General features: G+C 47.6%; 4 protein-coding genes, 4 non-coding genes and 1 pseudogene across 11 annotated transcripts; 3 read left to right on the top strand and 6 right to left on the bottom strand.

Annotated features, from left to right (window-relative positions):
* Positions 1 to 24,619: 24,619 nt before the first annotated feature.
* LOC134341929 (zinc finger protein 850-like) lies at positions 24,620 to 93,365 on the bottom strand. 4 transcript variants are annotated; one of them, XR_010016905.1, is made up of 3 exons: positions 93,227 to 93,356; positions 85,876 to 86,043; positions 24,620 to 26,133 (listed from the first exon to the last, which is right to left on the bottom strand). XR_010016905.1 is itself a non-coding variant. In XM_063039868.1 (3 exons), the coding sequence occupies exon 3, from the start codon at positions 73,460 to 73,462 to the stop codon at positions 71,249 to 71,251; it is 2,214 nt and encodes a 737-aa protein (XP_062895938.1). In that variant the 5' UTR covers positions 73,463 to 73,781; positions 85,876 to 86,039; positions 93,227 to 93,365; the 3' UTR covers positions 65,297 to 71,248. The 4 variants fall into 4 exon arrangements, 2 of the variants coding, with proteins under 2 accessions (XP_062895938.1, XP_062895937.1); XR_010016904.1 differs by lacking the exon at positions 24,620 to 26,133 and adding an exon at positions 64,849 to 65,230; XM_063039868.1 differs by lacking the exon at positions 24,620 to 26,133 and adding an exon at positions 65,297 to 73,781 and having other exon boundaries at positions 85,876 to 86,039; positions 93,227 to 93,365.
* On the bottom strand, positions 31,513 to 33,967 carry LOC134341965 (probable G-protein coupled receptor 139). Its single transcript, XM_063039915.1, has 2 exons — positions 33,901 to 33,967; positions 31,513 to 32,423 (listed from the first exon to the last, which is right to left on the bottom strand). Exons 1-2 carry the CDS (start codon positions 33,965 to 33,967, stop codon positions 31,513 to 31,515), a joined length of 978 nt encoding a protein of 325 aa, XP_062895985.1.
* Positions 51,635 to 51,716, bottom strand: trnas-gcu (transfer RNA serine (anticodon GCU)). The gene has a single exon. It is a non-coding gene; the product is annotated as a tRNA-Ser (tRNA).
* trnar-ucg (transfer RNA arginine (anticodon UCG)) lies at positions 52,546 to 52,634 on the top strand. The gene is given in 2 exon segments: positions 52,546 to 52,582; positions 52,599 to 52,634. It is a non-coding gene; the product is annotated as a tRNA-Arg (tRNA).
* On the bottom strand, positions 61,409 to 61,490 carry trnas-uga (transfer RNA serine (anticodon UGA)). Its single transcript has one exon. It is a non-coding gene; the product is annotated as a tRNA-Ser (tRNA).
* A 3,307-nt stretch (positions 93,366 to 96,672) lies between the features above and the next one.
* LOC134341934 (zinc finger protein 585A-like) lies at positions 96,673 to 107,716 on the top strand. Its single transcript, XM_063039871.1, has 2 exons — positions 96,673 to 96,743; positions 105,439 to 107,716. Exon 2 carries the CDS (start codon positions 105,595 to 105,597, stop codon positions 107,218 to 107,220), a length of 1,626 nt encoding a protein of 541 aa, XP_062895941.1. The 5' UTR covers positions 96,673 to 96,743; positions 105,439 to 105,594; the 3' UTR covers positions 107,221 to 107,716.
* A 10,751-nt stretch (positions 107,717 to 118,467) lies between these two features.
* trnas-uga (transfer RNA serine (anticodon UGA)) lies at positions 118,468 to 118,549 on the top strand. Its single transcript has one exon. It is a non-coding gene; the product is annotated as a tRNA-Ser (tRNA).
* A 1,951-nt stretch (positions 118,550 to 120,500) lies between these two features.
* LOC134341964 (neuropeptides capa receptor-like) lies at positions 120,501 to 126,365 on the bottom strand (annotated as a pseudogene).
* Positions 126,366 to 129,646: 3,281 nt separating this feature from the next.
* LOC134341963 (zinc finger protein 664-like) lies at positions 129,647 to 133,913 on the bottom strand. Its single transcript, XM_063039914.1, has 2 exons — positions 133,904 to 133,913; positions 129,647 to 129,975 (listed from the first exon to the last, which is right to left on the bottom strand). Exons 1-2 carry the CDS (start codon positions 133,911 to 133,913, stop codon positions 129,647 to 129,649), a joined length of 339 nt encoding a protein of 112 aa, XP_062895984.1.
* Positions 133,914 to 138,371: the final 4,458 nt, after the last annotated feature.

Here is a 138,371-nt window from a genome sequence, read left to right as displayed (position 1 = left end):
AGAGATGGGATGGGAAGGAGGGTGACAGGATGGTGAGGGTGAGGGAGTGACTCACTGAGTGGTGGAGGGAGGGGAGGGGTTTGCGAGAGATGGGATGGGAAGGAGGGTGACAGGATAGTGAGGGTGAGGGAGTGACTCACTGTGTGTGGTGGGAGGGGGAGTGATGGGATGGGAAGGAGGGTGACAGGATGGTGAGGGTGAGGGAGTGACTCACTGAGTGGAGGGAGGGGGAGTGATGGGGTGGGAAGGAGGGTGACAGGATGTTGAGGGTGAGGGAGTGACTCACTGAGTGGTGGAGGGAGGGGAGGGGTTTGCGAGAGATGGGATGGGAAGGAGGGTGACAGGATGGTGAGGGTGAGGGAGTGACTCACTGAGTGGGGAGGGAGGGGGAGTGATGGGATGGGAAGGAGGGTGACAGGATGGTGAGGGTGAGGGAGTGACTCACTGAGTGTGGAGGGAGGGGGAGTGATGGGGTGGGAAGGAGGGTGACAGGATGGTGAGGGTGAGGGAGTGACTCACTGAGTGTGGAGGGAGGGGGTTGTGAGTGATGGGGTGGGAAGGAGGGTGACAGGATGGTGAGGGTGAGGGAGTGACTCACTGAGTGTGGAGGGAGGGGGAGTGATGGGGTGGGAAGGAGGGTGACAGGATGGTGAGGGTGAGGGAGTGACTCACTGAGTGGTGGAGGAAGCGGGAGGGAGGGTCACACCCGGTCACTGAGTGTCTGTCTGCAGATGGTTAAATAGAGAGTTTGGAGAGCTGGGGGCGGGGGACCGGGGGGAAGGAGAGGAGGAATGAGGAGTTGAGATTGAATAAACAGGGAGGGAAGTGAGTGGGAGGTGAGGAGAAGGGTGTGACTATTTCTCCGATGCTGGGAGAGCGGTTGTCAATGATAACCATCACAGAATGGCCGCCAGCCAGGGTGAGATGGCGGTGATAGAGGGGACAGAGAGCAGAGTGTTTCAGGAGTGACCGGATGCCGAGGATGGGAGAGGGCGACTCGTAACAAGGGAGCTGGAACTGGGGGGTACCCACGGGGAGGAATGTGACCACGGGAATGTTACCCACCAACCCCCGCCCCCCCAACTCCGTCTCCAAAATCCCGCCTTGATTTTTCTCTCAGACCGCTCGGCCCGAATCCTTCGGGCTGTCCCGTGGAGCGGGGAACGTGACGTCACTGGGGCCCGTCAGAGGCCGGGGTGGGGGCCGGTTTGCTGGAGAAGATGGAGGCGAGGTCCGGCGGTGCGGGCTGGTTAGCGTGGATCACAACCATCCTCTGTGGGTGGGGGAGAGGGAGGGATCAGATTGAGGAGGGGAGGGGAGAAAGAGAAGGTGAGGAGAGACGGGATCCACTACCCACTCCCTCAGCCTCTCTCTCCCTCCGTCCCCTCTCTCCACCCCCTCTGTCTCTCCGTCTCTTCCCCCATCTCTCTCTCCCTCTCCCTATCCCCCTCTCCCCACCCCTTTCATTCCCTTTCCGCCCCCATCTCTCTCTCTTGCTCCCTCCCGTCTCTCCCCACCCTCTTTCCATCTCCCCCAATCTCTCCCACCCACGTCCCATCCCCCGCCGCCCACCCCCCGGTGCACAGGAAGATCCCACTCACCACCGGAGGCCGCGCGGCTCAGCACTGGATGTTCCCGCAGTTGACGATGGCCGTGAGGACGGACATCACCAGGGAGACCAGACAGTTCACCAGCAAAATCACCGTCACCCCGCTCACAAACCTCTGCCAGAGGGAGAGAGGGAGACGGGGGTGAGAGAGAGAGAGGGAGAGGGGCTCGGGCCGGGGAAGAGAGAGACAGAAGAGGGGGAGGAGGGTAGGGATGGGAGCGGGAGTGTAGGGTAGGCGGAGGTGGGAGACCCAGACGGAGAGGAAGAGACTGGGGAGCGTTAGGTGAGGAAGAGAGGAGATGGGTGGGAGAGAGATGGGGAGAAAGAGGAGAGGGGGAAGAGAATAGTTGATAGAGGGAGAGTCAGACAGGGGAGAGAGAGGGAGAGAGATTAGTGAGAGACAGGGTAGAGAGAGGGGGGAGGGAAATGTGAGAGGCAGGAGATGAGAGAGATCGGACAGGGAGGGAGAGAAAGGTGGAGAACAGAGGGGGGAGAGACGGAGGGGGATGAGGGACAGAGAGAGGTGAACGAGGGAGAGGGGAGTGAGGGGGTGAGAGACGGAGAGGGGGAAAGGGGGGTGAAAGACAAAGGTGAGCAGAGAGGAGAGATAGAGTGTGGGAGAGTCGAGAGTGTGAGAGAGAAGAGGGGGTAGTTCCGAGGGAGGGGAAGAGAGGGGTGACAGACAGAGGATAGTGAGGGGGTAGTGAAGAGGGAGAGATGGCTGGTAAGAAGGAGGAGGGGGGAGTTGTTTGGGTATGGGGGTAAAGTCGGGGGAGAGGGAAGGAGCACGTTGGGTGGGGAGAGAGGGGGAGAGTGGGAGAGGGAGATGTGTTTACAAGTGTCGCGGGGAGTGGAGAGAAATCTCTGTTAACTCCTGTCTCAGGAATGTAGCTTTCTCTCCACGGAACACACCAGGTTTCGGGTGACGGTTTCCTGAAAGTGGGGTGACGGGGAGACGGGGCGGTGAAGGCGGCGTTCGGCATCCCCGCCATCGTCGGACCGGACACCGGGAACAGGAGACCGGAGATCCCGGGGATTTACGGGGATGTCGCCGGGACTGGAGGGACTGAGTTAGGGAGAGAGGTCGGGCGGGTTGGGAATTTATTCCCGGGAGGGTCGGGATGACCTGACAGGGGTGTGTAAAACCACCAGGGACACAGACATGGTGAATGAGCACAGACTGTTTCCCCCAGGGTCGGGGAATCGAGAACCAGAGGGCGCAGGTTTTAGAGATTTAATAGGGGACCCCGAGGGGAAACTGTTTCACCCAGAGGGTGGCCCGTCTGTGGAAGGAGCTGCCGGGGGAGGGGACGCTACAACCGAGGGGAGGGAGGGTTCTGAGGGAGCTTGGCGTGGAGGGAGGGAGCGCTACCGGGAGGGAGGAATGCGTCGCGGGAGATGGGGAAGGCCGAGTGGGGATCTCCGGGGGTTGACGCGGGGGCTGAGGGCTGGTTCGCCAGTGTGTTGGGTGTCGGGGTGCGGAACACTCACCATCCGGCACCCGGTGTAGCAGTACCCGATGCAGGGGAAGACCCGGACGTTCAGCGAGTACAGGATGACGGCGGGAGTGCAGGCGAGAGCGCAGATCACATTCGCCACCAGGCAGGCGATGGTCTGTCGCAGAGAGAGAGAGTGAGAGAGAGTGAGAGTGAGAGAGAGAGAGAGAGAGAGAGAGAGAGAGAGAGAGTGTGTGTGTCTGTGAGAGAGAGAGAGAGAGAGAGAGAGAGAGTGAGTGAGAGAGAGTGAGAGAGAGAGTGTGTGTCTGTGAGAGAGAGTGAGAGAGAGAGAGAGAGTGTGTCTGTGAGAGAGAGAGAGAGAGAGAGAGAGAAAGTGTCTGTGAGAGAGAGTGAGAGAGAGAGAGAGAGAGAGAGAGAGGGGGGGACAGAGAGAGAGATAGACTGAGAACAGACAGAGGGACGCGGGGTGGGGAGGGACAGTGATGGGAGAGAGAGATAACGGACGGGGGGGCGATGGACGGAGAGAGAGAGACTGGAAAGGAGGAGGGCGGCGAGAGGAAGGCAGGAAGTCGAAAGGAGGAGCGGATAGGAACAAGGTGGGAGAGAGAGAGATATAGAGAAATTGGAATGGAGAGCGGGAGAAAGATGAAAATGGAGAGGGGTGAGAGAGTGTGAATGAAGGGAGGAGGGACAGAGAGGGATAAAGCCAGAGAGGGGGGAGAAAGAGGTGGAGGGATAAGAGAGGGGAGGGAGGGGGGATGGGATGAGAGGGGAATGGGATGAGAGAGGGGAGGGAGAGAGGGGGGATGAGAGGGGGAGAGAGGGGGAGGGAGAGAGGGGGATGGGATGAGAGAGGGGAGGGAGGGAGCGAGGGGGGGATGGGATGAAAGGGGAAAGAGAGGGGGAGGGGAGAGGGAGAGGGAGTGAGGGGGGAGAGGGGGAGAGGAGGGGGGAAGTAGATAGGGGAGGGAGAGAGAGCGGGGAGATAGGGGAGGGAGAGAGGGGGATGGGATGAGAGGGGAGGGAGAGAGGGGGATGGGATGAGAGGGGGATGGGATGAGAGAGGGGAGGGAGGGGAATAGGGGAGAGGGGGATGGGATGAGAGGGGTGAGAGAGGAGGAGGGAGAGGGGAAGAGTGGGGAGAGGGGGAGGGAGAGGGGGGAGGGGAGGGGGAGGGAGATAGGGGAGGGAGAGCGGGGAGAGGAGAGGGAGAGAGGCGGATGGGATGAGTGAGGGGAGGGAGGGGGATGGGATGAGAGGGAGGAGCGAGAGAGGAGGAGGCGAGAGGGGGATGGGATGAGAGGGGTGAGGGGGGAGAGGGGAAGAGTGGGAGAGAGAGTGGGAGGGAGAGAGGGGAGCGGGAGACGGTGGAGGGAGGGGGGGAAGGTGAGAGGGGAGCGGGAGAGGGAGAGAGAGGGGAGGGAGGGGAGGGAGAGAGAGGGAGAGGGAGAGAGGGAGGGGCGGAAAAGGAGAAGGGGAGACAGAGCGAGAGAGAGGGAGAATGTGGAAAGGGAGAAGTAGAGGGAGACAGAGCAAGGAGACACAGACTGAGAGGACGGCAGAGGGACAGTGGGAATGTAGAGGGGCGAGTGAGAGAGAGAACGTGGAAGCAGAGAGAGGTGTGGAAAGAGAGGAGCGGGAGAGAGAGGAAGAGAGAGGGGGAGAGCAGTTGGAAAGGAAGGACAGAGATAGAGAGGGGGGAGCGAGAGAGGTGGGATGGGAGAAGGGACAGCTAGGGAGGGGAAGAAAGAAAATAGAGAGGGAGAGGGGCTGGGGACAGAGAGAGAGAGAAAGAGCGTGGAGATTAACAGAGAGAGGGAGAGCGGAGAGGCAGAGGGGCGAGTGCGAGCGGCGGGGGGGGGGGTGAAGAAAGTGAAAAGGGAGAGAGGGAGGGGAAACAAAGGGAAGGAGAGGGAGGCGGAAAGGGCGGAGGAGAGACGGGTGGAGAGAGAACTGGAAAGGGAGGGGGCGAGTGACGGGGACGAGGATGAAGGGGAAAAGTTGAAAAGGACAGCAGCGAGTGAGAAGGGGGAAGAGAGAGAGTGGAAAGGGAGATGCGGGTTGGTCGTCCCAGGGATAGAAAGAGAAGTGGGAAAGAGATAGGGGAGAGACAGGGGAAGTGAAAATGGAGGGGAGACGGGGAGACCCAGAGCGGGAGAGAGAGAGAGGGGGAGCGTGACACGGCGATGGGGGATAAAGAGAGGGGGAGGGAGGGAGAGAGAGAACGAACACGAAAGGGAACCGTGTGCGGTAAAGCTCCCGGTGTGTGGGAGCGGGGGGACCCGGAGACCGGGAACCGTAAACCCACCGTGGATTTGTTCGGCGACTGGCGAACGGCCATGATCAGCATCCCGGCCACTGTGGACTGAATAAACAGGGGTCAGACTCACAACTCCGACTCCCTCCCTCCTGCCCTCCTCGCCGCTCTCCCTCCGCACTCCCTACCCTTTCCCTCAGCCCTCCCACCTGCCCCTCCTGGGTTCCGGCCCGAAACGTCAAACCGATCTTTTCCCACGGATGCTGCCCGACCTGCTGAGTTCCTCCGGCGCGTTGTGACTCCTGCCCTCCTCGCCGCTCTCCCTCCGCTCTCCCTACCCTTTCCCTCAGCCCTCCTTCCTGCCCCTCCTGGGTTCCGGCCCGAAACGTCAAACCGATCTTTTCCCACGGATGCTGCCCGACCTGCTGAGTTCCTCCGGCGCGTTGTGACTCCTGCCCTCCTCGCTGCTCTCCCTACCCTTTCCCTCAGCCTCTCCACGTCCCCCTCCGCCCCCCTCCTCCTCGCAGACCCGCTTCTGCCCGAGGGGTGGGGGGAGCCCCCACTCACGATGACTCCGGTCCACCAGGGGGCGCCCACCAGCATGGCGTAGCCCAGCCGCCAGCGGGCGATGAACAGGATTAGGAGGCGGAGCCAGAGCGCTGGAGACCCCCGAGGCCATCTGTCCGAACTGCGGGGCAGAGAGACAGACAGAGCGGAGGGAGAGGGGAGTGGAGAGGGTGGGGGGGTGTTGAGAGGAGCGCAAGGGGAGAGCGGGCAGGGGTGAGGGAGGGGAGGAGAGGAGTGACGAGAAGCGGGTAAGGGGGGTGGGCGAGAGGGAGATGGTGGGGAGCGGCAACAGAGAGAGAGAGAGGGTTAGGGGGGGGGGAGAGCGGGACGGGAGAGATGTAAAAAGAGTGCAAATCATTCGGGTACAAAGCAACGGTGGGGAGTGTCGAGGGACAGGGGGACTCGGGGAACGAGGGTGGGACACGCACCGTGAACGGTGGGGAGTGTCGGGGGACAGGGGAACCTCGGGATACGAGGGTGGGACACGCACCGTGAACGGTGGGGAGTGTCGAAGGACAGGGGACTCGAGGTACGAGGGTGGGACACGCACGGGATCGGCGTCATGGAGAGAGGCTGGGGGGGGGGGAACAGGGTGGAAGGAAGAAGAGGGTCTTTGACCGGGGTACTGTCCATCAAACCCGTCCTCAGTCCATCTTACATTCCCCTCCCCGTGTCGCAGACCGTCCAGCGCAGAGAGCACAGCACGAGAACCGGCCGTTCGGCCCCACAATTTCGTGCTGTACAAGCTGAAACTCAAATCAAAAGGAACCAAACACCAATCGCCCCGCCCCCCCCATCTTCCTCATATCCATGTGCCCCTCCGAACGGCTCTTAAAATGCCTCGAATGTCTTTGCCTCGACCACCAGACCGGGTATCCACCGGTCTCTGAGTGAAAGACTTACCCCTCACATCCCCCTTGAACCTACCCCCTCTCACCTTCAATGCCTGCCCCCCTGGTATGAAACATGTCAACCCTGGGGAACAGATACTCCCCTGTCCACTCTATCTACGCCTCTCATAATCCTGTAAACCTCTCTCAGATCTCCCCTCACTCCAGAGAAAACAGCCCAGGTTTGTCCAGCCTCTGGTGAGAGCCCCCTGTCCACTCCATCTACACCTCTCATAATCCTGTAAACCTCTCTCAGATCTCCCCTCACTCCAGAGAAACAACCCAGGTTTGTCCAGCCTCTGGTGAGAGCGCACAGGCCCTCCAAACCGGGCAGCATCCCGGTGAACCACTTCTACCCCCCGCACTCTCCGAAGCCTCGACGTCCTTCCTGTAGAGGGGCGACGAAAACTGTCAACAATACTCCAGGTGTGGTCTGACCAGAGCTTGATAAAGTTGCAGCATAACCCGCTGACTTTTGAACTCAGTGCCTCGACTATCAAACACAAGCATCCCGTGAGGCAGCCTCCTGATCCGCCTTGTCGATCTGCGTAGCCGCTTTCAAGCAGCGATGAACCTGGGTCGCAAGATCTCTCTGCTCAGCGACACTGCTAAAGACCTTGCCATTAACAGCGGGCTTAAAGAAAAAAAAAACACCTTTGTCTCGTCCAATATCTCTCGCATTTTGCCCCATTCCACCCTCCCTGAATCCACGCTAATATCTCCCCAGCAGCGAATCCCACAGATTCACCCGCAACATAAATTCCTCCTTATCTCTGTTCTAAATGGACGCCCATCTATTCTGAGGCTGTGTCGTCTGGTCTTAAACTTTCCGACTACAGGAAACATCCTCTCCACATCCACTCTATCCGTGTCCTCTGGTCCGAGACTCCCCCACTACAGGAAACATCCTCTCCACATCCACTCTATCTGTGTCCTCTGGTCCGAGGCTCCCCCACTACAGGAAACATCCTCTCCACATCCACTCTATCTGTGTCCTCTGGTCCTAGACTCTCCCACTACAGGAAACATCCTCTCCACATCCACTCTATCTGTGTCCTCTGGTCCGAGGCTCCCCCACTATAGGAAACATCCTCTCCACATCCACTCTATCTGTACTCTGGTCCTAGACTCTCCCACTACAGGAAACATCCTCTCCACATCCACTCTATCTGTGTCCTCTGGTCCCAGACTCCCCCACTATAGGAAACACCCTCTCCACATCCACTCTATCTGTACTGTGGTCCTAGACTCTCCCACTACAGGAAACATCCTCTCCACATCCACTCTATCTGTGTCCTCTGGTCCCAGATTCCCCCACTATAGGAAACATCCTCTCCACATCCACGCTATCTGTGTCCTCTGGTCTGAGACTCCCCCACTATTGGAAACATCTTCTCCACATCCACTCTATCTGTGTCCTCTGGTCCGAGGCTCCCCCACTATAGGAAACATCCTCTCCACATCCACTCTATCTGTACTCTGGTCCTAGACTCTCCCACTACAGGAAACGTCCTCTCCACATCCACTCTATCTGTGTCCTCTGGTCCCAGACTCCCCCACTATAGGAAACATCCTCTCCACATCCACTCTATCTGTGTCCTCTGGTCCTAGACTCCCCCACTACAGGAAACATCTCTCCACATCCACGCTATCTGTGTCCTCTGGTCTGAGACTCCCCCACTATAGGAAACATCCTCTCCACATCCACTCTATCTGTGTCCTCTGGTCCTAGACTCCCCCACTATTGGAAACATCTTCTCCACATCCACTCTATCTGTGTCCTCTTGTTCTAGACTCCCCCCGCTACAGGAAACTTCCTCTCCACATCCACTCTATCTGTGTCCTCTGGTCCGAGGCTCCCGCACTATAGGAAACATCCTCTCCACATCCACTCTGTCTCGAACTTTCAATATTCGATAGGTTTCAATGAAATTCCCTCCCCCCCCCCCCCCACACCAACACTAACTCATTCTTCTAACCAGCGAGTTCAGGCCCGGAGCCACCAATCGCTCCCCATACGTTAAACTTTTATGTCCCTGCATTATTCTCGTGAACCTCCTCTGGGCCTTCTCCAATTGCCAGCGCACATCCTTTCTCAGATGATTAGAATGCTCCAAGTGCGGCCAAAGCAATGGTTTCCAACCTCAGCATTCCCACCCTGGTGCGTCAGTGCATGGCCTCCTCTCCTGCCCCGATGGGAGCCTCGCTCATTTTGCAAGAGCAACACCTTATATTCCATTTGGGTAGCAACCAACCTGATGGCATCAACATTGATTTCCCCTGCGCATAATTGCCTACTTCCTCGCCTTCACCAGTCCCCTTTCCGTTCCCCTCCCCACCTCACACCTCTTCTCCTTACCTGCACATTACCTCTCCCTGGTGTTCCGCCCGCTTTCCCTTTATCCGTGCTCTTCTGTCCTCCCCAATCAGATCCCTCCCCCCCTCTCCAGCCCTGTATCTCTTTCACCAATCAGATCCCCCCTTCTCCCGTCCTTTACCCCGTTCACCAATCAGATCCCCCCTTCTCCAGCACTTTAACTCGTTCACCAATCAGATCCCCCCTTCTCCAGCCCTGTATCTCTTTCACCAATCAGATCCCCCCCTTCTCCAGCACTTTACCTCGTTCACCAATCAGATCCCCCGCTTCTCCAGCCCTTTATCGCTTTGACCAATCAGATCCCCGCTTCTCGAGCCCTGTATCTCTTTCACCAATCAGATCCCCCTTCTCTCGTCCTTCACCTCGTCCACCAATCAGATCACCCCTTCTCCAGCCCGGTGTCTCTTTCACCAATCAGATTCCCCCTTTTCCAGTCCTGTATCTCTTGCACCAATCAGAGCCCCCTTCTCTCGTCCTTTACCTCCTTCACCGATCAGATCACCCCTTCTCCAGCCCTGTATCTCTTTCACCAATCAGATCCCCACTTCTCCAGCCCTTTAACTCGTTCACCAATCAGATCACCCCTTCTCCAGCCCTGTATCTCTTTCACTAATCAGATCCCTCCCTCTCTCGTCCTTTACCTCGTTCACAAATCAGATTCCCCCTTAACCATCTCCTTCATCTCTTTCACCAATCAGATCCCCCCTTCTCCAGCCCTGTATCTCTTTCACTAATCAGATCCCTCCCTCTCTCGTCCTTTACCTCGTTCACAAATCAGATTCCCCCTTAACCATCTCCTTCATCTCTTTCACCATTCAGATTCCCCCTTCTCCAGCCCTTTCCCTCTTTCACCAATCAACCACGCTCTTGACTTCAGCCTCTCCCGGGTTCACCAATCAGCTGCCACCTTGTACTCCTTCCTCAACTCCCCTCCCCCCACCTTCTAACTCTGAATGCTCCCCTCCTCGCTCAGCCCTGATGAAGGGTCTCGGCCCCCCCGAGACATCGACTGTTCACTCTCTTCCACGGATGCTGCCTGGCCTGCTGAGTTCCTCCAGCATTTTGTGTGTGTGCGTGTTTCTTTGGACTTACAACTTCCGCTGGCTTTCACGTGTATATTGGACTCTTACTAACCCACTGGAACAGCAGCGGGGCGGGTTCATCGCTCAGCGTTCAGCGCCGTCGTTCCCACAATCCTGATTGAGAAGTTGCAGAACCTGGGCCTCTGTACCTCCCTCTGCAATTGGATCCTCGACCTCCTAACCCAAAGACCACAATCTGTGCGGATTGCTGATCACATCTCCCCCTCGCTGACGATCAACACTGGCGCACCTCAGGGGTGTGTGTTTAGCCCTCTGCTCTACTCTATATATACACATGACTGTGTGGCCAGGCATAGCTCAAACACCATCTATAAATTTGCTGACGGTACAACCATCGTTGGTAGAATCTCAGATGGTGACCAGAGGGCGTACAGGAGTGAGATATGCCAACTGGTGGAGTCGTGTCACAGCCACAACCTGGCACTCAACGTCAGTAAGACGAAAGAGCTGATTGTGGACTTCAGGAAGAGTAAGACAAAGGAACACATACCAATCCTCATAGAGGGATCAGAGGTGGAGAGAGTGAGCAGCTTCAAATTCCTGGGTGTCAAGATCTCTGAGGACCTGACCCGGTCCCAACATATCGATGTAGTTATAACGAAGGCAAGACAGCGACTATACTTAATTAGGAGTTTGAAGCGATTTGGCATGTCAACAAATATGCTCAAAAACTTCTATAGATGCACCGTGGAGAGCATTCTGACAGGCTGCATCACTGTCTGGTATGGAGGGGCTACGGCAGAGGACCGAAAGAAGCTGCAGAAGGTTGTAAATCTAGTCAGCTCCATCTTGGGCACTAGCCTACAAAGTACCCAGGACATCTTCAGGGAGCGGTGTCTCAGAAAGGCAGTGTCCATTATTAAGGACCTCCAGCACCCAGGGCATGTCCTTTTCTCACTGTTACCATCAGGTAGGAGGTACAGAAGCCTGAAGGCACACACTCAGCGATTCAGGAACAGCTTCTTCCCCTCTGCCATCCGATTCCTGAATGGACATTGAAGCTTTGGACACGACATCACTTTTTTTTTTAAATACACAGTATTTCTGTTTGTTGCACAATTTTAATCTATTCAATAAACGTAATTGAGTTATTTATTATTATTAATTTTTTCCTTCTATATTGAACTGCTGCAGCTAAGTTAACGTGCTGGTGGACATGTCGGCCTGCCGGGAGTCACACTCACGTCCCCATCTACATCAACGGAGCTGTAGTGGAGCGTGTATCAAGCTTCAAATTCCTTGGTGTCCACATTTTCGAGGATCTCACCTGGTCCCTGAACTCCTCCATCCTGATCAAAAAGGTGCAATAGCGCCTTTACTTCCTGCGGAGCATCAATAAAGCTCACCTCTGTCCCAGGATATGACCGACTTTTACCGCTGTACCATTGAGAGCATACTCACCAACTGCATCTCAGTGTTGTATGGCAATTGTCCTGTATCGGACCACAAAGCACTCCAGCGTGTGGTGAAAACTGCCCAGCGGATTATCGGCACCTAATTGTCCACCATTGAGAACATCCACCATAAACGCTGGCTGGGCAGGGCGTAACACATTATCAAGAATGCATCTCACCCTAACCATGGACTTTTTACTCTCCTCCCATCTGGTAGGCGCTACAGGAGCCTCCGCTCCCACACCAGCAGGCACAGGAAGAGCTTCTTCCCTGAGGCTGTGACCCTGCTGAACCTCACATCACAGCGCTAAGCAGTATTGCACCCATATTGTACTGTCTCAGTACTTTTATATTTGTGTGCTGTAGCACTTACTTTTTATTTATTCGAAGTTATTTTGTGAATAACAAAAGGTGTTCTTGTACATCAGTCACTGAAAGCAAGCATGCAGGTACAGCAGGCAGTGAAGAAAGCTAATGGCATGCTGGCCTTCATAACAAGGGGAATTGAGTATAAGAGCAAAGAGGTCCTTCTGCAGCTGTACAGGGCCCTGGTGAGACCACACCTGGAGTACTGTGTGCAGTTTTGGTCTCCAAGTTTGAGGAAAGACATTCTTGCTATTGAGGGAGTGCAGCGTAGGTTCACGAGGTTAATTCCCGGGATGGCGGGACTGTCATATGTCGCAAGATTGGAGCGACTGGGCTTGTATACTCTGGAATTTAGAAGGCTGAGAGGGGATCTTATTGAAACATATAAGATTATTAAGGGATTGGACACGCTGGAGGCAGGAAGCATTTTCCCGCTGATGGGTGAGTCCAGAACCAGAGGCCACCGTTTAAGAATAAGGGGTAAACCATTTAGAACGGAGTTGAGGAAAAACTTTTTCACCCAGAGAGTTGTGGTTCTGTGGAATGCTCTGCCCCAGAAGGCAGTGGAGGCCAACTCTCTGCATCCTTTCAGAAAAGAGTTAGATAGAGCTCTGAAAGATAGCGGAGTGAAGGGATAAGGGGAGAAGGCAGGAACTGGATACTGATTGTGGATGATCAGCCGTGATCACAGTGAATGGTGGTGCTGGCTCGAAGGGCTGAATGGCCTACAACTGCACCTATTGTCTGTTGTCTATTGTCTAACACTATTCTTTGCATTTCTGGTCAGATGCTGGATGCATTTCATTGGCTTTGTGTCTGCAGTCGGCACAAAGTTGAATCTAATCTAATCTGCTAAACCTGAACACAAGGAATTCTGCAGATGCTGGAAATTCAAGCAACACACATCAAAGTTGCTGGTGAACTCAGCAGGCCAGGCAGCATCTCTAGGAAGCGGTACAGTCGACGTTTCGGGCTGAGACCCTTCGTCAGGACTAATCAACCTGATTTTGATTCTGACTAGAGGGAGCGTGCGAACTTTGACGGCAGTCCCGGCCTTGTCCAGCAGAGGTCGCCGCTGCACCGTGAATTTTACACGGGGGAGACAGTCTGCGCCTTTGCAAGACCAGACAACTCCTCAGACTATCGTACATCCGCCCTGACCCCTTAACCTGTCCGTCTCGAGGGGGAACGCAGGCAGGCTGGAGGGCGGCCAAGAACGTGGTAAATCTGCGACGCAAGCCAAGTCCGTGGGTATATTTAAGGCGGCCAGGGCACCAAAGGATATGGCGAGAAGGCAGGTGCGTGGGGTCGACTGGGACCCGAGACTTGATGGGCTGTGTGGTGAGCAGTTTCAGGTTCCGAAGACCCACCCTGGGTCCTACCCGCCGGTGCCGTTGCAAAGAAGGCCTCTTGAGAGACTCCTGGACGGGTGCACGGAGCTTAGGAAGACAGAGGGCCACGGGGGAGCCCGAGGTAATCTCTTAAAGTGAGTACGTGGTCGGCACAGCATTGCGGGCCGAAGGGCCTGTGTGGGGCGGCGGGCTCTCCGCGTCGCTGAGGCGCGGCAGCGGCGAGGCTGGGATTTTGAGGAACCCCGGGGACACCGCCACAGCACCGCACCTTCCTGTAGTGAGGCGACCAGAAGTGTGCGCGGCGCTCCAGATGTGGCCGATTGCGACGTAGCAACCTCGCCCCTCCCGGCTCTTGGACGCAAGAAGCCCCGACGAGAGCGCTCCGTAAGCCGGGCACGTTTGTACAGACCTCCCGTGGGAGTGGGGGGCCGATCTGATCGGCAGCAGCCCCGCCTGCGGACGGAGGGTGGCGCCACTGAGCGGGGTCGGACAAAGCCGCGGGGGAGCTGCAATCCCCAGCCCGCGCCAGCAGGGGGCGGCAGCCTCCCAGCGTCCGGGACATGGGCAAAAGATGATGCAGGACCTCAAAACTTATTTAGGACCCCCACCTCCCAGGACTTGTCCTCTCCTCACTGCTGCCATCGGGAAAGAGGTACAGGAGCCTGACTTTTCAAGGAACAGCTCCTTCCCCTCCGCCATCCGCTTTCTGAACGGAGATCGAACCCGTGTGAACAGACCCTCGTGTTTTTTAGCTTGTACTGCTAATTTAACTTGATTCTGAACTTCCCGTAAAAGTTTAACTTCAACGGAGTGACGGAGATGGGACGATGAGGTGGTCCGGGGGAAGGGAATGGGGAGAGTGCGAAATGAGTGAGGAGTGGAGGGGGAAAAGGAATGGGTTAGGATTTGAGGGAGGTGGGATGAGGGGATAGGGAGGAAGTGAGGCCGACACGGAAAGGGAGTGGAGATTTGGAAGTGAGTAAGGGGTGGAGGGAAGAGGGAGGAGGTGGGATTTGAGGGAGATGGGTGAGGGAAGGGGAGGAAGGGGGTACGGGGAGAGGGAGGGGAGAGTCGGAAATGAGTGAGTGGAGGGAAGAGGGAAGAGGTGGGATTTGAGGGAGATGGGGTGAGGGGAATGGGGAGGGAGAGGGGGGCACGGAGAGGGAAGGAAAAGTTGAGAATGAGTGCTGAGTAGAGGGAAGAGGAAGGAACTGGGATTTGAGGGAGATGGGGTGAGGAGGATAGGGAGGACGAGGGAGGGGAGAGTCGGAAATCTGAGTGCAGTGGAGGGACGAGGTGGGGTTGGAGGGAGGATGTGAGTAAGGAGTGGAGGGTTGAAGGAGGAGAGTGGGATTTGAGGGAGATGGGGTGAGGGACGGGGAGGGAAGAAGGAGGGGAGGGGTGAGTGAGAAATGAGTAAGGAGTGGTGGGAAGAGGGAGGGGTGGGACTCGAGTTAGGTGGGGTGAGGGGGAGGGGGAGGGGGAGGGGGAGGGGGAGAGTGCGAAGGAGTGGAGGGCAGAGGGGGGAGGTGGGATTTGAGGGAGATGAGATGGATAGGGAGGAAGAGGGGGACTGAGAGGGAAGGGAGAGTCAGAAATGAGTAAGTGGAGTGGAGGGAGGAGGGGAATGAGGGAGATGGGGTGAGGGAGGGGGAGGAAGAGTCGGAAATGAGTGAGTGGGGTGAAAAGGGAAGAGGTGGGATTTGAGGGAGATGGGGTGAAGATGATAGGGGGAAGAGGGGAGATTGAGAAATGAGAACGGAGTGGAAGGAAGAGGGAGGAAGTGGGATTTCAGGGAGATGGGGTGAGGGGTATAGGGAGGAAGAGGGGAGGGGAGAGTGAGAAGGAGCAGAGAGAAGAGGGAGGAGGTGGGATTTAAGGGGATAGGGTGGAAGAAAGTGGGGAGTGGAGGGAAGAGGGAGGGGTGGGACTTGAAGGGGGTAGGGAGGAAGAAGGGAGGGGGAGAGTGATGAGTGGCGGGCAGAGGGAGGAGGTGGGATTTGAGGGGGTAGGGAGGAAGAGGGGAGGGGGAGAGTGAGGAGTGGAGGGCAGAGGGAGGAGGTGGGATTTGAGGGGGTAGGGAGAAAGAGGGGGAGGGGGAGACTGAGGAGTGGAAGGCAGAGGGAAGGGTGGGATTTCACGTGGGTTGGGTGGAAGAGGGGGAGGTGGAGAGTGAGGAGTGGAGGGCAGAGGGAGCAGGTGGGATTTGAGTGGGGTGAGGGAATGGGGTGGACGAGGAGGACGGGGAGAGGGGAGGCGGGTTGGAGGGGGCAGAAAATGAGTTACGGGATGGAGGGAAGGCAGAGGAGGGGGATCTACGAGAGATGAGCCACTTACCCTTCGCACGGGACATGGAAGGGACGACCACCGGGGAGAGACGGTTCCCGTGAAAACTCGCTGTCGCTCGCCCCCCCGTGAAAAAGCGCGTTCGCTTACCTGCTGGTTCTCCGGCCCCTGGCTCGCCATCTCGTCCCGGGTGAGTCGCAGCCGCCGACGGTCAACCCGGCAGCCTCGGTGCGCTCGGAGTCGAGTGCGGGGCGGCGGACGCCGGACCGGGAGGGCGTTCCGACCGTCTGCGGGTGTTTCTGTGTGTGTGTGTGTATCTGTCACGGGACAGGCCGGGTCCCCGAGTGGGATATTTTCCACTTGTTTACCAGCGATCGCCTCTGTCCCCTGGGGGTGACCACGGACTCGGGAGGAGGCTGGTAAACAGGGAGTCTCGAGGGAGCAGAGGTCAGGTCAGAGGGAGAGGGAGGGGGCGTCACGTTGAAAGAGAGAGATCACGGTGGGAGAGAGAGATCACGGTGTGAGAGAGAAAGGCTTTACACCGCTTACACTCCCCTACACCCCTCCCCGTCTCCGCCACACCCTCCCTCCCCTACACCCCTCCCCGTCTCCGTCACCCCCTCCCTCCGCTACACCCCTCCCCGTCCCCCTCACTCTCTCCCTCCCCTACACCCCTCCCTGTCTCCGGCACCCCTCCCTCCCCTACGCCCATCCCCGTCAACGGCACCCCCTCCCTCCCCTACACCCCTCCCCGTCGTCGTCACCCCCTCCCTCCCCTACACCCCTCCCCGTCGTCGTCACCCCCTCCCTCCCCTACACCCCTCCCCGTCGTCGTCACCCCCTCCCTCCCCTACACCCCTCCCCGTATCCGTCAGCCACTCACTCCCCTACACCCCTCACCGTCTCCGTCAGCCCCTCGCTCCCCTCCACCCCTCCCCGTTTCTGTCACCCCTTCCTCCCCTACACTCTTCAACGTCGCCGTCACCCCTCCCTCCCCTAAACCCCACCGCGTCTCCGTCACCTCCTCCCTCCCCTACACCCCTCCCCGTCTCCGCCACACCCTCCCTACCCTACACCCCTCCCCGTCTCCGTCACCCCCTCCCTCCCCTACACCCCTCCCCGTCTCCGTCACCCCCTCCCTCCCCTACACCCCTCCCCGTCTCCGCCACACCCTCCCTCCCCTACACCCCTCCCCGTCGTCGTCACCTCCTCCCTCCCCCTACACCCCTCCCCGTCTAGAGGGAAGAGAATCAGAGAGAGAGGCGAGAGAGAGAAAGTGATGGAGAGCAGGAGGAAGTCAAAACGGAGAGAGTGAAGGAAGTGGGATGGGAGAGAGAGAGAAAGAAGGTGAAAATGGAGAGGGAAGAGTGAAAGTGGGAAGTGAAAGGGAGGAGGGATAGAGAGAAAGGGGCAAGAGAGAAGATAAGAGGGGAACTGAGAGAGGAAATGGAGAGGAGGATAGACAGAGAAAGAAAGTGGAAAGGGATAGAGTGGAGAGAGTTGACGGGGGGGAAGTCGAAACGGAGCGAGTGCAAAGGCAGAGGAGCAGGGAAAGAGGGGAGGAAGAGAGAGGCGGAGAGAGGAAATGGAAAGTGAGGGAAAGACAAGACAGGGACAGAGAGGGGCAGAGACAGAGAGAGAGAGACAGAGGGAAGAGACTGAGAGAGGTGAGAGACAGACGGAGTTGAGAGAGAGGGAGGTGTTAGACAGAGAGAGGTGACAGACAAAGAGAGAGAGCTGAGAGAGAGACAGAGAGAGGGAGAAAGTGGAAAAGAGATAGGGGAGGGAGAGTGAGAGAAAGAGAGAGTGACGGAAAGGAAAGAGACTGGAAATAGAGGGCAGCGAGAGAGTGAGGAGTGAGTGTGAGAGTGAGTGAACGTAGCAAGGCAGAAGGGAGATCGGAGGGAGACAGAGGGAGAGGGAGTGATGGAGAGAGGTGAGAAACGGAATGAAATGTAAGGAGAGAGAGAGGGACGGAAAGGAGAAGGGGAGAGACAGAGCGAGAGAGAGGGAGAACGTGGAAAGGGAGAAGTAGAGGGAGACAGAGACAGCGAGAGAGCAAGGAGATAGAGACAGAGGATGGAAGGAGGTAGCAGCAGAGAGAAAGCGGAAATGTAGAGGAGCGAGTGAGAGAGAGAACGTGAAAACAGAGGGAGGGAGAGAGGGATGGAAAGAGAGAAGCCGGAGAGAGAGAGGGGGAGAGGAGTTGGAAAGGAAGGGGAGAGATAGAGAGAGAGGAGAGCGAGAGAGGTGGAATGGGAGAAGGGACAGCTAGAGAGGGGAAGAAAGAAAATAGAGAGGGAGAAGGGGTGGAGATAGACAGAGAGAGGAAGAGTGGTGAGGGAGAGGAGAGAGTCAGAGAGAAAGTGAAAAGGGAGAAGGACGAGTGAGAGAGGTGGAAGAAAGTGAAAAGGGAGAGAGGGAAGGGGAAACAAAGGAAAGGAGAGGGAGGCGGAAAGGACGGAGGAGAGACGGGTGGAGAGAGAACTGGAAAGGGAGGGGGCGAGTGACGGGGACGAGGATGAAGGGGAAAAGTTGAAAAGGATGGCAGCGAGTGGGAAGGGGGGAGAGAGAGAGTGGAAAGGGAGATGCGGGTTGGTCGTCCCAGGGATGGAAAGAGAAGTGGGAAAGAGATAGGGGAGAGACAGGGGAAGTGAAAATGGAGGCGAGACGGGGAGACCCAGAGGGGGAGAGAGAGACGGGGAGCGTGAGAGGGCCGAGAGAGAAAAGACAGGAGCGGACAGAGGCAGAGGGAGAAGGTGTAGAGGAGGGATGAAGAAAAGGGGGAGAGATGGAGATCAGGGAAAAGGGAGGGGAAAGAGAGAGAGGGAACAGTCGGAGAGAGAGGGAGGAAGAGGAGGAACAGAAATGTGAGAGATGGCGGGTGAGAGACACGGCGATGGGGGATAAAGAGAGGGGGAAAGAGAGAGGGGGAGGGAGGGAGAGAAGAGGGGCAAGTAGTGAGAGGAAAAGAGAGAGAGTAGAGGGGAAGGAGAGACAGAGAGAAGGGGTGAAGGAGTCAGTGAGAAAGGGGAAGGAGAGAGAGCGAAGGGAGAGGAGAGAGAGAGGGGGAAGGAGAGAGAAAGCAGAAGGAGAGAGAGGGGGAAGAAGAGAGAGAGAGAGAGAGAGAGAGAGAGAGAGAGAGAGAGAGAGAGTGAGAGAGAGAGAGAAAACACGAAAGGTGTATGGTAAAGCTCCCGGTGTGGGATAAGGAGACCGGGAACTGTAGTGTCAGACTCGCAATTCTGAACAGATACAACTCCCTCCTCCTGCCCTCCTCGCGGCCTCTCACAACTCACCACGCTCCCTCTCCTTATCCTTTTCCTCAGCCCTCCCTCCCTATCGCCCCTCACCTCCCCCTCCGCCCCTTTCCCACACACAGTCCCTCGTTGCCGCCCCCTCCCCGCAGACCCGGCTCTGCCCGAGGGGAGCCGCACTCACAGTGACGCCGGTCCGCCAGGGGGCGCCGATCAGCATGGTGTGACCCAGCGGCCAGCGGGCGGTGAAGAGGATGCGCAGGCCGAGCAGAGCGCTGGAGATCCCCGAGGCCATTTGTCCGAACTGCGGGGCAGAGAGAGGGAGGGGGGGAGACAGGGAGAAGGGGTGAGAGAGAGCGGAGGGAGAGAGGGGGGAGGGAGGGGTTGAGACGTGCGCAAGAGGAGAGCGAAAGGGAGGGGGAGGGCGGTAGGGAGGTGAGGAGAGAGGGATGGTGGGAGAGAGAGGTGAAGGAGAGGCGGGAAAGAGGGGTAGTGGGTGAGAAGGAGAAGGTGGGGATGGTGGCAGAGAGGGGGAAAGAGTGGGGACAGAGTGAGATAGAGGGGGTGAGAGGGGGAAGACAGAGCAGCAAATAGTGCAGATCATTCGGCTACAAAGTAGGGCCGACTCTCATCCCTTGTGTCCACAAAATGCCCACAGTCATCAATTTTTCATCCATTCAGTACAGGGGGACCTCAGCGTATGAGAGTCGGACACGCACCGTGAACGGTGGGGGGTGTCGAGGGACGGAGGGACCTCGGTGTATGAAGGTAGGACAAACACTGTAAATGATGGGGAGTGTCGAGGGACGGAGGGTCCTTTTTATCCGAGGGTAGTACACCCTTCGTGAACGGTGGGGTTTATCCCTTCCCTCCCCCCGATATCGGCAGAAACCCGCGGCGGATCCCTGGCCCAGCCACCGCCAGGTTTCTCAGCTTCCTCCTGGTCGCCTCCCTCTCCGCCTCGGCCGCCTCTCCCCCGAGGCCGGGGATCAGGTAGGTCCCCGGCGGGAGCTGCGCGCTGGCGTAGGACGGCGGAAACCCCGGGATCTGGCACAGCGGCTCCGTCACCAGGATCGGCGTGTCCGCCTTCGCCGGGATCGGCGTCATGGAGAGAGGCTGGGGGAGGAAGAAGAGGGTTTTGACTGGTTACTGTCCGTTAAATCCTCCCTCAATCCATCTTATATTCCCCTCCCCGTGTCATAGATCATAGAACATAGACCAGTACAGCACAGGAACAGGCCATTCGGCCCACAATGTTGTGCTGACCCAGCTAAAAAGCAGATCAAAAACACCCAAACACTAATCCCTCCTCTCTACACCGTCCTTATCCCTTCATCTTCCTTACATCCACGTTCCTATCCAAACATCTCCTAAAAGCCTCTAATGTATTTGCCTCCACCATCAAAGCATTGCAGGACCACCACTCACAGAGTAAAATATTTATCCTCACATCCCTCTTGAACCTACCCCCTCTCACCTTCGATGCCTGCCCTCTGGGATTAGACATTTCAACCCTGGGAAACAGATACACTCCGTCCACTCTATCTACGCCTCTCATAATCTTATAAACTTCTATCAGATCTCCCCTCGGCCTCCGGCGCTCCGGAAAACCGACCCAAGTTTACCCGGCCCCTCCTGAGAGCACATGCCCTCTAAACCGGGCAGCGTCCTGGTGAACCTAGACTGCAGCCTCTCCGAAGCCTCAGCATTTTCCTGTGGTGGGACGATCAGAACTGTACACAATACTCCAGGTGTGGCCTAACCAGAGTTTGATAAGGTTGCAATATAACCTCCTGAATTTTGAACTCAAAGCCTCGACTAATACAAGCAAGGATCCCGTAGGCCTTCATAACCACCTAATCGACCTTTGTCGCCGCTTTCGAGGAGCCATGAACTTGGATTGCAAGGTCTCTCTGCTCAGCGACACTGTGAAGGATCTTGCTCTTAACAGTCAACATTAAACACTCCATCACTCGAATATCTCTCCCATTTTGCCCCCTCAACCCTCTCTGAATCCACTCTAATATCTCCCCAGCTGCGTCGTCTAGGCATTCCTTATCTGCTCTAAAATCCCCCTGCTCTGAGTCCTCTGAACACCCCGCGAATCTGCTTTCTCATCCACAATTCTCCGCCTCCTGATCTTTGAAGTCCCTGCAATATCACCCTGTGACAGACGCCTGTAACCTCTTCCTTAATAGTCTGTAATATTGGCCGCACTCTTACCCCCCAATTCTCCCTGAATCGCCCAGTTACTCTCTCTACTGAGCCTGAAAGCCTGCCTGAAACTCCAGGTTAGACCATAAGACATAGGAGAAGAATTGGGCAATTCCACCGTGGCTGATTTACACTCCCTCTCGACACCATTCTCATGCCTTCTCCCCGTAACCCTTAACCCGATAACTAATCAAGAATTTATCAACCTCCACTTAAGTATACCCAACGACTTTGTCTCCACAGCCGCCCGTGGTAATGAAATCCACAGATTCACCAGCCATTTGCAAAATAAATTCCTCCTCATCTCTGTTCTAAGTGGAAGTCTGAGGCTGTGTGCTCTGGACTTAGACAAGCCCAACACAGTAAACATCCTCTCCACATCCACTCTCTCTGTGCCTTCTGATCCTAGACTCCTCCACTATAAGGAACATCCTCTCCACATCCACGCCATCTGTGTCCTCTGGTCCTAGACTCCCGCACTATAGGAAACATCCTCTCCACATCCATCTGTCGATTTCATCCATCAGGCGAATCAGCTGTTTTGCTCTTTGTAGTTTCGGAATGAACATAATGGGTCCCAAGGAGTAATTCCCTTGGCTGTTTATCCCGGTGAGGTGAAATTGGGTGATGTGGGGTATTATGAGGTCGGGTTTTATTGTTCCCGCGAGGTGAAATTAGTTGATGTGAGAATTATGAGGACGGGTTTTATTTTTTTCTGGCATTCCAGGCGATGTGAAATTGGGCGATGTGGAGAATTAGTGGACGTTTTTTTTTTCTGACGTTCCTGGCTGAGTGAAATTGGGCGATTTGGGAATGATGAGGGCTGGTTTTATTTTTCCTGGCCAGGTGAAATTTGGCGATGTGGAGAATTATCAGGACGCCAGGATGATCCAATGCAATTTGATGAATCTCGATGTCTGTGAAAATTCATGGCAATTAAAAAAAAATAACGTGGACAAAAGGAATGTAGGGAAACGAAATGCTACCAAAATAGCGATTTGCATAATATACTGGAAATTCCTCGTGTGCCAATTCTCAGGTCACTTGCAACACTGTCCACTGTTCACGTGTAAATAGGGCAGCCAGTTAGATTCAGAGATGGTCAGTTGATATTCTCAGCAAGTAACTTTTATCCCACTGTCAGAGTAATGTTTTCCTACTCCAGCTTCGTCTCGACATTATGAGGCAAAAATTGTTGTATCGCGTGCAACTTGTGCTCCTTGCTTAAGAAATGCCTACTCGCAATAGAGGAATGTTCACCCTCTTGGCCTCTGATGTGGCGGGACTGTGACGGGGATTGGATTACGTGGACTGAACGCCCTGTCACCAAGCTGCTTCATTCAAACAATGACCTGAGCATTCATTCACACTGAGCAAGATAAAAGATTTACAAATATTGCAGATAATCTCCATCTGAATCCACATGGTCGGCACAACATTGTGGGCCGAAGGGCCTGTAATGCGCTGTAGAGTTCTATGATTCTATGATTGACTGTCTGGGTGCAGGGAATATGTATCCTGCACCGTGCAGTCGAGGCCGATGAGGCAAAATTTCAGAAGAATAAATACACTGCTCACGACGGATATCAGACGAAACTCCTTAATGCTCGTGATTGTTGAATCATTGGATTCCGATAGCTGTGAATCTGAGGTTAACAGTAACTCAACCTTACCCTTGATGGATAGTGGAGGACGATTAAGTTGGGGGTGCCTGATTGCGAATCATATTTTTATGTCATTCGTTTCTCTTTCTCCAGTGAATTTAGTGGCGGTTGTCATCCTGTCCCGGGGAAAGTGCGGTCTCTCCTGCACCACACGGTACCCGGTGGGAATGGCAGCGGGGGATCTACTGGTCATTATCACTGAGGTCGTTTTGTATCAACTCAATAATCACTATTTTCCCGTTTGTTTCCTGAACGTCGCCTCTGTGTGCACTGTTCTCCGTGTCCTGTCCCGCGTTGCCGTGAACTGTTCCGTCTGGTTCACCGTCACTTTCACCTCCGATCGGTTTGTTGCCATTTGCTGTCAGAAACTGAAAACAAAGTACTGCCCGGGGAGAGCGGCGGCCGTGGTTCCAGCGCCATCTAGCGGTCTGTTCTGTCTGAAAACCGGCTCACTCTACTACACTAACAACATACCATGGTTGTATTATCCGAAGCCAAGTTACTTCACTGAACCGGCGTGGGTGGCGTATGACTGGTTTGACATCATTTAAACTCTGTTCTTCCCATTCGGGGGGATTCTGCTGCTCAACGCTCTGACAGTCTCACATTTCAGTGGTCAGTCGGGTCCGGAGGGGTCTGAGGGGTCAGAGCAAGGGGGGAAACAGCTTTGACCCGGAGATGGAGAGCGGGAAGAGGCCTGTGATTTTACTCTTCACCCTCTCCGGCAGCTTCATCCTCCTGTAGCTGACGAATGTTGCAGAATTTATCTGTTATCACAACACCGGGATAGGAACACAGGGTATGATTCGGAAATTATTTTCGCCTATGCCGGATGTTTGCTAAGGAACTTCAGCTGCTGCACGAACACATTCATTTACGCCGCCACTCAGTCCAGATTCCGGGAGCAGGTGAAAAGCGTGGTGAAATATCCGTTCATTTCAGTACTCCGGTTCATTAACAGAGCAACCTCCTAAGGAAGCACAAACCTGATCACAGTCAGACCCGCTTCTCCCGACTTCTATCCTCTCTTCCCTAAGGTGACGCAGCTGGCTGAATATCGACGGACCGTATAGCTACGATGTCCATACAGTAAGCGTTGTCACTCCCCTTCGACCGCACGTCTGGGAACGTGAAACTGTATATCCACTTCCATCGGTGACGGAATTCTTATTCCCCAGGTCAATGTGCCGGGTGAATGACATCATCCTGCAGTCTCCGGGAACAGTGACTCTCCCCCCACACTGCCCTCTGTCGGAGACCCCGTCCTCTCAGTGACCCTCCCCCCCCACACTGCCCTCTGTCGGAGACTCCGTCCTCTCAGTGACTCCATCCCCCCACACTGCCCTCTGTCGGAGACCCCGTCCTCTCAGTGACTCTCCCTCCACACTGCCCTCTGTCGGAGATCCCGTCCTCTCAGTGACTCCATCCCCCCACACTGCCCTCTGTCAGAGACTCCGTCCTCTCAGTGACTCTCCCTCCACACTGCCATCTGTCGGAGACCCCATCCTCTCAGTGACTCTCCCCCCCGCAACACTGCCCTCTGTTGGAGACTCCGTCCTCTCAGTGACCCTTCTCCCACACTGCCCTCTGTTGGAGACCCCGTCCTCTCAGTGACTCTCCCCCTACACTGCCCTCTGTCGGAGACTCCGTCCTCTCAGTGACTCTCCCTCCACACTGCCCTCTTTCGGATACTCTGAACTCTCAGTGACAATGAAGAGTTTCCACTTTCTCCTCAGTCCCCAGATACAGCGATTCTGTGTCCACAATTGAAAACAATAGAATCAGAATCAGAAGCAGGTTTATGATCACCGGCATGTGACGTGAAATTTGTTAAATTACCAGCAGCAGTTCAATGCAATACATAATCTAGCAGAGAGAGGGAAAATAATAATAATACATGAAAAACATAATAAATAAACAAGTATATCAATTACGTATAGAGGGGATTTTTTTAAAGTATGCAAACACTGTATATTAAAAAAAAAAGCTAGGTGGTGTCCAATGCTTCAATGTCCATTTAGCAATCGGATGGCAGAGGGGAAGATGTTGTTCCTGAATCGCTGAGTGTGTGCCTTCAGGCTTCTGTACCTCCTCCCTGATGGTAACAGTGAGAAAAGGGCATTCCCTGGGAGCTGGAGGTCCTTAATGATGGACGCTGCCTTTCTGAGACACCGCTCCCTAAACATGTCCTGGGTACTTCGTAGTCCTGGGTACATCTTCGTCCCCAAGATGGAGCTGACTGGATTTACAACCTGCTGCGTCTTCTATCGGTCCTGTGCAGTAGCCCCTCCATACCAGTGATGCAGACTGTCAGAATGCTCTCCACGGTACCACTATAGATGTTTTTGAGTGTATTTGTTGACATGCCAAATCCCTTCAACTCCCGATAAGATAAAGTATATTACCAATCAGGGTTACAAATTACAGCAATTCTCTAATATCTATAATGTCTGATGATGGTGGCATTGCATCCATTCTTCCCGTTAAGTGTGACCAACCGACCCTTGTACCAGGAGGTTGACACTACATCTATTGTAGTGGTGACCATCACCCGTCCATCCAGTGGCTCAGAAACTCCGTTCATTGTTCCCGGTGGTTGTGAAGCATCAGCCGTTGATCTATGTGGTGTTGAACCTGCATTAATTGTTCCCGGTGGTAGTGAAGCCTCAGCCATTGGTCCGTATGGTGTTGAACCTCCATCCAATGTTCCTTGTGTGAGTGACCAACAATCCATTGATCCCGCCGGGCTGACCATCAGTCCAATGTACCCGGTGGGGATGACCCAACGTCATTGATCCCTGTGGAGGGGGTGGGGTGACCAGACATCCAATTTTGCCGATGGAAGTTACCCTTCCATCCATGGAACCCGGTGAGGTGACGACCCATCTTTGTCTCCCGGTGCTGTGTCCCTATATCCATTGCTCTTGGAGGATTTGACCTTTCATCAATTATTCCCGGTGGAGGTGACGCTCCATCCACTCTTCCCTCTGGATGTGACGCTTCATACACTGTTCCTGATAGAGGCTTGTCTTTGTTCATTTTATCTGATATCAACTCATAATGTCTGTCGCCATGGAGACGACGCCAGCAGTATCGGCCGTCACTAATACTGAGTCCAACGTACGTCACTTTTCCTGCAGTCTGACTCTCAGTTACTTTGGTCGAAAGAGCAGTTTACAGCCTCAAAATAAATGCTCAAACACACAAGTAATGGCATTAATCCCACTCGGGGACCATTGTTTCGTTGAAACGTCGCCCCGACTGCTCAGACACCTCCCACATCCGCAGGCTCCAGCGCTGGGCACCGACTGCTCAGGCAACGCAGGTGAAAATATCCAACCTAAAGGGGAAATCACAAATGATGCATCAATAGCTCGTTATTACTTGTTTACTAGCTACTCTATATATAGAATTGTAACATTATGCATCTCGCAACTGATCACTACTCATTTAGTCAACCGCAATATACTTACAGAAGTGCATAAAGGATGCGGTAATAGTGCGAAAACATGTAAAGAACAAACGATAATAGATTCCGTAATTCTAAATCATATCCGGCGGAAAATAAGAAAGCTTTCCTGTTGCTATATTGACTGACAAAGGCATTTGACTTGCCCCACACTCATGGAGAATAGACGCTCTTAAAATATATAAACTGCACCCAGTCCTTGAGAAATTCTTTCAACATGTGATGAAGCATTAGCGTACTGTAATTACTGTATCGAACAAACAAAATAGAACAACCACCATTATCAAAATAAACCAAGGTGTTTTTTTCCCGGGCGACTGTGTAAATCCACTGTGGCTCTCTCCCGTTTTACACCCGCAATCTAATTTACTGAATCGGACGAAAATTGACATCAATTCAGAAACAATGGAGTCGATTATACTTTAATACCCTTTCTATACATGGTTGATTTGAAATTATTTGCTCCTTCATCAATGAAGAGAAAACAACTAATTCAAATAGCAGTACTATTTTCGAACGTTATAATTATGAACTTTGGACTGGATGAGTGTCGAGAATTTAACATACAGAAAGGTGCAACCGAGCTAATAGAATATAAGCCGCAGCAGCGGGATACAACACAACCGATGGACGAATATGGGGAGTAAATATCTGGTATATCAACAGTCAATGAAAACAGATCATAGCTTCATAAGGGAAAACCTTTTGACAGAATTTACTTCAAGGTTTCAGAAAATCTGTTAAACGCAGCTCAACAGTAAACATACAACAAAGGCGATACACACTTTCACTACACCCATATTAACGCATCATTTTGTCATAATATCCGCAACAGATCTGGAAATTAAAAAAAAATAGTAAAAATTAAAATGGGATTTTTAGGTTAAAAATGTATATTCGAATTCGCTTAGATTAACTCTATTTATTATAGAAGAGGGTCGAGGAATAACAGACATTAAACACTTACTGATGATACAACGACAGTCAGGTACAACTTCTGACAATATATTTTCATCAACGAAAACCGTATTCAGCATTCGACGCGACCACAGGCAATTCTGATAAGAAGTACAAACCACTGAACTGAAATGAGAGCACAATTCAGAAGTAAAGAAGTAATTATGAGCATTGAAAAAAAAATCCAATGGAAGAGCATGACCCATGATGGAAGACTCCTCCCCCCACGATCTGCGCAGACTGGATTTCCACAGGGAACCGTTGAACGTCCGGGTAAAAGTTGGAGACTTCCCAGAAACAAAGGGTTTCTTGTGGCAATGCAGAACCAAGTGGTTAACACACACACACACACACACACACAAATCAAACACAAATAAACATACTTATAAAAGACCAACGCAATCAGCATGATAAATTAGAAACAGAGAGAGAGAAAGAGAGAGAGAGAGAGAGAGAGAGAGAGAGAGAGAGAGAGAGAGGAGAGAGAGAGAGAGAGAGAGAGAGAGAGAGAGAGAGAGAGAGAGAGAGAGAGAGAGAGAGAGAGAGAGAGAGAGAGAGAGAGAGAGAGGGAGAGAGAGAGAGAGATAGCGCATAGGGGATTCACAATGATGTTGCCAGGATTGAAGGTCTTACGTTATGAAAACTGTTGGGTGAACTTGGCCTTTTCTCCTTGGAGCGACGGAGGATGAGAGGCGACCTGACAGAGGTGTATAAGATGATGAGAGGCATTGATAGCGAGGGGCTTCTTTTGCCCGAGGACTGAAATGGCTAACAGGAGGGGACATAGTTTCAGTGTGTTTAGAAATAGGTATCGAGGGGATTTCCGGGGTATTTTTCTTTCACACCAGAGTGGTGGGTGCGGGGAATGCACGGCCTGCGGCGGTGGTGGAAGCGGATACAATAGGGTCTTTTAAGAGCCTCTGAGATAAGTACACGGAGCTTTAAAAACTAGAGAGCTATGCGCTTGGGAAATTCTAGGCAGTGTCTCTAGTAGGTTACATGGTCGGCACCACATTGTGGGCCGAAGGTTCTGGAATGTGCTGTAGATTTTTATTTTATCTGTTCTGTGGAACATGATGGGGAACGTCTTCATCCGATGGTGGTGGGAATATGTAACAACTTACAAGAGGATGCGGGTTCTGTATCCCCAGGTATCAATATATGAATTAGTAGGTTATGGTTGGCTTTGGTGTGGTTTCAGATCGATAGGATTAGCCAGAGTAACAGTTCAGCACAGACTAGCCGGGCCGAATCGTCTATTTTCCGCAGTAGTGTTATATGCTTCTATGATTTTAAATTGAAATTGAAACGACGAAGACATCGCCACCCAGCACGTTCTGACACCAGGGTGTTGTTCCCAGCGCGGCGACAAATTAATGTACTGTATGCACAGTATATGTAAATCAACGATGTATAAAGTTTGAAATAAATATAATCCCTCCATCCGTCCCCCACCTGTCTTCTCCATCTTTTCGGATCTCCCCCGCCCCCTCCCACTTTCAAATCTCTGACTAGCTCTTCTTTCAGTTAGTTCTGATGAAGGGTCTCGGCCTGAAACGTCGACTGTACCTCTTCCTAGAGATGCTGCCTGGTCTGCTCCGTTCACCAGCAACTTTTATGTGTGTTGCTTGAATTTCCAGTATCTGCAGAATTCCTCGTGTTTGCGTTAATAAATAAAATCACTTATTTATTGTTTGATCTGTTTATTCTATCTTAATTGTTCGAAAGTATCTTTGTCTGCTTTTGCTTATTGGAACACAATCGCAATCACATATTTCCATCCAATCTTTGCATTTTTTTTTCTTTTAACCGATTCCCGATGTATGAAATAAAGCCAGCTATTTTTCCAATCTTTCCGGCAAGTGTGAAAACTTATCACAGCAAGAAGGCCAAAAAACACAAACACCCCAAGGTTCCCTGTGACTGGAGTAGAGAACTACAACTACCGTGCGCTCCTCCGACGCCACTGGAAGTTCCGCTCCGTTTCAAGTCACCAGCAGTTCAGGAGAAGCAAACACACAGGCGCCCGTGTCTTTATAAAGTTACCAGTGTATCATCGTTACCAGTATATCCGTGGTAATGATTTCATCTAATCTGACTGTAATAGTCTCATGTCTTACCGCCCCACATTCATTGAAATCATCGGTTATTTAGTGAACACTTGCCTTTTGGTGGACTGTATTTCAAGACAGAGGCAGGGTTTGCAATCAGCTTTACAAACTATTATCTCACTGTCCGATTTGTAACGAATTCACTTTACTACTGCGTCATTTATTTCATCGCTGCGTCACTTTGATCAGCGAAACCCCTTAAATTTGCGACTTTTCCAGCTGGTGATTTTGCTGAGACTTCCGGAGGACGGAATACGAAACAGGTAAGCGAGCAGCGCAGAGCAGAACTATGCAAAGTGTCGGAGTGCAACTACATTAAAACAGGAAGTAATGGCGGAGAGGCACAGGAACTCGGAGCAGGGGAATGAGAAACTAGCAGTTGTGTAAAAATGACTGTACAAGCGTGGCTGGCGGATGGTGAGACGGGCAGCTCGGCTCTCCGCTGCACCATTGCTCTGATGGAGGTGAAATGGACGGTAGTTGCGTCACTGGCGGTAGTTCACAGGAAGTACGTACGTCACAAAGGATGGGACCCAGTGACGTAATTGGGGAACAAGTCAGAAATACGGAAGGGATGATCACAATGACAACACAACAGGGCACTCAATCGTTAGCTCGATGTAGAGGGGAAAATTTGGAGGAATTCACAGATAGGTATACGAATAATAATAGGGTGTAATACTTCGTGAGTTGATCTTCTTAAATACTGCCCGAGACAGCCCAAGTGCCAGCTGTTTGGATTGGTAACAATGTGTTATGAGCCCCCAGGAATGCTTTGTCAAGTAAGATGAACATGATTATGAAAATCAGACGGTGACCCTCGATCACTTGTGAGGGAATGAGACTGTCCCCGTGGCTTATGTGTCCGTGGGGGCTCATTTGTGACCAATGACCATCACTCTAATCGTTCACAGGTTGTTAGAGGGAAAAGATGGAACAGACGTTGAAGTCAAAGACCTAAATATTTCGAACACTAATTCTGGTGACATAAGGCAGGAAGTTGCAATTGTTACATTAGTAAATGACGCCGCACAAGTGTGAAGCTTTCGAGAAGACAGGGGTGTCAGAATGCTCAGGTTAGAGTAAAGGGGAGCAGTGGAATAAGCAGGCAAACTCTTTTTACAATGGCCATTAAGGGTAATATCAGGAACAATACGGAGATAAGGTATCTGCCGGATATACGCGGCCGGGATCAATCAGTTCCTTGTTCAGTGTAAGGAACATGACAGTGCCTGAGTAGGACAAGGGTTGGTCAAGAAATACTCCTTACTGAAAAGATCAAAGAGAAACCGAAACGATTGATTTTAAAAGTGTGGCTGCAGGGAATAGAGACCGTCCGCATAAATGGTGATCTATCTGTAGAAACGCAGGAAATGGTCGAACTGTTAAATAAATGCACCTTATCGACAATTACACGTGAGACGGACATTGTGAGTTCACTGGAGGGGTCCATTGTATGTGAGAGCAGTTCAACATTAGAAGGATTGAATTTCTGGTGTTCTTCATGAATACCCTAATATCCTCGCCTCCTCTATCCTCTGGGGAAACAAAGCACAGACTGTTGTGCCCTTGGAAGCGATCTTTGTGCCCTCCTTATCAAACAGTAATGAATTAAAACGATGGAAGATAGACAATGTTGTGTCGCAATGTAAGACAGAAAGAAGCCAGGGAACTACTGTAGAGGAGCTTTACAACAGTGGAGGGTCAGACAATGGATGGAATTCAGATGGACCGGATTTACCTGAAGAGACAAGTGGCGTTGCCGGCAGGGGGTCAGTTTGACCGGAGCGCTGAGTGTGAATTGCCCCGGTTCTGCTGCTGACGACAGTGTTTCCGCTGGGCTCCAGCTGCGCCGTTTCCTCTCCGTCACCGAGTGCAACGGCTTTTCGTTCACTCGACCGGTGCGTATTTGCACTGGAGGGCGGGATTTGTTATGGAAAGTGGTGTGGCGGTGACAACCGAAATATAGTGAAAGAAAATTTAAAAAATAAAAGGTAGGATGCGTTTATTAATTGGTAGGAGCGTTACTTCGTGGGATGCTGGTGCCGAATGGCATATGTTTCCGAGCTGTGTCTCCCTCGGGCGGTAAACAACTTTTATTCTCGCAGCTGCCACGTTTTCCGGTGACCGCCAGTTCTGTAACGTCAAGATGGGAAACACCGCGACCGCCTCCGAGAAGAACTTAGAAGTTTTGTTTATATATTAGGTGAATAATTGCCGTGAGCGGATATTTCACTGCGCTGATGAACTGCTCTCTGAATTTCAACTGAGTTACCCCATAAATAAAAGTGTTTGTACAGCAACTTAACATCATCAGCATGTATCCGGAGTGTTCAACTGTGTATTCCGAATCGTTGTAATTATTCTGATCCAACCCGGCGATGGTGTTATAAAGGAATTCGGCAACACTCACCGACCACAGGATGATGAAGCTTCCGGAGATGGAGAGAAGTAAGATCACAGACCTCCTCCTGCTCTCCATCTCCGGGTCACTGCGGTTCTCCTCCTTGCTCTGACCCCTCAGCCCCTTACGGACGCGACTAGTCACCAAAATGTGTCTGACTGTCAGAGCGTTGAACAGTAGTATTAACACGAACGGGAGTAATGGTGTTAGAACGGTAGAAAACCATCTAAATCCCACCCACCCGGGATCCTCAAAGTAGGCCGGCTTTCGAATACAGTCCCAGGGTATATTGTCAATCACGTTAACAGGAAGAAATATAAAAAAGGTGGGCACATTTTTAAAGCAGAACAAAACGCCGCTTGTTATCAGAACCGCTGCCGCGATTCTCCCTGAGCAATACATTGTTTTCCCCTTCTGACAACAGATGGCGACAAACCGATCAAATGTAAAAGTGACGGTGAACCAGACAGAACAGTCAGTGGCTGCCTGTCCCAGGACACAGATCACACTGCACACGGGGGTGATGTCCAGGAAAGTCCCGGGGAAGTAATAATAACTGATCCGCCACAATATGACCTGAAAGGTGATGGTCAGTAGATCCGCCGTTGCCATGGCCACCAGGTAGCGAGTGGTGCAGGTCGAGAGACCGCACTTTCCCCGGGACAGGATCACAATCGCCACTAAGTTCACTGAAGGGAACACAAAAAGAATGAGAAAATGTATGTCTGGCCGGTCCAGGGGTCTCAGTGCAGACATTAACTGGAATTTGAGATCAATAAACGGTTGCAGAGAACTCATTTCTAGACTTTTAACAGGCGTAAAACGGTGCGGCGCTCGCTACTGGAAGCATTGTCAACTGTTCGCCGAAGTTGACAAAATAAATCAATATAAATCTCCAAAACAACCAAGAGAAATTCTGTATTTGCTGGAAATCCACGCGACCCACACCTGCTGAAGTGCCTTGGCCCGGATCGTCGACTGTATTGTTACTATAGATGCTGCCTGACCTGATGAGTTCTTCCAGCATTGTGTGTCTGCAGCATAAATCTCCATTTTGACGGATGTGTAAAGCCTGGATACCTCGTCAGCTTTCTCCGCGAGGGTGACTGCCGCGTTCCCGTCACCTACGCTCTGACTCTCTCCGCGTACGGAGAAGCCAGCCACCCCCCTCGACCTCTCTCCACTGACAAGTTTCAAAGCAAATTTAGTTGTTTCGTTAGATATTCTTCATTTCCCCACGACTCCCGTTTGTCACCCGCCCACAGGGGCTGCGGCTGGCTCGCTTCTTTTAATTTCCACAAGTAATTCTGGTCGGGGTTCTTTCGCCCATTCCTTTCAGATGGGTGTCAATGTGTCCGATCAGAAAGCTCCGATTTTGGCTTTTAAATATTCTGTCTGACCAGATGAAGTTTTAGATATGTTGCTTGTTAGTGCTTAAAACATCTAATTTCTAAAACAAAGACAATATCGACTTCAAAGCATCGCCTCAAGTCACAGCAGCGTAATGCTAAATGCTTCGAAGCTTATTGTTCCGGAGCAGGGAATCGCACGAACCTCACCCGCTCTGACTGCTAACGGAAAATGTTGTTTGCTCTGAAATCCCGCTTCACTTCACAATATATGGAAACAAACCCTGGTGCGCTACAACGCGCATAATCCTTCACCTGAATCTTTGCAGCTCCCGATGGTTTGGAGTTTAAGTCATAAGAGATGTCTACCTTTCCCCTGAATCTCACCGGCGATCGCCTTCCCGCGTTCCCTTCAAACTTGGAGTAATTTCATAAAAACACGGTGCAATGCATTTACATTTCAAATTAAAGAATGTTACACTTGGGTATGGAATGACAGCAAATAGCTCCTAAAGGTGCCGAGCGCGCTGGATTATCGGGGTTTACTTTATATCGATAGATCAAAACTGCCTGTCATGAATTCACAAAATTAATCCATCTTCCCGATCTTCCACTCTATATCTGTTTCAACTGCTGGTTTATTTTCAGCCGAGGCCACGGATTAAACTGTAAGGGAACGTCTGAAGGAAAACAGAGTTTTGTCACAATATCTGCACCGCACTCACTGATACACCGACATCACAACGCTGTCGGTAACTGAACGAGTCTAAAGACCGCGCACACAGAGCACCGTATGTTAGTTTATCCATGTTCTTACCAGGAACACCAACGATAGAAACGAACAAGTAATATATCTTTCTCACATTGTAGAATAATTCAAGCATGCTGTGTGAGATTCAGCCTGTCTTCCAGCTGCTCGCGATCTCGCTGAAGAAACTCTGAGCTGATGAATCTCCACGCTCATTCATTTATACCCGCTCCAGCACACTGAATATTCAATACTACACAAGGCTGACGTGTCTTCAAACAGCTGGGGTAAAAATAAACATGATGTCATTCGAGTAAGTTCCCAATTGTGATGAGGTGTGGATAGATTGACAAGAAATTACAAAATCTCAAAGACGAAGAAATGACAGTCATAGAAGTCATATAACAATTACAGCACGGAAACAGGCCATCTCGGCCCTTCTAGTTCGTGTCGAACTCTTACTCTCACCTAGTCCCACCGACCTGCACTCAGCCCATAACCCTCCATTCCTTTCCTGTCCATATATCTGTCCGATCTAACCTTAAACGACAACGTCGATCCTGCCTCAACCACTTCTGCTGGAAGCTCGTTCCACACAGCTACCACTCTCTGAGTAAAGCAGTTCCCCCTCATGTTACCCCTAAACTTTTGCCCTTTAACTCTCAACTCATGTCCTCTTGTTTGAATCTCCCCCATTCTCAATGGAAAAAGCCTATCCACATCAACTCTATCTATCCCCCTCATAATTTTAAATACCTCTATCAAGTCCCCCCTCAACCTTCTACGCTCCAAAGAGTAAAGACCCAACTTGTTCAACCTTTCTCTGTAACTTAGGAGATGAAACCCAGGAAACATTTTAGTAAACCTCCTCTGTACTCTTTCAATTTTATTGACATCCTTCCTATAATTCGATGAGCAGAACTGTACACAATACTCCAAATTTTGCCTTACCAATGCCTTATACAATTTGAACATTACATCCCAACTCCTATACTCAATGCTCTGATTTATAAAGGCCAGCTTACCAAAAGTTTTCTTCACCACCCTATCCACATGAGATTCCACCTTCAGGGAACTATGCACCATTATTCCTAGATCACTCTGTTCTACTGCATTCTTCAATGCCCTACCATTTACCATGTATGTCCTATTTTGATTAGTCCTACCAAAATGTAGCACCTCACATTTATCAGCATTAAACTCCATCTGCCATCTTTCAGCCCATTCTTCTAACTGATCCAAATCTCTCTGCAAGATTTGAAAACCTACCTCATAATCCACAACACCTCCTATCTTAGTATCATCTGAATACTTACTAATATAATTTACCACCCTATCATCCAGATCATTAACATATATGACAAACAACATTGGACCCAGTACAGATCCCTGAGGGTCAGTGAATGTAATTCTGAAACGTTCTTAGCTTCAACTCTCCGTTTCAGGATTGCTATTGATGAAACAGCTATCTCTTTCCTTTCCGGCTTTGAGGAATATCTCACCCCGAAACACCGACTATTTATTCATTTTCATAGATGTTAGCCGGACTGCCGGGTTATTCCAGCATTCTGTGTGTGCATCAAATTGATGTGGTCCCTCACATGGTAAAGCAGATGGCATCAAAGTTCGCAGTATAAAGCAAAGTAATTTAATCACCGGACACATGGTCCTCGGATTGGTGCAAATATTTTAACAGACAGAGCATTTGCATTCCTTACTTTTTTTTACCAACAACGTCAATTGTTTTGCAGATGCGCTAAATCGGTAGTGTTCTTGATCGAGAGGTGGACAGTCGGATTGATGTATCAGACCATCTGAACTGTACTTGCACCGTACATATAATGCAACGTTGTCTGTCTGTTCGTTTCCTGGCCTGCTACCCGGATGCACTCATGTACTGAATGGTCTGAACTGAATATCAAGCAAGAAGAACATTTCACGTGTCTAGGTCCGCGTTTCAGTAGTAAGCGAATGGTTATGATATGAAATTGTTCAGTTTGTCAAATGGTCAGTGAAGGGCAGGTAGGGTCAGTCCAGTTGCGTCGTGATTACCTTCCATGGATGAGTAGGGTGGGATATTCACAAAGACTTGCGGGATTCGCGACAATGTTTATGTAGAGAAGGACAAGGAAATGGATGTTCTACCATCAATGAAGGTGGGGACGGAGAATGATTAAGGGTGTGTTTAACACATTCCGAAGACCTGCCTTCATTGACGGGAGAGGTCCTGGTGCAACATTGTATAACATTGGTCTGATTAGAGAGCTTTTCTGGTCCCCATGGGTAGAAGGATGTGTTTCTCGTGGAGCCGATGCCGAGGGGTTTCACCAGGAAGTCGCTGAACAAGGGAAATATCAGACATCAGAGGAGAAGTTACCATTCTCTTCTTGACGCGGAGGAGGAGGAGGTGCAACACAGATAATGTTAACAATTACTGGTGACATGTATTACTTCTGTTGTGGTTCCGTTGTGGTCTGTATCAGGTGCGTCTAAAGAGAAGGACGAAGGTTTAGGGGAAGTGTACGTTTTAGCCTAAGTTAGCGTAAAATGCTGGCATCCTTTGTTTTATTCTGATGTACGGAAAACACTCAGCGAAATAGCTAACTGCCTAACTACAGTTTCCACGTAACTAGAGGGGAAAATATAAACAACGGAATTTGGTTTCTCTGACTGCGGAATACCAGCGCGAAATCCACGTGGTTGATGCTGAGCTCCCATGTTATCACGCCTCAATGCTTATCCACTGGCATTCGGACTTTTCTCTCTGTCTGCAGACTTCTCCATCGCCATGGTGAGGGAGAACATAAATGAGAACAACGGCATCTCATCTTGCAACTGGACGCCTCGGGAATGAACTGTGATATCTGTTTGCTCTTCAGCGACTGAACCGCGCTCTCGTTGTTTCCATGGTGATGCCTATGTCCCCTTCTCGCCCCAGTGCAATATCTCTCTAAAGAGCAATCAGTATTTTATGCCCCACAGAGACTGAATAAAGCTGCATGTTCTAATCTATCTTTCACCTCCCGCGAACTCCATGTTGGAAATTGGTACACTTACACTCTTGACCCAATTCCGAGGGTCAGTGTTTATTCCTTTCCCTCTGCACACAGACCGTCTCACAGGACGTGTTCTGCTAGTCGGTGTTTCTGTTATAGACCTTGAAACAATATCTGAGAAGCGATTCACGCTGGAAGAAAGAATGGGTCATGGGTGCCAAATGATAAAACAGGCCGATCTACGGAACTGAATAAAGTGGAGGCATTAGTTGACGTGGTGTAATGGCAGGTGAATCTCATCTTTAAAAATGCGAGATTCCTTCGGGGATAAAATGCACTTTGTCATAAGCGGCCGAGCTATAAATGCAGAGTAAGTACCAGTCTGCTCACCCATCAGGATTTCCGAACCGTCCACAAACACGCAAGCACCAGGAAAGCTAATATCCTGGAAAATGCGCCTGTTATCCCGGAGATGTATTCTGTCGTTTCCAGCTCAGACTTGTTGAAACCAATCCAGCCAGGTCAGCGAAACAGTGAGCGCAGGCCACCAGACCTCAGCCTGTTCCTTCTACAGGCCTACCGTTTATCAGAAAATGTTTTCAGTTTTCAGCAAAACGAAAAAAAAAATACTCAATGTGTCACTTGTAGTCGCTCTGATTAAGACATCTCTGAGTAAGAACCTCCATTACTGCGAACAGGTGGCAAGAACATTTTAGCTTGTCTAGCTCCTCTGTCTGTCGGTCTGTCTGTCTGTCTGTCTATCTATCTATCTATCTATCTATCTATCTATCTATCTATCTATCTATCTATCTATCTATCTATCCATCCATCTATCTATCTATCTATCTATCTATCTATCTATCTATCTATCCATCTATCTATCTATCCATCTATCCATCTATCTATCTATCTATCTATCTACCAACCTACCTATCTTTCTGTATATCTATCCATCCGTCTCTCTATCTACCGGGAGATGCCGGCATGTACATGACAGGCAGAACCTCCGGAGAGTTAACTTGTAAGCTGGTTTGGGGAAGTTCACATTTGACATGTGTGGGATGCTTCATGTCAGTCTGCCATTAAAGTGAAGAGCTCACCATTGCGGGAATCAGTATATTGTTCCAAAGACCGTGTAATATTTTTACAGATGCATGGAGCCACTATTTGTCACAATTTCCAGACAGGGTTTGAGAAAACAAAGTGATTGCCTTAAGCTGTCTTTAATTTTCGACCCAATAATTGCTCCCGGTGCAGTTTGGATAAATATCTGGATGGGTGGGGAACTGAGGGCTATGGAACAGACGAAGGTCAATGAAACAAGGCCGACAGCGCGGATTAGATGAGCCGTAGATATGACTGCATGGCACTAAATATAACAACTTTTGCTTTCCGAACTACCCCTGCACCTCAGTATGCTGTCAGTTACATCTAGTCGGTATTCCTGTATTTTGTGCGAATGAGGATTACTTCACGTGCCGTTTGGCACTGTGGTCCTGAACGAACCACTTCCTTTCACTCACTTTGTTTGCTTTTATCCCGCGGAAGCCTATTGAAATGACCACCATACAAAATAGAATCAAGTTGGGTCATTAACACAATTGGAAATGTTGCATTGGCCACGTTGTTGATATAGATTAAGATCCTTTACAACCTCTGATCGCCAGAGCGCGCACACGGCATGTGCACATGAGTATCGTAGAGCACGGCGACTCCAATCAATTCCGAACCCAACACTCCTCTCATCCTGGGCTACCTCTGGCTCCCACTCAAGACACTCACTTCGCCTCGTAATCCGAGACGATGCCGAGTTGGGGACTCTCCTGCTCTGGCAGCTGCCAGCAACCCTAGTTGTCATCGTCCGATAAATCCATGGAAACGGAAGATAACATCGGCCTCACCAAACTCACATGCGACTGTCACAACTTAGCCATCACCTTCAGTAAAGGAAAGTAAACACCCTGTGAAACCACAGACATGACAATCGACCTGCTTCTGGGCACCACCCCTCACCGTGGCACTGTCATCTCCCTCTCTCTTTCTGAGACCAAAATTATCAATGGCGACATAGTCGAAGCGCTAAAGTGCGGCTTCATTCGTCCACCCAGATCTCCAAGCTGTGCATGGCTGCAGTTACTAACATGGGCTCAACAAAGCCATCATTGGGAACTGCTCCTCTCTGTCCTTCATGGACAGCAAACCGAAAACACTCCGTGGGGTCCATACATAACTGATTCTGCGGCATGCATACAACTTGATGGGCATCCGCCAGGACTGGGGGTAGTGGAGCAGGGAGTGGTTGTCAGTGGAAGACAGCATTCATAACATCCACTGGCAACAAGCAAAACTGTGAATACTGGCTGGTGCATTTCCAATCCAAAAGTCCAGCCATTTCCAAAACCTTCATTGACTAGATCTTTCGAGACATGTTGCGCAGGTAAGTTGACTTGTACATCGAAAACATCCTCATCTTCTCCAATAACCACAAACAGAAAGTCTGTCACATCTCTTCATTTCTTCAGCTTCTCCTCCAAAGCCTGCTGTTCAATTCGAAAACCATCTTATGTGTGAGTTTGTGCTGGTGAAACACGATGACGCCTTGCGGGCATCTTACAAAACTTCGAAATGTACATCTTCTGAACTAATTTCACGACAATCTGAAGCTTGCAAATTCCCCTGAAGATATACGGTATTTTCCAACCGTGTTGATGAAATAACGGTTTCGTGATCCACTGAAGGATTCGGCTGGCTTAACTTTCACGCTTAAAGGTGCGGGTACAATAACTTTAAGTAACCGAATGTACTTCGCCATAGCCGTCAGGGAAGGCGGAGGGAAGGATGCCTGGCTAAGCTGTAATGTAGATAAAGGAATCCTCTTTTACCCGACATCTTTTTAACAAGTGTACAATGCCAGGAGGTCAGGACTGATGGATAGATTGCTGTATCGAGGGAAATGAAAATTGCTGCCTTCCGTGTTTCACGGAGTCATGGCTTACTACAAACTTACCGTATACATCGGTAAGACCTGAAGGGATCTCCAGACACAGAATGGACCAGATTGCTAATTCTTAGAAGTAAAAAACTACGGGGTCTGTGTTTCAGGACAAACTCTTTCAGGTGCTACGACGCAGCCGTCATTTCGCCCTATTGTTCCCCAAAGATGCAACACCTAACAGTTAAGTTCCAAGGACGTTCTTGTTCGTGATCCTGACTGCAGTTAACAAACGGCCAAATGCTTACGATAAACAAGCACTCGAGATATTTGCTTATACCTCTGCTGTAGACGCTTTATACTCATGACTGTGCTAATACAATATTTAATAAATAGATAGTGCGTTTGTTGCACTTTGGATGGACAAATCAATGTAAGGCATACACAGTAAATGGTAGGGCACTGAGGAGTGAGGAGGAACAAAGAGATCTGGGAGTTCAGATACACAATTCCCTGCAAGTGGTGTCACGGGTAGACAGGGTTGTGAAGAAGTCATTTGGCATCCTGGCATTCATATATTGAGTATAGGAGTTGGGATGTTAAGGAGAGGTTGTATAAGACATTGGTGAGACCAAATTTAGTGTATTGTGTACAGTTCTGGTCACCTACCTATAGGAAGGATATCAATAAGATTGAAAAAGTGCAAAGAAGATTTACTAGGATGTTGCCGGGTCTTCAGGAGTTGAGTTACAGGGAAAGATTGAACAGGTTAGGACTTTATTCCTTGGAGCGCAGAAGAATGAGGAGATATTTGGTGGAGATTTACCAAATTATGAATGGTAGAAGGGCTGAAATGTGTGTATCCCAATGCAAGAAGCATCAGGAACAAAGGTGATGACCTGAGAGCTTCGATACATACATGGAATTATGATGTAGCGGCCATTACAGAGACTTGGCTGGCACCAGGGCAGGAATGGATTCTCAATATTGCTGGATTTCAGTGCTTTAAAAGGGCTGGGGGGGGGGTGAGGGGAGGAGGGGTGGCATTACTGGCCAGGGATACTATTACAGCTACAGAAAGGGTGGGTAATGTAGCAGGATCCTCTTTTGAGTCAATATGGGTGGAAGTCAGGAACAGGAAGGGAGCAGTTACTCTACTGGGAGTATTCTATAGGCCCCCTGGTAGCAGCAGAGATACAGAGGAGCAGATTGGGAGGCAGATTTTGGAAAGGTGCAAAAATAACAGGGTTGTTATCATGGGTGACTTTAACTTCCCTAATATTGGTTGGCACCTGATTAGTTTCAAGGGTTTAGATGGGGCAGAGTTTGGTAAGTGTGTCCAGGATGGATTCCTGTCACAGTATGTGGACAGGCCGACCAGGGGGAATGCCATACTAGATCTAATACTATGTAATGAACCGGGTCAGGTCACACATCTCTCAGTGGGTGAGCATCTGGGGGACAGTGACCACCGCTCCTTGCCCTTTATAATTATCATGGAAAAGGATAGAATCAAAGAGGACAGGAAAATTTTTAATTGAGGAAAGGTAAATTATGAGGCTATAAGGCTAGAACTTGCGGATGTGAATTGGGATGATGTTTTTGCAGGGAAATGTACAATGGACATGTGGTCGATGTTTAGAGATCTCTTGCGGGATGTAAGGGATAAATTTGTCCCATTGAGGAAGATAAAGAATGATAGGGTGAAGGTTACATGCGTGACAAGTGAGGTGGAAAATCTAGTCAGGTGGAAGAAGCCAGCATACATGAGGTTTGGGAAGCAAGGATCAGATGGGTCTATTGAGGAATATAGGGAAGCAAGAAAGGAGCTTAAGAAGGGGCTGAGAAGAGCAAGAGGGGGGGCATGAGAAGGCCTTGGCGAGTAGGGTAAATGAAAACCCCAAGGCATTCTTCAATTATATTAAGAAATAAAGGATGACAGGAGTGAAGGTAGGACCGATTGGAGATAAAGATGGGAAGATGTGCCTGGAGGCTGTGGAAGTGAGTGAGGTCCTCAATGAATACTTCACTTCGGTATTCACCAATGAGAGGGAACTTGATGATGGTGAGGACAATGTGAGTGAGGTTGATGTTCTGGAACATGTTGATATTACGGGAGAGGAGGTGTTGGAGTTGTTAAAATACATTCGGACAAATAAGTCCCCGGGGACTGACGGAATATTCCCCAGGCTGCTCCACGAGGCGAGAGAAGAGATTGCTGAGCCTCTGGCTAGGATCTTTATGTCCTCGTTGTCCACGGGAATGGTACCGGAGGATAGGAGGGAGGCGAATGTTGTTCCCTTGTTCAAAAAACGTAGTAGGGCTAGTCCAGGTAATTATAGACCAGTGAGCCTTACGTCTGTGGTGGGAAAGCTGTTGGAAAAGATTCTTAGAGATAGGATCTATAGGCATTTAAAGAATCAAGGTCTGATCAGGGACAGTTAGCATAGCTTTGTGAAGGGCAGATCGTGTCTAAGAAGCCTGATAGAGTTCTTTGAGGAGGTGACCAGGCATATAGATGAGGGTAGTGCAGTGGATATGATCTATATGGATTTTAGTAAGGCATTTGACAAGGTTCCACATGGTAAGCTTATTCAGAAAGTTAGAAGGCATGGGATCCAGGGAAGTTTGGCCAGGTGGATTCAGAATTGGCTTGCCTGTGGAAGGCAGAGGGTCATGGTGGAGGGAGTACATTCAGATTGGAGGATTGTGACTAGTGGTGTCCCACAAGGATCTGTTCTGGGACCTCTAATTTTCGTGATTTTTATTAACGACCTGGATGTAGGGGTAGAAGGGTGGCTTGGCAAGTTTGCAGACGACACAAAGGTTGGTGGTGTTGTAGATAGTGTAGAGTATTGTCAAAGATTGCGGAGAGACATTGATAGGATGCAGAAGTGGGCTGAGAAGTGGCAGATGGAGTTCAACCCAGAGAAGTGTGAGGTGGTACACTTTGGAAGGACAAACTCCAAGGCAGAATACAAAGTAAATGGCAGGATACTTGGTAGTGTGGAGGAGCAGAAGGATCTGGGGGTACATGTACACAGATCCCTGAAAGTTGCCTCACAGGTGGATAGGGTAGTTAAGAAAGCTTATGGGGTGTTAGCTTTCATAAGTCGAGGGATAGAGTTTAAGAGTCGTGATGTAATGATGCAGCTCTATAAAACTCCGGTTAGGCCACACTTGGAGTATTGTGTCCAGTTCTGGTCACCTCACTATAGGAAGGATGTGGAAGCATTGGAAAGGTACAGAGGAGATTTACCAGGACGCTGCCTGGTTTAGAAAGTATGCATTAAGGGAGCTAGGGCTTTACTCTTTGGAGAGAAGGAGGATGAGAGGAGACATGATAGAGGTGTACAAGATAATAAGAGGAATAGATAGAGTAGATAGCCAGCGCCTCTTCCCCAGGGCACCACTGCTCAATACAAGAGGACATTGCTTTAAGGTAAGGGGTGGGAAGTTCAAGGGGGATATTAAAGGAAGGTTTTTTACTCAGAGTGGTTGGTGCGTGGAATGCACTGCCTGAGTCAGTGGTGGGGGCAGATACACTAGTGAAGTTTAAGAGACTACTAGACAGGTATATGGAGGAATTTAAGGTGGGGGCCTATATGGGAGGCAGAGTTTGAGGGTCGGCACAACATTGTGGGCCGAAGGGCCTGTGCTGTGCTGTACTATTCTATGTTCTATGGTCTACCTGGGAAAAGGTTCTAGAGAACGCTGTGGGTGGGGGTCGTTTTTGAGGGACACTAAGGTTGGTCTTGGTCCTTGTTCCGCTGGAGAGAGGATACAGGACGCTGGAGAGAACCGGTCGCTGGATTCGATCCTGAGCGAAGACGCTGTTCGATGGAGCCAAAACGCGGAGGTCAACCACGGGTCGGTGAACGTGGCTTTTTGCAAGAATTGATTTCCATCCTGTGCATATTTGACTGTTTAATTATAATGGGCCCTTTCAGTTTTTGTTTCTTCACTAACCCTCTGGTTAAGTTAACGTTCATGAATATTGTTTTTTTTATATAATTGTATGCAGTGTGCGATCTGTTATCTCAGGCCGGCGGGAGATTGCTGGGGCCAATAGATCACACAAGCCGGGATTCGGGTGGGCGAGACATCGCAACCCCACTGATTTGGCGGAACCAAAGTCATATACGCGCTGGAGGTAGGAAGCCTGCGAAAAGTCGTTTATTTTTGTCGCGGAATCGAGTGGCTGTTAGCGAGGGGCTAACGAACCTCATTTCCAGAGATACCCAGTTAAAGGTGATCTCATTCCGGGAGTGTCGTTCTGGGATTAAATTGGTTGAACGCTGTGGCATTGCCCTAAGAATTGATTGAGTTAGTTTGTGTTTAAGCTTGTGTTAAACTACTGTCTGGGAAAATGATTAAGTGGGTATAGATGCCGCAGGGATTGAATGTTGGAGCGAATCAAATGGATGCCTGTGCTCTGAGCGGGCAGCGCAAATGAGTTGTTGCTCAGGGTTTTAAGTACCGTTGGAGCATTAGGAAAGTTTACGATCACGGAAGGGCAGTTGGACCAAGCAGCGGGGCAAATATTTCGTTTTAGTTCAGACTGGCGTTGACGTAGCGGGAGTGGATCTGCCTGATACCATGGTAGTACCTGGAGATGCGGGACCATGGGCCGCCCTTACTTTCAGAGAGGAGGGAAGTGTATGCGAGGGTGCCGAGCTAGAAGCCGAGTTTCCTGTATTTGAGGGCGGAGGCGTTAAAGACAAGTTGCTCTCGTTTCTGCGGAGTGAGTGCAAGTCGGGAAACTTCGGAGTGATCCAGTGAGGGAACGGCCTGGCGTCTCGTTGGGAACACGTTCCTATCAATCTAACAAGGAAAACAGTAAAATGAAAAAAAAACACTATTCCTGAAGGCTTTGTGGCTCCAAGCTCCAGTGAATCCGTATGGATGGAGAGATTTATGCTGGAGACATACGACACAAGTTCTCAGGATACTCTGCTTTACAGACCCTTCTGCAACTGGTGTTTGACGCATTTACCATTGACACCACTCAGTGCTTGGAGCTCTGGGACCTTGGTACTGATGACTACCCTCATGCTGGTTACTTGTCATTGAAGCTGCGGTTTTCAGAGGCAAATATGGGAGTAGATGAGGTCCTTGATAACTTGCTGTTGGTTTATCCGGACCCAGTCGCGACGAGTGAAACTTCAATTCCTGTCAGAACCAATACTCCGATTGTGCGGAGGCTAGTGGGAACCTGAAGGTGAAAGTTGGAGGGAGCTTTCCGAAAACCTTGCCCATTCACCCAGTGTTTAGAGCTGCTTTTGAGGAACTGAAAATCCTTCCGAGCCCGGATGTTGAGCACAAACGAGGAACTGTGTGATACACCCAGTCCGGACATGTCGTGCTACGGCCTGGAGAAGTCGTTTGAGTGATTAGAAATATCAGATTTCCCGGAATGACTGATTGCTGGATACGTGCTGGGGTACTGGTGAGGCCGTGGGTTGTACAGATAAACCGGATGACAGTGATTGTCAGGAACACCTCGGAGAGAGACGTCACCCTTCGGGTGGGGAATGCGGATGGCAGCGCTTTTTCCGGTGACTGTAATGTCCAGTTTCCCCGTTGGAGAAACAGGAGAGAAAATATCTCCAGGAAATGGTAGGTACACAGCCAAGCCATTCAACTTTGGTGGCTCTCTGGTACCCGGAGGTTGACAGAGGAAATATTGAAGTTCGAAGATGTCTTCTGTACTAACAAGTTTGATGTGGGTTGTTCCATGAGCACTCGCCACGCCATCCGAGTGACAGAGGACCCGCATTCAGTGAAAGGTCCAGGCAACTCGCACCCGCCGAAATGGAGGACGTTCGCTGCATATGAGAAGCTGAAGGAAGCTGAGATTATCACTAAGTCCAGGAGACCCTGTGCGACCCCCATAGTGGTGGTGATGAAAAAGAATGAAAAGTGCGCATGAAGAGCTGGACAGAGACCAGGAGTGGGAGAACGCTGCTGCACCGGGAGTTTGAGAAATGTGCCGATTTAACGTCACGGGGAAGCCGAAGGCAAGGCAAAGACAGACTCGAGCAATCGATCAATCGATCATCCGGGATCTTCTGGTTGTGCCGTTCCACAAGATTACTGCACACGACTGCTCAGAATAAAAGCGGTTGCCTGCGTTGAGTCCTGGTGAAGTGGCCGCCGCTCAGTGAGATGACCCTTGTATAGGTACTGTTTGGTCCGCTGTTGCAGAAGGGGATAAGGCCTAAGCTGAAAAAAATGAAACTCCCTGCCGTATCTCTACTGCTGAGAATAAGCTGAGTTGAGGAACTGGGTTCGATACCAATTCACCTCTCCTCCAGACACGCTTCAGCGTTCCCAGTTGTATCGCCCTGTGAAGTGTTGGAGGAATGTGCTGAAGTCACTTCATGATGATTCGGGTCATTTAGGGTTTGACAAGTCGAGAACTGCGCCTCATAACCCTCAGGGTGATCTCCAGCCCAACTTGGGGGTTAGTTCGCTAGTAATTAAGGCAAAAGAAATGCTGGCATTCAATTCCAGAACACTCGAATTTCATTCCACAGAAGATGAGGAGTCTCATCCATTAGGTGTACTGAAAAAAAAACGGTTTAAACTTTCTTGATTGGTGAGGGGCTAATGGTTTATGGGAGAAGGAAGAAGACTGGGGTTGAGAAACAGATCAACTAAGAGCGAAAGGCGGAAGAGCTCAATGAAACGGTTGGCCAATTCTGTCCCTACATCCTGTGATTTAATTGTCTTATCCTATGTCATTTGGTCAAATTAACCGCTAGGGCTTCGCCCAAAGCCTGATTAAAGTGGGCATCGACGGCCTCTACCGTGTTGAGTACATTAAAATTCCTTGTTAGCGCCAAAAACACCCGGGGGAATGAGGCACCTTCCTCACAATGATACCTTTCGAAAAAGATTGTCTGCAGATGGTAATCAGACCTTTTGGAGACATCCCCTGTGCAGGTCAGGTAAACATGACCAAGCTGACAGCAAGTCACTGGGCACAGCTACACTCACAGGTGAAGTTAGGATCTTTATACACGTGGATGTTGTCTGCGCTTAGTGTGTTGAATAACGTGCCGATGTTGGAAGCAATGAGCTAAATCTGTTTGCGACGCTGAATACTCTGAGCGTAGACCAGGCCAGACCTAATCTCCGGGGCGCTCAGTGTGAACTCCGCCCGTTCACCTGGTGACGGCAGCATTTCCGACAGGTGCTTCGTCTCCTCTCCATCACGGAGAAGCAGCGGCTACTAAGTTATTTGCCCGATGAGAATTCACTCTGGCGTGCTGATAGGGGTGTGGCAGGGACAAGAACGCGGATATGGGGAAATATAAGCAAAAGGCAGGATGAGTTTAATAATTGGTAGGAGGCGGATCTCTTGGCTGCGGGCTGTACAGTCTGTTCCGGTGCAGTGTCTCTCTCGGGGTCTAACCCAGTTTATTCTCGTCAATGGCACCGCCAGTCTGTAGTGTCGGGATGGAAAACACTCCGACCAACCGTGACTTTAACTGAAACACTTTGTTTATTAATGAGTTGAATAATTAACATGAACAGATATTTCGCAGCGTTGATGGACTGCTTTCTGATCTTGGACTGAGTTACCCCATAAATAAAAGTATTTGTGCAGCAACTTAGTATCATCAGCATGTCTGCGGATTGTTGAACTATGTATTCCAATCCAATTACTTTCATCCAATCCGGCGATGGTGTAATAAAGGAATTCGGAAACTTTTACTGACCACAGGATGATGAAGCTGCCGGAGATGGTGAGAAGTAAGAGCACAGACCTCCTCCTGCTCTCCATCTCCGGGTCACGGCGGTTCTCCGCCTTGCTCTGACCCCTCAGCCCCTTACGGACGCGACTGGTCACTAAAATGAGTCTGACTGTCAGAAGGTTGAACAGTAGTATTAACACGAACGGGAGTAGTGGTGTTAGAACGGTAGAAAACCATCTGAATCCCATCCAATCAGGATCTGTATAGGTGCTCGGCTTTAGAATACAGTCCCATGGTATATTATCAATCACTTTCACAGGATGATGCATAAATGCGTCCGGCACATTTCTAAGACAGAGTAGAACGCCGGTTGTTGTCAGAACCACAGCCGCATTTTTCCGCTTCTGGTAACAGATTGCGACAAACCGATTGAACGTAGTACTGACAGTGAACCAGACAGAAACATTTGCGGCAGCCGCTCCGATGGCTGTGATCACACTGCATACGGGGGTGATGTCCAGGAAAGTCACGGGGAAGTAATAATAACTGACCCACCACAATATTACCTGAAAGATGGTAGTTTGTAGATGAGCCGCTGCCAAGGCCACCAGGTAGCGAGTGGTGCGGGTGGAGAGGCCGCACTTTCCCTGGGACAGGATCACCATCGCCACTAAATTCACTGGGGAGACAACAGGAAGAAGGAGTGGATTACTGTATCCCCGCTCCATGGGTCTCAGGGCAGAGATAAGCTGGAAATCGAGTCCGATCAACTTGCAGACAACTCATTTCTGGAGTTTTCAAAATGTGGAATACAGAAGAGTGTAAGCTGGGTGAAATGGTACGGTACTCGGTATTGAAAGAGGAAAAAGAGTTTAGGGAGGAGGCTGTCAACTAATGCCGAGGAAGCTTTGAAGAGTTCAATATAAACTCCACCATCAGGTTTGCGAATGTAAAGCCTGGATACTTCGGCAGCTTATTTAGCGATGCTGTTTACTGCGTTCCCGTCACCTATGTTCAGTAATGTCCTCCAACAGCGAAGTCCCGATCGCTCCGCCTCTGAACAATTAAAACGTGCACAATTGAAAGCAAATTTATTTCCACCGTTTGCACGTCTTCGTCTCCATCCCGACTCCTGTTTCTCTCCTACCTACAGACTCGCTTTTTAAATACGGCAATTCATCTTGACCGGGGTTATGTCACGCTATGTCCAAATTTCTGCAACATTATTCAACATGTTTCAATGCTTATTCTTTGAACTTTACCTAAGTGTAATTTTCTCTACTTCATTATTCTTCCCTCACATTTTGCACTATTAACCTCCACGTGCCGAATTGTCACTTACTCTTTCTATCTATTAGTAAGTAAGTCCAAATTTGCGCGTTAAAACCGGCCCTCTCACCTCCTTTCGAGTTATCAGAAAACTTGGAAACACTCTAAGTCAAATGGAAGTACTGTACAGACAATGTTTGTGTCGGGTACTGGCCAAATCGAAGCGACGAAACCCGATCCCGAGGGCGATGGAAATAACAGAGAGCGAGGAATGACAAAAAGTTTTGACAATTTAAGAAACAGGCCAGATGGAAATGGCCCGTTGTCAGTGTCGTAGGCAGGAGATTGCCCGGCTTTGCTTGCTGCTCCGCGGGGTTTGCTCGCCTCTGTGCCGGCCTGAGGCTGCAGAGTGCAACTGGTGGATTTCTTGTCCGGCTGCAGTGATGCCTGACTTTGTGATCTTTACTTCTGAACACGTTTTCGTGCTTTTATTTTTTGTACGATACGTTTCTCTCTCTCTGCCCACTGGGTGTTGGACAATCCTCTTTTGTTTCAATGAGTTTTATTAGGTTTCTTTGCTTCGTGGCGAATCCCAAGGTTGTATAAAGTCTGCACACTTTGATAATAAATGAAGGGACAGACGCAGAGAGAGCGAAAAAGCGAAACTAATCGCCATCGCATAGTGTGTCGACATTCACGCCAATCTTCTTGTCCCAAGATATTGTGGAGGCATTTGTACTGATCCTTCGAGAAGCACAATATTTTCCAATAGTTTTGAAAATTGTAAACGTCATTCACTCTTTAAGAAGGGAGGGAAGCGGAAGAGAGAACATCAGCCTGTTAGCCCGAACTCAGTGTTTCGGACGATGTTGCGGTCCATTATTAACGATGAAGTTTCGCGGCACTTCGAGGCACAGAATAAACCAGGCCAAAGTCAGCACGGTGTCCTCAGGGGGTAATCTAGCCTGACAAATCGCTTGGAATTCTTTGAGGAAATAACAGGAAGAATTTACAAAGGAGAGTCACTGAATGGTGTTTAGTTGGGTTTTCAGAAGGTCATTGACAAAGTGCAGCACACGAGCCTGCTCAGAGAGATAAAGGCCTCTCATAATACAGCGAAGATACCGCCATAGATAGACGGAGCGCTGTTTGGGTGGAAACAGTGAGAATAAAGGTGACTTTTTCTGTTTGGATCCGGCTGACAAGTCGGTATGAGGGCCGCATTTTCACACCTTATATTTCAGTAAGCGGGATGATGAAATTGGTGGCTTTGCCGCCAACGTTGCGGACAATCCAACATCGGTTGAAGGGTAGGTGGTCTTGAGGAAGCAGAAAGTTTGCAGAAGACCTTGGTCAGATAAAGAGATCGGCAATGAAGTGCCAGATGGACTAGACTGCAGGGAATTGTATGGAAATGTACTTTGTAGAAGAAATAAAGTCGAAGACTATTTTCTAGAAGACAAATCGGAAAAGAACAGATGTAACAGGAGTTCAGAGACCTAGTGCGGATTCTCTAAAGGCTAATTGCCAGTTTGAGACAGTAGTAAGGGAGGGAAATGGAATGTCAATGTTTATTTCGAGGGAATTAGAAAATAAAAGCAAATATGTAATGCGGAGCCTGTATAAGGTTTTGATGTGACTGCAGTTGGAATAGGGTGAATGGTTTCGGACCCTTATCTAAAACGGATGTGCTGGCATTGGACAGAGTCCATAAGGACGGTCACGAGAATGATGCCCGGAATAAAAGAGTTACCCATGAGCATTATTTTAGGACCCTGGGACTTGCTCGCTGGAATTTGGAAGAATGAGTCAGGGATCTCATTGAAATCTCTCGAATATTGACAAACAAGGTAGAATGGACATGGAGGGGATTTTCATGTAGTGCTAGAGTCGAGGGCCAGCGGGGACAACCTCAGATAAGGACGTCCCTTTACAAAAGGACGAAAAGCAATTTCTGTAGGCAGAAAGTTATGGCTTTGTGGAATTTATTGCCACGGATAGCAGTGAAGGGCAAGTAATTGGGTATATTTAAAGCGGAGGTCGAGGAGGTTGACAGGTGGTAAGGGTGCCAAATGTGACGAGGAGAATGTAGGGGAATAGAGTTGAGAGGAATAATATGTATGACCTTAAGACCATAAGACATAGGAGCAGAATTAGGCCGTCTGGCCCATCGAGACCGCTCCGCCATTCAATCATGGCTGATCATTTTTTCTCTCCTCATGAACTCCAGTTTCCAGCCTTCTCCCCGTGACATTTGGTGCCATGTTCAATCAAAAACCTACCAATCTCTGCCTTAAGTATACCCAACGACCTGGCCTTCTCAGCTGCATGTGGCAACAAATTTACCACCCTTTGGCCAAAGAAATCTCCGTTTTGAAAGGGTGCCCTTCTATCCTGACTCTGCGCCCTCTTGTCCTAGATTCTCCCACCATGGGAATCACCGTTTCCACATCTACTCTGTTTAGTCCTTTCAACATTCGACTAGTTTCAATGAGATCCCCCTCTCATTCTTCTGAATTCCAGCGATTACAGACCAAGAGCCATCAAATGTTTGTTATATGATAACACTTTCATTCCTGGGATCATCCTTGTGAACGTCCTCTGGACTCTCTCCAATGCTAGTACATATTGTCTACGGTGAGGGACACAAAACTGTTCACAATACTCAAGGTGAGGTCTCAGTCGTCATGGAATGGCGGAGAAACATTAATGAGCCGAATAGCCTAATTTTGCCCCTATATCTTGTGGTATTGAGGCCAGATTTGATGATAAATTAATGATGAATACAGTATTGCTTTTCATGACTGACATAACAAACCGCCTGGAGTCCTTGTGACAAAATTTGGAGGCTTGGATGGTTTAAAGTGACAGTTTCAAAGCTGGTCCCCCCGATTCACATATCGCGACGAGGATGGGATTCGAACCCACGCATGCAGAGCACAATGGATTAGCAGTCCATCGCCTTCACCTCTCGGCCACCTCGTCTGCTCTTCTCTCTCTTGTGTTCCGAAGTTCTGAATTTTTTCATAGCATTTAAAACATGTGTGTTCAGATTCTATGCAGACTTACTTTGCTCACCGTGCTTACCAGAATTCATGGAGATGGATAAGGACAGTGTAGAGAGATTTGTGCCAACCACAGGAAGCATGGACGTGCTGTGCCATAAGTATCGATTCCGTGCTCTGTAACTCTGAGAAACTGTGAATGGTTTGAGTTGTAAAATAAGATAAATTTATGTTGAATTAAATAAAATGTCAATAGCTTTGTCATCATATTGCACGATTTCAAGTAAACAGATAGTATAGGAATTTGCCATCTGTTTGGAGAATGATGACTTTCAGTGTATTGGGCAAATGTAATAACCCGATAGCTCCCACGTTACAGACGCGCTGACGGCACGCCCGGCTGTGCGCAGCCGCAGATCCGAACACCCGAACGCTTACCCGACGCATACACAAGGCTGCTCGGCTCTGGAATACCAAACCAACGGCTGAGATACCTAAAAAATAAATCGAGTTCACTCTATCAGTAATGTATAGAATGTGGTGGCCCATTTTCACTGATTGCAATCCGAAAATAAAAACGCCGCTGCAAGAGACAGTGCATGTGCCTTTGAGAATTCCCTTCTGTGCGATAGAAACAGAATATTGAACAGCCCAGAGCAGGAATGAATGGAGAGATATTGACAACAGTGGTCGAATATTCACCTGGAATGAAATCACTGCATGCGAGTACTTTTAGCTCGATGAGGAAATCATTCTACACGGGGAAACTCCTTGCAGCAGTCAGCATGTTCCCCATTCTCACAGAATACGGCCGTGTGGCCTAATGGATAAGGCGTCTGACTTCGGTGCTTGATTAGAAGTCATCAGAAGATTGCAGGTTCGAGTCCTGCCACGGTCGTTTTGACAAACTGGCGGAATCGGTTCCATTCCGTCTCTCACTCCCTGCAGCATGGTTGTCTCAATTCCGCGTGGGGATTAATCGGAGTACTACACCCTCCGGAAAAACGTAACAGCTAGACTTCGTTGTACGCAACATATAATATTATGCGTCTATTCTGTGTGTATTTCTGCAGACATTTTCATAAACAATTAGTTGGAGCTTCTCAGACGCTCAGGAGGAGCTGCTGCTGGGAAGGTGAAGTTTATTTCATTCAGCTCTGAGCACACCTTATCGGCAAGAATTCACCACCCAGCGCTGACGGTACATTCTCCTGTCTCCAACCTTCGTCCTCTTCCTGGTTCTCTCCCTGCTCTGGGATATCTTCATCACTGATTGCCAACTAGACATCAACCGCCTCAACACCAGGAATCCTCACTTCTCCTCGAACTTCACCCCCTCTGAATACACTGCACCTCCAACCTCTCAGCACCAGTCCAAACCTTACCAACAATCCCGCAGACAGGGTGCTGCTGTTGTAGAGTGGCGGACTGACCTCTACCTTGCTGAGATACGGCGGTAACACTCAGACACATCCTCATGCCTACACCTCGAATAATCCCGACTCCGGACGATCAGAGAACTGTCTCCGGCATTAAGAGTGAGATCACCAACTCTGGAGAACCTCCATTCACTGTGGAAAACTCGTGGTTCCGTTGCCCTGAACTGCTCGCTTCTACCTCCTACTCGATTCACAAGTCTGAATGTCCGGGTAGGCTCATTGTCTCGGCCCGCTCCTGCCCCACTGCTCCTGTGTTCTCAAAACTCCAGTCCATCCTATGCCCCACACTTCAGTCCCTTCCCACCTGCATTCCCAAACCTTCCCGTGCTCTCGATCTACTCACTAACTTTCAATTCCCTGGCCCTGACCGTCTCATTTTCTCTATGGATGTCCAGTCCCCCTATTAAAAGGGCCCTAAAACTCTCCACATTTCTCATGGAAAGAACCAACCAGTTCCCCTCCATCATCACCATCCTCCGTCTGACAGAACCGGTCCTCACGGCAGCAGTTTCTCCTTCGGTTCCTCCCACTTACTCCAAATTCAATGGGTAGCCATGGACACTGGCATAGGTCTCGGATATGCCCCCCTTTTCGTTGGCTAAGTAAAACAGTCCATGTACCAAACCTTCCCCGGTAATGCTCCCCAACGCTTCCACCGCTACATCGACGAATGTATTCTGCCGCTTCATGCACTCACGCTGAGCTCGACATTTTCACCCACTTTGCCTCCAACTTCCACCCTGCCCTTAAACGTCTCACTCAATGCGAGCAAGACGATGGAAGCAGACACCAGAGAGTCCATGTGCCAGTCCTCATCGGAGGATCAGAGAGGGAGAGCAACTTCAAATTCCCGGGTGTTACTATTTCACTGGATTTGTCCTGTACCCATCACAAGTGCAATGGCGAAGAAAACACGGCAGCGCCTCTGGTTTCCTAGGAGCTTGCGGAGATCGGCATGACACCTAAAACTTTGACATTTTTCTATAGATGTGTGATGCAGAGTGTAGTGACTGGCTGCATCATGGCTTGGTGTGGAAACATTAATATCATTTAACGTAAGTTCCTACAGAATGTGATGGATTCGGCCCAGTACATGTCCGGTACACGCTCCCACCACTGAGCACATCTCTGTCTGGGGACTTTGCCATTGCTCATTTGGTGGGTGGTGGGCGCTGATGCGTTTTGCTGAAACGTTGGGGGGCGGAATTGATCCTGTGCTGCTGATTGTGTTGATTTATTAATCTCCTCAACCCCCATTAACTGTTCTGCCTGTGACCTTTGACACCCTGACTGATCAGAAACCTATCAACGTTTGTTTTATAAAATCCCAGTTGCTCCACCTTTACAGCCGTCCATAGCAATGAGTTCCCCAGATTCACCACTCTGATGGCAGAATTTTATCCTCAGCTTTCTTCTAAACGGGCACCCTTCAATTCTGAGTCAGTGTCATCTGGTCCTAGACTCCCTTCACTACGTGAATTATTCCCACCACATCCACACTGTCACCGTCTTTCAATATTCTATAGTTGTCAATATTATGCACCCACATTTATCAAACGCCTCTCACGCGCAAACCCTTTAATTTCGGGATCATATCGTCCTCATGGCATCATCAATGGTGACGGGAGAGGTTCCAGAGGATTGAAGGTTTGCAGGTATTGTTCCCTCATTCATAAAATGGAGTAGAGATCGCCCAGGAAATTATAGACCAGTGAGGCTTACTTCAGCGGTTGGTAAGTTGATGGAAAATATCCTGAGAGGCAGGATTTATGAACATTTGGAGAGGCATAATATGATTAGGAATAGACAGCATGGCTTTATGAAAGGCAGGTCGTGCCTTACAAGCCTGAATGAATTTTTTGAGGATGTGACTAAATACATTGATGAAGGTAGAGCAGTAGATGTAGTGTATATGGATTTTAGTAAGGCATTTGATAAGGTACTTCATGCAAGGCTTATTGACAAGGTAAGGAGATATGGGATCCAAGGACACATTGTTTTGTGGATCAGAATTAGCTTGCCCACAGAAGCGAAAAAGAGGTTGTAGACGAGTCATGGAGGCCCGTGACCAGTGGTGTGCCTCGGGGTTCTGTTCTGGGACTCCTACTCTTCGTGATTTTTATAAATAACCTGGATGAGGAAGTGGAGGGATCTGTTAGTAAATGTGCTGATGCACGAAGGTTGGGGGTGTTGTGGATAGTGTGGAGGCCTGTCAGCGGGTCATCGATAGTATGCAAAACTGGGCTGAGACGTGGCAGATGGAGTTCAACCCAGATAAGTGAGAGGGGATGTTGCCGGAAGGGCGTTAGGTAACGTTCAGCCGGCTAAGGGGCTCCATTCCGGATTTGCTGTCTGTGTTTACCCCCGTAGCGTTCGTCTCTCCCAAGGCTGCCCAAAAGGCCGTGGGGCTATTTACCCAGAGCTGGGGATCTGTTCACGAGCACCAGGGCGCGTCCACACACCGGCGGGCCTGCAAGCCACGTGTGCCGGAGCCAGACGTCCTCCCTGCCCTTTGTAGTTCAGCCTGAGTCCGAAAGTAGTTCAGTTTCCCTGTGTCGCCAGCGAGTGGGCACTATATGAGGCTTCCTGTTGGAAAGGCGATAGACTGGCAGGGAGAGAATTACACGTTCAGCTCTCCTTTTCTCCTCGCCGAAAGCGAGAGCCACAAACACTACCACTACCACAAATACTATCACTCTAGACGCGTTACAACAACCATATTGACACATATCTGTGACCCTGATGATATTATGTACCTTGTGAATGTCACCCCTCAGCGGCTTATATAGCAGGGAGAAATCTCTCAGCTTACACAACCTATCCTTGTAGCTCAAATCGAGTGTTCCAGGATACATTCTCATGAGACGTACCCGGGACGCTTTCCAGTCTGATGACATCCTTCCTATGCCTTGTCTACGTGTATATGTATCCACCGGCTTGGTTCATCCAATTCTGCAAAATTTCCAGTGTTCTGCCATTTACTCTGCAAGATCTGCCCTGCCTTAACTTGACAAAGTGCTACATTTTATCATGTTAAATTCCACCTGCGATTCATTGAACCCTTTCTAAGTCGGGCAGATCTCTTTGTAAACTTGGACAATCCGCTTCATTGTCCGAGACACCAGCAATACGGATGTCATTTACAAATTTAGGAACCGGCTGATTATATTTAATTAGCCTCCGCCTGTTTAAATGCTGATAGATCCCAACACCGGCATTTCCTCCTGTAACCCTGCCAACAGCGCTGTTAGACTCAATAGCCAGCATTTCATGCATCGTTATTCAATTTACTGTGCAGATCAAAGACAGATAGTATTTAACCATGATGTGCGAGGTGATGCATTTTGTAGGCTCAAGTAAGAGCGGGACGTCTATATTATTGAATAGGCTTCAGGGAGTTTGAGACTTGTCTATGATTTCAAAGATCCATGATGGCACTGGCGATACACGTGACGTATTGCCGACAGCTCGCAAAAGGTCCAGATGTATTTCTTCTGAACCACTGTCGCTGCAATCTGAAACTCCTAATTTTACTTTAAGAAACGTACTTTTGAGCTGTCCAAACAAACTGGTAATTTAACGAGCTCCTGAGGGACCAGGTGGACTTGACTCTCGGGAATGCAGGTGCGGCACCTTTCAGCGATTAGCGAAGGTCAGCCATTACCTTTGGCGGAAAAGAGGTCGGTTCGGAAGACTTCAAGCCAGACTAAATCGTCAGCTTATAAAGCATACTCTACCTGGCATCTTCTTAGCCAAAGGCAAATTACTTGAAAACAAAATGCGTTACGTAAGCGGGACATTGCTGTTTCCGAAGGAAATGAGAGACTGCTGTCTTCTCTGTTTCATGGAGACATGGCTCAGTTCGGTGGAACAGCTGGAAGGCTTCTCAATCCACAGTTCTTAGAAGTTAAGAAGTTATTATGGTGGTGGTGGGGGGCGGGGGGTGTTGTTTCATGATAGAATCTTCATGCTCTCTGTAAATAGCGGTCTCGCCATAACCTTGTTCTCCCAATCACAACATCCAATGATTAAGTTCTGTCGGTGCTACTTACGGAGAGGGTTCTCCTCATTGATCCGGACAGCACTTTACATATCGCCAGAGCAGATGTAAAGCAAACATGCCATGTACAGAGTGCCGCGATCAGCAAACAAGGAACTGTCTACCCTGAGGACTTTCAAATCATTCCAGGGGTTTCTATCAGGCTTATTTAAAGAAATCTAGGCTTATTGTCAGCAGCACGTCATCCCCAGTACCAGGGGCTCCCGCACCCTCGACCACTTTTAGAGCACGATCAGGACAGCCTACCATTCCATCCCCAGACCATATTTCGGGCATTCTGAACGTCTGGTTTTCGTTCTCCTATCTCCATCCCGGCGGAGGGTAAGGAACAAGACACCAGATGTATCGGCAACAATGACGTGGTCGCGGGAATCATAGGGCCGACTACTGAATTGCTTCGGGGCGATGGACAGAAACAAAAATGACCCAGGGCTCATAAGAGAATCTGAATGTCACAATCTTTATAAAGACAGTGGAGAACGAATGTTAACCACTGAGTCATTCAGAGTCCAGAGTGTTCCTTAACCAGAAGCTCTGGATGAACAGGAGATCTGCAAAATGCTGAACAGTAGATTCATGGTAATATTTATCACATTTATTCATTATTATTATTTATCTGTAGGTTTTGTTTTATATTTTGCTCATTTGATAGTTGTCTATTGCTGTGTGCAGTGCTTTATCAGCTTTCCTGGTGGTCTAGTGCTCAGGATTCGGCTCTCTTACTGCCGCAGCCCGGGTTCGGTTCCCAGTCAGGGAAATAAAATATTGCCTGCTGTAATTTAATGTGCTAATTTTCAATTTTCCTGTGGATTAATTTGCTTCCACAACAACCCCATTTCTGTCTGTGCTTAACCTGCATCCGCTTGATTCAGCACCATAAGACCACACAATATGTGAGCAGAATTAGGCCGTCTGGCCCATAGGGTTTGCTTCGACATCTCCTCTCAGCCCCATTCCCCTACTTTCTACATGTATCATTTCATGCCCTGATCAATCAAGAATTTATCGATCTCTGACAAATATACAAAAAGACTTGGACTCCACAGGGGTCTGTGGCAACGAATTCGACAGATTCACCACTCGCTGGCTAAAGAATTCACTCCGCATTTCTGTCCTAAAAGGACGCTCCTCTATCTCGAGGCTGCGTATTCGGTGCTATTTTCTCCCACCACAGGAAACATCCTCTCAACACCCGCCTTATCAAGGCCTTTCACCATTCGATAGGTTTCAATGAGGTCACGGCGCAATCTACTGAATTCCAGTGAATGCGGGCCCGGTGCCAGCAAACGCTCTTCATAGCACTAGACATTCCATCCTAGCATCATTCCCCTGAATCTCCTTTGAACCCTCTCCTGCTTCAGCAATACTTTCTCAGGGAAGGGAACTAAAACTGCTTACAATACTCCAAGCGAGGCCTCGCCAGTTCTTTATAAAGTCTCCGAATCACATCCTTGCTTCATATTCTAGTCCTCTTGAAATGAAATTGAACACCGCATTTGCCTTCCTCACTACAGACTCAACCTACAAATTAACCTTTAGGACATGATGGTGCAGGTGTGTACGTCGCAATCGGTGGCCTGTACAAGGACTCCCAAGGCTCTTAGCGCCTCAGTCTTCTTGTTTGCATTTTCTCTCCTTTTAGAAAGTGTGCTCCTTCATTTCTTTTATGAAAGTGTATGACCATAAGTCTCCCTGCACTGCATCCCATCTGCCACTTCTTTGTCCATTCTCCCAATCTAAGTTCTTCTGTAGCATGTCTACCTCCGAGAAGGACCTCCTGCTCGTTTCGCTCTGAAGGAGCTGTACATGGTGAGTGGAGTGATTCGACCATTCCAGGTCCCTGCACTGGAACTGTTGGAATGTTTTATTAATTTCATCCGCTTTACCGGTGAGATCAAAGACCGTTTCATGACAATATTCTGTGCCCATTTAGCTCTCGTGTAAGCTTCTTCATCTAATCTATTTGCCATCTGTCTGCATGTGCACCAGCAGGACACGTTTAATTAGAACATACCAGTCAATATACCAGTATCTACTCTGATTCTGACTATTGGTGATTGATCGAAGTCTTCTTGTTTACACATTCGTCCCGGCGGTGAGCGCATCACGTGATTCCATTGTTCCGCATTGCTCGTAAGAAGTGAAAAGTGAGTCAGAGACAATATGATTGCTCAGCAATATGACAGCATCTCCATCACCTGATCATAGCGGTAGTCGGCTCAGTAACCACGCATGCGTCTTGTCATTGCCTTCCATATCATGTCTGTCCAATGATATCTGACGTATCCCACTGGTACGAGTCGTGAAGAAATTATGAATTGATACAGGATCTTCGACTCAAAGAACCATTCCGACCACCTTTCCCACCAGAGTAAGTCCCAGTCTCCTGCGTGCGGACCATATTCCTCCAAGGCCCGCCCTTCCATGAAACTGTTCTACCTGCCTGATCTACTTCTTCTGGCAGCTCAATCCTCATATTCACTAAAGTCTTCGTGAAAACGTTACTGCCCATGTTCCTTTCAAATATTCCAATTTCAAATAAATTGGTCTCCTTTGCACAGAAAGAAAAAAGATTGTTAACATTCATTTTACCACTGTTTTAAATCGCATTCTTCTCGTCTTGGAATGAGCAAATGACAGGCTTGGAGAAACTCTTTATATAACCCAGTTCTCCTTGTCCTGAAAACGTCATTGTTGACTTGCACTGTTTACAGTTTAACGGCCTATTTTCTATAATAGAGCGTCTGGAACTATACACGGCACTCTATCCACAACCTCAACAATGACCTATCATAATGGCTTATTTTTCGTTCCTTCCTGTTGCCCTGAATGAGGAAGGCCGGAATGAGAAAAGGCTTTTCACTATACTATCGAAATCAGCGAACAGTGAGCTTGTGCCTCTGGGTCCCTCGTGTCCACTGTACTCCGAAATGCCCTGCCATTTACAGCACATGTGCTTTGCAAGTTTTATTTCCAAAATGCACGACGTTATACTTATCTACATTGGAATCCATTTACCACACATCCGTCACTTCTCTAATTGAACTAGGTATGTTAGCAATCAACAGTAATCTCCCTCAGTATCAACAGCACCGCCTAAGTTTGTGTCATGCAGAAACTTCCTGATCAAGACTAGATTTTGCATCAAAATTACCGACATAACTAACGATTAATGAAGAACAGCGACCACTCTGTCATACCAAAAGTCTTTCATATCCAGCTGATTACCACACATCCTCACCTGCACCCTTCAGTTCATTCCCAACTCTTGCCCCATTCTTAGCTCCCTAGAGAGAGAGAGAGAGAGAGAGAGAGAGAGAGAGAGAGAGAGAGATTGTGTGTGTGTGTGTGTGTGTGTGTGTGTGTTGTGTATGTTACAGATAGAGATAGAGCGAGACATGGAAGTGAAGCAGGGGAGAGAGTCGCATCGTAGACAGGGCACGAGCGATAAACGGGGGAGTTTGAAAGGTTTTCCTCATAGTGTTTTCTTGATCATCAGAGTATTTCACCCCAGCGAGACAAAGAAATGGACCTTTCCGCCCCTTCATTTAAACTCGGAAGCTGGAGGGCTCATAATTATTGTCACCGTCCGGACGGATGAGGAGAAATGGTTCATGCGTTTACACATGATCCTCCAACAGAGGGAGCAAGAGAGGGCGACACGTTATACTTATTGATGGTACTTCTCCCAGTTTCTTCAATCATAAAGACAATTAAAATTAAATTGGTGTCATTAATTCTTAAAATTCCAAGGTTGCTGCTGATTTGGCCGCAGGAATTCTGCTCAGTGCGATAAATCGTCCGCAATCCAGCTGGAGGAAGTAGGTTGGTGAACGAAGTGAAGCGCTCGGTATCCAAACAGCTGTAGAACCCACCGACATCAATCGCTCTGTTTCTACTCGAAACCTATTGTTAGATATTCGGTTGCAAAGTAACAATGTCGTCGCTAAGTAAACTCCACCAGAAAGGATTGTTTAAGCTGCCTCACGGAGATTGATCAGAGTCGGGGTAGAAATGAACTCTGGACACTGAGTAGAAATGCAACAGTATTGAAGAGTGGAAAAATCTTAAAGTCTGCCGCCTGAACTTGGCAGAGAATGTAGCGTTCAGAGAGCAGCCAGGGAGTTATTGACAGGCAGCTGGATTTCTAGTCCCTGATGGCTGTAGAGTGAGCGCTGCGAGCAGGGCTCGAACCTGCGTGGGGAATCCCCATTGGATTTCAAGTCCAACGCCTTAACCACTCGGCCATCGCAGCTCCATCTATGTTAGTCACCCACCGCAGCACTGCATCTGAAGCGAGGGCTGAACATGATTTATTTTCACTGATGGCAATGATGAATCATCATTCCGATACAAACAGTATAATTGGACAATCTGGGAATATGTTGCAAGACTGGTAGGTCAGAACGTGAGTGTACAGGGATAACGTTGGCGTTAGTATTGCAAATGAAGGAGATTTCCACTGTTGGGGATAAAGGTCAGGATTAGAATCAGGTTTATTATGACAGAGATATGTCCTTTATTTGTTTGTTTTATGGCACCTGTACCGTGTAACACAGATAGAATAATAATAGATTATAGGTCCATAAGACGAAGGAACAAGAACAGGTCATTCGCCCCATCAAGTCTGTTCCGCCATTGTAGCAGAGCTGATTTATGATTCCCCTCAACCCCAGTCTACCAGGCATGGACATTGACGTCCTTAATAATCAAGAAATTATCAATTTCTGCTTCAAATACACCAAGTGACTTGGCTTCCATAGCCGTCTGTGACAACTAATCCCTCAGATGCACCACCTTTGGATAAAGATATCCCTGTTCTAAACTATCATCGTTCTAATCTGAGGCCCCGCTCTCTAATCCAAGACCGCCCAACCGTAAGAAACACCCTCCGCACTTCTACTCTAAGTAGGCATTTCAATATTCCATAGATTTCAATGAGATGCCCCTGCAGTGGGCACAGGCACGGAGCTATCAAACTCAAACACCAGGAAATCTGCAGATGCTGGAATTTCAAACAACACACATCAAAGTTGCTGGTGAACGCAGCAGGCCAGGAAGCATCTATAGGAAGAGGTACAGTCGACTTTTTGGGCCGAGACCCTTGGTCAGGACTGACTGAAAGAAGAGCTAGTAAGAGATTTTAAAGTGGGAGGGGGAGATCCAAAATGATAGGAGAAGACAGGAGGGGGAAGGATGGAGCCAAGAGCTGGACAGGTGATTGGCAAAGGGGATACGAGAGGATCGTGGGACATGAGGCCCAAAGAGAAAGGCTGGGGGGGTGGGGGAACCCCAGTGGATGGGCAAGGGGTATAGTGAGAGGGACAGAGGGAGAAAAAGGAGAGAGAGAAAAAGAATGTGTGTATAGAAATAAATAACGGATGGGGTACGAGGGGGAGGTGGGGCATTAGTGGAAGTTAGAGAAGTCGATGTTCATGCCATCAGTTTGGAGGCTACCCAGACGGAATATAAGCTGTTGTTCCTCCAACCTGAGTGTGGCTTCATCTTTACAGTAGAGGAGGCCGTGGATAGACATGTCAGAATGGGAATGGGATGTGGAATTAAAATGTGTGGCCACTGGGAGATCCTGCTTTCTCTGGCAGACAGAGCGTAGGTGTTCATCAAAACAATCTCCCAGTCTGCGTCCGGTCTCACCAATATATAGACGGCCACATCGGGAGAACCGAACGCAGTATATCACCCCAGCTGACTCACAGGTGAAGTGTCGCCTCACCAGGATGGACTGTTTGGGCCCTGAATGGTGGTAAGGGAGGAAGTGTAAGGGCATGTGTAGCACTTGTTCCGCTTGCAAGGATAAGTGCCAGGAGGGAGATTGGTGGGGAGGGATGGAGGGCGGGGGGGACGCAGGGATCGCTCCCTACGTGACTCCCTTGTTCACTCTCACCTCCCTTTTATTTATATGTCTGAAAAATTGGTATTTTCATCGCTATTATTTTCCATTTCATCTTTCCTCTTATCAATTATTAATTGTCTTCTTTGGAATTCTATGTACCACTTTGAATTGTGATAAAGAATGACGAGCACATAATGATGGAGAATAAATCAATTTTAAAATAATCTTCCAGCTCTCATCAGATATGAAAATCTGTAAATCCTTTTCCCAGTCTCCTTTAATTGTATCTAAAGAGGCCATTTTCAGTCCCGACAGCAGACTGTAAGATATTGAACCGTTATCAAAGGGTTTCAAATTAAAAATTGTATCTAATATATTCTTATCTGGACTTGTAGGAAATGTAAGTAATTGTGATCTTAAAAAAATCTCTAATCTGTAAGTATCAAAAAAAGTGAGTGTTGGGAAGTTTAAATTTCATTGGAAGTTGCACAAAAGAAGAAAGTTTCCTCCATTAAACAAATCCTGAAATCGTTTAATACACAATCTATTCCATTCTTTAGAAGATGAGTCCATTAACGATGGTTTCAAAAAACAATTAGAAAGTATGGGACTTGAGAGGGAAAATCTCAATAAACCAAAATGATTTCGAAACTGCAACCAAATCCTCAATGTGTGTTTAACCACCACATTGTCAATTAATTTATTTAAAGGTAAAGGAAGCGAGGATCCAAGTAAAGAAATAATGGAAAATTTTATAACATAGTTGACTTCCAAGGAAACCCATATAGGGCAATTCTCATTGTTAATGTAATATATCCAGAACGTAATATTATGTATATTAACTGCCGAATAATATAACCTAAAATTGGGTAGGGCAAATCCTCCGTTCTGTTTGGTTTTCTGAAGGTGAGCTTCATTTATACAAGGTTTTTTTTTTATTCTTTCATATATAGGAAGAAGGAATTGAATCCAAAGAGTCAAAAAAAGATTTAGGAATAAAAACAGGCACAGCTTGAAAAAGGTATATAAATTTAGGTAAGATATTCATTTTAATAGAATTGATTCGGCCAATCAGTGATAAAGAGAGTGGCAACCAATTAGAGAGTGTTTTTAACGTAATTCAATGAACTTTTAAAAATTTCCTTAAATAAATCTTCAGAATTCTTATTAATTGTTACTCCCAAATATATAAATTGTTCTCCTAAAATTTTAAAAGGAAGGTTAATATCAGTTGGTATGAAATTGTTTAAAGGAAAGAGTTCACTCTTCTGTAGATTTAACTTCTATCCTGACAACTGACTAAAATTAGTCAGTAAATGGAACACAAATGGTAAAGAGATTGTAACATTAGATATAAAAAGCAATAAGTCATCAGCATAGAGCGACACTTTATGAATAGTACCTCTCCTTAAAATACCAGTGATCTCTTTAGACTCTCAACAAGCAATTGCTAATGGTTCTGATACCAAATCAAAAAGCAGGGGGCTTAAGGGGCAAACTTGTCTAATTCCAGGTTGGAGTTTAAAGGGTTTAGAATTCTGAAAATTAGTAAGAACCCGAGCGGAGGGAGATAAATAATGTAATTTAATCTAATGAATAAAATTAGGTCCAAACTTAAATTTTTCTAAGGATGTAAATAGAAAGTTCCATTCAACTCTGTCAAAAGCCTTCTCTGCATCCAAAGATATCACACATTCCGGTATTTCCTTAGATGGAGCATATATAACATTCAACAAATGCCGTATATTAAAATGGGAATATAGATTTTTAATAAATCCTGTCTGATCATCCAAAACCATAGAAGATATAATATTTTTATGTTTGCGAGCCAACACTTTAGATAAAATTTTAGTATCAAAATTGAATAAAGAGATAGGTCGATACAAAGAACATACAGTAGGATTCTTATTCTTTTTGGGAATGAGTGAAATGAAAACTTAGTAAAAAGACTGCTGTAGTCTTCCTACCTTAAAGGAATCTGTAAGGGTAGAACATAAGAGTGGTATAAGCAACGAGGAACAAGCCTTATAAAACTCTCCCAGAGAATCCAGCGGGTCCTGGGGATTTCCCAGAATGCAATTCTCAAATAGCCTGAGCACTTTCCTCCTGGGAAATAGGTTGATCCAATTGCCTACGATCATCTAATGAAAGATTAGGAATATTTAATTGATCTAAAAATTATTCTTTGCAATATTATCATTAACAGTCAGAACTGTACAATTTAGAATTAAATTCCCTAACAGTGTCATTAATTTCAAGGTGGTCAGTCGTCATGTCCCCATTAATTTTACTTATTTCTTTAATTTGCTAATTCGCTGAAAATGGCTTCAATTGATTAGCCAGCAGCTTACCAGTTTTACCTCCGTGAATATAAAGTTGACTTCTATCTTTTAAAAGTTGGCTTTCAATTGGATACGTTAAAAGAAGATCATATTTAGTTTTAGTTTCAACACGTCTCATACGTTTCAGGATCAGGTACTGAAGTCCAGTTGCTTTAATTGATTGGCTAATTCATTTCTTTCTTTGTTAGCTTTTTTAATGATGTTTGCAGTATAAGAAAATTTGACCCCGGATGTATGCTATAAAAGTATCCCATATAATAAGGCTAGACGTCTCTTCCAACGTATTTTCTTCCAAAAAAAGAGTAATTTGATTCTCCATAAATTTTTAAAAATACTCATCGGATAACAGAGTTAAAGTAAATCACCAAAATCTACTCATGGTGATAGGACCAGAAAGATTTGAAGATAGAATTACAGGAGAGTGGGCAGAGAGAGCAATCTCTTTATATTCAATCAATCGAACTAATGGAATCATTTGAATATCAATTAAAAAAATAGTCAATCCTGGTATAAGAACGATAGACATGAGAGAAAAATGAATACTTCCTGTCCGTCAGATGCAGAAAACGCCAAGCATCAACTATACCACATTTAGTTGAAAAAAAATGGATAAACAAAGCTGATTTATTAAGTGTGGAGGGTTTAACAGATGAGTGATCTAATACTGGATCTAATCAGCAGTTAAAATCTCCTCCCATCACAAGGGAGTAAGTACACAGATTTGGCAAAAAGGAAAACAGACGTTCAAAAAATCCTGAATCATCTACGTTGGGGGCATATACATTCGCAAAAACAATCAACTTACTGTCTAAACTCCCTGATACAGTAACAAATCGACCATTAGAGTCCGAAACAACTTTATGCTGAATAAAGGAAACTATTATCTACAAAAATCGAAACTCCGCGTGATTTTGCGTTAAACGAAGAGTGGAATTGCATACCCTTCCACCCAGTAAAAAAATCGTAAGGTATCACAGCTGCGTATGTGCGTTTCTTGTTAAAAAAAAAATGGGTGCTTTTATTTTTTTAATATAAGCAAACACTTTGTTCCTTTTGGTGGGGTGATTCAGCCCTTTCACATTCAAACTAAACAGGTTAATATTTCGAACCACTTTAAATACCAATCAACATGTAATTAAAAGATCTGGCCATAAGTTATTAAAACTAGAAAGCAAACCGTAAAGTAAGGTATTCAAACAATCATATATTCAACCCAACACAGCTCCCAGAGAGAAATAGGCCCTACCCCCTCCCCTACCCAAAGCGAGAAAGCTGACCAATAGACAGTCAGCGAGCTGAGAACTAAGTGCCAGCCCCAAAAAATCCTGTTGACAGAAAGGACTCCAGTCCTGCGATGTCATTATGTCCCTACCAAGACAAAACATAAAAAGCAAAATAACTCAGTATTCGAAAATATGAAAGGATCACTTTAAACAAATTCAAAGAAAGCTGTATTAAAATAAAGCCTCAAAACGGGATAAAATAATGTAGTATCAAAAAAAAACAAAAGACAATATATGAACAGTCAAAACGTAAGCTTAATGAAACCTTATTTCAAATTCGTATTAACAGAAGAAAAAAACTTGATCAAATAAGAAGTATAGCAGTTTTAGACTTCATCCTTCAGAAACTCTTTTGCATCTTCAACTGAATTTATTCTTTTTCGCAATCCGTTCTTCAAAACCATACTCAGACGTGCGGGGAACTGAAGGGATGGTTTATATCCTTTATTATAAAATTCCGACATAACTTCTTTGTATTTCATGCAATCAGCCAAAACTTCAGGCGAATAGTCTTCCACAAATCTAACCTTGTAATTTTGGAAATTGATCATTCCTTGTCTCCGGGTATGGCGAATCAAAAGGTCCTTAATACGAAATTCATGAAAGGCTAGTCCGACTGACCTGGGTTTCGCTGCCAAGGACAATGACTTCTAAGTCGGCTCCGAAGTGAATATAGCAGGGAAAAGCTGCCTCAGAAAGTTTGCAAAAACCTTCGTAGGGTCAGCGCCTTCAATTGATTCTTCAAGACCCAGGATTCGCAAGTTACTTCTCCTATTTCAATTTTCGAGACTGATGATCCTTCTCAGCATTTTATCATTGGATAAAGATCACTCCTTGCAGAGTTTAATTGTATCTTCAACGTCCTCTTCAAGTGTCATTAGCCTCGCAGTATTCTCCTGAATTTGGTTCTCATGCTGAAATAAAGTTTGTTGAATTGTATCCAATTTGCCGTTGATCCGTTGAAACTCCTCAGAGAATTCCTACTTTTGCCGTTTAAGGAAGTCACTGATTGAATCCAAAGACTCTTTCTTTTGCAAACGCTTTGGTTCTTTTCCCAGCCACAGTAAAGCAGTATTGAAGTATTATAATAATGTTTCAAAAAAAAAGACTGGTAGGAGACAATTAAGTAAACAGTGTAGGAGCAATCGAAAAGAGACCAACAGGGCTCTGACTGCTTCTTATATCTAACATATGCTTCCTTCTTCCGCTTGACGAGTTGCCTTTCCAGTTCAGGTGCAGCCCGTCCTTGTTGTACAGGTCAGACCTTCCCCAGAAGAGATCCCAATGATCCAGAAATCTGAACCCCTGCCCCCTGCACCAACTCTTCAGCCACACATTCAACTGCCATGACTTCCTGTTCCTACCCTCTCTGTCTCGTGGCACAGGCAGCAATCCTGAGATTACCACCCTTGAGGTCCTGCTTTTTAACTTTTTTCCCGAACTCCCCATATTCCTTCTTCAGGGTCTCATCCCTACTCCTATCTATGTTATTGGTCCCCACATGGACCACGACATCTGGCTGCTCACCCTCTCTCCTGAGAATACCGAGAACTCCATCCGAGATATCGTGGACCCTGGCACCAGGGAGGCAACAGACCATCCGGGATTCTCGATCTTTCCCACAGAACCTCTTAACTGTCCCCTTAACTATCGAATCCCCTATCACTACTGCTCTCCTCTTTTCCCTCCTTCCTTTCTGAGCTGAGGGTCCAGTCTTGGTGCCAGACACTCAACCACTACAACTTGTCCCTGGTAGGTCGTCCCCACCAACAATATCCAAAACAGTATACTTATTGTTGATGGGAACGGCCACAGGGGTGCTCTGCTCTTTCTGTCTATTCCCCTTCCCTCTCCTGACAGTCACCTGACCTGTCTCCTGGCTTTTAGGGGTGACTGTCTCCCTGAAACTCTGATCTATTACTGCCTCTGCCCGCCGAATGATCCGATTTGACAGGAGCAGCAGCTGGATACACCTCTTCCAGGTGTAGACATCGGAGACAATTGTGCTGTCCCTGACTTCCCACATCCTACAATCGGAGCACTGGACTGCCCTATCTACTGCCTCCATTACTAACTCCTAAGTTAATTAATTAAATAAACTTACCCGGCCTTACCTTACTGGGAGCAAGCTCATCCTCTGCCTCTGCTCGCTGAAATCTCTTGAGCCAAAGCCTCAAAGCTCCACTCCTTCACTGGCCCACTCACTCACTGGCCGCTCCGCTTGAGCTGCCCCTCTTTTTATTTGTTTGTTGAGTTTTTCAATTTTCAATTGCCCAATCAAACTGCTTGGACACCTGACCTCGACTGACCAATCAGCTGCTTTCTGCTGAGTCGAGCTATCGAAATCTTGATTGACATGATTGCACAATCCAGCTGCCAAAACTGCCAGAACCTCTCGAGCCAAAGCCTCAAAACTCCACTCCTTCACTGGCCGCTCTCCACTCCAGTCCATATAAAACTCCAGTCCCATTAAAGGTGAATATGCAGCAGAAGAAACTCCTCCCATGTTCAGTCACCAGGGTGCAGAACTGGGTGTGGTGAGCAACAGCAATAATTGCAGAGTTCAGCACCAACAGTCACTATTGAAATTGCATTCGGCAACAATGATGGACAAATATCCAGCATGCAGCTCGTTGAAACTTTCTCCCCAGTGCAGAAATCGTGCTTGACTAATCTTCTGGAATATTTTGAGGATGTAAGTATGAAAATGGACGAGGGAGAGCCAGTGGATATAGTGTACCTGGACCTTCAGAAAGCCTTTGATGAAGTCCCACATAGGAGATTAGTGGGCAAAATTAGGGCACATGGTATTGGGGGCAGAGTACTGACATGGATTGAAAGTTGGCTGGCTGACAGAAAACAAAGAGTAGTGATTAACGGGTCCCTTTCGGAATGGCAGGCAGTGACCAGTGGGGTCCAACAGCTTTCAGAGCTGGGACCACAGCTGTTTACAATATATATTAATGATTTAGGAGAGGGAATTAAAAGTAACATTAGCAAATTTGCCGATGACACAAAGCTGGGTGGCAGTGTGAAATGTGAGGAAGATGTTATGAGAATGCAGGGTGACTTGGACAGGCTGGGTGAGTGGGCAGATGCAGTTTAATATGGATAACTGTGAGGTTATCCACTTTGGTGGTAAGAACAGGAAGGCAGATTATTATCTAAATGGAATCAATTTAAGAAAAGGGGAAGTACAACAAGATCCAGGTGTTCTTGTACATCAGTCACTGAAAGCAAGCATGCAGGTACAGCAGGCAGTGAAGAAAGCTAATGGCATGCTGGCCTTCATAACAAGGGGAATTGAGTATAAGAGCAAAGAGGTCCTTCTGCTGCTGTACAGGGCCCTGGTGAGATCACACCTGGAGTACTGTGTGCAATTTTTGTCTCCAAATATGAGGAAGGACATTCTTGCTATTGAAGGAGTGCAGCGCAAGTTCACAAGGTTAATTCCCGGGATGGCGGGACTGTCATATGTCGAAAGATTGGAGCGACTGAGCTTGTATACACTGGAATTTAGAAGGCTGAGAGGGGATCTTATTGAAACATATATGATTACTAAGGGATTGGACATGCAGGAGGCAGGAAGCATGTTTCCACTGATGTTGGGGGAGTCCAGAACCAGAGGCCACAGTTTAAGAATAAGGGGTAGGCCATTTAGAATGGAGTTGAGGAAAAACTTTTTCACCCAGAGAGTGGTGGATATAGGGAATGCACTGCACCAGAAGGCTGTGGAGGCCAAGTCTCTGGATGTTTTCAAGAAAGAGATGGATAGAGCTCTTAAAGATAGCGGAGGCAAAGGTTATGGGGATAAGGCAGGAACGGGGTACTGATTGTGAATGATCAGCCATGATCACAGTGAATGGCAGTGCTGGCTCGAAGGGCCGAATGGCCTACTCCTGCACCTATTGTCTATTTTGAACCCGGTAGTGTGTCACAACTGTAACATGCTGTGAGGTTTCAGTGTTAATGTAATGGCCTCTCTGTAATGTATCACTACTGAGGTAACGGTTTCTCTGTAGCAGCAATGTTTACGTTACGACTAGAGACAACAGGGTTTTGAAGTGCAGGGCTATCCAATGAGAGAAATGTTTTTCTTTCTTGTGAGTCTGGAAGAGAGATTTTTGCAGTCTTTTGCTGGGGAGAGATGAGAAGACATGAATGGAGAGACTGGGCCCTTTTCCTTTATTTTTTCTTTACTAACCCTATAGTCAAAGTAAGAACTACAAAGCCCAATCGTTTAATCGCATATTATGTACCGTTCGTTATTTCGGGGTACTGATTTGTAACAGGGGACACATCGCGTAGCATCCACCCAAATGAGATTTCTTAAGTTTGGCCGGGCTGGGGGCTATCACCCCCTATATTAAGCTGCTAGCTGAAGCGAGAGTTACATATGGTTAGATGACTGAGTGAATCGCTTCACACATTCACAGCAGGTGAATGGCCTCTCCCCAGTGTGAACTCAATGATGGACATTTGGTGGCAATGGCTGAGAGAATCTCTTCCCAAAGTCTGAGCAGGTGATCGGCCTCTACCCAGTGTGAACTCGCTGGTGTCTCTGCAGGTTGGATGACCGAATGAATCTCTTCCCACACTCTGAGCAGGTGAACGACCTCTCCCCTGTGTGAACACGCTGGTGTCTCTGAAGATGAGACAACCAACTGAATCCCTTCCCACACACTGAGCAGGTGAACGGCCTCTCTCCAGTGTGAACTTGCTGGTGACTCAGTAGTTGAGAGGACAAAGTGAATCCCTTCCCACAGTCTGAGCAGGTGAATGGCCTCTCTCCAGTGTGAACTCGCTGGTGTACCTTCAGTTGAGATGAACGAGTGAATCCCTTCCCACAGTCTGAGCAGGTGAACGGCCTCTCTCCAGTGTGAACTCGCTGATGTACCTTCAGTTCAGATGACTGAATGAATCCCTTCCCACAGTCTGAACAGATGAATGGCCTCTCTCCAGTGTGAACTCGCTGGTGACTCAGTAGTTGAGAGGACAAAGTGAATCCCTTCCCACAGTCTGAGCAGGTGAATGGCCAATCTCCAGTGTGAACTCGCTGGTGTACCTTCAGTTGAGATGAACGAGTGAATCCCTTCCCACAGTCTGAGCAGGTGAACGGCCTCTCTCCAGTGTGAACTCGCTGATGTCCCTTCAGTTCAGATGACTGAATGAATCCCTTCCCACAGTCTGAACAGATGAATGGCCTCTCTCCAGTGTGAACTCGCTGATGTACCTTCAGATGAAATGACGAATTGAATCCCTTCCCACAGTCTGAGCAGGTGAATGGCCTCTCTCCAGTGTGAACTCGCTGATGTATGTTCAGTTGAGATGAACGAGTGAATCCCTTCCCACAGACTGAGCAGGTGAATGGCCTCTCTCCAGTGTGAACTCGCTGATGGACCTTCAGTTGAGATGAACGAGTGAATCCCTTCCCACAGTCTGAGCAGGTGAACAGCCTCTCTCCAGTGTGAACTCGCTGATGTATGTTCAGTTGAGATGAGCAATTGAAACCCTTCCCACAGTCTGAGCAGGTGAATGGCTTCTCTCCAGTGTGAACTCGCTGATGTACCTTCAGTTGAGATGAACGAGTGAATCCCTTCCCACAGTCTGAGCAGGTGAACGGCCTCTCTCCAGTGTGAACTCGCTGATGTATGTTCAGTTGAGATGAGCAATTGAAACCCTTCCCACAGTCTGAGCAGGTGAATGGCTTCTCTCCAGTGTGAACTCGCTGATGTACCTTCAGTTGAGATGAACGAGTGAATCCCTTCCCACAGTCTGAGCAGGTGAACGGCCTCTCTCCAGTGTGAACTCGCTGATGTATGTTCAGTTGAGATGAGCAAGTGAAACCCTTCCCACAGTCTGAGCAGATGAACGGCTTCTCTCCAGTGTGAACTCGCTGATGTACCTTCAGTTGAGATGAGCAAGTGAATCCCTTCCCACAGTCTGAGCAGGTGAACGGCTTCTCTCCAGTGTGAACTCGCTGATGTACCTTCAGTTGAGATGAACGAGTGAATCCCTTCCCACAGTCTGAGCAGGTGAACGGCCTCTCTCCAGTGTGAACTCGCTGATGTATGTTCAGTTGAGATGAGCAAGTGAAACCCTTCCCACAGTCTGAGCAGATGAACGGCTTCTCTCCAGTGTGAACTCGCTGATGTACCTTCAGTTGAGATGAGCAAGTGAATCCCTTCCCACAGTCTGAGCAGGTGAACGGCTTCTCTCCAGTGTGAACTCGCTGATGTACCTTCAGATTAGATGACGAAGTGAATCCCTTCCCACAGTCTGAGCAGGTGAACGGCCTCTCTCCACTGTGAACTCGCTGATGTACCTTCAGTTGGAATGATCGAGTGAATCCCTTCCCACAGTCTGAGCAGGTGAATGGCCTCTCTCCAGTGTGAACTCGCTGATGTACCTTCAGTGCAGATGACAGAGTGAATCTCTTCCCACAGTCTGAGCAGGTGAATGGCCACTCCCAGGTGTGATCTGACTGGTGTCTCAGTAACCGAGATGACAGAGTAAATCCCTTCCCACAGACTGAGCAGGTGAATGGCCTCTCCCCAGTGTGAACTCGCTGATGCACCTTCAGTTGGGATGAGCAAGTGAATCCCTTCCTGCAGTCTGAGCACGTGAACGCCCTCTCGCCAGTGTGAACCGACCGGTGTATCCGTAGCTTATATGATTCAGCGAATCCCTTCCCACAGTCCAGGCAGGTGAACAGCCAGTCTCCAGTGTGAACTCGCTGGTGAGCCATTAGGTCAGATGAACGAGTGAATCCTTCCCTACAAATTCAGCAGATGACTAGCAATTTGCCCAACTAACTGGTGTGTCCACAGGTGGGAAGACCGACTGAATCCCTTCTCACACACAGAACAGTTGAATGACCTTGTCCCAGTGTAAACTTGCTGATGTACCTTCAGTTGAGATGACCAAGTGAATCCCTCCCCACAGTCGGAGCAGGAAGGATGATCGAGTGAATCCCTTGCTCCACTTCTTAAATATCTGTACAGAGACAGCAAAACTGTCGTGTTGTGTTCGAGATTCCTGTAGACAAATTCCTTGTCATTTTTAACCTGTAAAAATATTTACAAAATCCATCAATGGGTGTAGGACCATATTTCAGATGAGATCACTTCAGTTGTCAAGGTGTGATCTGGTATCACACTGTTACAGTGAGGTTCAACCCAAGTTGGAGAGAGAAATCATCTTCTAACTGGGCACAGTGCTGGTATCTGAAATGACCATCAAATCTCTGATGCTCTTCCTGTCTCTGTAAGAATGGGACATTTTTGCCATCTCCAATCTGTGACCTGGCTCAGTGGACTCTCTCCATTGGTATTATTCCCTGTTCCCACTGAGCTGCATGGGTTCCTGGTCCCGCAGTAACTGAAACACTCACACAAATATCTGGCAGTGCATTCCACGCACCCGCCACTCTCATTGTGAAAAACTTACCCCTGACATTCCCTCAGTATCTACCTCCAAGCACCTTAAAACTATGCCCCCACGTGATAGCCGTTTCAGCCCCAGCAACAAAAAATCTGGCTATCCACAAGATCAATGCCCCTCATCATCTTGTACAGCTAAAAAAGGCTCTAAACATAAACAAGGAAATCATACATTACTTTGAGGATTTGTTAGAAGTATACAAAGTTATGAGGGCATAGATAGGGTAAATGCAAGCAGCTTTTTCCATTGAGGTTGGGTGGGACGACAACCAGATGTCATGGGTAAGTGGGGAAGGTGAAAATTTAATGGGAACATTTGGAAAAGCTCTTTACTGAAATGGTCGTGAGAGTGTGGAATGAGATGTCAACACAAGTGGTGAATATGAGCTCAGTTTCACCATTTAAAAGAAGTTTGGATGGGAGCCTGGATGGTAGGGGTATGGAGGGCAATGGTCCCGGTGCAGGAGGTTGCATCAGACAGCGTAAAAGTTTTTTCGGCATTGACTAGATGGGCCAAATACCCTGTTTCCGTACTGAACTTCTCCATTTTTCTATGACAGAGAAGCTGGCCAAACTTGTTTGGAAGGGAAAAGGTAGGAGTGACAACGGAGCAGCAATGGCTGGAGTTTCTGGGAGCAATTCGGGAGCTGAGTGATCGATACATCCCAAAGAAGTGGAAGCATTGGAAAGGCAGGAGGACACAACTGTGGATGAAATGAGAAGCCAAAGCCAACATAAAAAGAAAAGAGAGGGAAAACAAAAGAGCAAAAACTGTTGGGAAACTTTTAGAAACCAACAGATGACGACTAAAAGAAAAGTTGGATGAGCTCGGGAGGTGAAATTATGATATTGTGGTCATTAGTGAGTCTTGGTAGCACCCAACAGTCTGAGGCACTTAGAGGAACAAAATATCCGGGGCCTCAATATCTCTTGAAAACCAAGGTACCCTACGCCAGTTACCTTTCAACTTTTATTTTGTCAGGCACATACAAACTAGACACCCTCAAAATTTCACTTCTGAAGGCCTCCCACTTACCAAGTATTCCTTTGCCAGAAAACAGCCTGTCCCAAACCACACTTGTCAGATCCGTTCTGATACCATTAAAATTGACCTTTCTCCAATTTAGAATTTCAACCCGTGGTCCAGACCTCTCGTTTTCCATATTTACTTTGAATCTCATGGCATTATGATCACTAATTTCTGTCACCAGCCCTGGAACATTTCCTAACAGCTCATCGCACATTTCTACATCAGGAATTCTACGTACTGATTAAGGGTACATTTGACAAACTCTACCCCGCTTAGTCCTTTTACAGTATGTGAGTCCCAGTCAATATATGGGAAGTTAAACTCACACCTTTGTTTCTTGTTTCTGCAATCTCTCTACAAATTTGTTCCTCTAAATCCCTCAGACTGTTGGGTGCAACCAAGTCCCAATAATGGCTACAATATCATAATTCCCTGTCCTGAGCTCATCTGGCTTTCCTACGATGCTTCTTGCATTGTGATATACACAGCTCAGCACATTCATCGCTCCATGCTCAACCATTTGATTACTGACTCTATCTGAGGTCTGAACAACATCTGACTGGTGTCAAGAAAACAAACTCTCCCTCATTCTCATAAAAACAAAGGAGCTGATTGTGGACGACAGGAGGAATGGAGACAGGCTAACCCCTATTGACATCAATGGATCTGGGGTTGACAGGGTGAACAGCTTTAAGTTCCTCAGCATAAACATCACCAAGGATCTCACATGGTCTGTACATACTGGCTGTGTTGTGAAAAGAGCACAGCAGCACCTCTTTCACCTCAGATGGTTGAAGAAGTTTGGGATGGGGACCCAAATCCTAAGAACTTTCTACAGGGACACAATTGAGAGCATCCTGACTGGCTGCATCACTGCCTGGTATGGGAACTGTACTTCCCTTAATCGCAGGAACCTGCAGAGAGTGGTGCGGACAGCCCAGCACATCTGTAGATGTGAACTTCCCACTATTCAGGACATTTACGAGACAGGTGTGTAAAAAGAACCCAAAGGATATTGGGGACCCAATTCACCACAACCACAAACTATTCCTGCTGCTCCCATCCAGGAAACGGTACCACAGCAAAAGGACCAACAGGCTCCGGGACATCATCTTCCACCAGGCCATCAGACTGATTAATTCATGCTGATACAATTGCATTTCTATGTTATATTGACTGTCCTATGTACAAACTATTTATTATAAGTTACTGTAAATTACAAATTGCACACTTAGACAGAGACATAACGTAAAGATTTCTACTCCTCATGTATATGAAGGACGAATGTAATAAAGTCAATTCAATTCAATTCAATTCACCCTCCCCACTATCTGTTCTGTCAGTCTGACTCCCATTCCCCCTACAACTTATTTTAACCACATCACCCTCTCCCCACACTAGCACTAGCAAGCCGTACCACTGGGATATTAGTCCCCTCTTGTTCTGTTCCCCTAACTAACAAATCCCCTATCACCCCTTTGACTTTCCTCTGCCAGGTAATTCCCCCCATAAGTTTCTAAAGTGGTCCACCTGCTGTTGTACGGGATAGCAACAAGAGTACTCTGCGATGGCTATTTAAACTCATTCCCCTTCCTGACTCTCACCCAGTTTCCTGTGTCCTGCACCTTGGGTGTAACTCACCTCTCTTCATGTCATATCTATCACCCCCTCCAACTCCTGGATGATCCGGAATTCATCCATTTCAAGTTCCAACTCCATAAAGTGCAGGGTTACAAGCTGCAGCTGGATGCACATCTTGTAGGTGAGGGCATCAGGGACACTGGAGGTCTCCCCACCTTCCCACCAATGTCCCTCTAATTTGTAATGACCCGTGTGCACATAAAGCTTGTATTATGCATTTTTTTAAACCAGTTTCTGTATTGTACATAAATATTTCCCCTGAACACTCCTGAGGAATTGAGGATATATAAAAAAATCTGCTGGTCACCAGGGGAGGGTCAGACTGTGGGAAGGGTGGTACTGAGGGAGGGTAATACTGTGGCAGGGAGGGTCACACTGTGGGAGGAGTGGTACTGAGGGAGGGTCACACCATGGGAGGGGTGGTACTGAGGGAGGGTCAGACTGTGGCAGGGAGGGTCACACTGTGGGAGGAGTGGTACTGAGGGAGGGTCACACCATGGGAGGGGTGGTACCAAGGGAGGGTCACACTGTGGGAGGGGTGGTACTGAAAAATCTTTTTTGAACCTATGTAGAATAATTGGGAGTGAATTGGAATTTTTTAGCTGAAGTAAACTCTGTCTTCAGTGGTTAGCTAAGTCAGGCTCATTACCAGTTCCCTGTGACTTGCAGAGAGCGACACTGAGAGCTGATAACATTATACATTATACCCTCTTTTGAGTAAGGGGAGGAGGACTCGCCGATAAGGACAGGAATCAACATCTGTCTATAATTAAGTCAGGGCTTTGCAAAGGGAATAACTGATAAGGACCGGACAGTACATCCATCTGTAATTAAAACCTTGATTTTGCGAACACTCTTATCTAAGTAATTAAGTTTTGCACCAACAGACTTGATGGGTGTACCAGTTCAAATAACATCTTGCAATAGTAATGTATGGGGCTTACTATGTATAAATATACGGCTGTAACCGGACTAAGTCAGTCCGCTTGTCAGATGGTGGCAGTGCTTACGTGCCTTCCCTTTAACAACTGGGTCTCAAACTCCTGCAGGAGAATGCACAATAAACTGTGGTGACGATAAGAAGCTGGTCTCTCAAGTTTTATTCAGATTCAACGTTAACATTTGGTGTCACGAACAGGATCTCAATATAGGGAGTGCCAAGCAGACGGGCTGAATAAGTGTCTGGACCACTCTGGGGACTGCGGAGACTGACTGGGTGCCCAATAGGTATTTTACCTTTTGTCACTCTCCCTTAGTTCCTTTGGAGGTACGGTCCCTCACCCAAGGCTGATCGCATACCTTGACAGGATGGGGAAAGAATCTGTCGGGAGTCTCGTATAAGGTAGGGAAAATTTTACTAAGTGGGCAGGAGGCAGACGTGCCGGGTAAATTTATCAACTGAGCAGGAGGTGCCAGCTGGGTAAATTTATCTGATTGTTAATTGAGCAGAAGGCTTTGTGCCAGATAAGTTACTTGGAGAACACGGGTCAATTGCAGTCGATTGATACGAGTGGGCCAGGAACAGCCCTACACAATATGTGTCAGAGTTTTCAAGACAAGGAAAAAGCTTTACGAATGTTGAGTGCAGGGCTGAATAAGAAATTGGGGAACAAAATGAGGCCACTGGTGGGAAGCGGGTGTGGAACCTGGAATATTACCTCATGAAAACAAGCAGTAAATTTGATTTGGAAAAAGCACTGTGGAAAGAAGTGGAAATTGTTGAAAAGGGAATGGAAGGGAAAGGCAAATGTAAAGTGGAACAGTATATGATCAGCAAGTTGGAGGAATAATGCATGTGACAAAGGGATAGAGGTATGTACTCCAGAAGGAACGCCAAAGGTTGGGAGACGCTAAAAGCGGAGCATGAATGGGTGGATGGGCACCGAAAACGAGAGCAGGAAAAACAACGTAAGCAAAACAAGACCGAGATAGGAGAGAAGGGCAGGAACGTCAGTCTGAAGTTCAAACTGATTGGGAAACAAGAAATCCCGAACCCATGTCTGCATACCGACCCGGTTTGAGGACAGTGACCGTGATGAGGAGTGGGCACCCACCATAACCCCCACCCACCTTATCAGGGGCCAAGTGCACGCAATGCTCCTGAACCCCAATCCTCCCAGTACTCACATACGGTGGCCGCTCGGGTCAAACAGCGGCGGCAGGGAAGGGGAGGTTCTCTATACCCTGAGATCCAGAAAGGGAATACAGAGGATTATTCCGAGACAGGGAGGGAAGAATCCAATAAAACCCCAGAGTTAATGGCTCCACAAAGACAATTGCCAACCCAAATGCTGCCCAGTCCACGAGCAGCTGAGGAGGGAAAGTCCTCAATGATTCCTGTGTATGCACCCTGGAAGCCTCAAGAAATGATAATGATCATGATTCAGCCCCAGATAGAAAAGAAAAACCTGGACAGTTTGCTCAGTATGTCCTCAGTACTATACAAATGTATAATGCGACACCGCAAGATTTATTCTGTCTCTGCTGCATGATTCTCTCAGCTGATGAGGGGCAGAAATGCAAAGCAGAATTGAGATACCAAACCTATCAGGAGTTACAGGTGGGAAACCACAATGAGAATGAACAGACAGACCAGATTATTCAAGCCTTGGAAGGGCTCTCCTGCAACCTGTAAACATCACTAAAGTACCTGAATGCAAACCGAAGCCTGGGGAATCAGGACCAGACTATTGGGAGCGATTTCTGGCCTGCTGCAGCACTTTCGCAGGACACCAAGCCTTCAATGATGGGAATCTGTCCCCCCAGTTTAATGCCTTTCTTCTCCTATGCTTACCAACTAAGTTAGCCAACATGATTAAGACAAATAATATGGATTGGCCTGACAATGACCAAAATCGAATGCGATGAGCTTTAATATATTATTGGGACCCGGCTTTCGAATCCTGATCAACCCTGAAAGGAAGTAATATTAAAGCTGAATATGTTCAGCAGGTAGAAGGATGCGAGCGGGCTATATCTGGGATCAGAAATGGGAACACAAACCTACCATGGGACAGGTGGGGACAACAACCTGTTTAGAAATTGACAAGCAAGGACGCTTCCTGCTGTGAGTACCACCCCTCAGGAAAAGCCCAATGAAATATTGCAAGTTGCTGCAATTCCAATTCCATTTACGGGGGCCACCACAATCACTCTTAATCAGGAAATAGTACTGGAAAAGGGATTCCAGCCATCAGACGCTACAGTCACTGTGTCTGGGTTCGAAGGCACGGAACATACGTATTCACGTACCCAGCTACTGCAGGTGGAATTCCAGGGCAACCAGTGTGAGGTTTCATTTACAGTCACCACCAGTCTGGGGTGTAATCCAGCAGGGAGAGACTTGCTCTGTCCGCTGGAAGTCGAGATTCTATAGACGGACAAGGGTGTCACCCTGAGACCAGCAAACAACCGACAGCTTCCCCAGTTTCTGACTCCCCGGTGTGGTGGGCACTTAATCTGGACTCCACTGCATTTGAAACCCTTCTGCCAGCGGCCAACCCTCATGTGACTCTGTGCTATGACCCTACTGAGGAAAGCCAATATTATACACCCCTCGAGGGACAGAAGTTCCTAGTCACGGTGATTGGAGAGGTTAAAGGAAGAGAGGGCAGTGCATTACTGGCTGAAGTTCCGGATTTCCTTTGGCGACAGACAGGACTGGTGGTTCCCCATACCACTGTAGGTGTTTGCCCTGGGTTCAAGCCAAAGAACCTAGGGTTCCTTGCCTACACCCTGATGAAACAAGCATCCAACACTGAGGGAGACTGGCAAGACTTGCCTGCGGGCCAACTCCGATTCTGGAAGGAGTCTGAGGTGAAGACGGGACATCTGGTAAGACACTCTTTTAATATTAACCGAACCCAAGACGTTGTATCCCATCTCTGCGCAATTTCAGGCCATGAAGTTGGCCGCATCAACTGCCCCCCGCTGTCCGGATCACCGTGAAAGAAGGACAGACTGTGCTATCCATTCCACAATACCCCCTCAAGGCTGAGGCAACGTTTTATGTGGATGGAAGCTCTTTTGTGGATCCAGCAGAGAAACAATGTTCTGGCTATGCGATAGTGACAGACAGTGAAGTAATTGAGCAGTCCTCTTTTGAAACAGTTGTCTCCGCCCAGAAGGCTGAGCTGTTTCACTCGTGCCTGTATCCTAGCAACAGACTAAAGTGCGAACGTTTACACATACTGCTGTTACACATTTGGAGTTGTACATGACTATGGGGCTCTCTGGGAACGTGGGGATTTCTGACTTCCTCTGGCCACCCCATTAGTAATGCCACCTTTGTAAATGACTTACTCACTGCTCTACAGCTACCTCGAGTTTCAGCTATTATTAAATTTGCAGCCTGCACCCGCAAGTCCGACCGGGTCACTAAAGGCAATGCTTTAGTAGATTAGACAGCAAAAAGTGTGTCACAATCCTCAGGAGTTGTAGCCCCCTCGGGTTCAGTCAAGCAACCTTCTGTGACTGAAGCAGAACGGGTTTTCCAGACGTGGGAGGTACGTACTTTTCAGGGGGACGCCTCTGAGGAGGAGTGCAAACTGTGGTCCGAGATGGGGTGCCAGAAAGACCCCGATGTAGGATTTTGGATCACCCCAGTGGGACAGGTTCATGTTCCTGCACAGTTTCTACCAATATTGGTCCATTATATACATAATTGAACACACCTGGGAAAGGAGGGAATGATTGGTAACCTGTACCCTGCACACCGGGTATGACTCCCTTGACAGGTGAACCTTTTTCGCGTCTACAAGTTGATTTTATTGAATTGCCTAGAGCACATTACTATAGATACTGCTTCGTTATTATAGATGTGTTTAGTAGATGGACTGAAGCTATTCCAACTACCAATAATACTGGTATGACTGTTGTGAAGGTATTATTACGGGAAATAATTCACAGGTACGGCCTGCCAAAGATGCTCTCTGACAATGGCCCATACTTTGTAGTGAAAGTAAACGAAGGGGTATGTAACAAACTAGCTATGAAGCGACAATTCCACTGTGTACACCACCCACGGGCCGCTGGCATAGTGGAGAGAGCCAATGGCACTCTGAAGAGTAAATTGGCCAAACTAACAGCAGAGTCTGGACTCACTTGGTTGAAGGTCCTACCGTTAGCCCTGTTCCACACGAGGGTTACCCCACAGGGGAAAACAGGGTCATCACCAGCTGAAATCATTTATGGACGGTCCATGAGGACAATCTGGGGATCAAGACCTTGTGTACCATTGCTCCCAGGAAGTCTACCAGCAAACTTGTATATGCATACCCTAGGGGAAGAGATGAGGAAATATATATGCCAACTAACCAAAATCCTACAAGCATTACGAGGGGAGCTTGATCAGTTTGTGGCCTCAGGTAGATGGAGTCAATTTTAGAAAACCTAGTACATTTATTTTTCGCAAACAACAGGAATTCTGCAGATGCTGGAAATTCAAGCAACACACATAAAAGTTGCTGGTGAACGCAGCAGGCCAGGCAGCATCTCTAGGAAGAGGTACAGTCGACGTTTCAGGCCGAGACCCTTCGTCAGGACTAACTGAAAGAAGAGTGAGTAAGGGATTTGAAAGTTGGAGCGGGAGGGGGAGATCCAAAATGATAGGAGAAGACAGGAGGGGGAGGGATGGAGCCAAGAGCTGGACAGGTGATAGGCAAAAGGGATACGAGAGGATCATGGGACAGGAGGTCCGGGAAGAAAGACAAGGGGTGGGGGGGACCCAGAGGATGGGCAAGGGGTATATTCAGAGGGACAGAGGGAGAAAAAGGAGAGTAAGAGAAAGAATGTGTGTATAAAAATAAGTAACAGATGGGGTACGAGGGGGAGGTGGGGCATGAGCGGAAGTTTGAGAAGGCAATGTTCATGCCATCAGGTTGGAAGCTACCCAGACGGAATATAAGGTGTTGTTCCTCCAACCTGAGTGTGGCATTTATTTTTCATACATTTACACACAGTCCAATGGTCGTGGAGCATACGGATTCCTTCTTTGTAGAAATTGGCATCTTCGACATCCAGAAGTGGTCCACAGCCTCGGGTGACTGAGCTTGTGGCCAAAGGTAGAAGGAAATGAGTTACTAACTTCAAACTTCCTGCATTTTCACTCAGAGTTGAACTGCTCGTGCATGTACCAAGAGCTGTATAATTCATCTCCTTCTACCTTCGGCCATGAACTGATCAATCACCCCTGCTGTGGACCACTTCTACAAAGAAGGGATCTGTATGCTCCACGACTGCTGGACTAAGTGCGTTCATGTAGGAGGGGACTATGTTTAAAATTAATGTGCTAGGTTTTCCAAAATTGACTCCTTCTACCATAGGCCACAAACGTATCAATCACCCCTCATACATTCACAGGTACGACAGCCTTACAAGGAAGAGAACTACCCCACAGACAGGAGTGACTATCCCACCACAGAACCTGGGGATTTTGTCCTGATCAAGAACTGAGATTGAGTGAATCTCGGACCTCGGTGGAGAGGACCATATCAGGTGTTACTGACCACTCCCACGGCTGTGAAACTGAAGGGGCAATCTCGGTGGATACATTGAACAGACTGCCAATGTGTTACTGAAGGAACTGAGTAGAAGGACTCTCTCGGACTAGAGGAAGATGTATTGGTTTCTAGTGATGTTCTTGTTTATGTCTTTGAGAGGGCTCACTCCAGCATCTGGGGTTCCCCATGCTAACACCTTTCTGTCTCTCTGTTACACCTAGGCCAAACAGGTAGAACTAGGGGCCTGCTGGGTTTGTGCCGAAATTCTGCAGCATGGTAAAACTATGATTCCAATGTCAGTAATCCAGCACAACCAGAGTGAGGAACTCTCAGCCTGGGCTTTCTCAAATAACAGCCAGGGAAGTGAGCTGAGGAACTGTGGTCCAGTCAGAGATGACTATGGCTGTCAGTGTTTTGAGAGATGGTATCTCAGGCTCCCATCAAACAGAACTTCCTATACTGGGAAACATGCATCCTGGCCATACTTGCAGGTACCCAGCAGCGGAGAGGAATAACTGAGACTGAGCGATTTTGGATGATCACTTTTCTCTCCTATGGAGTAGCCAGGAATTCACGAGAGATAATCAATCTGGCTACAGCACTTGAGGGGCTGGCCCCAATACTGCAGGGGCCCTGACAGAAACACAGGCCCAAGTAACAGAAATATCCACTGAAATGATTGCAATCCGGCAAACAGTCCTACAGAATCCTATGGCGTTTGATTTTATCCTGGCTGAGAAAGGGGGAACCTGTGCCATTATTGACACAGAATGCTGCACCTATATCCCTAATGAGTCTACTAACATTACATCCCTCTCCGACCACACTGCCAAGGAGACTGACAGCATCAAGAAAGTACGACAGGACTTACACAGGTTCACCAAAGGGTCGAAATGATGGTCTTTGAAGGCCTGTTCTGTAATTTGTGGGGTATGATATTGCATTATGGCCTAATAGTTGTAGATATCTTTGTTATAATTACTGTTGTACACTGTTTTTACCCACTGATAAGTCAATGCTCTACTCAGTTGCTTTCTCTGTAAAAAACTACTACTTTGTTGATCATGTAATGATCAAAAGGAGGGAATGATAAAGTATGTAAAAGGGTTAACACTTTGTTAAACAATAGTAGCCTATTTTTCAGAAAGCAACTGCTGATGATCAACAGACGTTCTATTTTAACTTCATCAGTCCACAGGACTGGTTTCCAAAATGCATCAGGCTTCTTTAAATGTTCCTTTGCAAACTTCTGAGGCTGAATTTTGTGGTGAGGACACAGGGACGGTTTTCTTCTGATGACTCTTCCATGAAGGTCATATTTGTGCAGGTGTCACAGCACAGTAGAACAGTGCACCACCACTCCAGAGTCTGCTAAATCTTCCTGAAGGACTTTTGCAGTCAAACGGGGGTTTTGATTTGCCTTTCCAGGAATCCTACGGGCAGTTCTCTCCGAAAGTTTTCTTGGTCTTCCAGACCTCAACTTGACCTCCACCATTCTTGTTAACTGCCATTTCTTAATTACATTACAAACTGAGGAAACGGCTTTGCTATCTTCCTTTTGCCTTCTCCTGCTTTGTGGGCACCATTTGTTTTAAATTTCAGAGTGCTAGGCATCTGCTTAGAGGAGCCCATGGCTGCTGATTGCTGGGACAAGGTTTGAGGAGTCGGGGTATTTATAAAGCTTTGAAATTTGCATCACCTGGCCTTTCCTAATGATGACTGTAAACAAGCCATAGCCCTAACAAGCTAATTAAGCTCCGGGAACTTGGTAAAAGTTATCTGAGAGCTCAAATCTCTTGGGGTGCCCAAACTTCTGCATGGTGCTCCTTTCCTTTTTTTTCACTCTAAAATTGTACAAAACAAAAATAATACACTAATCTTGCTTAAAATTTTGAAAAGAATGTTTCATCTTTAACTTTATGACTTTTGGAGATCGGTTCATATTCTACTCACTGCACTATTCACAGTAACAGAAATTTTCACCGGGGTGCCTAAACTTTTGCGTGCCACTGTAGCCAGCTGGGGTTTCAGGATGCTTAGCTCCTTGTGCACTCATGCGTAGAGATAGGACAGCTTCAGTCTGTTCTGTGTGTGTAGGCCATTATGATTATTTTGTAATTTGTCTTTAGGGGCTGTCATGTAGTAAATAACTTTGGCTCCAGTCTGTCTTGTGTGGGGGGTATCTGGACGGATATATCTGTGGTGTAAGGGGAATTGTTAGTCAGTTAGTGGATTGGGCGGGACAAGTCATGGACTCTTCCTCTTTGAGTGACTAACTGAGTAAGTCCCAGGTGCTTGGAATAAATAGTTTGCACTTATACGGTCTCTGGGTGACTTTATCCGGATTCAACTTCCACAGAATGGGAGTGGTTTTAAAGGGCTGGGCTGCTGGAAGCACATCACCAGACCTAGAGTGATTGCAACTGGGTCTGACAGAGGCATAACTGGTTCTTCTGGCAACATTCAGTCTCACTCCAACTATTTCCTACCATCCTTTGTACAAGTATGCAATGTCTAAAGGACCAGTGTTTGAGTAAAGGAGACTCACCAAACTTTCTCCTGACTGAGACACTGTTTTCTCCAAGTCAGATGGGTTCTCTCCAGTTGAAGCTCTCAATCCTCGGGCTGGTTTACTTGTTGCTGTTCCCTCGTCTTCAGTCGTGGTTTGCTTCCAGTTGGGGTTTTTCTTCCAATAAATCTCTCAGCGCAGGTCTAACTTTAACGTGAAAGAGAATGAAGCACATTAACAACAAAAAGGAGAAACAAACATTTCTGCTTAACGTTACTAAGAACAAAACTCACTGAAATTTAAACATTGAAGGAAAACATAATGATCTCAGTGATCTTTAGTTGTCTCACATGTCACAAAACAACGTGGGATAAGAAGGAGCCATCATTCAGTCATGGTAAGACATAAGACACAGGAACAGAATTAGGTGATTCGATCCATCTGGTCTGCCTCACCACTCAACCATGGCAGATTTTTATTCCAACACCATATTCCTGCCTTCCTCCTGTAACCCCGAAGTTACTTAGCAATCATGAATATATTAATCTCTGTCAAAAATACACCCAAATGGCAGCCTCAACCAAAATCTGTGACAACAAATTCCACAGATCGGACATCTTTCGGTCAAAAATTTGTTTCATGTCAGTTTTAAAGGGAACCATCTTTATTCTGAGATTGTGCTGTCAGATCACAGACTCTCCATCTAATGGAAACATCCTCTCCATGTCCACTGTATCCAGGCTTTTCAGCATTCAGTAGGTTTACTTAACCATACATCCCTCCACCACCCCAAACGTTCCTCTGAACTCCATCGAGCACAGGCCCAGAACCATGAAATGTTCCTCATACATAAAGCCGATCATTCCTGAGATTATTCTTGTGTACATTGTTTGCAACAACTGTACAAACACATTTCCAGGAATAATAGACAAATTGATACCAGTATAATTTACGGGGAAATGTGCTTTCTTTACTGTTCTACTGTTACATACCTTGTGGGTATCTTGTGACTGTCTTATGACCATGATGTAATGGAGTATCTTGTGAGCATGATGTAATCATGTTGTGATGGTGGGGTCAAGTAATTTTCCCGCCAGTGTGAGGTCATCTGATGACCTGTTCCAACAGGTATACATGGGGAAACCCCTGTTGTTACGGAGTTAGTTCGTCAGTTTTGGTTCGTCTGTTACTCCATCAGTTAGTTTTGCTGCGTAATCGTCTCATGACATAGTTTCGTTTCAAAGCAAAGTTTTACTTTCTATTTTAAGGCAAAACCGTTGTGCTGGCAGTTTCGCCAATCGCTACCTGGTTTTGTCTGTTTACCTTTGCAGTCTAGTGTCGGAGAGTGAAGACCTTTACCAAACTACAGGAACCCGAAGGATTGAGTAAAGTTGGTGTCGTTTGGTGGATTCATAAAAGATCGACCTTACACAGGAGATTAGTGTCCCACACAGCAGATTAGTGTGCAAACTTAAAGCACACGGTATTGGAGGTAAGGTATTGATGTGGATGGAGAATTGGTTAGCAGACAGGAAGCAAAGAGTGGGAATAAACGGGACCTTTTCAGAATGGCAGGCGGTGACTAGTGGGGTACCGCAAGGCTCAGTGCTGGGACCCCAGTTGTTCACAATATATATTAATGACTTGGATGAGGGAATTAAATGCAGAATCTCCAAGTTTGCAGATGACACGAAGCTGGGTGGCAGTGTTAGCAGTGAGGAGGATGCTAAGAGGATGCAGGGTGACTTGGATAGGTTGGGTGAGTGAGCAAATTCATGGCAGATGCAATTTAATGTGGATAAATGTGAAGTTATCCACTTTGGTGACAAAAATAGGAAAACAGATTATTATCTGAATGGTGGCCGATTAGGAAAAGGGGAGGTGCAACGAGACCTGGGTGTCATTATACACCAGTCATTGAAAGTGGGCATGCAGGTACAGCAGGCGGTGAAAAAGGCGAATGGTATGCTGGCATTTATAGCGAGAGGATTCGAGTACAGGAGCAGGGAGGTACTACTGCAGTTGTACAGGGCCTTGGTGAGACCACACCTGGAGTATTGTGTGCAGTTTTGGTCCCCTAATCTGAGGAAAGACATCCTTGCCATAGAGGGAGTACAAAGAAGGTTCGCCAGATTGATTCCTGGGATGGCAGGACTTTCATATGAAGAAAGACTGGATGAACTGGGCTTGTACTCGTTGGAATTTAGAAGATTGAGGGAGATCTGATTGAAACGTATAAAATCCTAAAGGGATTGGACAGGCTAGATGCAGGAAGATTATTCCCGATGTTGGGGAAGTCCAGAACAAGGGGTCACAGTTTGAGGATAAAAGGGAAGCCTTTTAGGACCGAGATTAGGAAAAACTTCTTCATACAGAGAGTGGTGAATCTGTGGAATTCTCTGCCACAGGAAACAGTTGAGGCCAGTTCATTGGCTATATTTAAGAGGGAGTTAGATATGGCCCTTGTGGCTATGGGGATCAGGGGGTATGGAGGGAAGGCTGGGGCGGGGTTCTGAGTTGGATGATCAGCCATGATCATAATAAATGGCGGTGCAGGCTCGAAGGGCCGAATGGCCTACTCCTGCACCTATTTTCTATGTTCCTATGTTATTGAATCTTCATTCAGAATTAGTGATCTGCATCTGAGATAACCCCTGCAAGCTTGGGAAAGGTTTGTGCAGTGTTCACCATCCAGAAAAAGGTCAGTTCCTTTAACGTGATTCCTTTGGACAGAATCAGCAGTAACGTCACATCTTCAAAGAAATCCGTTTCCAGAGAAGTCTCTCCTTATTGACTGCGTAAATCACTTGGACTTTCAAATCTACCACTTTAAGACTGTGTTTGAATTTACCACTTTAAGATATGTTCCAGAGTTTGGCTGTTTGTTAAATTGCCATATAGCAGTTAACTTCCAGTTAAGTTAGTCGTTTGTTTACTTTTCACCATTGTTGAGCAGAGTTTAATAAATGTTTAAGTTTGTTTATAAAACCTGACTCAATTCTATATTCATAGTTGCCGACCACATAACACTACGATCACAAAATAAGCCATTTCCATTTCCAAGCTAAACCAGGTTTATTTCAGGAAATATAAACCAGTCCAGGGTGAATGTAATAAAAAGAAACTGGAATTACCAGAAACACTCAGCAGGTAAGGAACAGGTGTGGGGACAGGAACACACTTTACAATTCAGGTAAATAACGTTTCATCAGAATGACTTCAAACGTTTTCAGTTTTTAGTGCCAATCTCCAGCAACTTGAGATTCTGTCTGATTTCCACCGAATGACAGACAGGGGGATTTCCAAACACAGTTTGAACACCAAACTCATGGGTCTATTTCTACTGCTGTAAACACGGAATAGCCCATTTACTCATAGCCTCTCCTCAGATTAGCAGTCATTGCTTCCAAAGGAACTCCAGAAATAAACATCTGATCCCAGACCAGAAATACTCGCTCAACACCTCATAAACCCAAGCAACTCGATCCCCGGGTCCATTTTACCTGGAGCAAAAACTGTGATATCCCAGGACCCAACCTCACAGAGTCACACAGCTGAACCTGCCACTCACTGACCCTGAAAATCTCACACATCATCGCCCGCCCCCATCTCACACTGGATAGTGCAAACCGGGATTTCCACACAACCAACGTCCAGCTGCTCAAAATTTCTGCTTCATTGCAGAAGGACTACCATCCAGCCCCATCTGTACAAGCACTAACCAAAGTCAAAACCAAAACAGTAACAGTTACATATGCCTGGAATGTAGATCATCGGACTCTCCCAGTACTCTTTGCTGCCAGGAAAATGCTGCAGTGTGTCATCCAGTCACAGTTCAAAAACCAGCACCTCCACACCAATGCACAACAGAACTGGTACCTGATGACCCTCTGGCATTCCAGCTAACAAAAAGTGATTCTGGAAATAACTTAGCAAGGCCAAAGGTGCAAAAGAACACTTCACAATAACAACAAGGGTTAGAAGAAAGATTGCTGATATATAACATTGAGGAGGTGGGACACAGGGTGGACCGAGGTTGACCCAGATGGTTGATGTATATCGCTGAAGCAGGGCAGTGGGGTGGGGTTAGGAGACTGGACAGAGGTTGAACAAGATGGGCAGGGATGAGCACATGGAACCAGGTGGGAGAAGGGATCAAAGACAATCACTGATGGTCCTCCAGCAATACACAGATACTGAATTAATAGTACATACTACTGTATAACAGATCCTAAAATGACAAAGTTAGAACAAACAACAAGAACGTTGCCATATATACTTTGATCCTCACCAAATTTTTGTCAACACACCACAGAAAGTTTCCCATCCGGACACTTCACACGTTTCCATGGTAACTACTCTGCCCGTGACTGTGATGAACTCCAGAGACCTTTGGATACAGATCAGCACATCACAGAAACCATTCTGCCCCCTAGACTTCCCAGTCCCTCAGTAAAGCAGGCAGTGAAATGAAAGATCCCCACAACCTGGGACGTTCTCCTTTCTCACCCACCCCAATCGGGGAGAAGACAACAGCCGAAAGCTCAGGGACAAATGCGAGGAGCCTCAGGAAGCGAGGCGAGTTGGGGGAAGTTAACGGGACTCAGTGGCCAACATTAGATTTCCCCAACACAACATAGAGGAAACGTAGAACATAGAATAGTACAGCACATTACAGGCCCTTCGGCCCACAATGTTGTGCCGACCCTCAAACCCTGCCTCCCATATAACCCCCCACCTTAAATTCCTCCATATACCTGTCTAGTAGTCTCTTAAACTTCACTGGTGTATCTGCCTCCACCACTGACTCAGGCAGTGCATTCCACACACCAACCACTCTCTGAGTAAAAATCCTTCCTCTAACATCCCCCTTGAACTTCCCACCCGTTACCTTAAAGCCATGTCCTCCTGTATTGTGCAATGGTGCCCTGGCTATCCACTCTATCTATTCCTCTTATTATCCTGTACATCTCTATCATGTCTCCTTTCATCCTTCTTCTTTCTAAAGAGTAAAGCTCTAGCTCCCTTAATCTTCGATCATAATCCATACTTTCTAAACCAGGCAGCATCCTGATAAGTCTCCTCTGTACCCTTTCCAATGCTTCCACATCCTTCCTATAGTGAGGTGACCAGAAATGGACACAGTACTCCAAGTGTGGCCTAACCAGAGTTTTATAGAGCTGCATCATTACATTGCGATTCTTAAACTCTATCCCTTGACTTATGAAAGTTAACATCCCATAAGCTTTCTTAACTACCCTATCTACCTGTGAGGCAACTTTCAGGGATGTGTGGACATGTACCCCCAGATCCCTCTGCTCCTCCACAATACCAACTATCCTGCCATTTACTTTGTACTCTGCCTTGGAGTTTGTCCTTCCAAAGTGTACCACCTCACACTTCTCCGGGTTGAACTCCATCTGCCATTTCTCAGCCCACTTCTGCATCCTATCAATGTCTCTCTACAATCTTTGACAATCCTCTACACTATCTACAACACCAACAACCTTTGTGTTGCCGGCAAACTTGCCAACCCACCCTTCTACCCCCACATCCATGTCATTAATAAAAATCATGAAAAGTAGAGATCCCTGAACAGATCCTTGTGGGACACCACTAGTCACAATCCTCCAATCTGAATGTACTCCCTCCACCACCATCCTCTGCCTTCTGCAGGCAAGCCAATTCTGAATCCACCTGGCCAAACTTCCCTGGATCCCATGCCTTCTAACTTTCTGAATAAGCCTACTGTGTGGAACCTTGTCAAATGCCTTACTAAAATCCATGTAGATCACATCCACTGCACTACCCTCATCTACATGCCTGGTCACCTCCTCAAAGAACTCTATCAGGCTTGTGAGACACGATCTGCCCTTCACAAAGCCATGCTGACTGTCCCTGATCAGACCATGATTCTCTAAATGCCTATAGATCCTACCTCTAAGAATCTTTACCAACAGCTTTCCCACCACAGACGTAAGGCTCACTGGTCTATAATTACCTGGACTATCCCTAATACCTTTTTTGAACATGTGAACAACATTCGCCTCCCTCCAGTCCTCCGGTACCATTCCCATGGACAACGAGGACATAAAGATCCTAGCCAGAGGCTCAGCAATCTCTTCTCTCGCCTCGTGGAGCAGCCTGGGGAATATTCCGTCAGGCCCCGGGGACTTATCCGTCCTAATGTATTTTAACAACTCTAACTCCTCCTCTCCCTTAATATCAACATGCTCCAGAACATCAACCTCACTCATATTGTCCTCACCATCATCAAGTTCCCTCTCATTGGTGAATACTGAAGTGAAGTATTCATTGAGGCCCTCGCTCACTTCCACAGCCTCCAGGCACATTTTCCCACCTTTCTCTCTAATCGGTCCTACCTTCACTCCTGTCATCCTTTTTTTCTTCACATAATTGAAGAATGCCTTGGGGTTTTCCTTTACCCTACTCGCTAAGGCCTTCTCATGCCTCCTTCTTGCTCTTCTCAGCCCCTTCTTAAGCTCCTTTCTTGCTTCCCTATATTCCTCAATAGACCCATCTGATCCTTGCTTCCTAAACCTCATGTATGCTGCCTTCTTCCACCTGACTAGATTTTCCACTTCACTTGTCACCCATGGTTCCTTCACCCTACCATTCTTTATCTTCCTCACCGGGACAAATTTATCCCTAACATCCTGCAAGAGATCTCTGAACATCCACCATATGTCCATAGTACATTTCCCTGCAAAAACATCATCCCAATTCACACCCGCAGGTTCTAGCTTTATAGCCTCATAACTTGCCCTTCCCCAATTAAAAATTTTGCTGTCCTCTCTGACTGTATCCTTTTCCATAATGTGAAATGCAAGGGAGCGGTGGTCACTGTCCCCCAGATGCTCACCCACTGAGAGATCTGTGACCTGACCCGGTTCATTACCTAATACTAGATCTAGTATGGCATTCACACTGGTCGGCCTGTCCACATACTGTGACAGGAATCCGTCCTGGACACACTTAACAAACTCTGCCCCATCTGAACCCTTGGAACGAATCAGGTGCCAATCAATATTAGGGAAGTTAAAGTCACTCGTGATAACAACCCTTTTATTTTTGCACCTTTGCACCTTTCCAAAATCTGCCTCCCAATCTGCTCCTCTGAATCTCTGCTGCTACCAGGGGGCCTATAGAATACCCCCAATAGAGTAACCTCTTTCTCCCTCTTTTCCACAAAGCCCCGTCATTTGCAAACAATGACCTCCCCACTTCCGTTGGAATACTTGCGAATATATCATTTATCAAGATGGAAGATAAAGTTAGACTCACTGCGCTTCCCTGAGTAATTGGCCCGCCGTTCGGGGCTGACGGCCAACATCAGATCTCCCCGCTCGGGATCGGTCTCAATACTCACCGATGGGAAAGTGATATCTTCAGCCCGTAAATAGTGATCCCGACCCCCGGCTCCCCGATCAAGGAGGCGATCGTCCCTTCCTGATCCCGCAGACGATCCGCTTCAGCACCGTGCGGAAAAGCAAACGCCGACAATCTGGCGGCACTGAGCATGCGCAAAGAGACTTTGCGTCATCCGGAGGGCGGGGCCTCTGGAACAGACGCGCTGCTGCTGCCCGTCTGCGGTTAAATGGGCGGGGCGAACAGGATCACGTGACCGGTGGGTCCCACAACCCAGGGAGAGACTCCAGCGACTCGCCCGTCACTCTGTGTTATGTACAGCAGCGATAGACCACAAACTCAGTCTGTATTAGTATAAACTACTATCTGTATTAGTATAGAGACAATTAAACAAACTACTCTTCTAAACAGAAGTTAACAGTGTTATGCGTTTGTGGCTGTCAAAATGTCAAGTTTAGGAACAGTTCTGAAAGTTTCAAGATGGCAAGTTTCAGTTATCCACGGAATGGGGAAATTTGTAAATCCACATTGAAATGCAACGAGAAAGTAATCACAAAGAATTTCACAGATTCTCCGCTGGGAAAAGGAAATACAAATCACAGAAGATTTTCAGTCGTCGAGCCGTATTCCAAAATCTACGAAGGTGACAGTTACAGGAATATTCTTTAGAGCAAGTGGTCGCTGCACAACACCCGAATCCACGCAAGTGTTAACGAAAGTGGTGGCCACAGAAATACTCCTACAGTCCACTTATGGATCAGAACAGTGACAGTCACACATTCAATATGCACTGCGTGCCGCTCCTTCACCCAGTCCTTTTGGGCATGGGAAAAGTATCAAACTTTTACCCATTACTTTAGCAAACTATAGCTTGCAGTCCGCCGGTCCTCCATCTGTCTCTCTCTCCCTCTCTTTTCTCTCTCTCTCTCTCTGTCTCTCTCTCTCAGCTCCAGCAGTCAGTGTACTGACGTCATACTCCCGCCTCCTGCAGCCTCTCTCACAGTAACACCCACAGCAAAATGAAACCTCTGATCTCGTAACACTTGTCCCTCACATCTCCTCTCACCCTAAATGTATTAGACATTTCAACCCCCAGGAAAAATATATCGTCTGTCCGCTCTATCTCTTCCTCTTTTAACCTTATAAATGTCCATCCAGTCTCACCCCAACCTGCGCCGCTCTGGAGAAAACACAAGTTTGTCCAGCCTCTCGTTGCAGCTCTGAACCACCCGATCAATCTGTGCAGTCTCTTTCAGGGAGCCGTGAACTTGAATCCAAATCCCTCTGCTCATCAACACTGTTCAGGGACTTGCATTCAACAGTGTACCGTCTCTTTACATTCAACAGTGTACCGTCTCTTCACATTTAACAGTGTACTGTCTCTTTACATTTAACAGTGTACTGTCTCTTTACATTTAACAGTGTGCCGTCTCTTCACATTTAACAGTGTACCGTCTCTTTACATTCAACAGTGTACTGTCTCTTTACATTCAACAGTGTACCGTCTCTTCACATTTAACAGTGTACCGTCTCTTTACATTCAACAGTGTACTGTCCCTCTACATTCGACCTACCGAGCTGCCAAGATGATCATCACTAATCAAATCTCACTGAGTTGTCTCAGGTCCTGTTGAATTTATTACCTAGTGCACAAGTCCGGGAAGGTACAGGGACAGAGAAACACACAATCCCCCATTGGGGAAGAGATACAAAATCCCTAAAGCGCGTACCACCAGGCTCATGGACAGCTTCCTGTCTGCGGTTGTCAGCCAAATTAATGGTCTCCAGTCCAATAAAATGGACTCGACCTCACAATGTAACTCGACGTGACCCTGCCCCATATGTCTATCTGCACTGCACTTTCTCTGCAGCCATAATGCTTTGTTACAGTTATTGTTTTGTCGTATATCAGCTCAATGTACTGTTGTAATGTATCGATCTGTGTGGATGGTAGGTCGGGCAAGATTTTCACTGTAGCTCAGTACGTGATAAGAATAAACAAATTCCCCATTTTAATTGTGTGGAAATATTAGACAGACTGAGCTTCTCCTTTGGAACCACAGAGGGAAACTTAACTGAACTGAGGAACACAAATAAATAGAAAAGGCTTCAATCTCGCATTACGATCTGCGGTAACTGGGATCAGGTGACCGGTGGTGGGTCTCCCAGACCAATTATCAGAATCAGGTTTAATAGCACCGGCAGATGTCATGTAATTTGTTGTCTCTGTGGCAGCAATGGAACCTAATTCATAGCAATAGATTTTAACCCCCATCTGTGGTGGGGATTTACAGACATTCACCACCCTCAGAATGGAGACATTTCCCGGTCAGTCCACCCCCTTTTTCAGAGACTGGGATCCCTGGTTCAACCGGTAATAATGTTGTGCATTTCGATGTGTTCACCTCTCAGTCCTCGATTCTCTAAATAGAAAGGTTTATCGCGTTTGATCTTTCTTCATATGATGACCCCACCACTCCAGGGATCAGTCTGGTGAATCTTCATTGCACTCTCCATAACAAATACTCTCTAATCTCTTTGTTAATCCTCTATGGAATTACTTTCCATCTTCTGCAGCCCCGTGTTGCCCCAACCACTCACCTCCCACCCCGTCACTATTTCCACCTTCCCACCTCCCCCCTCACCTGGATCCACCTCTCACTCCCCAGCTCTTGCCCCATCCCCACCCCTCACCTCTTTTCTCTGACTATTTCCCGTCCACTCTCAGTCCAGAGGGAGGGTCTCGGCCCGAAATGTTGACGGTCCATTTCCCTCCACAGATGCTGCCCGACCCACTGAGTTCCTCCGGCAGTTTGTTCTTTGGTCTGTATAACCCGTGTTAGTGTGGGGAGCGGGATTTTACACCATATTCCAGGTACAGTCTCAACAAAACACAAATAATTGTCACTTTGCCCGGACCATTGGCCCCGCTTGCAGGGCAACAGTCTGCCGGTGTTTGCCCCCCAATGTGGTGAATCCCTCTGCTCGCCACCACCGTGGGCTCAGACATTTCCACAGATGAGCCCCTCCTGTCCCCACCGGGACAAACATCCTGTCCGCCCCCTCTCTCACCGTCTTCATCCTTTCAATAAAATCCCCCTCTCCCTCCCCGGGGAACCGGCATCAAACCGACGGGCCGAGCGGTCTCCTCCTACCTCTCAGCGACACATCAGACTCCGGCCGCAGGAGACGCTTCACAAACGCCCCAACTTCCCTCGGAGGGAAATGGAAATAAATCAGAAAGCGGACATTTTCTTTGACGGTTGTCCCGCCGTGACGGAAAGTTCGGGAGACGGTGTCAGCGGGGGTAACGCCCTCTCGATTGGTCAGACTTCGCTATTGGCTGGAAGAAGTGATTGACATCGCTTACCACCAATGGGAATAGCGTAGCGCATGAAACCTCTGTTGACAGCGGTGGGGGAGGGACTGGTCACGTGATTAGTAGCCCAGCCGTTAAACCGACCAAGCTCGAGCTCACCAGCGCGCGGTGCACAAAAGGCCCCGGATGATCGGTTGAGGTAAGAAGGGATCTCCGGGTTGGGGGTCTCACCGGGCGGGCGTTTTCAACACCGACTTCGGGTAGTTGCTGTGAGCTCCGGACTCCGTGACCCGCAATCCCGGGACAGTCCTGCTCTCTTCCCTCTCTCTCAGCCCCACCATCCGTACACGGGCCCCGGGGAGCTTCCGGCTGATGAGGGAATGGGAACCGATGGATCTCTCAGACAGAGCTGAGCTCCAGCTGTCTAAATGCAAGGATCGGGAACTCGGAGAAAGGGAACAAAATCTTTTACATCAGCTGTTGAGAAAATCACCTTTGTTCTGCCTCCAGTCACAAACAAGAGAAAATCTGCAGATGCTGGAAATCCAAGCAACACACACAAATTGCTGGAGGAACTCAGCATTAGTACTCTTTTCCATAGATGCTGCCTGGCCTGCTGAGTTCCTCCAGCATTTTGTGTCTGTTGCTTGTTCTACCTCCTCTTGTTCTGGACTTTTCTACCCGTGAGAATATGTTTTGTCCCATTCTCTCTGGGTACATAATGATATCAAACACCTTTGCCCTGGGCAACAAGTAGCTTTCACATTACAAATGTGCCAGACTCCAATGAGACAGACTACTGCCCTTCCCTTCATATTCATTGGCATTGCCATCACTGAGTTCACCACTGTCAGTCACCTGAGGGAGGGTTCAGGGGAAATATTTATGTACAATACAGAAACTGGTGTTACCTGTGTGTATTGTGGTGATGTAAAAGTTGCTGGAGAATTTGAAAGTGGGAAGAAGTGGAGTGATATTTGGAAATCTGACTTTTTAAAGCGTCATTTAGCAAGCAAATGACGTATGGATGGTGTGGAACAGCTGTGGAGAGAAAATCATTACCCACTACAGGCCTACTATACAGGTTGTGTGAGAGTGCAGATGAATTTGATCAAACCCAGAGGAGATCAAAGTTCTGATTGACAGTGATTTGCTAGCTGTTAAAATGAATACCTCTCTATTTAAAGTTCACTCTGCCCATGTTGTCACTGGGTAACAATATGCACAGTAAAAGCTTTTCGTGCACACTGGTCATTAAAAGCTTTTATAGATATGTAAAAGGGAAAAGACTGGTAAAGACAAATGTAGGTCCCCTGCAGACAGAAACAGGTGAATTGATTATGGGGAGCAAGGACATGGCAGACCAATTGAATAATTACTTTGGTTCTGTCTTCACTAAGGAGGACATAAATAATCTTCCAGAAATAGTAGGGGACAGAGGGTCCAGTGAGATGGAGGAACTGAGCGAAATACATGTTCGTAGGGAAGTGGTGTTAGGTTAATTGAAGGGATTGAAGGCAGATAAATCCCCAAGGCCAGATGGTCTGCATCCTAGAGTGCTTAAGGAAGTAGCCCAAGAAATAGTGGATGCATTAGTGATAATTTTTCAAAACTCGTTAGATTCTGGACTAGTTCCTGAGGATTGGAGGGTGGCTAATGTAACCCCACTTTTTAAAAAAGGAGGGAGAGAGAAACGGGGGAATTATAGACCGGTTAGCCTAATGTCGGTGGTGGGGAAACTGCTGGAGTCAGTTATCAAGGATGTGATAACAGCACATTTGGAAAGCGGTGAAATGATCGGACAAAGTCAGCATAGATTTGTGAAAGGAAAATCATGTGTGACGAATCTCATAGAATTTTTTGAGGATGTAACTAGTAGAGTGGATAGGGGAGAACCAGTGGATGTGGTATATTTGGATTTTCAAAAGGCTTTTGACAAGGTCCCACACAGGAGATTAGTGTGCAAACTTAAAGCACACGGTATTGGGGGTAAGTTATTGGTGTGGGTGGAGAATTGGTTAGCAGACAGGAAGCAAAGAGTGGGAATAAACAGGACCTTTTCAGAATGGCAGGCGGTAACTAGTGGGGTACCGCAAGGTTCAGTGCTGGGACCCCAGTTGTTTACAATATATATTAATGACTTGGATGAGGGAATTAAATGCAGCATCTCCAAGTTTGCGGATGACACGAAGCTGGGTGGCAGTGTTAGCAGTGAGGAGGATGCTAAGAGGATGCAGGGTGACTTGGATAGGTTGGGTGAGTGGGCAAATTCATGGCAGATGCAATTTAATGTGGATAAATGTGAAGTTATCCACTTTGGTGGCAAAAATAGGAAAACAGATTATTATCTGAATGGTGGCTGATGAGGAAAAGGGGAGGTGCAACGAGACCTGGGTGTCATTATACACCAGTCATTGAAAGTGGGCATGCAGGTACAGCAGGCGGTGAAAAAGGCGAATGGTATGCTGGCATTTATAGCGAGAGGAGTCGAGTACAGGAGCAGGGAGGTACTACTGCAGTTGTACAAGGCCTTGGTGAGACCACACCTGGAGTATTGTGTGCAGTTTTGGTCCCGTAATCTGAGGAAAGACATCCTTGCCATAGAGGGAGTACAAAGAAGGTTCACCAGATTGATTCCTGGGATGGCAGGACTTTCATATGAAGAAAGACTGGATGAACTGGGCTTGTACTCGTTGGAATTTAGAAGATTGAGGGGAGGGATCTGATTGAAACGTATAAAATCCTAAAGGGATTGGACAGGCTTGATGCAGGAAGATTGTTCCCGATGTTGTGGACGTCCAGAACAAGGGGCCACAGTTTGAGGATAGAGGGGAAGCCTTTTAGGACCGAGATTAGGAAAAACTTCTTCACACAGAGAGTGGTGAATCTGTGGAATTCTCTGCCACAGGAAACAGTTGAGGCCAGTTCATTGGCTATATTTAAGAGGGAGTTAGATACGGCCCTTGTGGCTACGGGGGTCAGTGGGTATGGAGGGAAGGCTGGGGCGGGGTTCTGAGTTGGATGATCAGCCATGATCATAATGAATGGCGGTGCAGGCTCGAAGGGCCGAATGGCCTACTCCTGCACCTATTTTCTATGTTTCTATATTACAAATTAGAGGGGACATTGGTGGGAAGGTGGGAAGACCTCCAGTGTCCCCGATGCCCTCACCTACAAGATGTACATCCAGCTGCAACTTGTAACCCTGCAATTTACAGAGTTTGAACTTGAAATGGATGAATTCCAGATCATCCAGGAGTCAGGGTGGGGTGGGGGGCATTGGGATAGATGTAACGTGAAGAGAGATGAGTTACACCCAAGGTGCAGGACACAGGAAATTGGGTGAGAGTCCGGAAGGGGAATGAGGTTAAATAGCCATCGCAGAGTAATCTTGTGTCCGTCCCACACAACAACAGGTGGATCCACTTTAGAAACTGTTGGGGGGATTACTGACAGAGGAAAGTCAAAGGGGTGAGAGGGGATTCGTTAGTGAGGGGAACAGTACAAGAGGGGACTAATATCCCAGTGGTAAGGCTCGCTAGTGCTAGTGTGGGGAGAGGGTGATGTGGTTAAAATAAGTTGTAGGGGGAATGGGAGTCAGACTGACAGAACAGATAGTGGGGAGGGTGAATTGAATTGACTTTATTACATACATCCTTCATATACATGAGGAGTAGAAATCTTTACATTACATCCCCATCAGAATGTGCAATGTGTAATGGCCTGGTGGAAGATGATGTCCCGGAGCCTGTTGGTCCTTTTGCTGTGGTACCGTTTCCTGGATGGTAGCAGCAGGAACAGTTTGTGGTTGTGGTGATTTGGGTCCCCAATATCCTTTGGGCCCTTTTTACACACCTGTCTCTGTAAATGTCCTGAATAGTGGGAACTTCACATCTACAGATGCGCTGGGCTGTCCGCACCACTCTCTGCAGGTTCCTGCGATTAATGGAAGTACAGGTCCCTTACCAGGCAGTGATGCAGCCAGTCAGGATGCTCTCAACTGTGTTCCTGTAGAAAGTTATTAGGATTTGGGGCCCCATCCCAAACTTCTTCAGCCATCTGAGGTGAGCAAGGTGCTGTTGTGCTCTTTTCACAACACAGCCGGTATGTACAGATCATGTGAGGTCCTCGCTGATGTTTATGCCAAGGATCTTAAAGCAGTCCACCGTCTCAACCCCAGATCCATTGATGTCAATAGGGGTTAGCCTGTCACCATTCCTCCTGTCGTCCACAATCAGCTCCTTTGTTTTTTTTTTAGATTAGATTAGATTCAATTTTATTGTCATTGTGCCAAGTACAGATACAAAGCCAATGAAATGCAGTTAGCATCTGACCAGAAATGCAAAGAATAGTGTTATTTACAAAATAACTGTGAATAAAAAGTAAGTACTACAGCACACAAAAATATAAAAGTACTGAGACAGTACAATACGGATGCAGTACTGCTTAGCGCTGTGATGTGAGGTTCAGCAGGGTCACAGCCTCAGGGAAGAAGCTCCTTCTGTGCCTGCTGGTGTGGGAGTGGAGGCTCCCGTAGCGCCTACCGGATGGGAGGAGAGTAAAAAGTCCATGGTTAGGGTGAGATGCATCCTTGATAATGTGTTTCACCCTGCCCAGGCAGCGTTTATGGTAGATGTTCTCAATGGTGGGCAATTGGGTGCCGATAATCCGCTGGGCAGTTTTCACCACACAGTGGAGTGCTTTGTGGTCCGAAACGGGACAATTGCCATACAACACTGAGATGCAGTTGGTGAGTATGCTCTCAATGGTACAGCGGTAAAAGTCCGTCATATCCAGAGATGAGCTTTATTGATGCTCCAAAGGAAGTAAAGGCGCTATTGCACCTTTTTGATCAGGATGGAGGAGTTCAGGGACCAGGTGAGATCCTCGGAAATGTGGACACCAAGGAATTTGAAGCTTGATACACGCTCCACTACAGTTCAGTTGATGTAGATTGGGAGTGTGGCTCCTAGCATGCCTGAAGTCCACAATGATCTCCTTGGTCTTCTGGGTGTTAAGGGCCAGACTGTTGTCAGCACACCATGTGGCCAGGTGCTGGACCTCGTCCCTGTAGGCCATCGCGTCATCCCCTCTGATCAGGCCAACCACCATGTTGTCATCTGCTAACTTGATTATGGAGTTCGAACCATGTACAGGAACGCAGTCATAGGTGAAGAGGGAGTACAGAAGAGGGCTCAGCACACAGCCTTGAGGCACGCCGGTGTTCAGGGTGAGATTGGAGGAGGAGAGGTTGTCTAACTTAACTGATTGGGGTCTGTTAGTCAGACAGTCCAAGGTCCAATTGCAGAGGGATGAGCTGATACCAAGCTGGCGAAGTTTGATCAGCTTGATGGGGCTTACAGAATTGAATGTCGAACTAAAGTCAATGAACAGCATTCTGACGTAGGAGTTGGGGCTGTCCAGGTGGGTCAGGGCAGAGTGAAGTGCTGTGGAGATGGCGTCCTCTGTTGACCTGTTGGTGCGATCGGCAAATTGATGAGGGTCCAGGGTAGTGGGCAGACAGGATTTCAGATGTGATAGAACCAGTCTCTCAAAGCACTTTGCAATGATGGGGGTGAGTGCAACTGGACGGAAATCATTCAGGCTCGTGGCAGTGGAATGCTTCAGTACTGGCACGATGGTGGCAATCTTGAAGCTTGTGGGGACAAAACCCTGGGCCAGGGATGGATTAAAAATGTCTGTGAGACCCCGGCCAACTGTCCTGCACAGACTCTGAGCACATGGTCAGGTATTCCATCCGGACCAGCTGCCTTCCGTACATTCACCCTGCTCAGGGTGGCAGAAACATCGGAGGTGGAAAGTGAGAGAGGCAGTTCACCAGGTGGGAGATCCGCTTTGAGGGTGACCTCCTTGTTCTCTTGGTCAAAGCGAGCGTAGAAGTAATTGAGCTCATCAGGGAGGGAAGCAGAGCTGGAAGGGGGCACAATACTAGGAGGTTTGAAGTCTGTAATGACCTGTATGCCATGTACATGGGCCAGGGGTCAGAGGAGTTGAAATGCTCCTTGATTCTCTGTTTGTATATGTGTTTAGCCTGAGAGATTCCCCTCCTCAGGTTGGCCCTGGCTGAGGTGTAACCCTCCCGGTCTCCAGACCTGAAGGCTGAATCTCTGGTTTTGAGCAGGAGGTGAACCTCTCTGTTCATCCATGGTTTCTGATTGGGGAAAACTTTTATTGTTTTTGTAATGTCACTCTATCTACACACTTGTTGATGTGCTCAAGGACAGAGTTGGTGTATAAATCAATGTTAATCTGAGAGTCTGTGGTGGCATGGGCAGCAAACGTGCTCCAGTCTGTGTGCTGGAATTGGTGCTGAAGAGCAGAGTCAGCCCCCTCCAGCCAGATCTGAATAGTCTTCATTGTGGGTTTCACACGTTTAGTGACCGGGCTATACTTGGGAAGCAGAAACAATGAAAGATGGTCGGACTGTCCCAGGTGGGGGAGGGTAGTGAGTTTGTCAGCATCAGCCACATTTGTGTAGACATGATCTAAGGTTTTATTACCCCTGGTGGTGCATAATACATTTTGGTAAAATCTTGGAAGCACGGTACACAGGTTATAATGATTAAAGTCCCCAGCGACAGTCAAAGCTCCATCTGGGTGCAATGTCTGCAGCTTGCTAATAGCAGCACTGAGGTCTTTCATGGCTACTTTAGCATTAGCATCCAGTGCAACATAAACTGCGACAACAATGATGCATGTTTTGTGACAATGAGGGAGAGGTTATTTTCTTGACGCCAATCAGATGTTGTTCAGACACCAGATACAGTCAGCAATCAAATGGTTGAGCATGGAGCCTTCTCCTTCCCACCCTCCCGCCACCTTCTTTATGGGGTCTCTGCCCCTTCCCTCTTCAGTCCTGATGAAGGGTTCTGGCCCGAAATGTTAACTGATCATTTCCACGGATGCTGCCCGACCTGCTGAGTACCTCCAGCGTGTTGTGAATGGTGTGATGAATGTGCTGAGCTGTGTATATCACAATGCAAGAAGCATCACAGGAAAGCCAGATGAGCTCAGGACAGGGAATTATGATATTGTAGCCATTATTGGGACTTGGTTGCACCCAACAGTCTGAGGGATTTAGAGGAACAAATTTGTAGAGAGATCGCAGACCATGCCAAGAAACAAAAGTTGATTCAGTAAGTGATTTTAACTTTCCATGTATTGACTGTGAATCCCATACTGTAAAAGGACTAGATGGGGTGTAGTTTGTCAAATGTGCCCTTAATCAGTACGTAGAATTCCCAATGTAGAAGTGTGCAATGATCTGTTAGGAAATGATACGGGGCTGGTGACAGAAATTAGTGGCCATAATGCCATGAAAATCAAAGTAAATATGGGAAATGAGAGGTCTGGACCATGGGTTGAGATTCTAAATTGGAGAAAGGTCAATTTTGATGGTATCAGAAAGGATCTGACAAGTGTGGTTTGGGACAGGCTGTTTCCTGGCAAAGGAGTACTTGGTAAGTGGGAGGCCTTCAGAAGTGAAATTTTGAGGGTGTAGAGTTTGTATGTGCCTGCAAAATGAAAGTTGAAAGGTAACTGGTGCAGGGAACCTTGGGTTTCAAGAGATATTGAGTCTCCGGATATTTTGTTCCTCTAAATGCCTCAGACTATTGGGTGCTACCAAGACTCACTAATGACTACAATATCATAATTCCACCGCCTGAGCCCATCTGACTTTTTTTTTTTAGTCATCATCTGTTGGTTTCTAAAAGCTTCCCAATCGTTTTCGCTCTTTTGTTTGCCCTCTCTTTGGATTTTATGTTGGCTTTGGCTTCTCATTTCAACCACGGTTGTGTCCTCCTGCCTTTCCAATGCTTCCACTTCTTTGGGATGTATCGATCATTCAGCTCCCGAATTGCTCCCAGAAACTCCAGCCATTGCTGCTCTGTTGTCACTCCTACCTTTTCCCTTCCAACCAAGTTTGGCCAGCTTCTGTGTCATAGAAACATGGAGAAGTTCAGTACAGAAACAGGCTATTTGGCCCATCTAGTCAATGCCGAAAGAAACATTTAAAGTCTCTACTGCAACTACCTGCACTGGGACTTTCGCCTTCAGACCCCTACCATCCAGGCTCCCATCCAAACTTCTTTTAAATGGTGAAACCGAGCTCATATTCACCACTTGTGTTGACATCTCATTCCACACTCTCACGACCATTTCAGTAAAGAGCTTTTCCAAATGTTCCTGTTAAATTTTCACCTTCTCCATTTAACCATGACCTCTGATTGTCATCCCACCCAACCTCAGTGGAAAAAGCTGCTTGCATTTACCCTATCTGTACCCTCATAATTTTGTATACTTCCAACAAATCCTCAGAGCAATGTATAATTTCCTTGTTTATGTTTAGAGCCTTTTTTAGGTGTATAAAATGATGAGGGGCATTGATCATGTGGGTAGCCAGAGGTTTCTTTCCCAGGGCTGAAATGGCTAACACGAGGTTGTTAGTTTTGAGATGCTTGGAAATAGATACCGAGGGGATGTCAGGGGTAAGTTTTTTACACACAGTGGTGGGTGTGTGGAATGCAGTGTCGGCTGTTTGTGTGAGAGTGTATCAGCTACTATGGGGCCAGGGACCCATGCAGCTCATTGGGAACAGGGAATAATAACAATGGAGAGAGTCAGACTGAGCCAGGTCACAGATTGGAGATGGCATAAATATCCCATTCTTATAGAGACAGGAACAGTATCAAAGAATATGTTGGTCATTCCAGATACCAGCGCTGTGCCCAGTTAGAAGATAATTTCTCTCTCCAGCTTGGGTTGAACTTCACTGTAACAGTGAGATGCCAGATCACACCTTGACAACTCAAGGGATCTCATCTGAAATATTGTCCTACACCTATTGATGGATTTCTTAAATGTTTTTACAGGTTAAAAATGACAAGGAATTTGTCTATGGGAATCTCGAACACAACACACCAGTTTTGCTGTCTCTATCCAGATATTTAAGAAGAGGAGCAAGGGATTCACTCGATCATCCTTCCTGATCAGAGTGTGAGGAGGGATTCACTCGGTCATCTGACCGAATGGCTCACCAGCGAGTTCACACCGGGGATAGGCCGTTCACCTGCTCGGACTGTGGGAAAGGATTCACTAAATCACCTCACCTACAGAGACACCAGTCAGTTCACAATGGGGAGCGGCCGTTCACCTGCTCGGACTGTGGGAAGGGATTCACTGAATCATATAACCTACTGATACACTGGTCAGTTCACACTGGCGAGATGGCGTTCACGTGCTCAGACTGCGGGAAGGGATTCACTTGCTCATCCCTACTGAAGGTGCATCAGCGAGTTCACACTGGGGAGAGGCCGTTCACCTGCTCCGACTGTGGGAAGGGATTCACTTCGTCCTCTGTTTTACAGAGACACCAGCGAGTTCACACTGGGGAGAGGCCGTTCACCTGCTCAGTGTGTTGGAAGGGATTCACTCGATCTTCCCACCTACAAGCACACTTGTCTGTTCACACTGGGGAGGGGCCGTTCACCTGCTCAGTGTGTGGGAATAGATTCACTTGCTCATCCCACCTGAAGGTACATCAGCGAGTTCACACCGGGGAGAGGCCGTTCATCTGCTCAGACTGTGGGAAAGGATTCACTCAATCATCCCAACTGAAGGTACATCAGCGAGTTCACACTGGGGAGAGGCCGTTCATCTGCTCAGACTGTGGGAAAGGATTCACTCGATCATCCCAACTGAAGGTACATCAGCAAGTTCACACTGGGGAGTGGCTGTTCAACTGCTCAAACTGCGGGAAGGGATTCACTCAGTCATCTGAACTGAAGGTACACCAGCGAGTTCACACTGGAGAGAGTCTGTTCACTTGCTCAGTGTGTGGGAAGGGATTCACTTGGTCATCCAACCTACTGACACATCAGTCAGTTCACACTGGGGAGAGGCCGTTCACCTGCTCAGACTGTGGGACGGGATTCACTTGCTCATCCCACCTGAAGGTACATCAGCGAGTTCACACTGGGGAGAGGCCATTCACCTGCTCGGACTGTGGGAAGGGATTCACCTGCTCATCCCAACTGAAGGTACATCAGCGAGTTCACACAGGGGAGAGGCCATTTATCTGCTCAGACTGTGGGAAGGGATTCAGGCAGTCATCTGAACTGAAGGTACATCAGCGAGTTCACACTGGGGAGAGGCCATTCATCTGCTCAGACTGTGGGAAGGGATTCATTCAGTCATCTGAACTGAAGGTACATCAGCGAGTTCACACTGGAGAGAGGCTGTTCACCTGCTCAGACTGTGGGAAGGGATTCACTTGCTCATCCCAACTGAAGGTACACCAGCGAGTTCACACTGGAGAGAGGCCGTTCACCTGTGCAGACTGTGGGAAGGGATTCACTTGCTCATCCGCACTGAAGGTACATCAGCGATTTCACACTGGGGAGAGACCGTTCACCTGCTTGGACTGTGGAAAGGGATTCACTCAGTCATCTGCCCTAATGGCACACCAGCGAGTTCACAGTGGCGAGCGGCCCTTCACCTGCTCAGACTGTGGGAAGGGATTCACTCAGTTGTCTCATCTACAGAGACACCAGCGTCTTCACACAGGGGAGAGGTCATTCACCTGCTCAGTGTGTGGGAAGAGATTCACTCGGTCATCCAACCTACAGAAACACCAGCGAGTTCACACTGGGTAGAGGCTGATCTCCTGCTCGGACTTTGGGAAGAGATTCTCTCGGCCATCGCCACCAAATGTCCATCATTGAGTTCACACTGGGGAGAGGCCGTTCACCTGCTGTAAATGTGTGAAGAGATTCGCTCAGTTATCTAACCATATGTAACTCTCGCTTCAGCTAGCAGCTTAATATAGGGGGTGATAGCCCCCCAGCCCGGCCAAACTTAAGAAATCTTGTTTGGGTGGATGCTGCACGATGTGTCCCCCGTTACAAATCAGTACCCCGAAATAACAAACGGTACATAATATGCGATTAAACGATTGGGCTTTGTAGTTCTTACTTTGACTATAGGATTAGTAAAGAAAAAATAAAGGAAAAGGGCCCACTCTCTCCATTCATGTCTTCTCATCTCTTCCCAGCAAAAGACCGCAAAAATCTCTCTTCCAGACTCACAAGAAAGAACAACATTTCTCTCATTGGATAGCCCTGCACTTCAAAACCCTGTTGTCTGTAGTCGTAACGTAAACATTGCTGCTACACAGAGAAACCGTTACCTCAGTAGTGATACATTACAGAGAGGCCATTACATTAACACTGAAACCTCACAGCACGTTACAGTTGTGACACACTACTGGGTTCACAATAGACAATAGGTGCAGGAGTAGGCCATTTGGCCCTTCGAGCCAGCACTGCCATTCACTGTGATCATGGCTGATCATCCACAATCAGTACCCCGTTCCTGCCTTATCCCCATAACCTTTGATTCCGCTATCTTTAAGAGCTCTATCCATCTCTTTCTTGAAAGCATCCAGAGACTTGGCCTCCACAGCCTTCTGGTGCAGTGCATTCCATATATCCACCACTCTCTGGGTGAAAAAATGTTTCCTCAACTCCATTCTAAATGGCTTACCCCTTATTCTTAAACTGTGGCCTCTGGTTCTGGAGTCACCCATCAGCGGGAACATGCTTCCTGCCTCCTGCGTGTCCAATCCCTTAATAATCATATATGTTTCAATCTGATCCCCTCTCAGCCTTCTAAATTCCAGTGTATACAAGCTCAGTCGCTCCAATCTTTCGACATATGACAGTCCCGCCGTCCCGGGAATTAACTTTGTGAACTTGCGCTGCACTCCTTCAATAGCAAGAATGTTCTTCCTCAAATTTGGAGACCAAAACTGTACACAGTACTCCAGGTGTGGTCTCACCAGGGCCCTGTACAACTGCAGAAGGACCTCTTTGCTCTTATACTCAATTCCCCTTGTTCTGAAGGCCGGCATGCCATTAGCTTTCTTCACTGCCTACTGTACCTGCATGCTTGCTTTCAGTGACTGATGTACAAGAACACCTGGATCTCGTTGTACTTCCCCTTTTCTTAAATTGATTCCATTTAGATAATAATCTGCCTTCCTGTTCTTACCACCAAAGTGGATAACCTCACATTTATCCACATTAAACTGCATCTGCCATGCATCCGCCCATTCACCCAGCCTGTCAAAGTCACCCTGCATTCTCATAACATCCTCCTCACATTTCACACTGCCACCCAGCTTTGTGTCATCGGCAAATTTGCTAATGTTACTTTTAATCCTTTCATCTAAATCATTAATAACCATTGTAAACAGCTGCGGTCCCAGCTCTGAACGCTGTGGAACCCCACTGGTCACCGCCTGCCATTCCGAAAGGGACCCGTTAATCGCTACTCTTTGTTTTCTGTCAGCCAGCCAATTTTCAATCCATGTCAGTACTCTGCCCCCAATACCATGTGCCCTAATTTTGCCCACTAATCTCCTATGTGGGACTTCATCAAAGGCTTTCTGAAGGTCCGGTACACTATATCCACTGGCTCTCCCTCGTCCATTTTCATACTTACATCCTCAAAAAATTCCAAAAGATTAGTCAAGCACGATTTCTGCACTGGGGAGAAAGTTTCAACAACCTGCCTGCTGGATATTTGTCCATCACCGTTGCTGAATGCAATTTTGAAAGTGACTGTTGGTGCCGAACTCTGCAATTATTGCTGTTGCTCACTACACCCAGTTCTGCACCCTGGTCACTGGGCATGGGAGGAGGTTCTTCTGCTGCATATTCACCTTTATTGGGACTGGAGTTTAACGTGGACTGGAGTGGAGAGCGGCCAGTGAAGGAGTGGAGTTTTGAGGCTTTGGCTCGAGAGATTTCAGCGAGCAGAGGCAGAGGATGAGCTTGCTCCCAGTAAGGTAAGGCCGGGTAAGTTTATTTAATTAATTAACTTAGGAGTTAGTAATGGAGGCAGTAGATAGGGCAGTCCAGTGCTCCGATTGTAGGATGTGGGAAGTCAGGGACAGCACAATTGTCTCCGATGTCTACACCTGCAAGAGGTGCATCCAGCTGCAGCTCCTGTCAAATCGGTTCATTCGGGGGGCAGAGGCAGTGATAGATCAGAGTTTCAGGGAGACAGTCACCCCTAAAAGTCAGGAGACAGGTAAATGGGTGACTGTCAGGAGAGGGAAGGGGAATAGACAGAAAGAGCAGAGCACCCCTGTGGCCGTTCCCATCAACAATAAGTATACTGTTTTGGATACTGTTGGTGGGGACGACCTACACCTACCAGGGACAAATTGTAGTGGTCACGCCTTTGGCACCGAGACTGGACCCTCAGCTCAGAAAGGAAGGAGTGAAAAGAGGAGAGCAGTAGTGATAGGGGATTCGATAGTTAAGGGAGGTTCTGTGGGAAAGATATAGAATCCCAGTCTGTTCCCTCCCTGGTGCCAGGGTCCCCGATATCTCGGATGGAGTTCTCGGTATTCTTGGGAGAGAGGGTGAGCAGCCAGATGTCCTGGTCCACGTGGGAACCAATGACATAGATGGGAGTAGGGATGAAGTCCTGAAGAAGGAATAAAGGGAGTTAGGGGAAAAAACTGAAAAAGCAGGACCTCAAGGGTGGTAATCTCAGGATTGCTGCCTGTGCCACGAGACAGAGAGGGTGGGAACAGGAAGTCATGGCAGTTGAATGTGTGGCTGAAGAGTTGGTGCAGGGGGCAGGGGTTCAGATTTCTGGATCATTGGGATCTCTTCTGGGGAAGGTCTGACCTGTACAACAAGGACGGGCTGCACCTGAACTGGAAAGGGACCAATATCCTGGTGGGCAGGTTTGTTAAAGCTGCTGGGGAGGGTTTAAACTAGTTTGGCAGGGGGGTGGGAATCAGAATGTGAGTGCAGAGATTAGGGTAGAAGGACAAGGGCATGATGCTATGTGTTCTGAGTTGGTGAGGAAGGACAGGCAGGGGACAAAACATACATGTAGCCAGTTAGAGGGGTTGAAGTGTGTGTATTTCAACGCTAGGAGTATTAGGAATAAAGGGGATGAACTTAGAGAATGGATCAGTACATGGAACTACGATGTTGTGGCTGTTACTGAAACTTGGCTGGAGGAAGGGCAGGATTGGCTGATGCAGGTACCGGGGTTTAGGTGTTTAAAAGGAATAGATGGGAGATAGAAAGTGGGGGAGTAGCATTACTGGTCAGGGATAGTATCACGGCTGTAGAAAGGGAGGACGCTGCAGAGGGAGTGTCCACTGAGTCGGTGTGGGTGGTAGTCAGAAATAGGAAGGGATCAATCACTGTGCTGGGAGTAGTCTGTAGGCCCCCAAATAGCCCTCGGGACACCGAGGAGCAGATAAGCAGGCAGATTTTAGAATGGTGCAGGAAATACAGGGTTGTAGTTATGGGTGATTTCAACTTCCCTCATATTGACTGGCACCTCCTGACTGCAAGGGGGATAGATGGGGCTGAATTTGTCAGGTGTGTTCAAGAAGGATTCCTGACACAGTATGTGGACCATTCGACGAGAAGAGAGGCCATACTGGATCTAGTTCTGGGTAATGAACCTGGTCAGGTGGCAGACCTCTTGGTGGGGGAGCATTTTGGTGAGAGTGACCACAACTCCCTTAGCTTCAGCATAGCCATGGAAAAGGATAAAAACAGACAAAATGGGAAAGTGCTTAACTGGGGAAGGGCTAACTATGAAGGGATGAGGCAGAAACTTGTGCTGGGTTCGGGATAGGTTTGTACCAGTGAGGTAAGGGGAAAATGGTAGGAAAAGGGAACCGTGGCTGACGAAACACGTGAGGCAACTCGTCAAGTGGAAGAAGGAAGCATATGTAAGATATAAGAAGCAGTCAGAGCCCTGTTCATCACTTTTCGATTGCTCCTACCCTGTTTACTTAATCGTCTCCTACCAGTCTTTTTTTTGAAACCTTATTATAATACTTCAATACTGCTTTACTGTGGCTGGGAAAAGAACCAAAGCGTTTGCAAAAGGAAGAGAAGCAGAAGATTAATCCCCAGTCACTTTGGATTCAATCAGTGACTTCCTTAAACGGCAAAAGTAGGAATTCTCTGAGGAGTTTCAACGGCTCAACGGCAAATTGGATACAATTCAATGAACTTTATTTCAGCATGAGAACCAAATTCAGAAGAATACTGCGAAGCTGATGACACTTGAAGAGGACGTTGAAGATTAAACTCTGCAAAGAGTTATCTTTATCCAGTGATAAAATGCTGAAAAGGATCATCGGTCTCGAAAATAGAAACAGGAGAAGTAACTTGCGAATCCTGGGTCTTGAAGAATCAATTGAAGGCGCTGACCCTACAATTTTTTTTTTGCAAACTTTCTGAAGCAGCTTTTCCCTGATTTATTCACTTCGGAGCCGAAGCTCTATCGAGCTTCTCGCTCTCCGACTTTGAAGCCATTGTCCTTGGCGGCGAAACCCAGATCGGTCGGACTAGCCTTTCATGAATTTCGTATTAAGGACCTTTTAATTCGCCATACCCGGAGACAAGGAATGATCAATTTCCAAAATTACAAGGTTAGATTTGTGGAAGACTATTCACCTGAAGTTTTGGCTGATCGCATGAAATATAAAGAAGTTATGTCCGAATTTTATAATAAAGGATATAAACCATCCCTTCAGTTCCCCGCACGTCTGAGTATTGTTTTGAAGAACGGATTGCGAAAAAGAGTCCATTCAGCTGAAGATGCAGAAGAGTTTCTGAAGGATGAAGTCTAAAACTTATATTTCTTATTTGATCAAGTTTTTTCTTCTGTTAATATGCATTTGAAATAAGGTTTCATTAAGCTTACGTTTTGGCTGTTCATATATTGTCTTTTGTTATATATTTTTTGATACTACTTTATTTTATCCTGTTTTGAGGCTTTATTTTAATACAGCTTTCTTTGAATTTGTTTAAAGTGATCCTTTCGTATTTCCGAATACCGAGTTATTTTACTTTATATGTTGTGTCTTGGTAGGGACATAATGACCTTGCAGGACTGGAGTTGTTTTTTTTTCTGTCAATGGGATTTTTTGGGGCCGGTACTTAATTCTTAGTTCACTGACTGTCTATTGGTCAGCTTTCTCGCTTTGGGTGGGGGAGGGGGGTAGGGCCTATTTCTCTCTGGGAGCTGTGTTGGGTTGAATATATGATTGTTTGTTTGAATACCTTACTTCACGGTTTGCTTTCTAGTTTTAATAACTCATGGCCAGATCTTTTAATTACACATTGATTGGTATTTAAAATGGTTCAAAATATCAACCTGTTTAGTTTGAATGTGAAAGGGCTGAATCACCCCACCAAAAGGAACAAAGTGTTAGCTTATATTAAAAAATTAAAAGCACCTATTATTTTTTTTACAAGAAACGCACATACGCAGCTGTGATACTTACGTTTTTTTTAACTCGGTGGAAGGGTATGCAATTCCACTCTTCGTTTAACGCACAATCACGTGGCATTTCAATTTTTGTAGATAATACAGTTTCCTTTATTCAGAATAAAGTTGTTTCAGACCCTAATGGTCGATTTGTTATTGTATCAGGGAGTTTAGACAGTAAATTAATTGTTTTTGCAAATGTATATGCCCCCAACATAGATGATCCAGGATTTTTTGAACGTCTGTTTTCCTTTTTGCCAAATTTGTGTACTTACACCCTTGTGATGGGAGGAGATTTTAACTGCTGATTAGATCCAGTATTAGATCACTCATATGTTAAACCCTCCACACTTAATAAATCAGCTTTGTTTATCCAATCTTTTCCAACTAAATGTGGTATAGTTGATGCTTGGTGTTTTCTGCATCTGACGGACAGGAAGTATTCATGTTTCTCTCATGTCTATCGTTCTTATACCAGGATTGACTATTTTTATATTGATAGTCAAATCATTCCATTAGTTCGATTGATTGAATATAAAGAGATTGCTATCTTTGACCACTCTGCTGTAATTCTATCTTCAAATCTTTCTGGTTCTATCACCATGAGTAGATTTTGGTGATTTAATTTAACTCTGTTATCCGATGAGGATTTTTAAAAATTTATGGAGAATCAAATTACTCTTTTTTTGGAAAAAAATACGTTGGAAGAGACGTCTAGCCTTATTATATGGGATACTTTTATAGCATGCATCCGGGGTCAAATTTTCTTATACTGCAAACATCATTTAAAAAAAAGCTAAGAAAGAAAGAAATGAATTAGCCAATCAGTTAAAGCAACTGGACTTCGATACCTGATCCTGAAGCATATGAGATGTATTGAAACTAAAACTAAATATGATCTTCTTTTAACGTATCCAATTGAAAGCCAATTTTTAAAAGATAGAAGTCAACTTTATATTCACGGAGATAAAACTGGTAAGCTACTGGCTAATCAATTGAAGCCATTTTCAGCGAATTAGCAAATTAAAGAAATAAGTAAAATTAATGGGGACATGACAACTGACCACCTTGAAATTAATGACACTGTTAGGGAATTTAATTCTAAATTGTATAGTTCTGGCTCTGTTAATGATAATATTGAAAAGAGTAATTTTTAGATCAATTAAATATTAATAATATTTCATTAGATGATCATAGGCAATTGGATCAACCTATTTCCCAGGAGGAAAGTGCTCAGGCTATTTGAGAATTGCATTCTGGGAAATCCCCAGGACCCGCTGGATTCTCTGGAGAGTTTTATAAGGCTTGTTCCTCCTTGCTTATACCACACTTATGTTCTACCCTTACTGATTCCTTTAAGGTAGGAGGACTACAGCAGTCTTTTTACTAAGTTTTCATTTCACTCATTCCCAAAAAGAATAAGAATCCTACTGTATGTTCTTTGTATAGACCTATCTCTTTATTCAATTTTGATACTAAAATTTTATCTAAAGTGTTGGCTCGCAGACATAAAAATATTATATCTTCTATGGTTTTGGATGATCAGACAGGATTTATTAAAAATCTATATTCCCATTTTAATATATGGCGTTTGTTGAATGTTATATGCTCTCTATCTAAGGAAATACCGGAATGTGTGATATCTTTGGATGCGGAGAAGGCTTTTGACAGAGTTGATTGGAACTTTCAATTTACATCCTTAGAAAAATTGAATTTTGGACTTAATTTTATTCATTAGATTAAATTATGTTATTTATCTCCCTCCGCTCGGGTTCTTACTAATTTTCAGAATTCTAAACCCTTTAAACTCCAACCTGGAACTAGACAAATTTGCCCCTTAAGCCCCCTGCTTTTTGATTTGGTATCAGAACCATTAGCAATTGCTTGTTGAGAGTCAAAAGAGATCACTGGTATTTTAAGGAGAGGTACTATTCATAAAGTGTCACTCTATGCTGATGACTTATTGCTTTTTATATCTAATGTTACAATCTCCTTACCATTTGTGTTTCATTTTCTGACTAATTTTAGTCAGTTGTCAGGATAGAAATTAAATCTACAGAAGAGTGAACTGTTTCCTTTAAACAATTTCATACCAACTGATATTAACCTTCCTTTTAAAATTTTAGGAGAACAATTTACATATTTGGGAGTAACAATTAATAAGAATTCTGAAGATTTATTTAAGTAAATTTTTAAAAGTTCATTGAATTACGTTAAAAACACTCTCTAATTGGTTGCCACTCTCTTTATCACTGATTGGCCGAATCAATTCTATTAAAATGAATATCTTACCTAAATTTATATACCTTTTTCAAGCTGTACCTGTTTTTATTCCTAAATCTTTTTTTGACTCTTTGGATTCAATTCCTTCTTCCTATATATGAAAGAATAAAAAAAAATCTTGTATAAATAAAGCTCACCTTCAGAAAACCAAACAGAACGGAGGATTTGCCCTACCCAATTTTAGGTTATATTATTGGGCAGTTAGTATACATAATATTACATTCTGGATATATTACATTAACAATGAGAATTGCCCTATATGGGTTTCCTTGGAAGTCAACTATGTTATAAAATTTTCCATTATTTCTTTACTTGGATCCTCGATTCCTTTACCTTTAAATAAATTAATTGACAATGTGGTGGTTAAACATACATTGAGGATTTGGCTGCAGTTTAGAAAACATTTTGGTTTATTGAGATTTTCCCTCTCAAGTCCCATACTTTCTAATTGTTTTTTGAAACCATCGTTAATTGACTCATCTTCTAAAGAATGGAATAGATTGTGTATTAAACGATTTCAGGATTTGTTTAATGGAGGGAAACTTTCTTCTTTTGTGCAACTTTCAATGAAATTTAAACTTCCCAACACTCACTTTTTTTGATACTTACAGATTAGATTTTTTTTTAAGATCTCAATTACTTACATTTCCTACAAGTCTAGATAAGAATATATTAGATACAATTTTTAATTTGAAACCCTTTGATAACGGTTCAATATCTTACAGTCTGCTGTCGGGACTGAAAATGGCCTCTTTAGATACAATTAAAGGAGACTGGGAAAAGGATTTACAGATTTTCATATCTGATGAGAGCTGGAAGATTATTTTAAAATTGATTTATTCTTCATCATTATGTGCTCGTCATTCTTTATTACAATTCAAAGCGGTCCATAGAATTCCAAAGAAGACAACTAATAATTGATAAGAGGAAAGATGAAATGGAAAATAATAGAGATGAAAATACCAATTTTTCAGACATATAAATAAAAGGGAGGCGAGAGTGAATAAGGGAGTCATGTAGGGAGCGATCCCTGCGTCTCCGCCCCCCCCCCCCATCCCTCCCCACCGATCTCCCTCCTGGCACTTATCCTTGCAAGCGGAACAAGTGCTACACATGCCCTTACACTTCCTCCCTTACCACCATTCAGGGCCCCAGACAGCCCTTCCTGGTGAGGCGACACTTCACCTGTGAGTCGGCTGGGGTGATATACTGCGTCCGGTTCTCTCGATGTGGCCTTTGATATATTGGCGAGACCCGACGCAGACTGGGAGATTGTTTCGCTGAACACCCACTCTCTGTCCGCCAGAGAAAGCAGGATCTCCCAGTGGCCACACATTTTAATTCCACGTCCCATTCCCATTCTGATATGTCTATCCACGGCCGCCTCTGCTGTAAAGATGAAGCCACACTCAGGTTGGAGGAACAACAGCTTATATTCCGTCTGGGTAGCCTCCAAACTGATGACATGAAAACTGACTTCTCAAACTTCCGCTAATGCCCCACCTCCCCCTCGTACCCCATCCGTTATTTATTTCTATACACACATTCTTTTTCTCTCTCTCCTTTTTTTCCCTCTGCCCCTCTCACTACACCCCTTGCCCATCCACTGGGGTTCCCCCCCCCATTGTCTTTCTCCCTGGGCCTCCTGTCCCATGATCCTCTCATATCCCCTTTGCCAATCACCTGTCCAGCTCTTGGCTCCGTCCCTCCCCCTCCTGTCTTCTTCTATCATTTTGGATCTACCCCTCCCCCTCCCACTTTGAAATCTCTTACTAGCTCTTCTTTCAGTTAGTCCTGACGAAGGGTCTCGGCCCGAAACGTCGACTGTCCCTCTTCCCATAGACGCTTCCTGGCCTGCTGCGTTCACCAGCAACTTTGATGTGTGTTGCTTGAAATTCCAGCATCTCCAGATTTCCTGGGTTTGAGTTTGATAGCTCCGTGCCTGTGCTCACTGCAGGGGCATCTCATTGAAAGCTGGCGGTGAGAGGGGCCCTCCCAGTCAGAGCCCTCCTGTACGCCCGGAACGTCGTCTCCGCACCCCATTGCCCACGGGAGGACTGCAGTGAGGAGGAGTCTGTGACCCACCTCTTTGCACACTGCCAGTTCGCAAAGAGGGTGTGGAGGAGGATGGATGGGCTAGTGTCACGGTTTATCCCCAGCAGCTGCGTAACAGAGGACTCTCTGATCTACGGGCTGTTCCCGGGGACACACACGGAGACCAACGTCCGGTGCTGCTGGCAGATCATCAACTCGGTGAAAGATGCTATTTGGTCGGCCCGTAACTTGATGATCTACCAGCACATGGAGATGTCCGTGGGAGAATGCTGCCGACTGGCACATTCTCGACTGCAGGAGTACGTGCTGAGGGACGTACTGAAACTTGGTGCAGCCACCGCAAGGGCCCGGTGGGGAAGGACCACAGTATAGGTTTCTCCACCCGTGGGAGTGGGAGGGGTCGGAGGGCGGGGAGTATACCCCTCAACAATGAAATGATGTGGTATAAATACGGATATGTACTGTGTATAATGCAAACGTATGTAAAGGATGAAAAGTTATTGAATGGTTTATTGTATATATTTATTTTTGAATAAAGTATATTTTGAAATAAAAAAAAAAAAATCTCATTGAAATCTATGGAATATTGAAATGCCTACTTAGAGTAGAAGTGCGGAGGGTGTTTCTTACAGTTGGGCAGTCTAGGATTAGAGAGCGGGGCCTCAGATTAGAACGATGATAGTTTAGAACAGGGATATCTTTATCCAAAGGTGGTGCATCTGAGGGATTAGTTGTCACAGACGGCTATGGAAGCCAAGTCACTTGGTGTATTTGAAGCAGAAATTGATAATTTATTGATTATTAAGGACGTCAGGGTAGACTGGGGTTGAGGGGAATCATAAATCAGCTCTGCTACAATGGCGGAACAGACTCGATGGGGCGAATGACCTGTTCTTGTTCCTTCGTCTTATGGACCAATGATCTATTATTATTCTATCTGTGTTACACGGTACAGGTGCCATAAAACAAACAAATAAAGGACATATCTCCGTCATAATAAACCTGATTCTCATCCTGACCTTTATCCCCAACAGTTGAAATCTCCTTCATTTGCAATACTAACGCCAACGTTATCCCTGTACACTCACGTTCTGACCTACCAGTCTTGCAACATATTCCCAGATTGTCCAATTATACTATTTGTATCGGAATGATGATTCATCATTTCCATCACCGAAAATAAATCATGTTCAGCCCTCGCTTCAGATGCAGTGCTGCGGTGGGTGACTAACATAGATGGAGCTGCGATGGCCGAGTGGTTAAGGCGTTGGACTTGAAATCCAGTGGGGATTCCCCACGCAGGTTCGAGCCCTGCTCGCAGCGCTCACTCTACAGCCATCAGGGACTAGAAATCCAGCTGCCTGTCAATAACTCCCCGGCTGCTCTCTGAACGCTACATTCTCTGCCAAGTCCAGGCGGCAGACTTTAAGATTTTTACACTCTTCAATACTGTTGCATTTCTACTCATTGTCCAGAGTTCATTTCTACCCCGACTCTGATCAATCTCCGTGAGGCAGCTTAAACAACCCTTTCTGGTGGAGTTTACTTAGCGACGACATTGTTACTTTGCAACCGAATATCTAACAATAGGTTTCGAGTAGAAACAGAGCGATTGATGTCGGTGGGTTCTACAGCTGTTTGGATACCGAGCGCCTCACTTCGTTCACCAACCTACTTCCTCCAGCTGGATTGCGGACGATTTATCGCACTGAGCAGAATTCCTGCGGCCAAATCAGCAGCAACTTTGGAATTTTAAGAAGTAATGACCAATTTAATTTTAATTGTCTTTATGATTGAAGAAACTGGGAGAAGTACCATCAATAAGTATAACGTGTCGTCCTCTCTTGCTCCCTCTGTTGGAGGATCATGTGTAAACGCATGAACCATTTCTCCTCATCCGTCCGAACGATGACAATAATTACGAGCCCTCCAGCTTCCGAGTTTAAATGAAGAGGCGGAAAGGTCCATTTCTTTGTCTCGCTGAGGTGAAATACTCTGATGATCAAGAAAACACTATGAGGAAAACGATGACCCAAAGTGAACATGAAATCGGTAAATTGCCGTGTAACTCTCTCTCTTCCACTGCCTTTCAAACTCCCCCGTTTATCGCTCTTGCCCTGTCTACGATGCGACTCTCTCCCCTGCTTCACTTCCACGTCTCGCTCTTTCTCCATCTGTAACATACACAACACACACACACACACACACACATTCTCTCTCTCTCTCTCTCTCTCTCTCTCTCTCTCTCTCTAGGGAGCTAAGAATGGGGCAAGAGTTGGGAATGAACTGAAGGGTGCAGGTGAGGATGTGTGGTAATCAGCTGGATATGAAAGACTTTTGGTATGACAGAGTGGTCGCTGTTCTTCATTAATCGTTAGTTATGTCGGTAATTTTGATGCAAGATCTAGTCTTCATCAGGAAATGTCTGCATGACACAAACTTAGGCGGTGCTGTTGATACTGAGGGAGATTGCTGTTGATTGCAAACATACCTAGTTCAATTAGAGAAGTGACGGATGTGTGGTAAATGGATTCCAATGTAGATAAGTATAACGTCGTGCATTTTGGAAATAAAACTTGCAAAGCACATGTGCTGTAAATGGCAGGGCATTTCGGAGTACAGTGGACACGAGGGACCCAGAGGCAGAAGCTCACTGTTCGCTGATTTCGATGGTATAGTGAGAAGCCGTTTCTCATTCCGGCCTTTCTCATTCAGGGCAACAGGAAAACAAGACATTATGATAGGTCATTGTTGAGGTTGTGTATAGAGTGCCATGTATAGTTCCGGACGCTCTATTATAGAAAATAGGCTGTCAAACTGTGAACAGTGCAAGTTATACAATGACGTTTTCAGGACAAGGAGAACTGGGTTATATAAAGAGTTTGTCCAAGCCTGTCATTTGCTCATTCCAAGACCAGAAGAATGCAATTTAAAACAGAGGTAAAATGAATGTTAACAGTCTGTTTTTTTTTTTCTGTGCAAAGGCGGACAGAGGGACTTGCAAGACAGAACTGTGGGTCACAAGGGCGGCACTGATCTACACTAACAAACGTAGGTCGTTCCACTCAGGAAGAGAGGGTGATATAAACGGGTGAGTGTCGAAAAAAAACGATTGAAAGGATCGTCAGTTGAGCAGGAGAGAGGAATCATGCGCGACAGTAAAGCGAGTGAGGAATGTGAAGTACACGTAATTACATGGATCCTCATTGGTGCAGAGTTTGCCTGCAATGAGTGGTGAATTAGTTAGACCAGGCAGGGAAACTTTACGAATTCATCACATCCTTGCAGTAATAAGAGCCAGGGGATGTTCTATCGCGTCCTTCAGTTGCTCCCTGAACTTGGTCTGGGTGACGGCGTAAAGAGCCGTGTTTGTGCAGCAGCATCGAGCCCAGTTCTCGCAGAGAATCGGGAGGCAGCGTCACGGCAGAGGAAGCAGACAGCAGGCTCCACGCAGAATACACAGTGAACGGTGCCCACAGCAGGACGAAATTGCCAGAGATGATCAGCAGTAAAACGAGGGATTTCCTGCGGCTCTCCATCTGCGGGTCCCTGTTACCCTGTCCCTTGTCAGCACGCCGGAGTCTCCTGCGCCCCCTGCTGGTGACTAGAACATGCCGGACGGTTAATCCATTCGTCAGGAGAACCAGCGGGAATGGGATTACAGGGGTGAGAAGGTAATTAAATAATTCCATTGGTATTGAGACGGATAAAGACACATAATGCGCGGTACCCATACAAATAAATGGATGAATTATCATTGCATAACGCCCTGGGAGCCGGAAATACCAGTAAATGTTTCTTAAACAGCTGATTACAGTCACTGTCCCCAGAATCACAGCCGCAGTTTTCCCTGTGCAATATTTTGTTTTCAGTTTCCGGCAACAAATGGCCACAAACCGGCCAAATATGAAAGTGACGGTGAACCAGACAAAACAATCGGTGGTGGCGTAAAGCAGGACGGCGTGGATTTTACACACTGGTGTATCTCTAGCCCAGAGGAAAAGTTCCATTGATGCGGAATCTCGCTCAGTATCAGGTCCAGGACAACGACCATAAGATCCGCCGCTGCCATGGCATCCAGGTAGCGAGTGACAACTCTGGAGAGACCGCACTTTCCTCTGGACAAGATTAAAGTCGTCACCAGGTTCACTGCGAGGAGCATAGAAAATAATCAGTGGACACACATCAGGGAGCCTTCTCTGTGAAGTGGACATACAATTAATCAGATTTGTTCTCTGTCATGTTAGTAAATCATTGCTCCTCTGGAAGTCTATAGAGAAAATTAACGATTAGATTCAAATCCTAAGTGAAATTAGCGAAAAAATCAAAGGCAAAATTTGCCGACAGATATCACCCAAGAGCGGCAGCGAATAACACAGGTAAGGATCACTGATAATTTCGCAACTTCGGGAGTGTTTGGGGAGAAGATGTAAATGGGACATCAAACACGAACTCTACAGAAACTTAAATAACTTTCCGCAACAACGACTGTTTACATCAACGGCAGGTTTGCGCCACTGATCATTATACCTACCGTCCTACCGTGCAACAGTCTTTGGCAGATATATGTAGCTAGGGAGCCTAAGAATATGACACAGTCCCGTGTTGTCAACGTGGAGTGGAGAACCGGCTTGCAAATCTGGCGGGAGAAAACTATGCTGCGAATTACTGACAATTACAAAATGTCTCCCTGGTGTTTCCCGCGCCCTCCACTCTCCCTCCCGCTTTTCCCAACTATGAGCCCCTCTCCCTGATCCCTTCCCACTCTCAGCCCATAGCAGAGACCTATATCAGAAACAGATTTGTCATCAACATCTTATGTCAAGAAATTAGTTATTCTTGCGGCAGTAGTACAGTGTAGTACATGCAATTACTACAGTACTGGGGAAAGGTCTCCGGCCTCCTCGCTAGATATAAAATACTGTCACCGATCGTCCGGTCTGCAGTAGCTGCAGTGAATTCGCTCAATGAGCGAGTGATTCGGAGAAACGGAATCTATCTAAGTTTCACACGACCCATTGACTGATTCGCAGCTGGTGACCTAAAACTCGGAGAAACTGGTCGACTCCCTAGGACACGTTGAGCAGGAGATCTGACTTTGCGGCGGCGGGTGCTATGTTCACAGGCCGAAAGTTAACTGGGATGGTGATATTCCTATGAAATTTTTCCTCCAAGGTTCTTTATCCCCTTCAGTTACTCCTGCCCTTATTAAAGAGATTTTCCTCCATTTCTCTGCATTTATTCCATTCCAGCTGAAATGTTACTTACCCGCAATAATGTCCTCTTTTATCCCCAAAGCAATGCATCGCAGCCCGTTAGTAATTTTTCAGTTTGCGGATTGTTGTGTTTTTCTTTTCGCTTCAGAACACCGACAGAGTTCCCAGTCAACTGCAAACATCCACATAGTTAACAGCATTCTGAAAGACCCCACGCATTCCTCATACAAACTCTTCTCCCTCCTGCCATCTGGCAAAAGTCGCCGAAGCATTCGGGCTCTCACGACCAGACTATGTCACCGTTTCTTTACCCAAGCCACCAGACTCCTCAGTACCCAGAGTCTAGACTGACACCAACCTACTGCCCTTTACTGTGCCTATTGTCTTGTTTATTATTTATTGCAATGCCTGCACTGTTTTGTGCACTCTATGCAGTCCTGGGTAGGTCTGTAGTCTAGTGTCGTTTTGTGTTGCTTTACGTGTTCCAGCCTAGTTTTTGTATTGTTTCCTTTTGCACCATGGTTCCGAAAACTTTGTCTCGTTTTTACTGTGTACTGTACCAGCAATTATGGTCGAAATAACAATAAAAAGTAACTTTACTTGACTTGACTTGAAACGCTGACCATAATAAAATAATTAGTGATGAATGTTTTTGAATGGAATCAGTTTGTACAAAGACTACTCGAAATCACTGAGATCACTGTCAAATGCGCTGGCCAAGAATTAAAGAAGAACAACAGTAAGGACATTGGCATTTTATAATAGTGGAGTTCTAATTGTAGAATGAGATCTGATACAGACATCGTTTGGCGGACAGTCAGAGGAGAGCGAATGATCACGAGAATGTTTTAACGATAGTATAGTACAAATCGAGATGCCTTTCCTTTTTATTGAATAAAATGTCAATGGAATTCAAGGAAGAAATCTAAACCTCAAACGGAATTGCGCTATTCAGTCCATACAGACAGCTACATTTTCTGCTGCACAATGTTATTCAGAAGAATATTGTTTGAAATGACCACAGAATGAGAGAGTCGGGATTATAGTCACCATAATGTAACTCCTCTCAGGAGAAGACAGATAATGAGCCGTCTCTCTTTATCATTATTATAACCCAGTTCTGCGAAAGCCTCAGAGTGACATTTGAAAAGCGAATGAAGGATTGTTTTAAATTACGTGAATTACCACAGGAAAGGACAGAGGTGAAACAATTCAGACATTTGCTCACAAACTCCGGTAATGCGGAGATGGAGCTGCAGCGGGACGAATGCCAGTGGTGAACCGTGAGGAAAGGATCACGGATTCCCTGGACAGCCCGGGAGTTTAGAGTAGACAGTCGGTTCTGGGAGAAGTGGGAAGGCGGGATGTTCTGTTCGATGACGTGGCAGCACGTACGGAGCTGGGCGGGGCTGGGTGCGCGGTGACGTTGGCGGGTGGTTCATCATCAGACCGGTTGTCTGCAAGGATAATCCGCACTTGGAAGTCAGATTGAATTCCGCTGCAAACACAAGGAGAGGAAGCAACTTGATTCAAAAGCCGATATTTTCGAACAGGGGATGGAGCGACTGAAGGAAAGCAACGCTTCCAGAGGCAAAATATTAAACCTCGTTCATGAACTGATGTGAGCAACAACTGAACGGAGTTTACCGTTTGGATCATTGGCCATTACACCCGCACAATTACAACAGCCACAGTGAAGAGCATCGTTGCAGAATTTGAAGTTTCGGAGATTTCTTACCTGGAGAGCGCGACAGTAGCAATAATTTCATTTGGGTGATAAACATTAGAAAGCAGCTAGGTATTGTTTTATAGTTGAACTTTGGAGAGAGACTCACTGGGAAGAGCAATGATAGCGAGACCGGGGTAGTAAATAACTTGAATGACTTTTAATTTGTGCGCAATTCGAAGATCCAAGGTCAAAGTCGCAAAGATAAATTGAGAGGCCCAGACGATATTCTTCGGAATTTCTGCCACATTCCACTCTGCTGTTCCCGGTCTCTGCTCGATTACGGAACCAGAAAATCTTCCTTCCTCAGACTGCACTCTCTCTGTCCGCTTTGAAGATCAGCGAATCGCTGTGAGTGTCTGAGCGGCAGCTCAGTGAGAACTCAGTGATTCAGATGCTATTTAACAGGAGAGGAAAACTCTCTTGTGACGCCAGAACCCTTCGTGGATATTGGCATTTAATGAAATGACACATGCAGTTAATTATTTCTGCATAGTTCCTGAGCCGCAGGTGTGGTGAGGTGCTGTTAAATAATTTCCAGCATTTCAAAAAAATTTTGTAGATTCAGCGAAAATGAAGCTGAGTAAAATTCAAAGATAAAGATAACTAAAATGTGCAGTTTTTCGTTGAGAGGAAAATGAAATTTGTTTCAAAAGCTTACTTTTGAATATTGTTAATGTGTCATGGTCCGGTCCGTAAAGTCCGCATTCCGGTTCACGGTCCGGTCCGTGGACTAAGGACTCCGGGTCTTCCAGTTGTCCCTTGTTTTGGTTGAGTTAATCATAGGCAACTGATTCCTATCTTGGGGCTTGGAATATCAGCAGTCTTGGGGTTGAGTGTGGGCTGCTGGTTTGTCTTTTCAAGATCCCCTGGGAGCAACCTCCCGGTGGAAGGCCAGAGCGGCCACTTGCCATCTTTAGGCCGCGGTGGGGAACTATCCCCTCATGGAGCCTTGCTGTCAGTAGCCGCAGCTGTCTTTGTGGTATGGATTCGGCCGTTTCCCGGGCCAGCTGAAGGGCCGTCAGCCACTCCGAGCTAGGTAGGATCCGGCTGTTCCCGTAGCCAGCCGAGGTCGTTGGCCGTAACTGCGACTCGGAGCAACCCCGAAGCAGAGATAGAACTGTCTGTTGTTCTTCGATGTTTGTCTCTTCTTGCCTTCGCCTCCGTGGAGTAAGTCAGGCCGTTCTGCAGTTGCCCTGCGGGGGGATCTGTCTTGTCTTGCCCTCGCCTCCGTTGGGTAAATCAGGCTGATAAGCCATTGCCCTGCGGGGGGGGGGGGTCATGTCTTGTCTTTGCCTCTATTAGGTAAGTCCGGCCATCCTGCCGTTACCCGACGGAGGGACCTGTCCCATCTTGGTGTGGAGATAAAGTTGAGTCCCGGCTTGTCTAAGGATAAGTCCCGGCTCTAAGTCTATGTACTGTCCAGTCTCGTGTTCGTGTCATGTTAAAGATGAGTCCAGGCTTTTCGAAGGATAAGTCCCAGCTCTATGTTGATGTTCAGTTCCCAGTCTGTCTCTGAGCTCCAGCCTCTGAATTATCAGACTCCGCATTCCAAGACCCGAGAACCAGACCCCAGCCCCAAGCCTCGTCCCAGACCCCAGCCTCAAGCCTCAAGACCCAGACCCCAGCCTCAAGTTTCAAGACCCAGACCACAGCCTCAAGCTTCAAGACCCAGACCCCAGTCTCAAGCCTCAAGACCCAGGCCCCAGTCTCAAGCCTCAAAACCCAGACCCCAGCCTCAAGCCTCAAGACCCAGACCACAGCCTCAAGCTTCAAGACCCAGACCCCAGTCTCAAGCCTCAAGACCCAGACCCCAGTCTCAAGCCTCAAAACCCAGACCGCATCCTCAAGCCTCAAGACTCAGACCCCAGCCTCAAGCCTCAAGACCCCAGGACCCCAAGCCTGTCTCTAGGCCTCAAGACCCTAAGACGCCAAGCCTGTCTTCAAGCCTCAAGATCCCAGCCTCCAGTCCTGCAGTCCTGTCATGTCCATGCCTGGTTCTAGGGCCCGAGCCCGAGGCAAGATCCCGGTTCTGGGTCCTTGTCCAATCTCTGGCTCTGGGTCCAAGCCCAAGTCTGCGTTCTTGTCCCTGCTTCTTATCTGTATCCTGTCACGTCCCTACTCTGGTCAGGTTCTGCTCCTGGTACTTCAGTGCCTGTGTCTTGCATTTGGGTCCGCCATCTACCAGCGCCTCCATTGTGACAGAATGTAAAAAAGAGTGACATAAGTATTTGGCTTAGAGAGACGGGGAGAGAGGGGGAGACAGGGGGAGAGAGAGGGAGTGAGAGGGAGATAGTGGGAGATTTACCCCCACCATACTTCTCACACTCAACGTCACCGTTCAGGTGATGGGGGAAAGAGAGGGAGACGGCAGAGATGGAGAGAGAGAGAGAGAGAGAGAGAGAGAGAGAGAGAGAGACGGGAGAGAGACGGGAGAGAAAGCGCTCTGGGATAGAGAGTCTGGAGGGGTACTGAGAGTCTGGTGCAGACAGACGGGGGTGAGGAGAGAGTGGAGGACCCTGGAGGAAGAAACCCCTGTCTAATTTCCATCAGCAGATATATTTAAGTGATTCTATTATGGTCATTATTTTATGTTGTATTTTCTGTGTATCCCTGCAAGAAAATGACTTTTTCGGCACAGCTTTGTAGGCTGAACTGCCTGTATTGTGCTGCATGTTTTCTATGTTTCTATGTTCTATGCTTTTAGAATGAATCTCAGAGCTCTATGTGGTGACATGGGTGTACTTTCATAATAAATTTGCTTTTAACATTGAAAGAGACTGTTGGAGAGAGAGAATCTGGGAGGGCGGAGAGAGAACGACTGGGGAGGGAGGAGAGTGAGACGGGGAGAAAGGTCAGTGAGGGAGAGGGAGAGAAATCGTAGATGAGAGAGCAGCCGGGGTGAGGGAGAGATTTGGGATGAGACCCGGGATACAGAGACGGGGCGAGGAGGCGTGGGAGAGGGAAGAGAGACTGGGGGCCTAGAGAATGATAGAGGGTAGGAAGAGACGGGTGGGACCAAGAGGGGTAGAGAGAGAAAGAGATAGGGACAGTGGGAGAAACGAAATAAAGGGTGGTGAGAGGGGCTGGAGGACAGGGTGGGGAGAGAGAGGTGGGGGAAGAGATAGAGAAGGAAAAGGGGACGGGGGAAGAGAGGGGAGTGAGGGAGAGAGAGGTTGAGGGAGTGGGTAATGGACGACGAAGAGGCGATGATGGTTTTACTCATCTCGTCTCCCCTCCTCACCTTTTCTTTCTCCCCTCACCTCCTCAATTTGATCCCTCCTTTTCATCCTTCCCTCTGCTAACCAGCCCGCACCGACAGACCTCGCCTCCATCTTCTCCAGCGAGCCCGCGCCGTCTCCTGCCTTTGAGGGGCCTCAGTGACGTCACGTTCCCCACTGCACGGGACAGCCAGAGGGATTCGGGCCGAGCGGCCTGAGGGGCGGGGGAGGGAGAACAGTGAAGGTGGTATTTTGGAGATGGGAAGGGGTGGTAACGGTGCCAACCTCTTCCCGTAGCTACATTCCCCCCCAGTGTTCAGATCCCTTGTTACGAGTCGCCCTGTCCCACCCTCGGCATCCTGTCACCCTTGAAACACTCTGCTCTCTGTCCCCTCGCTCTCCCCTCTATCACCGTCCATCTCACCCTGGTTGGCGGCCATTCTGTGATGGTTAGCATTGACAGCTGCTCCCCCAGCATCGTAGAATGAAGCACACCCTTTTCCTCACCTTCCACTCACTTCCCTCCCTGTTTATTCAAACTCAACCCCTCGTCCCTCCTCTTCTTTCCCTCGATGCCCGCTGTTGCAACTCTCTATTTAACCTTCTGCAGACAGCGATTTTGCGGCAGTGTATGACCCTCCCTCCCACTTCCTCCACCATGAAGTGTGTCACTCCCTCACACTCATCATCTCGTCACCCTATTTCCCATCCCATCACCCGCAAACCCATTCCCGCATACAACTCGCTTTCCTCTCCCCACCACTTCGATGTTGTGCAGGTGCACTTTCTGCTGGGTGGCCGCCATTTTGCGATGTTAATTTCCGCCTCTCCTCGTCGCCCTCTATGTCTCTCTCTCTGTGTTACCCAGTGAGTCACTCCCCAACTCTCCCCGTCACCCCTGACACCCTCCCCTCTCTGTCCCCTTGTCCTTTCTTCCGCCACCCACCACATCCTGGGTGGTGAGCATTTCCATATGGGAAATTTCGCTCCCCCACCCGATCCCTTCCTTCCGTCGTTGAGTTAGTCTCTCCCCTCTCCCTCCGTTATGACACTCAACTCTCCGTCCCATCAGCCCTGACCGCGTCCTGACCCCTCGCTCTCCCTTTGCCCCTCGAGCACACCCCTCCCCTTTTATTAGCGAAGGAAATATCACCACCCACCCTTCATCCACTATTGAGTAAGTCACCCCTCCGCACTCCCCATCCTATTACTCCCCACCCTGTCCTATCAGCCCCCTGCCTCCCTTCAAATTCTATAACTTCCCCTCCTTCCCCGTCCCATCACTTCCTCTCCCTCTCGTCCCATCACTTCCCCCCCTCCCCGTCCCATCACTTCCTCTCCCTCCCCGTCCCATCACTTCCCCTCCCTCCTCGTCCCATCACTCCCCATACGCGTCCCATCACTTCCTCTCCCTCCCCGTCCCATCACTTCCCCTCCCAATACCCGTCCCATCACTTCCCCTCCCAATACCCGTCCCATCACTTCCTCTCCCTCCCCGTCCCATCACTTCCCCTCCCAATACCCGTCCCATCACTTCCTCTCCATCCCCGTCCCATCACTTCCCCTCCCTCCTCGTCCCATCAGTCCCGCTCCTTTTCTGACGTTTCACTCTTCCTCACCTCGTCCTTATCTTCTCCATGTTGGCCACCAGTTTGTGACAGGAACTTTCGCCTCCCCTTTTCGTCCCCTATTGAATCAGTGATTTCGCTACGGTCACCGTCTCATCAGCCCACTCCTCATCCCGTCACTCCTATTCCTCCCAAACCCCTCACCCTCCTCCCCACAACCCACATGAAAATGTGTATGTGTGAATATCTGAGATATATACATTGGTTTATTCAATGACAACATTATTAGAATTAAAACATATATACAATGCCCAAGACTATATAAAACACAAATTAAAACACTGTTATTACAATCAATAAGACACTCGATCCCGGGATTGTATCCACGGGCACCGCATGTTCCTTCGCCATAGATTCTGTGAGCGACAGTGGCCATTGTAAGTCAGTGTCTCACTCCATCCCTGGCGGCCACATTAACCAAGGATTCGCCCGATTTAAATCAGCGCGTCCCTCCCTCTCCTGTGCTCACTTCTACCAAAGCCGTCACTCCCTCCCCAGCAGACATTTCCAGTGAAGCGTCGGCCATTTGAGGTGTGGTGAGCAGCAGCAATAATTGCAGAGTTCAGCACCGACAGTCACTCTCGAAATTGCATTCAGCAACAGTGATGGACAAATACCCAGTATGCAGCTTATTGAAACTTCCCCCCAGTGTGAACACGGTAGTGTGTCACAAGGTTAGATGACTGAGCGAATCCCTTCCCACATTGAGAGCAGGTGAACGGCCTCTCTCCAGTGTGAACTCGCCGGTGTCTCTGTAGGCTCGATGACTGAGTGAATCCCTTCCCACAGTCTGAGCAGGTGTACGGCCTCTCCCCAGTGTGAACTCGCTGATGTACCTTCAGTTCAGATGAGCAAATGAATCCCTTCCCACAGTCTGAACAGGTGAACGGTCTCTCCCCGGTGTGAACTCGCTGGTGTGTCACCAGATCGGTTGACCAAGTGAATCTCTTCCCACAGTCTGCGCAGGTGAACGGTCTCTCCCCAGTGTGAACTCGCTGGTGTGTCAGCAGATGGTATGACTGAGTGAATCCTTTCCCACAGTCTGAGCAGATGAATGGCCTCTCTCCAGTGTGAACTCGCTGATGTACCTTCAGTTGAGATGAGCAAGTGAATCCCTTCCCGCAGTCCGAGCAGGTGAATGGCTGCTCCCCGGTGTGAACTCGCTGGTGAGACATTAGGTCAGGTGATCGAGTGAATTGTTCCCGACAAGTTCAGCAGATGACTAGCCCCTGCCCAGGGTGAACTGACTGGTGTGTCCACAGATGGAAAGACCGACTGAAGCCCTTCTCACACACAGAACAGGTGAATGGTCTTGTCCAGTGTGAACTTGCTGATGTACCCTCAGTTGAGATGACCGATTGAATCCATTCCCACTGTCTGAGCAGATGAATGGATTCCCCCCTGTTTAAAATTACGGGCATGCCAATTGGTCTGATGGTCGAGAGAATCACTCCCCACAGTCTGAGCAGGAGGGATGATTGAGTGAATGCCTTGTTCCACTTCTTCCACTGTATGGTGAAACTGTAACGAAAACCAATTTCCCCCGGGATCAATAAAGTATGACTATGACTATTAAATATCTGGACAGAGACAGCAAAATTGGCGTGTTGTGTTTGAGATTCCAGCAGACAAATTCCTTGTCATTTTTAACCTGTAAAAAGATTTACAAAATCCATCAATGGGTGTAGGAAAACCTTTCAGATTAGATCACTTGAGTTGTCAAAGTGTGATCTGGGATTACACTGTTACAGTGAAGTTCAACCCAAGTTGGAGAGCAAAATCATCTTCTAACAGGGCACAGTGCTGGTATCTGGAATGACCATTAAACTCTGTGATGCTCTTCCTGTCTCTATAAGAATGGGGCATTTCTGCCATCTCCAATCTGTGAGCTGGCTCAGTTTGACTCTCTCCATTGGTATTATTCCCTGTTCCCACTGAGCTGCATGGGCTCCTGACCCCACAGTAACTGAAACACTCTCACACAAATAGCCGGCAGTGCATTCCACACACCCACCACTCTCTGTGTAAAAAACTTACCCCTGACATCCCCTCGGTACCTATTTCCAAGCACCTTAAAACTATGCCCCCTCGTGTAAGCATTTCAGCCCTGGGTAAAAACCTCTGGCTATCCACATGATCAAAGCCCCTCATAATCTTACACACCTCAAAAAGGCTCAAAACATAAAGAAGGAAATTATACATTGCTTTGAGAATTTGTTACAAGTATACAAAATTATGAGGGTATAAATAGGGTAAATGCAAGCAGTTATTTCCACTGAGGTTGGGTGGGATAACAACCAGAGTTCATGGGTAAGTGGGAAAGGTGAAAATTTAACAGGAACATTGAGGAAAGCTCTTTACTGAAATGGTCATGAGTGTGTGGAATGAGTTGCCAGCACAAGTAGTGAGCATGAGCTCGGTTTCACCATTTAAAAGAAGTTTGGATGGGAGCTGGATGATAGGGGTCTGAAGGCGAAAGTCCCAGTGCAGGTAGTTGCAGTAGAGACTTTAAATGTTTTTTCCAGCATTGACTAGATGGGCCAAATAGCCTGTTTCTGTACTGAACCTCTGGGATGCTCTTCGCCCCTCTAATCTCTGTTCTGAGAAGCATGACATTGGTAGTTAACCTCCTTAATTACGACTCATTTCCACGTTATGGGTCATTTTCCCTGCTTCTAAAGGGTTGTTAGAAAACACCACTGTCCTCTAAAGACTTTGTCCCAGTGCAAAGGTTCTAGTTGCATTAGACAGCTTAAATGCTATTTCAGCATTGACCAGATGGGCCAAATAGCCTGTTTCTGTACTGAACCTCTCCATGTTCCTATGACAGAGAAGCTGGACAAACTTGTTCGGAAAGGAAAACTGGTAGGAGTGACAACGAAGCAGCAATGGCTGGAGTTTCTGGGAGCAATTCGGGAGCTGAGTGATCGATACATCCCAAAGAAGTGGAAGCATTGTAAAGGCAGGAAAACACAACTGTGGATGAAATGAGAAGCCAAAGCCAATATAAAAGCTAAAGAGAGGGCAAACAAAAGAGCAAAAACTATTGGGAAACTTTTAGAAACCTGCAGAAGACGACGAAAACAAAATGTCGGATGAGCTCAGGGTGTGGAATTATGATATTGTGGTCATTAATGAGTCTTGGTAGCACCCAACAGTCTGAGGCATTTAGAAGAACAAAATATCCGGGGACTCAATATCTCTTGAAACCCAAGGTTCCCTGCACCAGTTACCTTTCAACTTTAATTTTGGCAGGCACGTACAATCTCTGCACCCTCAAAATTTCACTTCTGAAGGCCTCCCACTTAGCAAGTACTCCTTTGCCAGAAAACGCCTGTCCCAAACCACACTTGTCAGATCTTTTCTGATACCATCAAAATTGACCTTTCTCCAATTTAGAATCTCAACCCGTGGTCCAGACCTCTCTTTTTCCATATTTACTTTGAATCTCATGGCATTATAATCACTAATTTCTGTCAGCAGCCCTGGATCATTTCCTAACAGCTTATTGCACACTTAAACGTGAGGAATTCCACGTACTGATTAAGGGCACATTTGACAAACTCTACCCCATCTAGTCCTTTTACAGTATGGGAGTCCCAGTCAATATATGGAAAGTTAAAATCACTCACTGAATCAACCTTTGTTTCTTGACATGGTCTGTGATCTCTCTACAAATTTGTTCCTCAAAATCCCTCAGACTGTCGGGTGCAAACAAGTCCCAATAATGGCTACAATATCATAATTCCCTGTCCTGAGCTCATCTGGCTTTCCTACGATGCTTCTTGCATTGTGATATACACAGCTCAGCACATTCATCGCACCATGCTCAACCATTTGATTGCTGACTCTATCTGAGGTCTGAACAACATCTGACTGGGGTCAAGAAAACAAACTCTCCCTCATTGTCACAAAAACAAAGGAGCTGATTGTGGATGACAGGAGGAATGGAGACAGGCTAACCCCTGTTGACATCAATGGATCTGGGGTTGGGAGGGTGAACAGCTTTAAGTTCCTCAGCATAAACATCACCGAGGATCTCACATGGTCTGTACATACCGGCTGTGTTGTGAAAAGAGACACAGCAGCACCTCTTTCACCTCAGATGGTTGAAGAAGTTTGGGATGGGGCCCCAAATCCTAAGAACTTTCTACAGGGACACACAATTGAGAGCATTCTGACCGGCTGCATCACTGCCTGGTATGGGAACTGTACTTCCCTTAATCGTAGGAACCTGCAGTGAGTGGTGCGGACAGCCCAGCTCATCTGTAGATGTGAACTTCCCACTATTCAGGACATTTACAGAGACAGGTGTGTAAAAAGGGCCCAAAGGATATTGGGGACCCAAATCACTACAATCACAAACTGTTCCTGCTACTACCATCCAGGAAACGGTACCACAGCAAAAGGACCAACAGGCTCCGGGACAGCTTCTTCTACCAGGCCATCAGACTGATTAATTCATGCTGATACAATTGCATTACTGTCCTATGTACAAACTATTTATTATAAATGACTATAAATTACACATTGCACATTTAGATGGAGATGTGACGTAAAGATTTCTACTCTTCATGTATAGGAAGGATGTATGTAATAAAGTCAAATCAATTCAATTCACCCTCTCCACTATCTGTTCCGTCACTCTGGCTCCCATTCCCCCTACAACTTATTTTAACCTCATCACCCCTCACTCCATACTAGAAGCATTACCACTAGGATATTAGTCCCCTGTTGTTCTGTTCCCCTAACTAGTGAATCTCCTATCACCCCTTTGACTTTCCTCTGCCAGGTAATCCCCCCAGCAGTTTCTAAAGTGGTCCCACCTGTTGTTGTGCAGGATAGCACCTGTGTCCTGCACCTTGGGTGCACCTTGGGTAGCTCACCTCTCCTCATGTCATATCAATCACCCCCTCCATCTCCTGGATGATCCGAAATTCATCCATTTCAAGTTCCAACTCCATAAAGTGCAGGGTTACATCTTGTAGGTGAGGGCATCAAGGACACTGGAGGTCTCCCCACCTTCCCACCAATGTCCCCTCTCATTTGTAATGACCAGTGTGCACATAAATCTTGTATTGTGCATTTATTTAACCCAGTGACAACATGTGCACAGTGAATTTTACCTGGAGAGGTATTTATTTTAACAGCCGGCAAAGCACTGTTGATAACAACTTTCATCTCCTCTGGGTTCGATCGAGTTCATCTGCACTCTCACACAACCTATGTAGCAGGCCTGTAACAGGTTATGAAGTATTTTCTCACCACAGCTTTTGCACATTGTCCATATATGTTTTGCTTGCTAAATTACGCTTTAAAAAGGTCAGATTTCCAAATATCACTCCACTTCTTCCCACTTGTAAATTCTCCAGCAACTTTTGCATCGCCATAATACATACAGGTAAAACCAGTTTCTATATTGAACATAAATATTTCCCCTGGACCCTCCTGAGGAATTGAGGATGTATTTTATAAAATCATTTTGAACCTTTGTAACCTTTGGATAAAAGAATAATTGAGACTGAATTGGAATTTTTGAACTGGAGTAAACTCTGTCTTCAGAGGTTAGCTAAGACAGGCTCATTACCAGTTCTCTTCAGCTTGCAGAGAGACACACTGTGAGCTGATAACATTACACCTTGCACCCTCTTTAGCTGATAACATTACACATTGCACCCTCTTTAGCTGATAACATTATACATTGTACCCTCGTTTGAGTAAAGGGAGGAGGACTCACCGATAAGGACAGGAATCAGCATCTGTCTGTAATTAATCAGGGCCTTGCGAAGGGAATAACTGGTAAGGACTGGACAGCACATCCACCTGTAATTTAAACCTTCATTTTTCGAACTCTCATCTCTAAGCAATTATGTTTTGCACCAACAGACTTGGTGGGTGTACCAGTTCAAATAACATCTTGCAATAGTAATGTATGGGGCTTACTATGTGTAAATATACGGCTGTAACCTGACTAAGTCCGTCCACTTGTCAGATGGTGGCAGTGCTTACGTGCCTTCCCTTTGACAACTGGGTCTCAAACTCCTGCAGGAGAATGCGCTATCAACTGTGGGGACGATAAGAAGCTGGTCTCCCGTGTTTTATTCAGATTCAATGTTAACATTTGGCATCATGAACAGGATCCCAGTACAGGGAGAGCCAAGCAGACGGACTGAAGTTTTATTCAGATACAATGTTAAAATTTGGCATCATGAACAGGATCCCAGTACAGGGAGAGTCAAGCAGACAGACTGAGTTTTATTCAGATACAATGTTAACATTTGGCGTTATGAACAGGATCCCAGTACAGGGAGAGCCAAGCAGACAGACTGAGTTTTATTCAGATATAATGTTAACATTTGGCATTATGAACAGGATCCAAGTACAGGGAGAGCCAAGCAGACAGACTGAGTTTTATTCAGATACAATGTTAACATTTGGCATCATGAACAGGATCCCAGTACAGGGAGAGCCAAGCAGACAGACTGAGTTAGTGTCTGCACCACTCTGGGGACTGCGGAGACCGACCGGGCGCCCAATAGGTATTTTACCTTTTGTCTCTCTCTGTTAGTAACTCACCTCTCTTCATCTCACATGGAGGTAGAACAAAGGTGATTTTCTCAACAGCTGATGTAAAAGATTTTGTTCCCTCGGAGGGAAATGGAAATAAATCAGAGAGCGGACATTTACTTTGGGACTTGTTCAGCTTTGACGGAGAGAAGGACGCCGAGGGAAGGAGATAGAGTGAGAGGGGGGACGAGAAAAATGTCAGAGACGGACAGGGGGAGAGAGAGTGTGGGAGAGAAGGGAGGCAGTTGTGAGGGAAGGATGAGAGAGGGAGGGAGAGAGAGAAAGAGACATAATGAGGGGGAAAAGAGAGAGAGACAGAGAGATAGTGAGAAACAAAGAGAGAGAGAGAGACAGTGGAGGGGAAGAGGAGGGAGAGAGAGAGAGAGAGAGAGAGAGGGAGAGAGAGAAAGAGAGAGACAGAGCGAGAGAGAGGGAGAGGGGGGGAGAGAGAGAGAGAGAGAGAGAAAGAGAGAGAGAGAGAGAGAAAGAGAGAGACAGAGAGAGAGAGAGGGAGAGGGGGAGAGGGGGGGACTGAGGCCGGACAGAAAGAGGAGGGGTACCCTTTGGGATTTGCCAGTGAAAGGTTTGGGTAGAGACGGTGGGGAGGGACGGAGAGGGGGAGAGGGGGGTGGCAGGTGGTCGGGGCAGAAAGAGGAGGGGTACCGTTTGAGGATATGCAGGTGAAAGGTTTGGGTAGAGACGGTGGGGAGGGACGGAGAGGGGGAGAGGGGCAGAAAGAGGAGGGGTACCGTTTGGGGATATGGCGGTGAAAGGTTTGGGTAGAGACGGTGGGGAGGGACGGAGAGGGGGAGAGGGACAGAAAGAGGAGGGTACCGTTTGGGGATATGCCGGTGAAAGGTTTGGGTAGAGACGGTGGGGAGGGACGGAGAGGGGGAGAGGGACAGAAAGAGGAGGGGTACCGTTTGGGGATATGGAGGTGAAAGGTTTGTGTAGAGACGGTGGGGAGGGACGGAGAGGGGGAGAGGGGCAGAAAGAGGAGGGGTACCGTTTGGGGATATGGAGGTGAAATGTTTGGGTAGAGACGGTGGGGAGGGACGGAGAGGGGGAGAGGGGGGTGGCAGGTGGTTGGGGCAGAAAGAGGAGGGGTACCGTTTGGGGATATGGAGGTGAAAGGTTTGGGTAGAGACGGTGGGGAGGGACGGAGAGGGGGAGAGGGGGGTGGCAGGTGGTTGGGGCAGAAAGAGGAGGGGTACCGTTTGGGGATATGGAGGTGAAAGGTTTGGGTAGAGACGGTGGGGAGGGACGGAGAGGGGGAGAGGGGCAGAAAGAGGAGGGGTACCGTTTGGGGATATGGCGGTGAAAGGTTTGGGTAGAGACGGTGGGGAGGGACGGAGAGGGGGAGAGGGACAGAAACAGGAGGGGTACCGTTTGGGGATATGCCGGTGAAAGGTTTGGGTAGAGACGGTGGGGAGGGACGGAGAGGGGGAGAGGGACAGAAAGAGGAGGGGTACCGTTTGGGGATATGGAGGTGAAAGGTTTGGGTAGAGACGGTGGGGAGGGACGGAGAGGGGGAGAGGGACAGAAAGAGGAAGGTACCGTTTGGGGATATGGAGGTGAAAGGTTTGGGTAGAGACGGTGGGGAGGGACGGAGAGGGGGAGAGGGGCAGAAAGAGGAGGGGTACCGTTTGGGGATATGGAGGTGAAAGGTTTGGGTAGAGACGGTGGGGAGGGACGGAGAGGGGGAGAGGGACAGAAAGAGGAGGGGTACCGTTTGGGGATATGGAGGTGAAAGGTTTGGGTAGAGACGGTGGGGAGGGACGGAGAGGGGGAGAGGGACAGAAAGAGGAAGGTACCGTTTGGGGATATGGAGGTGAAAGGTTTGGGTAGAGACGGTGGGGAGGGACGGAGAGGGGGAGAGGGGCAGAAAGAGGAGGGGTACCGTTTGGGGATATGGAGGTGAAAGGTTTGGGTAGAGACGGTGGGGAGGGACGGAGAGGGGGAGAGGGACAGAAAGAGGAGGGGTACAGTTTGGGGATATGGCGGTGAAAGGTTTGGGTAGAGACGGTGGGGAGGGACGGAGAGGGGGAGAGGGACAGAAAGAGGAGGGTACCGTTTGGGGATATGGAGGTGAAAGGTTTGGGTAGAGACGGTGGGGAGGGACGGAGAGGGGGAGAGGGACAGAAAGAGGAGGGGTACAGTTTGGGGATATGGCGGTGAAAGGTTTGGGTAGAGACGGTGGGGAGGGACGGAGAGGGGGAGAGGGACAGAAAGAGGAGGGGTACCGTTTGGGGATATGGAGGTGAAAGGTTTGGGTAGAGACGGTGGGGAGGGATGGAGAGGGGGGAGAGGGACAGAAAGAGGAGGGGTACCGTTTGGGGATATGGAGGTGAAAGGTTTGGGTAGAGACGGTGGGGAGGGACGGAGAGGGGGAGAGGGACAGAAAGAGGAGGGGTACCGTTTGGGGATATGGAGTGAAAGGTTTGGGTAGAGACGGTGGGGAGGGACGGAGACCGGATTGAGGGGGTCGGGGTGAGGGAGAGGGAGATGTGTTCAGAGGTGGGGGGAGTCTGTCCTCACTCCGGGACCGACCGGGACATCCTGCGGGCCCGGGAAGGGTCTGGTTATTCCTCGTATTGAAACACACGGACAGCGGGAACAGCAGCCGGCCACTCGGCCCCTCTATCACGTCCTGTCATTCAATCAGACCCGGGCCCCCAACACCGCTCCCGTCCCCACTTTGCCCGGACCATTGGCCCCGCTTGCAGGGCAACAGTCTGCCGGTGTTTGCCCCCCAATGTGGTGAATCCCTCTGCTCGCCACCACCGT

Source organism: Mobula hypostoma, unplaced genomic scaffold (genome assembly GCF_963921235.1).
Source record: "Mobula hypostoma unplaced genomic scaffold, sMobHyp1.1 scaffold_42, whole genome shotgun sequence".
Lineage (NCBI taxonomy): Eukaryota > Metazoa > Chordata > Chondrichthyes > Myliobatiformes > Myliobatidae > Mobula > Mobula hypostoma.
Note: the sequence above shows the minus strand (reverse complement) of the source record. Positions and strands in the feature narration are given on the sequence as shown.

Bases quoted from the DNA above. Each gene is read 5' to 3' on its own strand.
- LOC134341965 (XM_063039915.1), bottom strand. From the start codon at position 33,967: ATGCTTGAATTATTCTACAATGTGAGAAAGATATATTACTTGTTCGTT. The intron at 32,424-33,900 runs GTAAGAACATGG...TGTTCCCTTCAG, and splicing joins TTCTATCGTTGGTGTTCCTG to TGAACTTAGTGGCGATTGTG.
- LOC134341929 (XM_063039868.1), bottom strand. From the start codon at position 73,462: ATGGCTCACCAGCGAGTTCACACTGGAGACTGGCTGTTCACCTGCCTG.
- LOC134341934 (XM_063039871.1), top strand. From the start codon at position 105,595: ATGGCTCACCAGCGAGTTCACACCGGGGATAGGCCGTTCACCTGCTCG.